Below are 118,379 nucleotides of genomic sequence, written 5' to 3' on the forward strand. Positions count from 1 at the left end.
ATGCAGACCACATCAGGTCAGTCTGGCTCTATGAACAGGTTTGCTGGTGGAAAGCTATATATATATTTATATATATAAAGAAAGAGAGAGAGAGAGAAGCTGTGATGCTTGGTTGAAGATGGAAGTGATTTGTAGGTCAAAACTAAGTAAGTGGTCGGGAACATTGAACCGGAGCTCGATGTCAGTCACAGGTTTTGCTCTCACTCACTTTTACAAAAATTACAGAAGTTGAAAGTGAAGGTGACCTCCATCAAATAATGAACAACCAAACTTCACTCTCTTTTCCTGCAAAATATGTTTAACTTGAAGAGCATTCAGAGACGTCCACCAAGGTCCAAATGGCTGAAATCAGTTCTGTAGTTTTTGCGTAATCCTGCAAAGTAACAAATTTCAAATAATTAAATAAACACATGCTGAGGAAAACATTACTTCCTTGGCGGACGTAAAAAGCATCAATCACTGTGTTTACTGCAGTGACCCTCTTGATAGAAAGTTTATTCTTCTATTTACAAGTGCATTTTCAGTTCTGCAGCCCTGAGATTATGTGCATTAATTACACCTGCCATTGTGTGTGGTTGTAAACAGCCTGTACATCTGTTGTGCTTTTCAATACACCTTTTCTCCCAGAATTCTCATAATTTATTACCACGTTAGTTTGAAACGTGTTCATTGTTATTCCCCGAGCATCTCCCTTTTGTCTGCCGGTGCAGGTCGGGGTGTGACACCACTAAGAGCACTCATTTTTCTTCCTTCCTCTTGACACACTTGAGTGGTGTTAATTAACTGGTGTGGTTGGACGGCCACCGGGAGAGCACCTGCTCCTGGGGGCGAAGGCAGCGAGACGGCACACTTATCAGCCGCTCGTCCAACTGATCCTGTTTGAGCTGATGTTTGAAGCAAACACAAAACTCCACGTGTGTATATACTGGCGTTACTACAGCTATTAGATAAGGGGAGTGTAATCTATAATAGGTTATTGTCATTAAACAGCTCTTATGATAAAGCTTTTAGTAAGAACATACAGAAAAATAAAAAAACAATGTGTATACCTCCACTGAGGCCCAACATTCCCCTTAAATTCCGTCAAGCTGATATCAGTCCCTAAATATGACTTTTCCTTCAAGATCCATGAATTAATTCAGTTGTTTTTGTGTTATCCTCCGAAATAATGAACAAACCAGCGAAGATGAATAAAATAACCTTCTACATGGAGGTAAAAATAAACTATAATCAAAATGTTATGCAGTGAAACTCACAATGAAACCACTGATGCAGCTCTGATGATGAAGTTTGGGTTTCAGAAAGAAAGCAGACAGAAAAATGAAAGACAGAAAGGTCCACAGACAGACAGGATTAAAGACATATGGACTGATGTGGCTAACATCTGTAGAAGTAACTGGTGGACTCTCTCAGTAGGGATCCACTGCAATCAGAGGAACGTGAAAAAACTAAATCTTCTTCACCTCACACCAGAGACCTCTCAGCTGACAGATGAAATGTAGATGAACTGACCTGTGGAGTCCACAGTTGGACAGTTTGTATATGTAATCGTGTGTGTCCATGCACCAAAGTGCATTTGTTCCCACAGTCACTGCACTGTGTGAGAGAGACGCTGTCATGAGTCAAGCTCCTCGCTGATGCATGGGGGTGTGAGGTTGTGTGTGGGGGGGGGACTCAGGAGTCAGAAGGAGTCGTTTCAAACTGCTGTGGTGAGACGAGCATTCGGCAGACTTGTCAGTCCGGGCTCTGGCAGCTCTCTGCCATCACATTCCACCAAAGGTCATATTGAATTCAACTCTTGCCCACACACGTCAGGGGAAACAGCAGGAAGGAAGGTTCCTTTTTCAGAAGTTTGAGCAGAAGCTTCAGCTCCACTTTTAATGAACTGGTGCGACAGAGAAGTGACGGTGCAGGAGAAGGGAGACGTCACTTTGATGAAACATGGTACAAGCAACGTATGAAACCCAAATGTCAAGTAGGTACTTCAAGCTACAAATAAAAGTAGACCACCTAAACAAGTTTTGACTTACACCTAATGTCAATAGTTTCAATATTACTTTGCAAGTTATCACAGACAGGCCAAATTCAAAAAATCAAGGCCTGATCCCTCAGGACTTTCAGGTTGTTTCTCATGTGATATGGCCCCTAATCCAGAGAACGAGATTAAAATCCAGCAGCACACGACTTTCCAAAAACTCACCGTTTCTCATTAATTATCCAACAAGTAACAAGCGTGACTCATCAGTGCTCACAAAACAAAACCAACAAGATGCAGAGATAGTTCAGATAGTTTTGAGGCGACTGAGTAGAACATGTCATCTACGTCCTCGGCTAAACTACATCAGGGACCAGCAATAATAACTGGCCTGTTAGATCATTATGATCTGATCTCTGCAACCAGCATTACCACAGACTAAGCAGCTCCACAGCACTGCACCCGTTAAAATGGATTCCTCATAGTCTTGCTGGTCGTATTTATAACAAGATAAAAGTTGTGTTGACTCTGACTCTGTGCTCAAGTATCTCTTAAAGTCAAACCATGAATAGAGAACAGGTCAAGGGATGTGGAGACAGACCAGTCGTTTAAAAAGCATTTAACAGGGTGTCTCTTCATGCAGCCACGGGAATATCATAGTGATCTGTTATGTAAGACGACTGAAGTCAGCGCTGCATGATAGATTTAAGGAGTTGTGTCTCCACAGTGACTCAGAGCTACTTGATGCTTTATCCGTTACGTCACATCTATGAATACGAAGGTCTCCCCTGAGTCCAAGGCTCCCTTAGTTGTAATAGAGTGTATTGAATTTCCTTCTGCTTCTCACTTTAATTATCTGGCATGACCTACTGGCGGGAATCACAGGCTTCAGCATAGCAATGCGGTGTGCAGACAAAACTATTATGCTGATCAAGTCTTTAAAGTTCATTTCAGCGCTGGGATGAGCTTGAAAAAGCAGTGACCTTCATGGCCGGGTTTGCAGCGATCCATCTACATGAAAACATTGGCCACCGTTCAGCAGTGGAGAGTAAATGTGTTGATCTTAGTCTGAAGAGATGCAGGGAGCGATGCCACAGTACTTGGTGTCAGCTAAGTGACGGGTGATGATGGATGGAGATGTCTGCCTCATTTCAAAATTATTAATAATGTCATATTAATGTCGCTCCAAATGTTCAGAGCGAGGAACAACATGTCAATATGTCTGTAAAGATGTAAGAATATTTATTTTTAAAATGTGACTCGCATATCTCGAGAAACTTTTATTTTTATCGATCTCAAAACTCACCGTGTGTACTGTTGTTTAGGGCCCAAGGAAGTGTCGAGTCAAATTATGTTTGACAAAAATAAACTCAGACTAAACAGACGACCAGCACTCACGAAAAAGGCAGCGACAACATGCTGCATGCTGCGTCAAGCTTTGAATAAACATGTGAACAGCTCTTTGTGCAGCAGCGGGGGCTTCAGGGTTCTGCAGTGTTTACTCGGTGCGTGTGTGTGTGTGTGTGTGTAAACACAAACACTCAATCCACATTTATTTCATTCTAAATGCAGAATGTATCCATACACTGAAAACAACATCATCCCATGAGATTATAAATTATAGCATTATATTCTATTAATATTATTTTCTATCTGTTGGGTGTTTTATCACATGCTTGGCCGTCCTTGAGTCATCATTAGTGGTCGTTAAATGCATCACACGCACACAGATAAAACAGGTCATTATGTCCTTGCATTCATCTGATGAGTTGAGGTACCCGTGTGTGTGTGTGTGTGTGTGTGTGTGTGTGTGTGTGAGAGGGCCGATTTTGGTTCAATGCCATCATTGTGAGGACATTTCAACATTTGAAGACATTTTGTCTGGTCCTCAAAAAAGCACTGGGCTGTTTGAGGGTTAAGACTTGGTTTTAGAGTCAGGGTTGGAATTAGGTTTAGTTTAGGGTTAGGGGGTTTGGATGGTTAAGTTAGGGTAAAGGCCAGGGTATGCATTATGTCAATGAGTGTCCTTACAACTATAGAGAGACGTGGATGTGCGTGTGTACGAGTAGTTAGTGTGAATGTCTCTTAGTGTATGTGAAGGTCTGATTGTGGATAGAAGACATGTGATATACATGTGTTACTTGTTTGCATGTATTTTAGGACGATGCCGGCTATAGGAGTCTGTCCTTTGCACCAACCACCACCAGCAGAGACTTAATGTGGGGCAGGAGGAGCCGATCAATCATTCTGTAGGAGCCACGGAGCCTCTGAAATATTCAAAAGCGGAGCAAACCCCTGCAGAGTGGACACCTGCGACAGTGGCTGGTGGGCTGCTCGCAGCAAAATATGCCAACTGTCGCTGTGTAGTCAAACTTTCCGACACACTAAAACACTCACTGAAAAGCAGCAGAGTGAAAAACTGAATCAGTATTTTTCTGTATACATAAATAAATGCAGCCGTGGCTTGTCAGCGGAACATCATTGTGCAGACCTGTGACTGTAGCTGGATTCTTGGCTCAGGGAAACTACCATGACTAAATTTATGATAGGGGGAAACAGTGCTGTTGGACAGTACTGCATCGGCATTATAAAATAACTGGCTGTCAGCGAACTTCCTATCTGCTAAGGTGCAGTAGCAGGAGCCCATTTGTTATCGGACTGACTGAGAGAAGGCAGAGAATGTGATGTTGAAGAAAAAAGATGTTTAAATAACTTCCCACTCTGTTTCCAGGTATAATTTATTCCATGATACTGTCACTGATTATACAACATTTACTGAGGGAATGTTTTTTTAAGGAAAACTAATATCCAAAGGGTGAGATAACACAAATGGAAAGTTGAGAAAAGGACTTAAGATTTCTGGTTTTCCTTGATGTTTTCATATCAGTGTTTGCAAACTAGACTCCTAGTCCTCTACTTCCCTCCTCTGGTGGTTTAATATACAGAAAGTATACTGAATACAAACCCATTAACTTCTTCACACATCAACAGCTTCATTCTGTTCTGTGTTTGGAGAAATCCGTCAAAAGATCCACATTTGGAAATATTACAGATTTTATTATTTTCATTAATTGATATTGATAGTATACTTGCTTTCTGCCTTGACAAATCCTTTCAAGGAGGTATAGCGGGTCGTCCACTATGCACAAGGCGGCCCGATCCCCGGTTCCTCCAGTACGCATGCTGAAGTTTTCTTCAGGCAAGCTGCTTAGCCTCAAACTGACAGTGGTGGAAGTGTGTGATAGAAAAAGCATAAAACTGTGTGTGAATGTTGCTTTGATAAGATTAGAAAAGCTCCATATGTAGATAATCTATCATTTATCATTTAATCAAACACAGTGGATATAGATGTAGTGGCCATCACAAATGCATCAACTCGTCCAATCACACAAACACAAACATATGTTAGTATTTGATTTTGCCTCCCAATTTTGAAACAATTAATGGTTTGTCCTAATATCCAGGACCAGGTTGAAGGTCGTGATCAGGGAGAAACCGTGCAGATAAGAAACAGTAACTGAAATCACAGATGAACCAGATTCAACTTACATTACTGCTTTAATCACAAATAGGGAGAAGATAAATCTACTGGTCCTGGTGGGGGAAACAAATCCTAAGTAGGCCAACATGTCTCTGGTCAATACAGAGGAGGAAGTGAAAGACAGAAATGAAGTAAAAACAGACCCTCAGACTAGAAATGGTACACAGATAAAAAAATAAATAAAAGTTCATCTTTTTCTTTATCTTTCATTTCAATCAGGAGCGACTTTGAGTGATTGGTTCAAGTCCAGCATGTTAGGGCTGTGATTGGTTTTGAACAGATTATAGGTCTCGACCCTGTACTTCGCTTCCTTCCTCCTCCTCTTTTCTTCTTCCATCTCTCCATCACCACTCAGTGTTTTCTCCTCTGGACGCAGAGAAAAACTCAAAATGGCAGCAATCCAGGTAAATGTCATGCTTAATGTAAAAGTGTTGGCCTCTATGTTGTAATGAAAGCCCTCAAGGTCTCACTGTCTTCTCCCCATTGTCCTTTCTGTCCATTGTATTGATGTTCTTCCATTTGCTCCACTTGTCTCTCTCCAGTTTTGTCTTCCAGTCTTTCTCATCATCTCCACCTCTCTTAGTGTCTGTCCCAGAATCTTACCATTTTATTGATTTTAACTCAACTGTGTCCAAAGATGCAGTGGGCTGACTTACCTCCCACTTTCCCCTGCTCTTCTGTATTTCACCCAGGGGTGACGGTCATAAATATAAAAAGCTTAATGATCCAAAATGACACTTTCATATAAAGCAGATAAATAGTTTGCTCTGTGCACGTCACCTCCAGAGCTCATGATGATGATAATGAGCATTATGAATACCCATCACTCCACCTAGTGGTGAGTTTATCAAGAATGACTGTCAGGTAACCATTTCACCTTCAGTCAGGGGAGTAAGATATTATTTCCTCTCATTTTAACAGACAGCATTAATATAATTATATTCCACACAGGCCTACTTAAAATAAACCCATGATGATAAAGAATATAGAGAAAAAACATTAAGATATGAAAGACACAATGCCTTTTTTGCTTTTATATGTTTTGTGGTATTTTGTTGTTGTGTAAGTTTCAGATTTTTTTTCTCTCTTTCGTGGACCAAAATTTTTTATTTTATTCATTTATTGTGTAAGTTCCTTTAGAATATAGAAGAAGCTTAAAGGAGCTTTTGTTATCTAAGCTCCAAAGTTATGGAACAGACTGACGTTAGATATCAGAGAAGCTAGTTCAGTAAGACTCTTTAAACGACAACTTCAAACATTTCTCTTTACTTCAACCTTTAACTGGAACTTACACTTGTCGACATGCTTTTATAATTATCTAATTTTTTAAAATGTATTTTTCTTTCAAATGTCATTTTAACATGTTTTTATTTGTATTACCATGATTGATTTGTATCTGTATTGCATTAAAGCACTTATCGTTGTTGGGGGTCTTATTTTTTAAATCTTGTATTATTGATTTATTTGCCATAAAAACTTATTTTAACGTTGTAACGTTGTTTGTAAATGTTTATCATCATTACTACTATTGTTATTGTTTTTATTATTATTATTATTATTATGACCCTGCTCAACTGACGCCACGCCTCCAGCTGTAACCGTGCTGCGCATGCGCTGTGAGTCAGCGGCTGGCCACCCGTCTGTGTCTTCGGGGGAATCGATGCTGTGACTCTGAGCTGCGGCCACAGGTCGGATTCACAGCCGCGGTTAGTGGTTGAACGTAGTGAGTTCTCAGTGTAACTGGACTTCCTGCGCTGGTTTCGCGGATCGGACGCGTCGAGCCGCAGGAACGCGCAGCGGGAACGCGCAGCTCCTGGATGTAAACAAACCGCGGCCGTGTTAAGGTGGCGCGTCACAGACAGCTGCAGCGGCGGAGCTCTCGTCAGACTCCATTTTTCTGAAACATCGTCCTGGTTTGTTTTTTTTTAACTTCGTTAACTCCTGCGTCGGCTGCGCTGTCACCGATGGAGACGAGCGCCCGGCCCCGGTAGGACTCCAGCTCCAGCGCGTAATGTGCGGGAACATGAGAGGAGAGGACGGATTGATGCCCACGGCCAGTGAGAGAGGGGCCGAACATCCCTGCTGCTGCCGCCGCCGCTGCCCACACCTCAGCCCGCAGGAAGGAGCTGACCCGAGGCCTCCCGGTTCCTCCTGCTGGTCTTAGAGAGGACGTCAGACTGAGGCTCGACATGGAGACTGTGGGGAAATTCGAGTTCAGTCGGAAGGACTTGATAGGACATGGCGCATTCGCTGTCGTCTTTAAAGGAAGAAACCGAGAGGTCAGTATCCACCGTCAAAATATAACGTTCATCCTTTAACACACCCAGATGTGAACCTGCAGCACGTTAAAGGAGGTTTACGGGATTTCTTTGCATCGTTAATGGTGCATCGCCTTTTATTTCCTCATCTGTTGTGTTTGTTTTCATTGTACGGCCTTAAGAGGCCCTGCAGCCCAGACAGGATGTTCTGAAAAATAAAGAGTTAAAGGCTAAAAACACTTAAACTCCCTTTTAAATGTATATTTAATGCAGGATTGTCACCTTGACCGGGTCTGTACTTCTCATCAGGCTTATAATGCACATGATGCACGTTCAACAAATGTAAATATAGGCCAGCAGACATGTATTGTTTCCAGAAGCATGAGGCAGGCCAGCAAATAACATGTAGAAACATGTCCTGCACTTGTAAATAAAGAATGTAAAGTTCATATTAATATGATTACACACTGATATCATCATGTATCACACCCTCTGAGAGAGGAAATACAGGCCTGCAGCTGCTCTGTTGCTTCATTTGGAAATTTGCATTGAGGATATATTGCATTTACATTAGAGGATGACACATATTGAAATATTTACACAATTTAATACAGTTAAATGTGCGTTAAAGTAATTGTTTGAGAGTCACATGCTGCAAAACGGCCTTTTTATAACTAGACCTCCTGTCTGATTTCAGCCAGAATCACATTTCATAAAGGAGAGAAGCAGATAGAGACCAGTAATCAATATTAGTCAACACACATGTGCTTTAGTTCCATACTTAATATATCATTCTATGTTAAAAGTGATAGAATCCATTGTTTTGATGGATCACCAGGATATGAGGTTTTCATTCACCAAGCACAGACAACGCACACATGCATTGCTTTTGTCAAATCCAAACAAAAATGAAGATTTGCTTGTGTCGTGTGCTTCTAGAAACACGACTGGGAGGTGGCAGTAAAATGTATAAACAAGAAGAACCTGGCCAAATCCCAGACCCTGTTGGGGAAAGAGATCAAAATACTCAAGGTAAGTTCCCTGGTTTCAAGTTGTTATAAAATAAATACTTAAACAATAAAAGGAACGCTTAAGACACTGAGAATGGTACCCAGGGCCAAATAAAACAATAGAGTGTGTCCTCGAGCAGTGTTAAACCTCAGCGTGACTGATGTCTCAGCTCACCGTGATAGTTCCAAGTATTATAAAGTGTTTATTACTTTATTTGGCTGATTGTGTGGTAGCACCATATTTTGTTTGTTTTGAATTTAACGTCCAGCCCTGGAGAGCAGCCAGATGTTAAAGTGAAATATGAGCAGTGATTATCTCAGCGTGGTTTTCTCCCTGAACAAGGAGATTTCATCATGAAAGCAAATGTTCAAGTGTCCCAGGAACAACGTGGGAGAAGAAATGGCTGCTGGACGTCTCTTTTAAAGTCTCACATGTACATGCACTTCAATGGCTTTTCTTGTCCTTCCTGCAGGAACTGAAACATGAAAACATTGTGGCATTACTGGACTTTCAGGTACGTCTGTTTACACATATAATCCTTGCACCTTTTATTGTCCCAGTTTTCTCAACTCGAGCAGATGGTTTGGCAGATGTGACCCACTTCTGTCTCATGCAGCTTAAATAGTTTTGTTTTGACTCATGTAAATGAGGCCTTTCTGCATTTCTCTCTGTTTCATCCTGCTCGAGCACGTTTCCTCTCTGTTTTTGCATTTGCAGCGAATCCTTGTAAAAGTTTCAGAGTACTTCAGACTTTGTGTCAGGTTGAAGTCTGTCATCATCATCACCCCCACCCCCCCGTGTTTACATTCTGTCTGCAGTTACACGGCTGTGACCCTGCCGCTCCTCTCGATGAGGGCTTTCTGGAAAGTGTAGTGTCTTTATGTTTCGCTTGCCTCAGGCATTTCTGCTCAAGTGTTTACTCCTCTTTTCTTGGAACAAGGCATGTGCTTAGGGTTCAGATCACATGATTAGGTGCAAACACAAAAAAGTGAACAAACTGAATCCAGAATCACAGCGATGTTGTTGCCTGTGTCTTAGTAACCAGCTGCCCTGTGGCACCCCTTCCTGATAGCACAGCCTCCACATAAGTACCTGTCTTAACCCACCAGGTGCCTCTTTTGTCTTTGTAATCTCTGCCATCTCGTCAAAAATCACGTAACAAGCAGGTTGTGCTTATCAGGGTTCAGTTGCAGGCGGTGGCGGTTCTGCTTATGGAGAAACTTCCTACGAACAAATGTCTTTGTTTAATGTGTTGAAAGGAATGTAAACACAATCCAACTGCAGATGATGCAGGTTTCCGAGATTTATTATATTGATTCAAGTTGATGTTTCATCACGTATTCTTATCTTCAGAATCAGAGGGCTTAGTCACCGGGCAAAGAAACGAACAGTAAAGTCGTGACTAATTAACTAACATTGTTGAATTGGGGGAAAATAGGGATTTAACTGCTTTGCCCAAGAGCTCCTCTTTACTATCTCTGCAATAATGTATTTGTTCATGCACGACCTCAAAATACTCGTCTCTTATCTTTATGCCCAGTCACAGTGTCGCTTCTCTGGACGATGCTCTGAGCTGCTGTCTAAGATTACAGGTTTGTCGTCGCTCAGCAGTAGAGAGTGTGAAAGTCCTGTCTCACTAGGTCAGGAGGAAACTGAAACCAAAACAAGCAGTGGACACCAGAGACCATTTTTACTTTGCTTAAACTTTTCAAATGTCCCCTGATTGTCTCACACAAAGTGACTCAGACGTACTTTAGAGAGTTGACTGTTTGGGTTGTGCTGAATTTTCTCAGAGTTGTAATCGAGCGCTGGTGTAACCTATCCATGCAACAAGTTCCTGTTTCAAAACAGGTTTTGAAAGACAAGAGCAAATAGCAGATGGATCGACTGAGCGGAGGTTATAACGTTATGTTTATTTAAGAGAGACACTTCACTCATTTATAAACAGAGTCCCTGTGCAACCCTCACTGAGGAAACTGCACCTTTTGAACCAGGAAATGGTTGCAACCTCGAAAGTGACACAGTTTCACTGTTGTGCATTGAACTTTGTATTTTATTGCAAGTCATGGTGCAGAGAGACGGCCCGTGGAGAACCAGACACCTGGTCGCCGTCCATCTGCAATAAAAACAAAAAAGACAACCAACTGGAGAAGGCCTGACTCAGCTGAACAACAGAGACACTCTGGCCTCTGGCTGGTGGATCCAACAAGAGATGAGGTCAGAGCGTCAGTCATCTGTTGCCATGTGATAAGAGGAAGGCCGCACTGTTTGTTTTTCAGATCCTCTGTTAGCGAGGATCGTAAAACAAAGTAAATAACAGATGTTATACGAGTTGCTTCTAACTCAGTGCTGTAAATCCATGCCCTTTCACTTCGTCTTTGTCGTTGTGGGAGTTTACGAGTTAACATTTTGGATAGTTGAGCACCTCTCACTCGCTCTCTCCCTGATTTGCCCATTGTGTTGATAATGCCGTTGTCAGCCGAGCCAACTGCTCCGATTCCCTAATTGTTTTTGGCTCGGCACGAATGTAGAACTCTGTGTTGTTGTTGTCACACTTCTCAGTAGAGTCAGCAAACAACAGGCCTCATCTTGAGTCTGGGATAGAGCTAATTAGTGATTATCAATAATTAGCGCCTCATAGTCGCCATCAATAGTAATATAACAAAAGACAAATATACATATCAATATATGCTTTGGGCCACAACTGTGAGGAGGTATAACACAACACCATTCCATTTCACGAAATTAGAATTTTTGTTATCAGACCAGTAGCCAGCATCTGCCCTTCACTCTCCTTTTTCTAATCCCCCTCTTTAATCCTTCTTTTCTCTGCGACCCCTTAAGGCTATTGTTTATTCCTCCAAACCACCAGCTTCGTTAACCCGGACAGGGTCAGCCTCCTGCTCCTTGCTTTGTCTGTCACTGACATGTGTTTGTTTACACCCCCCTCTTTTCTTTCCTCTCTTTAGGAAACTGCCAGCTCTGTGTACCTGGTAATGGAGGTAAGCTTGCTGTGATGTTGGTCTTTGTTTGCCGAGCAGCTGTATTGTCAGCTTTGACAGGGCCTGGGCTATAATTAGCTGTGTCCTCAGGCATCAAGGGGGGGTAAAGGGTCGTCAGTCAGCAGTCCAACTGCTGCAGGTTTATTTGCTCTCACCATATTCCATTTTAATGGTCAAGAGCCAAAGAGAGAATTATATTGTTTAACATATCTTCTAACTGGAGTTTGAGTTTTTCTAGCCTGCTTAAAGATGGACGACATGATGACTCCTTAAAGTGAAGCCACTATTACTGGCTGCAGTAAAGGTTCCTCAATCCTGCTTCCTCCATGTTAGTGGAAGGGACATGGACCAAACTAAAAACTCACAGTGAATGTCAAAGTATTGTTCTTAAAGATGGTTTCAGTCATTTTAGATCGTTCCTCTCACACTGTTACTTATCAGTTTTTGTATTCTCCTCCCCCAATGGGGTGGTAGTCTTCCAAGGCTCCACATTATAAAGTTATAAAAGCAAAATAAACAGTGAGTGAAACTGACTTTCACTTGGTAAATATTGTGTCTGTTTGAAGAATATTTACATGTTGCCACGTGTACTTTTTTATATCACTCAATGTTTTCAATTGGCTGCAGATGATAAAAAATACAGAAGTATGACACAGATATAAATAAAACCTGAAAGAAACAGCAGATGCATTTAGAGTGTTTAAGGTTGATTTATTACCATCTTCATTGTTTCGTGTTTAACTCTTAGAAAAGGAAAATGGCTTGTGATGCAGCCTTTCAGAGCCACACCTGTCATATCCCAAACCGTCCTCAGATTCGTTCACATTAATGCTGAGAATCAGAGCAAGGTTTTAAATCTGTAACACAGTCGTCAGTTTTCTCCTCCATCCCTCTGCTCCCCTCAGAGACCACATCAAAAACGTATTATCTGTGTTTACACATCAGGCGTCATTATTACTTGTGTTTTCTAATGTGATTCCTTTCTGTCTGCTTCTCTCTCTCTTTCATTTCCCCTCCCTTCTTCTCTCCCTCTCTTTCTAATCCCAGTACTGCAATGGGGGTGACCTTGCGGACTACTTACACTGTAAGTGCAACAATTCATCCACGTTCAGTAGAGAAAGACATTGAACCGATGGTGAAATATCATGTTTGTTACTGGATGACAAGGAGTCTGTGGCTGTGTGAAAACCAAGATCATAAATGTTTTCATGCACACAAGGTGAACATTGGAGGTTTGAGATATTATTCTCTGTGAGTGTTTTTATAGGGAGGGAAGCATAGAAGCTATAAGATCCAAATTGGCATGGCAGCACTGTTTATTATGATTTATAGACCAGAGCGGAGTGAGTCTCAGTGAGGTGCTAGTTTGCCTTTCTGAATTTCCCATGTTCATGTTTGAAGTTACTAACATGATCAAAACCAACACATCTGAAACTTCGCTATCTTGTCAGTGTTGCATCTTGTACAATATGAACCCACACAGAGGTTCATGGCTATATATGCACCAATGCACAACATTATATTGTGTCAGGTGCAGCGTCTGGTTGGATCAGATAAAAATCAATAAAAATGTATACTGCAGAGTAATTTAACCGGGAGTGAATTCTGATTCTACCCATTACCATTGCAGACAAAAGACAGATGACAGAGAGTTGTTTGACCACTGGAGAAGTGGTTTAATACGATTAAAAATGCATGAAACAACTAGCTTTAGCTCTCTTCCACTTCCAAAACAATTTAAAAAGTATATAAAGTAAAGTATACCCTGAGAGGCAGCCACATCACCACTCTGTCTTTTTATGCTTCCAGTCCGACCGCAGGAAGCAGCTTTTTTATCTGCAGTCCTGACGACAGAAACAGATTTGAAGCTTCAGAAACAGCTACAGGAACTTCAAATACCTGAGGCTGTAAATAGACTTTGACAGACTGTGTAATAAAACTCACAGAGAAACGTCCCTCTGGTGTTCGTCTGTCTTTATTCATCATACACACAGTACGTGAGACTTACATCACATGCACAGAGGACAACACCTCAAACCGGGAGTATCATATAATCTACAGTTTAACTCAGAATAGTCTACACTCGACTTGTCTGACCTGCTAACGTTGTCTTGCCAGGTACCCACACTCTAAATAAAGCTCCTATTCCAATAACAGTCATCGCTGCTCTGGTTAAGAAAGAGCATTTGACAAGTGGTTTTGGATTCACTTCCATCTGTGGTCAGTAAACTAAAGTCTAAATCTGGCTTTTAAAAGTCTGTGAGAAGCGAGGTGGAGTCAGAAAGAAATTCAAGAGAAGGGAGGAACTCTCGTGTGGCACCACTGCGAGACGAGGGAGCTGATTGGAGGGGAAACAGACGAGGAGCTGAAGGTCACAGTGGGCCGATGTCATCACATACAAATGTTTTAACAGATAAGTTTAGAAGTGAAATGAGGTGATCTGCAATGTGAGCTGAAGATTTGGTCAGATTAGATTTGCATACATTTGAGAATTGAAAACCGGTTCACTCAGTCCATACCTGCCTGCTGTGCCCCCTCCTCGTGTGCTACATCTGCACTAAATATCACATTGTAATGTATGAGAATCACAGTTTATACCTAGTATAATGTCCCCATATTTGTGTTGTGCGTCTGCAGCTAAAGGCACGCTGAGTGAGGACACCATTCGGGTTTTCCTGCAGCAAATTGCTGGGGCCATGAGGGTCCTGCAGGCCAAGGGAATAATCCACAGGGACCTCAAACCCCAGAACATCCTGCTCTCGTACCCACAGGGACGCAAGTCGCACTCCAACAACACCTGCATCAAGATTGGTAGGTGTGACGTCTGTACTCATGACATGTGGATGTGCATATAAAGATGTATATAACATCTGTTGTTCCCTTTTAACGGATAAAAGGTCAATGATCATCTAGAGTCAGTCAATAATTGACATATACACCAAAGAAACAGGGAAACAAGTGCAGCTGTTCGATGTTATTGTAAATGTGTCACAGCTCGGCCTAACTTTGTGGTATCTGATGATTTAAATAATAAAATAAATAAAATGTGTAAAGGGTAAGAAAAATAAAAATGTTTGTACACTCTACACCCTGATGTGAGAAGACGGTATGTGTGTGTACATTGGGATTTAATGGGAAAGCACCAGGAGCCTCTACAGGAGCAAAAGCTAATTGAATTTCGAGGGGCTCCGTATAGAAATCCCCACAGCACAGTACAGCTCGTAACAGCAGTTTTATTGCAAGAGGACCTAATAATGATTTTTTTCCCAAGGCAATTGATTCCACTAAGATTAGAAGACTTATCTTGTTAGAGGAAATTTATTAGATGATACAGAGAATTTTTACATTTTCCTCCGGCGGTGTTCGTAGTCTTGCTCTGACACAGCACACCAATGGAAAAATACCCACCGAGAGAAAATTCACAGATTCATGAGGTATGTGTGGACTGAACCCAAAAATACGATGTTTGTGTAACAGCAGGTTATCACCATGATGTTAAGTGTCATGTGCAAGTACAGAGAGTGTGTGTGTGTGTGTGTGTGTGTGTGTGTGTGTGTGTGTGTGTGTGTGTGTGTGTGTGTGTGTGTGTGTGTGTGTGTGTGTGTGTGTGTGTGTGTGTGTGTGTGTGTGTGTGTGTGTGTGGGGGAGAACTCAGCTAATCTTATCACATTATACTTACACATATGCAGGTGTAGACATATGAACACATGCACATCAACGGTGAAGCAGGGGATTACTAAAATAGATTTGTTTACTTTTTAAATAGGCAGCATGCTGGTGCTTAAGTACGTTAGATAATATTTGTCTTTGAATATATATTTATATATTTTCGGAGTGTGATTATGATTCCTATAAAAACGGAGCTACACAGCAGTGAAGCTCTACTAAAGAGCTGCGGGTACTTTACTAAGCCATAAGACTCAAGTGGGTCCAGAGTGCTAATGCTTCATCGTCACCAGTAATCACACAATAAAATACGAAGATATGAAGATAATATTCATCTCAGGCTTTTCTGCTGGAATAATAAGTAATTTTATGGTTTTATGAACAAACAGTGCTTTCAGCTGGGATCCTGTAGAAGACAAAAACGACCGAGCACTATCATGAGCTTTTTTCTAATTCGTAGCCATCTGCAGTTTTTCTTTGGAAAGGTCTTTTCTATTTTTACCTCCACAGGAGGGTTTTACCCCTGTTTGTTTGTTCAGTGGGATTATATAAAAGCAACTGAACAGATTAACATGAAACTTGATGGAAGGATTGCACGCGGGTCAAGAAAGTCTCCATTACATTCTGGTGCAGATCCAGACAAAGGGGAGGATCCAGAATGTTTTGTTATATATGTATTTATATATTTTCACAAATAATTCATGGATCTTGACGTTTGATTGGATTTAAGGAGTTTTAAAAACAAATGACTTTAGCAGCCATCTGCAGTTTTTCTTTAGAGCGGTCTTTTCAATTTGTTTCTCTTATTTAATCATTTTGTTGTCGTCCTCGGGATCAGAGCCTTGTCTTTAAGAAGATTCAGCTGCATTTGCTTCTTGCACCAAATGTTAACTCATCCATCTTTGGCCTCTTCTTGTTCTTTATCCTCCACTTCCTCCCACCCCTCCCTCACTGCGTCTCTCTGCAGCGGACTTCGGCTTCGCCCGGTACCTTCAGAATAACATGATGGCGGCAACGCTCTGTGGTTCTCCCATGTACATGGTAAACACATGTTGTTTTTATATATATTCAGGAAAAATAGTCAAAGTCATCATTGTGAAAAGTTTCAGTTGGATGATAAACCAGAGCAAATTCAGATTTAATGACCTCTGTGTGTTTATTGATAGCAAAGGTTAAGAGGGTCCATTATGAGCTGGGAAGGCTTCTTTACTTTTACTTCAAAAATAAAGGATGTCTTGTCATTTCTGGGATTTTTATTTTTAGAGCTTCTGTCAGTATTCTTAGTATTTAACAGCAGAGTTCTATTTCTTTTAATTTCACAGTGGTAATTTCTAAAACAGTCCAGCACAACAGAAAGTAATGCAGCATCCCCTCCAGCAGTAGTTATGAAAATTCCATCATCTCATTAAATGTTCATGTTTTTACCTCACCAGGCTCCTGAGGTCATTATGTCCCAAAACTATGATGCCAAGGCGGACCTGTGGAGCATAGGGACCATAGTGTTTCAGTGCCTGACAGGAAAGGCTCCTTTTCAGGTAAACACATCAGTTGCATTGGTTGTGTGCTGTTTTGTTTCTGGGCATTATCGCAGATTATCTTCAGTTTGTGCTGTTGAAAAATAATGGTGTGTGCAAAACCCCCCTGACTTTTCCTTTAACGCTGTCGAGAGACGTCACCTCAGTCTGTTTGTTGAAAGTAAACACACAGGCTGCCTCCTCTCTTCAGATCATGTGAGAGACGAGCAGGAACCTGAAAACCAGGCAGTTTGTCCCCGGTGACTTGTCCAACGCTGAACAAGATGAAAGATGAAACTTCTTGGAAACTTATCTCATCTGAACTTATGTAAACCAGCTCAGCAGCAATTCAGAAGCTTGCTGACTGTGGAGCTTTGTTTCTCTGCCTCATTAACAGGCATTTTTCAGAATCTGTGCGAGGGCGACGCAGTGATGATAGATCATGTGACTATAGGATGACACACTGCTGCTGCTATGTCTGTACATTCACAGGCTGACAATCAGATCTTTGCTGCTCTCCCCCTCCTCCCAATAAACTTTAATCTGTGTTTGAACTTTTAATTGAATTATTTTCTGAAGCACTCAGAAAGTGTGACGTAACTAAAGCTCATCAGTATTTGCATTTTTATGATAAACATCTCTCTATCCTCCATCATGTGTAGGCCAGCAGTCCTCAGGACCTCCGGCTGTTTTATGAAAAGAACAAGAATCTCAGCCCAAAGTAAGGAGTTACCCTGACATGACAACTTGATTGTATTTTTGAAGACGTCCTGAAAACACTGAACTAAACCTTGTTTTGTGTTTTTGCTCGATTGAGAAATTCGTACATTTCCTATGATGCGTCTTGAGAGTGAATTAAACAATGGAAAGTGGACTTCTAGCCAAAACCAGTATCTTTGAGAATGTGTTTGCGTCACTATAATACTATAAAAATCTGATTTTTAAAGCTAACACCCGACGTGCGGTTGGCAAATCTCACCTTCTAGAGAGATGCTGCCAGTGAAGGACGCACCAGCTGGGCTGTTCCAACAGCTGAACAGCAGTTACTTTACAACGTTGTCGGAGATGATGAGCCGCCAACAAATCACCCACAACCCCCTCTTTCTAAAGCACAGGCTCTGCAAAGGTTTAAGATTCATTTGATCACAGATGCTGAATGAAAGCCTGTCAGAGTCCTGAGCTGAGGAATGTTGACAGCCACACAAATAGGTGGAAAGAGTCATTATTTTACTTTATTTACTGTCGAAAACTGTGTGAATACATATTAGTAAATGATTAAATTCAGTGCGGCTAAACGTGTTTCCTTATCTATAACAATGGGTTTCTGTCGTATTTTGTGACCTTTAGAGATTTTCCCGAGATCCTCTTTTCTTCTGCTCAGCAGCAAACAATAATTCTGGTGTTATTTTTTCACAGCATCCCCAGAGAGACTTCAAGTCATCTGAGGCAGCTGCTGCTGGGTCTGCTGCAGCGCAACCACAAGGACCGCATGGACTTTGGTGAGTGAACATTACAATGAGAGGTGTTACAGTAAAAATGAATAACACCGTGTGCTGCTGATGTAGAATATAGTACGTTCTGCCATAAATGGGTTGGCATATTTATTTGTAGATGGTGTTCCTGTTGTATTACCCGGGCAACAGATGTGAGAAATATTCCTGTGACGTTTCCATTCAGTGCAGAAGTGTTAGATTATCAAATATCCTCCACAGAGAAGAACACTGTGCATGTGTGTGTCTGCGTTCTGTCTGCACAAGAAATCCTTGTACATGTGCATCTTGTGCTCATGGTTGCATAAATTCTGTGTCTCAGAAATGACTCTGCTTCCCACAAGCTTCTGTTTATCACATTTCCTCTTGTGTTGTAGATGAGTTTTTCTCTCATCCTTTCCTGGAGGCGAGCTCGTCAATAAAAAAGAGTGAGTAAGAATAAATATTGTGATTCCCAACACAACCTGGTTTGGAGGATTCACATGAAACACAAAGTTCAGCATTGTTTATATTTTTGCACACTTCATGTATGAACCTGTCTCTCACTCTCATCCAGCGTAATTATATAAAACACCAGTCAACAAACATGACACATTGTCCGAAATAAAAAATCTTGAAATGATGTCAGGATTAAATGTTTCATCCTCTTGATACACTACTGCCATCATATTCCATCATACACCCATGCAGTGATGAACCTGAGTATATTTCTGTGAGCAACACATACACACGTCATGGTTCGTGACCTGGAAGCAAAGTTTCTGCTTAGGTTCAGTTTCTCTCACCTTCGTATCCTTGAGTTTTCTAACAAATATGTTGTGTGCATTCTTTTGTCACAGCAACTCCGACTGTGACCATGACCTGTTTCCCGAGCTCTGCATCAGCCAGCTCTTGTAGCAGCTCCTCCACCTCTCATCTCGCTTCGCCGCCGGTTTGTGTTTATTATTGTTTCCCTGCTTCTCTGTCGTCTCTCTGTCTGTACCTGAGTATTTATAAGCTGTGTTCTTTATGTGCAGTCACTGCCTGTTTGTCCTCCTCTCACTCTGTGCTTCTTTGTTTCTCTGCTTTTTTCAATCTCTCCGTCCCTGCAGCAGTCTCTTGCTGAAGTTCAGCATTTGCGTGCGAAAGCTCTGGCCTCCCCTACCCAGGAGGCCACTGGTTTTCTCCTCAAGGACTCCTCAGGGGGGGGCGGCAGCAGCAAGAACTCCTCCTCCTGTGACACGGATGACTTTGTCATGGTGCCGGCTCACTTCACCAGTAAGAAAACTGCTTTCATGAAATCTCTTCCTAAATGTCAAACACAGCTGTGCACAGTCCCAACGTTTGCTCCAGCTCCATCTAAGTATTTGAAGTTCGAGTCTATATATTCTTATACAGACTGGCTTCATGTGGCATTTACAGCGTTTCATAAGCTCTTTTCTTTTAGTAGTGATGCGTAGATTGCTGTTTTACCCACAGGTGGGCTGGGTCGTCACATTTCTGATGAATAGGGTTCTGGTGGGTGAAATAGAAATTATACAATATTAATGTGTAAAATATTAATTACATTCTCTACAATGTGAACAACAAACAAAGAGAATCTTGTGCATTCATGCAACGAGCACTGATTCCACACAGCTCGGTGCATCACTGAGGCCCGACGGAGTCTCACTGTTTGTCTCTGTTTGCAATTACTAGTCATTGAAAACATAGGGCCTGATTTTTGTACCATGACGCACCGTGCAAAGTTCAGTTAAATGTTCAATGGAATGTATCTTATTCATTTCATTGAGTTTACAATACGAAGAAAATAATACATTTGATTCCTCTTTAAATTTTTGTTGTGGTTTTCCAGCAGGTGAGCTGACATGTGAGAGTAAAGTGCTGCAGGACAGCCTGATGAACAGTGGGTGAGTGCGATCGGACATCACCTGTATTACATCATTCATTAGATTTCTATTAAAAGTGGGAACGATGCACCTTAATGACTGTGTCACGGTGTGTCTCCTGTTTGTCTTCCACTTTGTAATCAGCTCTCTTCTTGCCTCTGCTGGTCTGTGTAGTCAAGTCAAAACACCACCACGCTCGCCCTCCTACAGCGGCTCTCCAAGTCCTGTCAGGTAACACATACCTGAAAGTTTACATTTCTGGTCATGCAGGTTGAGAAACTAGACCACGACAGAACATGACATTCCCTGACACCCTCCGAATTCATTAAGTTTATGCTAATGAGTCGACCAAAGTTGAATAACACTATTATACTGAAGAAAATATAAAATATAAATATTGATCATTATCAAAAAGATGTTAAATGTAAACGAAGTGATATTAATATGCTATGTATTTGTGTATTATTTTATTATTTTGAAAATTTCAGCAGAATTTTTAGGATCAGAAAAGAATACAATAAAGACACACACACACACACACACACACACACTGTGTCCTCTCTTGTCTGACAGTTTCCCTTGGCACACTCTGTCCCTCTCACTTTTGCTGGCAGGCCCAGCGAGTTCTTGGGAAGTAACTATGGAAACCACAGTCAATCACCGCCTATCCCAGTCCCCACTCAGGTCCAGAACTACCAGCGCATGGAGCAGAATCTCCATTCGACTAAACAGGATGGCTCACCACGGTCTGTATCCACACACACACACACACACACACACGTGTTGCTCTATTGCAAAATGCAGATGAACTGAATGAATGTTGATGAACTGGACGTCCTCAGGTTGTCGACACCAGTGCGGCGCTGCAGCAGTGGAAGCTCGTTGGGCTTCGCTCGGACCGGACCTTCGCCACCATACGTGCAGGCGCCGGTTACCGCCAGCCGCAGACTCTCTCTGGGAGGTGGTAGAACTTTCCAGCTCTCGCCTCAAGGTAGCTCAGAGGGTAGTTTTCACTTTTAAAATCACACTCACAGATGCAGGTCACAGTTTCCCTCAAACTTTATCTGGGCCTGCACATTGAATAAAAACTTGCAGAGAGTTGCAGTGAGCGTTTGGTCTGTTGGTTCTATTGTAATGGAGCGGTGCGGAATCAATTAGTCCACCAATTGATTAGTTCAGCAATACCCAATCCCCTGTGTCTACTTGTGACCACTTAATACGGGTTGTGGATTTCTGGTGTGTAATTCAGCAGGGGGATGTTTTCAATCCTGGAGACTTTAATTTGAAGAATTCAGTCTCTCACAAAAAAAGATAAAAGCAGTAAATTCAGAAAAAAAGTATTTTAACAACTTGTATTTCTTCTATGGCTCTTTAATCAGCTTTTGACCCTGCAGATTTATTAGGAGACATCTCTGGGTGTCCTGATGAGCAAGTTGGGAACCCACTGGAGTTCTTGATGAACAATTGCATTGATTAATCCTTTAAGCTCCTCGAGTCTGATTATAAATCAATCTAAATCAGATATATTCAGGTTCAGAAGTGTTTGTTGGATAAAAGGAGGAATTAAAAGATTTTGGTTTGTAGTTTTCAAAGTAATTGGTTGAGAAAATGAACCACCCACACACACAGACACCCTGTCGTCTGCTCTGTGCTCCACACTGGCACAGTTCCTCAGCTGTGGGACATGCATGCCAGCAGGACAGTGGGAGAGTGAGACAGGACTTTTCTGTCTCTGCCATCTCTTTGTAGATTTTGTGTTATCTTGGCTGGTCTGACATAAAAAAGAATTTGCAAAACCACCTGCGAACTAAAAGACAGAATAAATATATATAGGTATATATCCTGACCTCCTTCTGTCCCACTTCCCGTATTAGCTCCTCAGCACGCGGAGCACCGGCCAACTTATCAGCAGCACCCGCAGAGGACCGGACTTGGTACGCGGCTCCACAGTGCCCCCTGTCTTTCCGAGTGCGTCAGTGGTGGCGCCAGGCAGAAGATCAGGAAGCAGCACTCTGACCCAGTGGTCGCCCCCTCGTCGGGCCTGATGACTCTCCGCGCCTTACACTCGTCCCCCAGACTGAGTGAGCTGATGCAGCGCAGCCCTCTTCCCACCATCCTCGGCTCCCCCTCGAGGGTCAGTCAGCTCTGTCGAGATGCACAACACAAGAAAAGCACATGAAGCAGCTGAATCTAACCTCTGGTATATTTCAACTTTCTCTCCTCAGGTCCTCCCTCCATTTGAATTCCCCAAGCCTCCCAGCTCCCCGAACCTTGTGACCTTCCTCACACAGCAGGGTTTGGTCATCGGCTCTCCGTGCAGCAGGACTGCCCCGTCAGAGCCCAGAGACCCAGGACAACAAGCTCCGGTCATCCACAGACTGAACGATGACACCAGGACCTTTGGGAGGTTAGATTGTTGTTGTTGCTTTTGTTCACCTGCAGATACAAGAGACGTAGGAGAGCTTGTAGAATGACAATTTGGAGCTGGAAATATATATCATCTTTCTTCAACCATACACTGCTGGTTTGAATTGTTTTCTTTTTCTAATCTAATTTGTAATATCTGTGAGATTAGAACCTGCAGATCGTCTTTATTTAAAGGCAGGTATTAGAAAACCTTAAACGCTAAATAGTTAAAAATCATATTTAACAAGGATGTTTGTCTAATTTTTTTGTTTATTTCTCCCTATATTCTCCGTTGCCCCCCCATCTGTTCGGTGCAGGTCTCAGAGTGCTGGTCGTCTGTCTGACATGCTGCTGATGGCTGCGTTTGGACCAGGCGGACCTGTGTGTGAACAAGGCAGCGCAGAGAACCTGACCTCTGAAAAAGCCATAGAAATAACAGGTGAGTTGATTTACCAGGTTTTGTGTGGCATGAGATTTTTCTATAAACTATTGCTCTCAGATAATCAATGATATGTTACCTTTACCTTTTAGTCATTCCTCTTAACTGTCCTCTAGTGCCCCCAGGTGGTGGGGTAGGCCTTACACCTGGATCCATTAGCCCTGCACAGGTGGTCTTCACTGTGGGCTCTCCTCCCAGCGGCAGCACCCCACCTCAAACCTCCAGACAGAGGAAACACTCAGGTAGCACATGCACACAAATGATTTGTTTTAATGTTGCCTCTGCAGCAAGTGGGAATCAAACCCCACATCTGCAGCAACGTTAATATTATGCTCCGCATGTCGTACAACACGGAGCAATGGGAAGCTGCTGTTTTCAATTTCAACGATGTGAAAACTTAATTCAAAGTGATTGTGAAAAGCATTCAAGGTTGATTTTCAGCTGACCCAAGATTTAAATGAGGCCAAGCTGTGGAGGGATTTAGTTCCACTCAGGGAGTAATAACCTAAATTACTGCTTTTCCGAACACACAATTTTCCAATTGGTAATTGTCACTTAGAGTATTTATGAAAATAAAAATTAACTTAGTGGCTTAATCATTCATTTTAATGCAGTTACTCATTTGAGAAATAACAGGCAGCCTAGCTGTAGTCTACATGCTGATTTTCCTGTTTATTCAAGAGCAATGAAAATGAATGGCATTTGATGTTAAATGATTTTATGTCTACCTTCTCTTTTTCTGACTCCTGCAGGCTCATTCATATCAGTCAGCCCCGCAGGCTCCTTCACCAGCCGGTATCCTCAGACAGGCACCTATCTGGACGGCTTCGAGGCTCCGCCCAGTCCTCGCTACAGTTTCACTGATCCTATCACAGCCAACATGGGAGGCCCCGTAACCTTTGAGGCGCCGGAGCTGCCTGAGGAGACGCTGATGGAGGTGAGGAGCAGGTTTCCCCTCACAGCTCTGGAGAGTCATCACTTTGGCTCAGTGAATTCTAAATATGTGTGAAGTAATGATTGTTTACACCAATCTGGGGGGTTGTTCAGCTTTCCCCCAATGAGGGCGGAGACAAATAGAAAAATAGACAGCATGGGGTAGTTCAGGTGCCTTTAGCTCAAGTCAAAATGCCTGCATCCTGTTTAAAACTTGCATTCAGACTGAATTACATAATCCCCTTCTGTTCCCCTCTGTTTCTAATTCTACCATGAAATTGTCTCTCTCTCCTTCTCTCTCCGTCTGCCGTTCTTCCTGCCTCTGTCGGAGCGCAGCAGGAGCACACGGACACGGTGCAAAGCCTGCGTTTCACCCTTGACTTTGCCCGTTGCCTGATGGAGGTGGCTGGGGCCCGTGGTGTCGCGGTGGTGGGGGAGCAGCTGGAGGTTGCTCATGCCTGCCTCGTTCAGCAGCAGAGCCTGGTAGCAGATCAGATAAGCTCGCTGAGCCGAGAGTGGAGGTAAGGCCACTTCAAGAATCTTTGTGTAGATGGCAGTGATACTGTTAATTCCCTTTGAAGGGAGAGATACTTGAGTCTACTCGAAATGTTTTATTTTGAATGCAGAGTTGCACCAGAGCAAACAGAAGCACAGTGACTGAATGCAGTCAGCTGAGACTTTCCTGTTCTGCTGAGTAGTGGACTGAAGAGTTTGAGTGTAGAGAAAGAGGAAGATTTAGATCAGTGGTCTCGAATCTGCTGCTAAAGACAGGTGGTGGCAGAGATTGTGTTCCGCATCTTACATTTTAAAATATGTGTTTTGTGTGTGTGTGTGTGTGTGTGTGTGTGTGTGTGTGTGTGTGTGTGTGTGTGTGTGTGTGTGTCTGTGTGTGTGTGTGTCTGTGTGTCTGTGTGTGTGTGTCTGTGTCCGCAGTCATGCAGAACAGCTGGTTCTCTACCTTAAGACTGCAGAGCTCTTGTCCACTGCCTTACACACAGCCATGGAGCGAGTGAAACAGGGCAAACTCTACCCATCCGCTACAGTCAAACAAGGTATGACCCCTCATATAAGAGAGAGATGTTACACAGTGAATATCTCCATAGCCCCCTGGATTCATTTGTTTTCATTTTCTGTCCTCACACAGTCGTGAGGAGGCTGAACGAGCTGTACAAGTCTAGCGTGGCGTGCTGTCGCACGCTCAGCACTCGTCTGGAGCACTTTTTTTCCAGGAAGCACCGTCTAATGGACCAAATCACCTCCATCACAGCAGAGCGGCTGCTGTTCAGCCACACTGTGCAGATGGTAAAGCTCCGAAAAACTTAGTAGGAGTCATTCAGACGCTGTATCTATGAGCATCCAGTTAATACTCAGTGCTAGTTACAACTTGAATGTGCTCTCCAATTATTGCTCAAGGATCATATGATGGCTGTAAAGTAATTAAATGCAAAGTAGACCACTATATAAATTGTTAAAAGTCCTATATATATGTTTGTTTTGTATATTTACTCAAGAAACCGTACCCCACACACACAGCAACAACTGAGGTGATTCACATTATAATGATATTCTGATCAAGGCTAAAGTCAAGCTGCTGTTGTCGTCCCAGGTTCAGGCTGCTGCGCTGGACGAGATGTTCCACCAGGGGGAAGCATCGGTCCTGCGCTACCACAAAGCTCTGCTGCTGATGGAGGGCTTGTCTCTGCTGCTCACTGAACGGGACGACATCCTCAGTGTTAGCAAATGTAAGTGTGTCTGTCGACTCATCTTACACAAAGCAGGGGCATGTCCACTCAGCTCCGGGCACCTTCCATCAAATATTCATCACTGCACCGTTTTCTATGATGATGTATTAAAAACTATTTCATTTCATAAGAGCTGATGTTAAAGTGGATATTTCAGTCAGAGCAGGTGACACAGAGCTAATGCAGCTTTCACAAAACACAACTAACCTGGTTGTCTTTATGGACGTGACTTATGTTGCACCGCTCACTGACATTTTCCCTTTCTCTTTGGATCTGCAGGTAAGGAGTGCATTGAACGCCGCCTCACCGCTTTGCAGTCAGGACTCTGTGTTTGAGAGTCGGACTCTTCTTCTGCACGGTGCGCATCACCAGCGAACTAAATGTCCACCCACATTACATGGATCTCAGTTCCAAACACTTCAGTCTCCACAAAATTTATTTTTTCACCAAAGCCTCCAGCTCTTTACAAGGCTTTTTCTGTTTGGAGAGCAGCAGTGACTTACCCCAACACTAAACCTGGCTCAGTGCTGGACATGAAGCACTTGTGCTGTAAATGAATGTCTGCGTCTATGTGAGAGGACTGTGCTCATGGCACTCAGAATGGTATTTTGTGATTCCTCGCACTCGGCGTAAACACATCTAGGAGCAATTATTGCCAAGTATCCACGTACAGCTCTTAACTAAATATAAACACATAGCGCTGTAAGACGTAAGTATAGGCTACATGCTTCAAATTTGCAATAAGCAAATCTGCGGATGAGATGTTTGACAAAGATCAGTAGCAGGAGGGAGAAGCCAGTTTTCTGCTGTTCACCTACATGTGGACGTTCAGAATCATGCTCATCACACATTTGTTCCTCTGTTTGCTTTGCTCAGTTTATTCTTTCCTGTTTTGATTTAGTTACTAGTTGAAGGGATGTAAAGGAAGCACGTACAGGTACTATTACAAAAGAGTTGCCAAAAATGACTTTTTCATAATGTAGTTTTGTTTTTGCTTTATGTTTTATTTTAGATTTACAAAGCTGGTTTGGAGGAAAAAAATACTTGTGTTGACACTTTATTGATTCTATACTCGCTAAAAACCAGAATGAAACAATTAGGAATATAAAGCTGCAGGTAGAAAATGGGCCCAGAAAATACTGCAGCGCGCACGTTATAGCTTTTATTCAAGAGGGACTGAAACTGGTCTGTTAGCATCACCGATCACAATCATATTAACATAACTGGAGGTTTCTCTTCACGAGATTCTGTATTATTTTTTTTTTTAATGTTTTCGAGTTGTGCAAGTATAATCAACTTTGAATGAAGCGCTGACAGGAGAGTGACAAAGTAAATATTTTCCCGATAACCATCATTTTCAACTGATCCGGGGTCTAAATGTTTTTGCACTGTTAAAGTACTGTATCTTGGAACATGATAAATAGTTTGTGGACGTTTCTGGACAGATTTTGCTCATGTAGAGATTTCTACTCCCATACTTTTAGTGCAGTTTTAGTTGAGCGTTACTGTCCGAAGGGGATGTGTGTTAGATGTGTGAATGTTGACAAAGAGTTGGTATAAGCTATGAAACCTTAGGAAGATCTCTTCAGGACATATGAAAGAAAAAAATTTGCTTTACACTGAAAAAAAAAAAAAAAAAGATTTACATCAATAGTGCTGTGTTTTATTTGAGAGTAGCTAGTGGGTGGTGATTGTGTTTGGTTTTCTAAAAAGTTTATTCGGAGTGCTAGTTTTATTTTTGCACTGCTGATTCTGACCTTCATATATCCCCCTAACTTCCCTTAATTGTGGGCCAATAGGAAAGGTCAACTTCTACTTGAGTTGCTTTCGAGGAGACGTTTCCATGTGCATGTGTGCATGAGTGAAGTGAAGTGAAGGCGTTTGAGGTATTTAAGTGGGATTTCCATGAAGAACCAGTGACATCACTCCAAGAAGATGTGAATGATGTGATTTTGACTACATCTGACTTGGGTGGTGGATTTTGATCCCACTTTTTTTTACATACGAATCAGAATCCAATGACAAATCGAGGGTTCCTCATGTGTTCCAGGACGACATTCTTTTCATTGAGGTGCTTTGTCCTGTTGTCTGTTGTGAGTTAACTAAGAGGGGGAATAAGTTAATATTTGATCATTTGTGCAGTGAGGACTGAAGAAGAGATGGGGAAGCCAGTGTAGCAGCAGAAGAAAACAGAGGAAAGTTTGTTTTCTTAGTGAAGATTTCTTTAGATAGACATGACGTGTATTTGATTTGTGGCCTTTTGTGTTTTGTCAGAGATCTTTTGTCTGATGTTTTCTTTGACGCGACTCTCCCAAGAGCATCCTCTGTGTGTATTTATCGTTTCTGTGAGTGAACATTCATGAGTGTATATCAGCTCATCCACAGACTCCACACGTGCTGTTCTGTTCAGTCAGGATGCTGTGACAGTGTCTTGAGATGGTAGCAGAGAGTGGTGGCCTCTTTTCTAAAACCTGATGCATGTGTCACTTTTAATTGTTCCCTACAATCGTTGCTATCAGCCATCCTAATGATGACGAGGGGTCGAAAGCACCATAAGGATAATATGTGCTGCAGCTGAATTATACAATGGTGGAGAACAGGTTGTAGGACAAGAACTTTTCCTCTCTGCTGAAGAGTCCTTGAGCAAGTACCTGACTCCCGACCAGCTCTTGAGTTGCTGTTCAAAGTGAAATTAAATGTTACCATCATGAAGATTAAGCCTTTGCTCTGTGCACTCCCACGATAATCTGTCATTCTCTCTCTGTGTTTGCGAAGAACATACCTGAATGTTTGCATTTTCATGTTTTGATTTCTCTTTTTCTGTATTACCTGTACATATTGTAAATTAAGTTATTGTTGTTATTGTGTATATATATAAATATATACAGTATAAATGGCGCTGCAGGCATAGAGAGAGCAGAACCATAGCACCTGCACATTTCCAAAGAGAAAACGCCTCCTTCTTCCGAATTGTCACAAGAGCAGTTTAATGGTGTCAGACACAATCTCAGCGTCCTTGTGTGATGTAACCTTCACTGTTTGAGAGCTGCAACATGAATAAAGTGAAAGGACAGGTCTTAAAATGTTGTTTTGTCCTACAGAAATCCTTGTATGACACTTGAATTTACTCAATCATCAACCTCACCATGGCCGCTTTGGTCTTGGAATAAATCAGATTCCTCAGTTGTCCCGTTATCGGTGGGATATTGTTCGAGTGAAAAGCCAAATAAAGCCGCTATCGTGCCGCTGACCTATTAAACCAAGTGTAATGGGATTTAACATAAAGACTACTTAAAGGAACATACCAGTGTTTTAAAATGATTCACATAAACCATCTATATTTACCTCCACCAACGAGGATTTGTGTCATCTGCTTGTGTGTTTGCCTGTTTAATAATGACATGAAATAGGTTTTTTCCTCTATTTTAGATTGTGAAACAATTAATTCACAGGTACTGTAATTACTCCAAAATCCTATTTTGGTTAATATTTTCATTGACATCATAAAGACTTTCCAATCCAAGAAAATGATGCACGGTCCAGGAAGATAAGATAAAACTTTATTGACACTGTGGAAATTCAGTTATAGTGGATAATTTACAATTTTTAGAATAGCCGCAAAAGAGTAGAGATAAATCTGCACGGTGTGAAAACTCATACAGATATTGAAAAGGGAAAAGAACGTGAGAAAGAAAAAGTGTTCAGTGCGTAGAATTAAGTGACATCTAGTGGTGAAGTTGAATGTAGCAAATGAACACCCCCTCACCTCCCCCTCCCCCTCCAAACATGAAGGAGAACCTGTGGTAGCTTCAGTTTTCATAAAAACTCAAAAGGTGTTTAGTTTGTCCAGTCTGGACTACTGTAAAAAACATGGCGGCCTCCGTAGAGAGGACCCGCTCCTGATGTAAATATAAGGTATTTAAATATAAAGGCCCATTTTAGAGTAAAGAAAACACATTTGTATAATTTATATGATTAATACACACTAGTGAAAACACCACAAGGATTATTTTATATTCCATTCCTGCCAACAGATCAACTTGACCTAAATCTTACAGACTGGACCTTTAAGTGTTTCGTTCTTGAGACTGGGTACCGCCCCTAACTACATCCTCCAATCAGATGGTTGCCTTTAAACGCTCCTCCACGTTTGGTTGGTGGACGGATCTGTCAGTCCTGACGGAGGAGGCGGGACTTGGCACGAGCTCGGCTGGGTCTGATAGGACACCTGGTTGTCACGGCAACGTTGTGTGTGAGTGAAGCGCGTGTGAACCGAGTCATTCTGGGTAATTAAGGTGTTTACAAGCAACAGGCTGCAGCTAACTGGCTAACTAACTAGCTAACTAACTAGCTAGTTAGCTGGTTGATACTGGTGACGTTAGCTTGTCCTCACTGGAGCATGGTTGTAATAGAAAACACAGTTAGCTTGTGGTGCTAGCTTGTGGATGCTAGCCTGGTTAAAGTCATGTTCCTTTAGCCGAGGCAGACGCCGCCATGTCAGGTAACAGCCTCCCACCGGTGAGCCACCTGCCGCACTGGACCCGGGTCGGGCGTCCCGGGAAACCGCGACGTTTACCGGCGGCGAACCACCACAACCACCACAACCACCACAACCACCTGCAGCCTCTCCCCGGTGTCCCGTCGGCGCAGAGGGAAGCGGGGAGAGCGGCGGAGCTGCCCGGTCACAGCGACCCGGACCCCCGCGTCGCCTCGCTGCAGAAGAACATCCAGTTCCTGCAGCGGCAACACAAGGAGACTCTGGAGAGGCTGCATGCGGAGATCGAGTATCTGAGACGGGAGAATAAAGGTGAAGGAACCGGTGGTGGGGAAGGAAACAGGGATTACAGCATTTATAATGTAATGGATACTTTATAGGAGGTTACTGGACGATGCAACCTAATAATTTGGGATAATGAACATAAATAATTCATCTGTTTATTATTGCGGTTAACTGCATAATACAAATACTATAAGCAAGTCAGTTGGTAAACTTTAATTGAATAGGAATTTTAAAAAAAACTAGGTACATGAGGGAGAAAGGATGAGAGAAAAGAAATACATGACGGTAAGAATATGATATTAAAGTTATGAAATAAAATAAAACAAAGATTTTTCAAGATGCTTTTGTGCTCAGATCATGATTGAGACTAATAATAATAATATATCTCTATCTTATTTGTTTAGCATTTACTTAAACATGGTTAAAATGTGTTTCACAAAAAACAAGTAAAATCATCAAACAAATAAAAACTCAGTAATAAAACAATAAACACAATAATAAAAACACTGAATACGATAATAAAAACAAGAAAAGGGTCAAATCAGAAAGTGGGGTAGGATAAGAGTCTGTTACAAGCTTTGATTCAAAGGAAGCTACTGACTCAGCCTGCTGTATTTCCTCAGGCAGGGTGTTCCAGATCCTCGGAGCTCAGACATAGGCAGACATACACGTTTATGTTCCCATAGAAAAATTGCAGTGTCATGGACAACTGACACAAGGGCAACAAATCATATTAATCCATATCATTATTTTCCATATATTCAAGGGATGAACCCTGTAACCTGTGTTGTCTATACCTGTTATATAATGAATTCAAGTTAATGACAAAGACCTGTCCGACTGACAAGGTGCTGACATGACAGACATTCAATCCAGGTACGGTGGTCACATAGCAACTCCAGGGTTTGGAGGGTTTCTCTCAGCGGGAGGTGAACACAGATCCAGTTTCACGTCACTGAACAGGCCTCATGCTGTTCCATATAACTTCCTTTCACAACCCACCAGGAGACTTCCCAGTCATCTGGCTTTGCACAGCCAGGGGACAAGCCCCAGCAGATAAATTAGCTGTGTGCTGGGACTGTGTGATAACATTGTTTCTTTCAGTACATCACACATTGAATTTCTCTTGTTATGGATGTTGCAGAGTTGCAGTATAAGATGATAATGGAGCCTCCCAAATCGAGTAGAAAAGGTAAGGAACACATCTTAACGAGCTTGGATAGATTAAAGCAAAGTTTGATTCCTATCTGGCTGTATATGTAATTTTATATTTGGTTTAACATAACACATTTTGGTTTAATTCAATTGAGAATGAGTATATAGATAAGAATAACCCTATTGGGAATTTGTTCTTTTGGCTAATCCTCTAATCCTTTAAATCCAATATTACAACAAAACACTCTTGTTAATCAGTTTGTAAGATGGCCAGAAAGTATTAACATTCTGAACAGGATAGCTACCATGTCAAAAACAATATATTACACAGTATATCATCCTAATTGCAAGTTGTTATGTGAAATTCAGCAAAGTAAATAACATTAAGACCTCAGGACTGAACAATACTTGACCATCTTTCTTCCAGGACCGACACATAGTCGCCGAGGCGTTCGACCGCCCACTCAGGGAAGAGAAGCTCATACAGGACTCTACCTGGAGGAGCAGCTACAGGACACGCGACCATCACAGGACCAGGCACTCAGGTGAATTCCCATCCAGCTAAATATAATATATTCAACTTAGCAGAGTTCGAAACCTCTCCGAGCTTGGTCTACAACAAACATATTATATATCAGGTCTTGTCATACAAATAAGGCCAGTGAATGCATTTGAGTCTCGACCCGCAGCTGTATATATATCAACTTGGCAACCGTAACAGTTTGTATATTACTTAAAGTTGTTATTGATATTACCTTACTCTACTGGGAAGAAGTACTGCAGAGGGCAGTGAAATCCTGGGATCAACCAGGCCAGACTACGGCCCAGAGGTGAAGGGCGGGCTCATCACTTCATTACAGCCTCTTCGAATTCACAGAAGCACCTCCCATCCGCCGCGTGCTCCCACACTACAGGAGTGTGAGGTTATCATCCGGCAGCTCTACAGCGCTAACAGTCTACAGTCTCAGGAAGTAAGTACCCATCAAACCGAATGTTCCAGTGCAAATAAAGAATCCAGTATTTCATGACAACTGTGTTTCACTTAGATTATACGTGTGAAGGCTCTGCTGAGAGATATTGTCTTGAGCAAGAAAATCACGCCAGAAAACTACATTCTGACCAAGGCCTACCTTGTAGACGGCACTCGGTAAAGTGATAAAGAGCATTTTTCACTTTTATCATCACCAACATAGAGTACAGCTTGAAAAAAATACCACAATTGTAACTAATATTTATCTGTTCTTTAACATTTCAGCAAATCATCTGAAGAAAAGAAATTTCCAAAACTGAGTCTTCAGACATATCCAGAAAAAACGTATGTACACCTGTCTTCTCCTACGATGCTTTGTGATTTTACTGTACTAAGAAGGTTTTCTATTTATTTGCCTCTATACAATATATTGCTCAAACCTCCATAACACTGTTCTTAGTGCCACTTCTAACCATTACATGGGGCTTTTCGAGATGCAGCTCATGTCCACCTCTGCCTTCTGAGATAAATTGACAAACAGTATATTTCCTCTCCCAGGTCTGAACCCTCTCACTCTGGTGTAGTCCTCCCAGCCCTCAAGCAGAGCCTCAGCTCCACCATCGCAGAAAGACAGAGGAGAACTCGTGCTGTGCAGAGAGACCGTTTTAAAAGGACTGTGCACTGACGAGATCAAAACCACCACAGCATCACGTCATCCTCGGGACTGGGGTTTTTCAGTCTCTCCAAAACAAACCTTCCTATCCAGTGATCCAGTGATTGCACAATGAGTTTATGTATAAGGAAATGTACTTATAAGGTACAGGTAATGTGAAAAACTAAATGTCTAAAAAGCTTTTAGTTCTGCACACAAGAGGAGAAATAATGTCTCAATTCTAGCTTTGTACTGGAGATAATTTATGTATTTATTTATTCATTTTCACCAAACAATGACAACATCAGCCTTAGAGAGGACTGCTCATTTGAACTAAGTCAGATATTAGTTAAGGTTTATTTGGGTTTTCACCGCACATTTGCTGTAATTCTGCCAAATTTGCAGAATTACTGTATTCCAGTGTAGAACTGATGACTTGTCACTTTTAAAACAAACTTAAAAGTATTAAAAACAGCGCAGACAACCAAAGTATAAAGCCTCCATGTTTAATTAATGAGACATGAAATGAATAGGCTTATTTCTCAGGCATTTTTGTACTGGTCAACACTGTGTGTTTAGCAGTGGCAAGTCCTCACTGGGCAGGTATCACCAGTCATGCACCTGCAGTTCAACTGAGCAAAATGAACACAGAAAACTCTAATAAATTGTCTGAATACAAAATAGCCTTGTGTCTGTGGTTTTCCTCCCAGACTGATGCCACTTTCAGCAAATAAACAAAGCTTGCAATTGGTGATCATTAACTGATTTATTTATACTTGGTGGGTGTGATGGATTCTGTATTTTGTAACACCAGAATATGACTTGAACATTTTTTTGAAAATTAATACTTAAGTGCTGGATTGCATGCCAGAATGATCAGCTCTAATAAACCTTGAATATGTTCATAGGATCTGATGCAACCGGCCCCATTCAAATCTTACCACATTCACTTCTTAAGAAGCAGCCCAGTCCATAACACACAGCAGTGATAGCCAGGGGAAATGTTTAGAAAAGTCATCCTGTTCCTTAAGGGCACTGATTTTTCTGCTTTGTCATTTAATGTAGGGGTGGAGTGAACAGGAAACCCTAGTGGATTGTCCAGGTAGTCTTAAATTTGAACTCAGCCAGATGTACGTACACAAGGCCACAGACCTCTTCTATCTTCTATTCCATATTTTAGTTTGTGTGTCATTTTTTGCACCAGCCCAGACAACACAAATAATGGTTTAAGACATCACTGTTATGTATAAACAAGAAACAGATGAAATCGTCAGCAGGTCACACACAGTTATGCCATAACTTGTCTTCTGGCCTCATTTCCAAAACCTCACAGGATTTTTTTATTTATTTCCTTTCCTGCATGGAGTGTGTCTATGCAAGACAAAAGTGAATGTATCTATTAGTTAAACAATGACCTCTCAAAGATCTATCTTAATGTATTGATTTCATCACTTTGAGGTAACCAACTCAACACAAAACCTGGTAAAAACAAAGGATTAAACCAGTGACTTGGTGAAATAGACTTTTGTAAAAAATGCACAACCAATATGACTCTGTAAATATCTGTATTTTTCTAATACATCTGCACAGGAGAAGGTCCTATTAGGCTTTTTCATCCCAATTTGTTGCATCACTGTGTCTTTGTGAAAATGTGGGAATTGGCAGGCGTTGGCCAGTAAAACCCAGTGGGAGCAAATCTATTAAGATTCAGACAGTGTTGCAGCGATGAGAGCAGCTCTGTGCCAGCTGCAGCCTCATGAGGCAGGGTCATCGGAAACTTTGACAACGAGAGCAGCAGAACCAGCTCTTTATATATTCTACTGTCATCGACGAGCAGGCGTTGTCCCACCTCATTGGACAGCCTGTCTGGGCCGTCAGTGTTTTCTAACGCTTTTGTCTTTTGTTTTTCTGGCATTACTCTTTGTAAAGAGGTCTTTGGAGACACTGCCCCCTGCATTTTAATTCACTCTCTCCCTTTCAGCATATTGTGTTGAGAGTTGGGTAGGTTTGGGAGCGCCAAATTGATGTGTCACGGTTCTGTGCCAGAAAATACTTTTTATGAGATTGAATGAAGGGGGGAAGTTGGAGAGTAACAGGAAATGGAAATAGGGAAATATTTTAAAACTTTTAACTGGTGTAAATAGTTGTTGACTGAGCAAACGCTTTGCAATCACTCATTTATAAAGTCAAATTAACCTCTGAATTATGCTCGAGGACCATTAACACTAACATCTAAAATGGTATTGATAAATGGCACCTGCTCATCTATATTTGAAATGCGAGTATAGTTCCCCAACCAACAATTGCCATTTTTATAATTACAAATACACATATATACACATATATTCATACACACACACACACACATATATATATATATATATATATATATATATACACACACACACACACACACACACATATGTATATATGGAATATGTCTTCCTCAAGCTCTGGGAGCCTCAGAGTTCTGTGCTGTATGTTTTCTGGACAGAGGCTTCAGATGTTGTAGCTGGGTTCCACTTGAGTCACGCTCCTTTATATATATATATATATATATAAACATATGTGTGTGTAGTATCGAGAAATATCAAAAAAATTGTAATATAAATATTAACAATTACTAACTACTATTATTAATATTAAGTAATATTTGTATTTGCCCCAAAAACTCCATATGGTACAGTCTATGGCATGTGTTCTATTAAAGAACACTGTTGTAGTTGTGGTGACAGTCATTCTAAAATAAAGGGAGAGATAATTAAATTAAATTAAAAAAGATAAAATAAAATTTGAAGAAGGTAAAATAAAGTTCATGATTCATGATCGATCTGTTCTGGGTTTTATCTTGACGTCACTGTGGCTGTGTCACGGAAACATGATTGACATCTCAGTGGGACGGGGGGGGGGAAGTGGAGTGTCCCCGCCCAACCCCACCCCCTCTCCTTGTCAGTGACGTCATACAGAAAGCGGGACCCGCCCTCCCGTCGCCATTTTCCGGGTCCCGTAGTCTCGCGCTGCTGCTGGTGTCTGAGGGCACGAGCGGAAAACACGGTCAAAGTGTTCGTACCCAGGAGAAAGTCTCGTGAAGCCCCGGGGATCCCTCGCGCGGGCTGCTGTCGGTGAGCGCACGCGGGAGGGGGGGAGAGATGCACGCGCGGGACACGAGCCGCCGCCGTCAGATCGTTTTTCTGTGTGAGGACGTGTTGGTCGCGAGCCGCCATTTTTCTCCCCGCGCCGCCTCAGAGGAGTCGAGGAGCGGGTTCGATTCCGTGACACCGAGGAAACACCGAGCCGCGTTCCCCACCGGCGACATGCGGATATAAAGAAGAAGAAGAACAAGTGAGGGGCCATCTTTTGATTTCTCTGCCCCCCCCCACACACACCCCTGTTCCCTCGTACTGACAACCGAGCGAGGCGGAGGAGTCACCGGAACCGGAGCTGCTGCTGCTTGTTTCTCGGAACGAAAAGAGGAAGCTCCGCTCATCATTTGTTGCTTCGTCCTGTGTGTCAAGTTCTCTGGTTTCCACTCGGTTCGTCGCTGAACACAGGAGACACATTATGCTCCAAAGTTGGAACCAGCCGGTCCCCGCCTGCATCTGAAAATACCAGGTTGTTGTTTTTTTTTTTTTTTTAATTTCTGCTTATTTAAAAAAGAAAAGAAGAAGAAACCTCCGGAGCCTGCGACGTTCGTGCAGAAATCACTCGGGAAACCCCTCTCAGTTTGTCGGGGCGACACATGCCCTGCCCTGCATCCTCCAAACCCTCCACCCAGCGGTGATCGACCGACACACGTTTTTAACTTATTCTCTAGTTTTCTCACTAACTTATTATTTTTGAACACAATCATGTCCGCTCGGTTCGATTCCTCCGACCGGTCCGCCTGGTATTTCGGCCCCGTGTCGCGACAGGAGGCACAGAACCGGTTACAAGGACAGAGACACGGCATGTTCCTGGTCCGGGACTCGTCGACCTGCCCCGGCGACTACGTGCTGTCGGTGTCGGAGAACTCCAAAGTGTCCCACTACATCATCAACTCGTTGCCCAGCAAGAGGTTCAAGATCGGCGACCAGGAGTTCGAGCATCTCGCCGCCCTCCTGGAGTTCTACAAGATCCACTACCTGGACACGACCACCCTGATAGAGCCAGCACCCAGGTAGGGAAGTCACCCAGGGCCGCCGTCACTAGACACCACAGCTGGAGATGCACACAAATTACCAAAACTCAAAAAAGCCGGATCTATTTCAGCTTTGCCTTGTTTCTATCAGAACTAACCCACTTTCAGTCAGACTGCAGTAACCTGTCTGCAGTGCACCCACTTTGCCAAATGTGACACAAGCTCTGCCAGTTTACTCTTATTAGTTCTTTGTGGTGTCCCAATAAAAAGAAAAGCCCCTGGTTTGTACGTTTGTGTTTGTTAACTTAGCTTAAACCAGATATGACGTGTTTATCTTCAGTGTCAAGAGTGTGCATCCTTCCTGTCTGTGGCCTTTTTCAATATCTTAACGCTGAGATCTAAAGATGAATGATAACGTAGCTCTGATTCAAGCGTTTTGCTCACCCATTTGTATTCACGGCATAAGCAAACGTCCACGTGTCGGTGGAGAAGTGTAGCATGAGCCTTTTCACCACCATTCAATGGCTTTTCTGGATTTGTGTGTTGTCCACTTGATGCAAGCTTCCTTTTTCTGATAACCTCATTATTTCTCCTTCCTTTGTGCCCTTGGTCGTGATCTCCCAAGGTACCCAAGCACAGTGAGTCCCATCCAGCCAATGGGCGGCCCAGATGATAACCTAGAGTATGTGCGGACTCTGTACGACTTCACTGGCAGCGATGCGGAGGACCTCCCCTTCAAGAAGGGGGAGATCCTTATCATCCTGGAGAAGCCAGAGGAGCAGTGGTGGAGCGCCAAGAGTAAAGAGGGGCGTGTCGGGATGATCCCCGTGCCCTACGTGGAGAAAGTGGCACGACCCTCCCCCCACCCCGGCCAGCCTTCCCACGGATCTCGTAACTCCAACAGCTATGGGATCCCCGAGCCATCCCACGCCCTTGTCCACGCTTACGCTCAGCCCCAGACGCCGTCGCCGTTGCCCCCTGGTATCCCTGGAGCAGTTAACACTCCTCTACCGTCCATGCAGAACGGCCCTGTCATGGCAAAGGCTGTCCAGAGACGAGTGCCATGTGCCTACGATAAAACAGCTCTTGCTCTGGAGGTATTTAAACATTTCAATTTTCAATTCATTCATCCGATTTGATCTAAAATGTGCCTTTTTGTCTGTTCTCTTTCTGTCCTCTCTACCTCCATACTTCTTTCTTCATAGAGGCAGCTACAATCTGAATTCTGCAGACACGATTAATGTTGAGCTTTGAACGCATTTACTTTTGGTTAAAATGTGGTGACGTTGCTAAGAGCAAAAATCCGCAATATTTTCAGATCACAGGTCGTGTTATAAATCCAGCTTATTGTTTGTCGCATAAACAGTAGTACTTTTCATTTGTACTGCAACAACATGGATTAAATCTCAATACCACAGAAGTGCCTTAGACTTAACTGGTAGCAGTCTACTCAGTTTAAAGCTACAGTGCCTGGTGTCATCTTTTGATAATGCTCAAGACAAAGATGAGTAGTTGCAGTGTTTATAAAAAGACACATGGGGACCGACTCAGCCGTAACCATGCAAACAAGAATGTACACTTCAACACCTCAGTTTTAGGTTGTAAGTTACAACGCAGAATATTTCTCTAAATTCAGAAGTATTTCCCTTTATGAAGAGAACCGGCTTCAAGTGACCACATGACAGCTCTGTGGTTGGTAGACGCCTTAAGCAATTTTGTTTCATTGGTATCGTAATGGGAAAAGATCATTCTTTTACAATTCTTTATTTTCTCTATGTAGTTAATTAGTTTCTAGAAATGTCTCAGAACACTTCAAAAAAAGTGAAATGAGAAATCGCCTATTTCACACGTTAAACAGATTATTTTTAACACTACACAGTTTCCTAAAATGTTGAACTGTATTCTCCATTAAATTGCAGTAGTCACTATCTTGTTGGGGGAAACACCAGTGCTCCCCACAGACCTGCCACAGCCACATCAGTGTTTCTATATCTGAAACTGTCGTAGCATGACTTGTGGTGTTTCTTGCAAACTATGCTCATGCTACTGCAGCAGCTCTGCTCGCTGGCTGTACCAAATGTACCTCATCTGTTTGTTTATCAGGACATCTTGGGGGTTTTAAGTGAAAACACCACCTTGTCTGCAGGTGATTCATGTCCATTTGCTGCAAGTTGTCCTCCTACGATGTTGTGGGGATGTTGCTAGCATTCATGGACACTTTTAGACACTGATTCTCTGGCTTCTGATTCGACAAGAGTTCATGGTTGGGTGAAGGCGCTGGTGGTGCAGTGTGATTTGTCTACATAATGTCACTTGATTTCCTCTGAGAAGCAATGTGAGACCCAGTTGGACTGTTTGTCTGAAGTGCACAGTGGCTCAGACTTTGTCTTCTTGTTGGCCAGCTAGCTGCTAAACAGGCAGCAGCACTGTTGCATTTCTCAGCAGTGCAGTCTGGCTAGTACAAATGTGCCCTGACTGTACTAACATGTTGAAGCATGTGATCTAATGCTCATTGTGCACTCCACATCTATAGTGGGGCTCCCAAAGGCTCCGCTCCGATAGGAGAGCGAGTTGAAGCTATGCCCTCAGGGGAGGGATGAAAGTGAAAGGTATCTTTGCTACAGATGGCTATCATTTAGATTTTAACAGCTCTGCCAAATACTGGTTATTGATCTAGTATTCTTACGGGTTGTTTCTGTTTTCTAAATAGAAACAGTCTTTTTGCTGTGAGGTCGTTTGTCTGCTCTTAGTGATCTGAAACTATGAAGTTGTGACATTTTGAAGATGCTCTGACCATTAGAGTCTGATCCCAAGCTTGTTGTTCCTTACATGTTACCTACCCTGTGTAACCGACACATTGAATATCACACGCTTGACTTTGTTATGTTTCTTGTTCCTAACACTCAAAGTCATGGTGACAGAATGTAAAGCCTGTTAGATACATTTATTAATGATAGTTCATTTATAGAGACTGCCTCCCTGGACAGTGAGGTGAAGCAAAAGGCTAAGATTCCTCACTCCACTGGATCTTTTGTGTATTATGAAGTGAGTGTCTCTGCAGTTTAACAGAGGTGTAACAGAGTGGCCGTTATTTTTACCCGCAATAGCGACGCTTAGCACGAGCAAAAAAGACAAACTACAGCTAAATGTTTTCCTGCATTGCTAATAATCATGCTAGTTTAGATGCTGGACTTGTTTTCCCCAACGTCCATGGTGATGTTTCATTTTCACAGGCCAATGTGTTATATACTAGGTTTTCAGTATGCTTCCCTAATCTTACCCCACCTCTGCTGCTGTTCATCAGCGAGAGTGTGTTAGTGGTTGTAGGAGGTAGTGCACTTGTCCCTGTGACTCTTGCACAGGAAAGAGAGTGTAAATTTGGACCATGATTAAACCTGGTGAATGGTATTCTTGCTAAAGGTTAGCCTGCTCCCTCTAACAAAATTACCCCTGTCTTCCCTGCTCTATTCCTTATTTCCCCCTTTTTTTAAATCGATACCTGATGACGACAATTAACACAGGAGATGTGTTGTACCTGATTCTGCTGAACACTGAGTTAAACGGGTCAATAAGAAATGTCTGCACCGCCGGCTGGCTGTCACCACCCATCTTCTGTCAACGGCTGCACTGAGCAGAGATGGAACTTTACATTTAATACGAATAATGAATTGTTCATTTAACCAGCTCCACAAAGAGAGACACAGAGAGGGCGAATAGAAACATACGCAAGCAGCTTCCTCACCCTGTACAACTTTTATTCCCAAAAGAATATCCAAAATATTGTATTACATGGATTATAATATGTTCAGTGTTATAAGCTGATCTCAATGTGTGTATTTGGACTGATTCACTATTATTAGTATTGAATCAGTAATGCCTTTATCAAGCCTAGTCGATCTAGTCTTTGTCTGACATTGCCATCTGCCAAACATGCACGTTGTTCTCTATCAACATGCAGAATGGAAATGAAGATGTCCACCCTGATGGTGAGCATCCAGCCGCTGTGAGATAATGAGTCACGCTGCCTCTTATTCAACAGTATTTTCTACACCTACATTATTGCACCTCAGACGTGCTGCAGTTGTGAAAAGTGCATCTGAACCTAACTAGTTCTGTTAATCCTGTGGACAAAGAGAGGCTGTTCAAACCCATGACCCGCAACTGCTTCAGACCGGTGCTGTTCTGTCTCAGACACAAAACAAGTGAGGAACAATCTAAAGGAAAATTTACTCGCACATTGTTTATCACACACAGAGGCAAGACCCCAAAGAGAGCGAGTGCCTCAGTTTTCAGTGTGTATAGATGACGAACATGATGCTCTGGGGTAAAAGTCAGAAAGGCAACCCCCTCCTCTGGCAATTGGAAAGGAGTCGATCATTTTTTAAAAATCAGGTTTGCCTGTGTTCAAAAATCTGCGTATACCAGCTAATCTTGTTGTAAAAGAGGTAAAAGATTGTTATGGAGATTTCTTTTGGATCGGTTTCTCTCGTCTCATGGAAATTAAGCCACGGAACTGTCGGGGCTGATTGTGTCCACTGTGATTTACGCCATACACTTTGCACTCACCGTCTGTTGCCCCTGATTGTGTCCACTGTGATTTACGCCATACACTTTGCACTCACCGTCTGTTGCCCTGGTTGAGTTAAGTTTATACGACAACTTCAGCAAAGGTGTCTCTACATGTTGTCCATGTTATGACTTTGACTGATTGTATAGATGGATGAACACACTGTGATATGGAGGTTGCTATTACAAATGATGAAAAGTCATTGGTATTGGCACTTACTACCAAATTACTGGTGTTGTGACATCCCTGGCTTCAGATTTCTGAGGATAACTTCTTACTTACACACATTTCTTCTTTTGTACTCATTCTACATGTTAATGTTTTTTTTTTACTATTTTTGAACTATTTATGAGTAATCGCACTACGTCTGAATTATTTGGCGTAACTAAAGGACATCAGAAACCATAGAAGTCAACCTTTGGGGGGGGGGAAACAGTATTTCTGGTGATATTTTTGATTTACAGTTCTATAGTTTTGCTCAGTGAACACGTACTTTTCCACGTCTGCCTCAGAGAAAGTCGTCATATGCAGTAAAACCCTTTTCCTTTTGTACTGATGCTATTTTGGGGCCTCTGGGGTTCAAGAAGCAGAAGCACTGAGTCATTATTTATTTACTTCAGAGACAGACAGTCCCCAACAAATGAAATCAGGCTATGTCCTTCTTTGGTATTTGTATTCATTTGTTTTGCATTGTGCTATCCTGCTCTTTCATTACTGCTTTCTTAATAGTTTCGTATGATTCTTTAAAATGGTTTTGCCGTAACTCTTTTACCCTGAGCCTTTGCATTGTAATGATAGTGATTTATTCTGCATTAATAACAGTAATCCAGCACTTCACATTTCAACTATGGAAATTTAAAGGCAATATTTTCTGTCCTCATGTGTTTTATTTAATTTTTGTGGCTTTAATCTAAGTTTTCCTCATCATAGTTGTTTCAAACTGGCTGATTCAGTGGAAGTAATTCTTTGACAGGCAGCTTTCACAGCAGCTTTCATGACTAAGCAGCATTCTTATCATTCCAGAGTGGCGTGAAGGATTATTGTTACAGATGATGGTTAGAACTGGATGTCCTTGAAGCCTCATTTTAAAGTTAAAGCTACAAATGAAGTGCCTTAAACATACATGTTTCAATCACGATGGCGACTTTCCCCCTCTAATCCTGATGAAGAACGTGGCTTTGACAGATTGGGGTCACATGCAATGTCACAAACCCAGCTGAGCGGCCGCTCTGTGGTCCCTTGTCATCTGTTAAAACCACAGTGTAATGCGCATGTGGAGAAAATCTTATTTTGAAAAAGGGTGTTTGATAAATCAGTTGTAGTCATTGATGGGGAATCTCTCAAACAATAGTCTGATGAGGATCCTCGTAAATCAAACACTGAAGGCTGCTTCAGTTTAAATGTTTGCTATGCAACAGTGGTATCTGAAGTAAATTTAACTTTTCAGTTTCAACTTTTTAACTCAACTATTTCTCATCCAGCAGAATGTCTTTAACTATATGATTTAATTTAACATTTTGATTCCAGTAAGTTTTTACATCTGTTAGAGAATATCAAAACAAAATGAGTTCAACCCGGTACATCATAGTTAAAGCTATTATTTTTTTTACTCATATACTGCGACACCTCCTGTAACTCCGCCTCTTGTCCTTTTTCCCCTCAGGTTGGTGACATCGTCAAGGTTACGCGGATGAACATAAGCGGTCAGTGGGAGGGTGAGGTGAACGGACGGCGAGGCCTCTTCCCATTCACCCACGTCAAAATCATAGACCCCCAGAATCCGGATGAGAGTGACTGACCCTCGACTGGAGCCTCTTGCCAGTATCGACGTGTGCCCAAATCGGCTGGCCGTCGCCACCTTTTCCCGCCATTGTCACCGCGGTTACGTGCTTGCCTGCTTGGGGCTGTACCATGATTGCGGCCCCTCTCGTTGCCAACCGTCGCAGGGCTTACTGACTGTTTACAGCTTTGGACAGTGGATCCAAACTAAAATCCTGACCCCACTTCTCCCCCCGTCCCCTTCCCTGTGTCTTGGTTCCAGGCTGGGCAGTGTTTTTTCGCATTAGTGTCCTTTTCATTTCCAGATCACTGGGCATCAGTGTGAGTGTGTGTGTATGTGTGTATGTGCATGTGTGTAGGTGTGTGTACACGATAGATATTTACCACATTACATCAAATGTCTGTTTTTTTTAATTTGATTTCGGAGTACTTGTTATGTTTGAAGTCTTGGGGACTTTAGAAACTGTTGGTGTGCGATTGTTTAGTTGATGCTTGAGACGAAGTCGGGGAAAGCTACATCCCCGTGGACTTAGGAGAGCACTGAGGTGATGAGGAGTTAACCAGCCAGTCAGATCTTAATTCTCCAAACAATCAACAATCAGTCACTTTTGTTACTTACATCACACACTTATTGGCCATGAGGATTTTCAGGTTGACGGTTCTTTGTTGTGTATGTGATGTGCGACTGGAGTCAGGAGGTAGCAGATGTGGAAGATCGCGGTTTTAATTTGACATTATAGATCTGATAATCCCATCCAACCTGGCACAAGTCTGGCTGACACGATTATTTATCCTTCTGTTGATGACAGATGACGCGGCTGTTATGTGATCTCATCTGTTACTTATTTGTGCCACGTGATCAAAAATACTTCTTTGTTTATTTGTTATTTTAATGGAGACATCAATAAGATGTGTTGTGGAGGGGGGTTTTTTTTTGCATGCCCATTTGGTACCGCTTGATTGCCATTCTCATTAAATTTATAGACGAGCAGGGTTGTTTAGTGCCAACAGCAACAAGCACTGGAAGATATATTCCAACTTGTTCCAGTGAAGTGCCCAGCTTTGAACAGCTAGCTTAAAACGCAGCATGAGCACTCGGGACTAAAGGCTTTTACTGAAATGAGAACTCTGCTATATCAGTGGTGTAGGTCAGGAAATGTGGAAATGCCTCAGCAAGCCAATGAGATGCCTTTTTTTCCAGATAGTAAATGCATCTTTTAGTGCATGCGACGCCCTCTCTAACCATATGTTTTAAATGTGATGTTACTCCTGTCAATTTACAACCTGCTCTATTCCTTCAATATTCAGTCCGTGCACAATTTTTTACTCATTTTATGCAAAACAGACTCCATCGGACTAGTTCAAACTGCGCTGCAAACAATTCAGTTTGTTTAGTAGGAGCTGAGGATGTAACGATTATGAAAACATTGATGACCCCTTAATTTCTGCTGTAAAAAAAAATTTAAAAAAAAGTTTTGCTCACGTGTTTTCCCCTCCCCGTGCTCTCTGTTCAAATCATTACTCGGCCGTTCACGCTGAGTAATTGTGCAGCTTTTAGTTGTATCCAAGTTTTTGTTTGTAGTCAGCTATTAAATCAAGCATTTTTTTTTTTGTTCAAATGAGTGATGTTATTAAACAAAAAGTACCTACGGTGACATTTACAAAAGGGAAAAATGCCTGCTGGTTGCCTCTGTGCATGACCTCTTGGCCGGGGGAGATGTTTCTGCTCGGCCAAATGCTGCTTAATGTCATTCGTTTCCTTATTGAATAAAGGTTTCTCTTATTTTGATCCCCTCTGGTCTGTGCAAACAAACCAGTGTGGGGTTTTCCTCATCAGACATAATGAAATCTACTAATTAAGCAATATGCCCTGATTAGTTCCTTTTCTTGAGGTGAACTCGCTTTTCTCATGCTTCTGAGTTGTTTATTTGTAATGGCATTAACAGTATTACTGTGCTCTCTTCTCATATTCTAGGAAAGCCTGTCTTGTACTTAAGAATTGAAAATTGTGCCTTTTATTTTCTTATACCATTTACATGTGTTAATATTTCCCATGGTTAACACCTGTGCTGGTATTGACCCTTTATGTACAGAACAAGTAAATAAAATTTACGTCTACTTCTTTAAGTCGCTGCGGTGTCGTCCATGTGCTTGTTGTTCTTCCAGGAGATGTGTGTGTGTGTTTGGCGTCACAGGTTGTGTATCTGGGGCACAGGACAGTCACTTGTGCTCTAATTTTTGACAGTTCCAGTTTTGATTTCTGGCAGCGCCCAGGAGAAAGGAAGCAATTAATGAATTTTAATGAAGTGCTATTAAAAGACAGTCAGCTGACCTAGAGGAGGGAAGTGGAAAACTTTTCAAGGGCGATGTTTCAGTTGGGCATCGACAGCGGCCGATTGTTGAGCAAAAACAGGTACAAACAACATGAGTATGTGGAAATGCGTTGATAAAATGTTCCGTGTTGATCGTTTACTGAAGACTCCAGATCCATCTGCTAAGAGGAATATGACGCTCATATGCAGGTGCTTGCAAAACAGAGCTTTAGCTAACTATAAGCTTTTTCCACTAGCATGGACCCTCCCCTTGATTTTATTGAAGCAGATATGGATGTGCAAGATGATGTAACAGTTTAATGGATGCACCATGGCTGTAGAATGCTTCTATTGTATACATTCAAATGGTTTATATGGAATAATGCTTGTCTTTGTATATACATAGGTCCTGGTGCCTGTGCCAGGTTAACAAATTAAGGATTTAGCATAACCGGCCACAGCCATCTGTGGAATAGTGTGTCATCCACACACCTCGTTCCATTTATAGATATTCACCCCCTCCGGCAGACGAGTAAACAAATTGAGTACGTGTGTTTATCCGTCCGGTTCGATCATGTAAAAATATTTCTCTCTCCGTGTCATTATCTTTTCACGGCATCGTTGAGGTACAGTATAGATCTCATAAAATCGGTTCGCTCTGGTTGAAGCCCTGACCAAATGTTCACATGCCCTTTGGAGCTGGCGCTGTAGCTCGAGCACACTAATTGACCCCATCTGTGCTCAGTGATTCATTTCACAGCGTGGTGAGAGGAATCCAGGATGAGCTGCTGTATGTGGGTGACCCAGATGACCCGGGCCGCCACTCGAAGACATGGAGGGTAGAACGGCCATCGTGTGCTCAGAGAGTCGCAGTTTGAAAACGTCCTTATAGGCACCATGTCTGAGTGACTATAACAACTTGTTTCTACTTCTCTTTCTTTTTTTTTTTACTATTGATCTTTAAAAAGTATATGTGCTCCAGAAAATGTCTTTTGCAGTGTCTGCTCCCCCTCATGTCCCAGATATGTCTGCTCTCTCCCTCTCTCGTAAAACATTTACAGCACAGACGCTCCGGCCTTCTGCTGGGGAAACTATGCCAGACCATGATGGTAACTCCACACTCGCTGACTGTCATCGCTGTATCAGGTCAGACCCGCTGCTCGAGGACAGTCTCACTCTGCTCCATCATTCTCACCCTTTCCCAACTCATCTCAGAGTTGTTGTGTGATGCTTCAGCCCAGAAGAAACAGAACAAACAGCTGATGGAACAACACTTAAATGGTTACACATGTTTTATTACCTCCACCAAGGCGGTAATGTTTTCCCATGTGTCCATTTGTTTGTTTGATTCTCAGCAGGATTACCCCAAAAACTACTGAATGGATTTATGAAACATGGTGGAAGGACCAAGAGGGATCCCATAAAATGGTTTTAACAAATCTGGAAAAAGGGGAGGACATGTTTTTTGTACATTTTCACTGGGCATAACTAGGACAATAGTTCTAGTCATTCTAGTTATTTATATTTGAATTACCAGAGCTCCTTATTTACATGATCCTCATGGTAACTGGAGCTATTGTTGCAACTTGGCAGGTTAATATTGGTTTTATGGACGGTGATGAAGGTCGACTGGGCCACCACTGTTCTCCAGACTGAAATACCTCATCACATATCAAGTATCTCACCAAACACTTGATGGAATCACATTAAATTCGACACAGGTATTCATGTCCCTGTCTTGATCTGATCCTTTAGCTTTTCATCTAACTTAAACATTTGCAGAATTGATGCACGCTAAACTCAAATGCACTCTATGTATTGCAATAATTGGCACACTCACTAAACTAAGATGACATGAAACCTGCTCACTGAGCTTGTTAGCATTTAGCCCAAAGCAGTTCTGCTGCTGTGCCTAAATAAAGCATTGCTGCAGAGCTGCTGGTGTGGTTGTAAACCATTATTTGTTTATGGGTTTCTGACTCATGTTCAGATGTTGACATTTTTATGTAAATATATTCAGTGGTGAGCTTTGTCAATCTGATCATTGAAAACCAACAGGATGACCTGTTGTTCTCTATTTATGGTTTATTTCCTCAGCATCTAAACCTGAATATAAAATCTTACTTATGCATGATGACCTACCTGAAACTATATTTTTACAGTTAGATGTTGAGACACTTCTGCTTTTTAATGCATTGTCATGTAAGAAATTTTTGACTCTTTATTTCAACATTCTTTTCGTCCTCCAGATTTTATTTCTCACTTATTTCCCTCCTGAAAACAGGTCAATATACACTATATATACATCTTAAAACACACACTGTATATCTATTTAGAGCACACAACTGTGAAAGCTCAAGCATATTTGCAGGAACATAAATCTCAATTTAAGAAATCCCTGATATCTGCCCAGGTCCTGGACATGTGTGAAACTTTGTACACACTTAACACACAAACCATAGGAGTGGTCTATCAGTCTCTGGTCTGCTCATAACAGCATCTCTTCATTCTCTTCTAGGCCTTAGTGACTTTATCCTCCACTGATGATGTCACCATTGCAAAGGGTCAAAGTTCACCAACAGGAGTATGAGAAGAGAGGGTACTGGCTCCAGTCCGCTGCGTTGCCGTGGTGATGGTAGGTGGGTTGTTGCTGGGCGCCGTGCTCCGCTGTGGAGAGTGTGTGAGGAGGGGGGTGGGCGAGGGCGTGCGCTGGATCTACGTCGTTGGACGGGAAGGGGAATCTGGTGTACTCAACCAATCTGGAGGAAAGAAAGTGATGTTTGGGTTAATTTAATTCATCGTGAATATCTGAAACTAGTCTGATCCTGAGGTTAATCCATTTTTGTGTTAGTGCTTCATTTGTCTCATTACCATCTCAGTTTATATTTTATCTCCCTGCACTAAGCCTCATTGGATTTCTATCTCATCCTAGGTTTCTCAGCTCTGACCTGTAGGGCTGGTATGCCATGGACGCAGGCACCATCTGTTCTTCGCAGCTGTAGTCGTACTCGTGGAGCTCCAGGGGCTCAGTGTGGAGTCTCTCAGACGGGTCCTGCTCCACCGCCCAGGCTGAGAGGTGACCCTCCTTCGATGAAGGCTGCACGGAGGCCTGGTTCTTCTCTGCCTGCGCCGACTGAGAGGTGGAGGGCATCCTCTGCAGGTCTGAGAGGGAAATACAACGTTTGATGTAAGATCTCACAGGTATGTCAGAGGCATTGGCACACTGCTAAAAGAAAACACTTAATAATACCCTCAGGGTTTGTATCTGTTGGTGTAGTTTGATTAAAAACTTACCTGGAGGACTGCTACAAAGAGCTTTCCTGTCCAGTGTGGCTCTCTTTGCAGGGGGGCTTCCATTCCGACACCTATGGAAAGATAAAAACATTTTAATTCCGTCTTTACATTGACAGAAGCTTTTGATTGCATGTGAATTATTTCATACCTTTTACCGTGGGAGTGAGTGCCTCCCTCTCTGAATCCCTTAGCGAAAGGGTTGTGGTCAATCTTCAATTTGGTGATCTTAAAAAAATAAAATAAAGGTGGTTTGCTGTTTGACACTGCAGTTCTTTTCTGTGACCTGCCAGTTGCAGATTTGATCAAACTTCTGTGTATTTTTTTGAAGGTAGGTTTGTACCTTTGGGTTTTGGTAAGCTGTCACTGCAGTGAAGGTCGTCTCAGGGAAGGAGAAGGTCTGGAAGGGTCCCCAGCGGACGGTGTAAGGACTGTCTGCTTGTATCACATGAAACCTGGGGAAGTAGCGATGCATGGAGTGCAGGATGATCTGAAGAAGAAGAGAGTGGAGTGAGCAAAATGCAGATGGATAAACAGCTTCAGATGATTATTCAAAGATAGTGAGGTGGCGTCTTACGTGGCCGTGCTGATCCAAGGTGTTGTTGGTGAGCTTCACCTTGAGGAAAGACAGCGACTGCTTCATCCAGTGACTTCCTGTGGCAGGGGAGTCTGGGTGCATGTATGTCCGACACGGGGGCTGGGGCTCTGCCTTCCCTGCGACCTCCCACTGATTCTTTTTCCACTACAGAGAAATTAGGGGAGGAAGGGATGCATGTGTGAGTGTCGAGACCTCAGGACTTTTCTTGATTAATCAATTTCATGAAGCAAGAAATCTTTATTTTTGTTATTGATCGCAGGATATTTTTCTTCTTCTTTGGTCACAGGCGGTTCAGGGACGCTCTTGTTTTCTGGTCCTTGATTTTTTTAAGATAAATCATTAAAAAAATCCCTGTTTCTTCAGGGATTCTATTCGCCTCCATTGTAAACTCATTCACAGCTCTCCTACAGTACTTTAAAACCTTTATAGCGTACTTCATTGTTTTCAAGTGTGTGTTAAAAGCAGTATTTGTGACCAAATGGGCCACATCAGTTGATGACTGTGTGGATGGTCGACTGCCTCTCACTCACCGATCGTGAATAAGGAGGGATGCTAATTGATTGGGCCCCCAGCCGAGAGTGCACAAACAGGAAGCAATGAAAGGCTTTGATATGCAGCGGTGTGGCCCACAGTGGGGAGGACCGTGTCTGCTGCAGAGCAATCTGCGGCTTTTTTCAAACAGACACTATTTAGTCCCTGAATTTAAAGATGTGCAGTGATACATCAGTACTCAGTGCGCATATTTATTTACCTTGTATTTGAAGCTGTCTTCAGGAACCATGTCCATCATGATGATGTAATTGGCAAAAGGCTGGAGCCCGGTAAGACTGACGCTGCAGTGGGGGAACACTCTCCTGAAACAAATACACAAACTCATCAGTCAGTGAATGTTGCAAATGGAATCAAATTGCTGTGATCCGTGCACACAAACTGTACAAACTGTACAAATGATTTGCTTTGCAACACTAACATTGTGTTGCAAAGCAATTTAAAAATTTGTTTATGTGATAAATGACTCAAAACACGACTGGTATTTTCAAGAAGCTAGAAATAGCCTCAATTCCCAGCTCAGAAACTGACTGATCTTACCTCCCATGCTTTGTTATAATCATCTCTGTTCCAATGTTGTGAAAGGACTTCCAGAGATCTGCGTTCTCCAGGGTCATCCTGATGCAGCCCTGCTGGTAGGAGTCAGCTGCTGGAGGGGATCGGGGCACGCTCATGTTCGATTTACAGTCTGAGGACACAATGAAAATAAACATCTCAACAGTTCCAGGTAAAGAATTCAAGGTTCATGTGTTGAAATACAGAATGTGTGTTAAAAAACTCTTACAAAGAAACAAGATTATATCTCTCTGCAATCAGGTTTAATTAAATGCTGGGGATCAGAATAACTGTGTGCAGCCAGAGCTCGATCTCTGTGTTTATTCCTCTTCAAACAGTAAAATTGCTCATTTTTATGCATAAAAAAGCTGAATAACTATTTCAATGCTTCATGCATCCTGCAAGACTGATTTGAATTGATCTACAGCCCAAAAACAAAGCTTTACATGAAGTGTCTCTTTTTAGATACATCACTAAGTCTAGTGTCACAATGCACATGCTCCTTCTACACAGGAAAGAGAAGTAATGAAAACAAAACTTACCAGAGAAGTGTTGCATGTTGCTGTGTCCTGTGATCAGTTTTCACTCAGCAGATCCTTGAGCTTCAGAGAATAAAGTGCTGCTTTGTTTTCAGAAGTTCTAACTCTGAAGTCAGATCCATCAGGGGTCTCTATCCTTGAAATGTCCGAGCCTTGAACTTGATTGGTTATTACAAAGAGGGTGGAGTCTAAACAGCAGAGGGGTGTGTGGTCTGGATGGACTGAGGGGGGGGGGCAGGTGAGAGTGTTACCTGATGTTGAGGCCTTTTGTTATGAAGTTCACACAAGCTGTTTCCAAACTGTGGCATTGTGGGTAAATGTCTTTTTGTTTTTTATTTAGGCTACTGGTGCTCTGGTGGTGACATCACTGAGAGCACGTGACAATAACCAGGACACGTGTCAGATTAAAAGAAAACTCATTTAAATCCATCCTTTTTTTCTACTTCCTCTTTTTGCCTGGTCTCTGTTATATAATCACAAGAGCTGCTGTGGTCTTGCACCTGAAGAGGCACCGGCCTATGACCCAGGCCTGAAATGCATAAAAGATTCACTTCCTGGTCTCCTGTTTTGGTCCAAGTTGAAGGACAGCTGAGCAGAATTTCAAAGTGCCTGTGGGGGGGATGGAGGAGCAGACAAACAGGGTCCTTCCTGGCAGCTTCAGGTTGTGTATTGAGGACAAGCCGGGATATTACAGAGCTGATTGTGGTTGGGGTCTAGCCTTGACAATGGCGAGCAGTGCCACTAATCCTATGGAGCCATTTGGCCCTGCCTCCACCCCCTTCATGCTACCTTAAGTGCCCCGGGAGGGGACGAGCGCTCGATGGAGCCAGCAGTTAGCAGCCCGTTCACATGAAAGGCTGGTGGGAGGAAGGGGAGAGCACGACTGTGGGCTGTGGAGGAGAATATTCAAAGTTTACAGCCCAGCCACTTCAATCCTACATGAAAGAACAGAGAGTTCCAATTTAAATCAGCATTGCCTTTGTTTTTTTAGTTTCAAATTCTAATGAATATTTCAAAGTTTCCAAAGACACCACCCACGCAGGGCACATGTATATAAATGTATATAAATGATGCACGAGGGTGGATAAAAAAACATCATCAGTGTAAACATATAGATTTATTGAAGAGTTGGAACAAGCTGAATAATGATCCAGTAAAACAGTTGAATTTTACTACAACACGTACTAGAGTGCAAACCACCACCACGGTCCGATGATCCCCAAATTACACTTAATCATAGATATCTGTCCCCTAAATATTCCTGATTAGTTTCATCGTGATTATTATCTATGATCATCTATGAAAAAAAAAGTCAACCTTATTTAAACATATCACTCAGCTAGGCTCAAATTCACACCTTACTGTTTTTGTTTTTCAAAATTAGATTCAAGATTCAAAACTTTATTTTCCATTTTTTCCTATTTCTGCTCAGGCAGATCACTGATGCACGGCACCGGTGGCACTGACTCTCTCAGGGGTGTTTGTCGCCCCCGCTTAAATGTTCCCAGGGTCACATTAAGGAAACAAGAAGTTTCTGTGTTTACGTGGTTACAAAGTTTTGAGCTGCATCAACCTGAGGTGTAAAATATTCACCGGGAGCATTCTTCAAAATGTATTTAACACCAGACGTTAACATTTGCCCTTTATGGACTCAGGCAGGTCAGATGCTCTGTCAAGCCGAACACTTTTATTAAATCCTCTCAGCCATCAGGAAAACTGACAGTGATGAATTACTTGGAATTTTGTTCTATTGTTTTCGCTGTTTCTCTGTCGTTTGTCGTGCCTACTTTAAATTTCAGATTAGAGGATGTGAGACTTTCTGTCCTAAAGTTGAAACCGTGACAAGATATTGAACCTGTTTTTCTAAAGCTCTGTAGCAAGGACCCAGTGTTGCAGTTCTGGACGGAACCATATCCCTGAGCAGACTGATACACCTATATCCCGATTTGACTGCACACTTAGAGAGAGCACAAGAGTGTCTGTACGAGGCATTTCCGACTGCAGGCATGTTGAAACATTTCTCTTCTGCTTAAATCAACTCTGGGCTTGAACGTGGAATTCGGTTTGTTCGCACCTGCGGCATGTGTCACCTCTGCAGCTACTCTACCAAGTCGAGCTCATGTAGAAAAGACAAGCAGAAGAGGGGGTGCTGCAGAAATGCACTGTGATTTGTGCAGTTCACTAGTAACACTGCAAACACTCTGCAGCATTTCTCCTGCATTACATTTGTGTCATGTTGCTTTTCTAATCTGTCAGTTCTGTGAAAAAGATCTCATTGCACAGGAAATGCTGTGGTTTCAACAGTTTCAATGAGCTGGTCTCAGCTGCAGATGCATGAACCGGGTGCTGGTGATTGAGAGATGTGTCTCTACACGTGACTTTTGCTTGACTTGCATGCAGTAGGATGGTGAGCGACCAGTAACAGAAAGTAAAGAGTGACTTATTAGTATTCCTTCTCCTTTATAAATAACCTACAGAACGCAAAAACAATCTATAACTGTTCTGACAGAGACCTTTACAAAACACCAACAATCATCGTTTCATTAAAGCTTTCATTTCTCACTCTTCAGAAACTCCAGAAACCTTTGGTTAACAAAATCAAATCAGTTTATCCTCAAGTACAAGTTAATGTTTAGACCAAATTAGAAAGGAATTCCTTATGTCGTTCCAGAGATAACACATTCACAGTGCAAATTTCTTTATGTATTAGACCAAAATATAATCAGTTCCTCCCTGAGTCATAGTGAAACTTTGTACCAAATCTGAAAACATTCCCTCAAGGCGTTCTTGAGATATCGCGTTCACAAGAGTAGGATGGACTGATGAACGGACAGAAAACCCCAAAACATCTGATATGAAACAGCAGCAATTATCAATCTGAAACAAATCATAATGATAATAACATCATGATATAGACAAATTGTCACATTTTTCAGTACACACTGAAACAGGTTCAGAAGAAAATAAAGGTATATATACACATTTAACGCTTTTAGAAGACACAGCACTTTCTCTACATCATAACTTCCTGGTCTGCTGAGCATGCTGACACATAGAGTTTGGACAATGAGCCTTTCTGCCCCTAATATAAAATCCTGTTTCACCAGCATTCAGAGGAGGTTGATGTAATTTCCAAGGATAAAGATGTATTTACATCTTTATTCAGCCTTTTCGCTGACCCGCTTTTATTCTATATATTGTCAGACGCTTCATAAATGAAATTTATTTGTATGTCTGTGACGTATGAATTTTACAGCACATCGACCCTTATCACCGAAAGATCTTGTGACGTCTTCACCTGCGTCTTCTACGTGTACGGCTTTCATCAGGAGTCCACAGTTACTTCACCCACCCTCCATCTGCAAAGTGGTGAGTAGATTTCCATTTTTCTGTGAACTATCCCTTTAACTTACAGACTCGCTCACTGTGAACCCTGCGGAAAATCACCTGCTGCTTTCTCTCATTGGTTCCTCCGGACACTCTGCAGACGTTGTACTAGAGGACTGGCTGGAGAAAGTGTCAGTCGGCTCCTCTGGGGAATGTCTGGAGGATCTGTGGCGGTCAGTGCTTGTCTGAAAGAAGCTTATCACTTTAAAAAAAAGTGCTTTCAGACAAGTATGAAAAAAAAAAAGTATGAGGCTGCAATATCAGGTTTTTAAAAAGGATATCAGCAGACAAGAGAGATGTGAGAGGAGAAAGAAAATTAAGATTCAGAAGGGAAACCTTTCAAGGGGAGGGAAACAAATAGGCTGTTGGTGCTGAAAGTGCAGCCTGATCAAGGACATCGCAACGCTCGGAGATTTTTCATGTAAAGCAAATAATGACTTTTTGACTTCTAGCGTGAACAGCATGACAAATGAAAAGCAACGTGAAAAGGAATTGATGGAAAGAGAGACACTAATGAAATGATTATAATGAAAAATTAGAGGTGGATGAGCCGTAAGCAGATGAGACGAAGAGAAGGACAAAAAGAAGGAGAAGGAAGGGATGAGAGATGAGGAGAAAGCCCCGAGGGATTGAATGAGAGAAGGAGAAAACCGAAACGACGTTTATTCAGGAGGAACGGGGGATAAAAAAAAAAAACAGCTGAGATTAGTTTATTTCAGAAGTTCTATTAATACATTTTGTTATTTTGATGATTGTGGAATCATTTCATGAGTCTGTGGACAACAACAAAGCAGATTAGTGTCTTATGTCTAGTTTTCACTTTTTGATTAATATAATGATAAATAGTAAGATTGATGAGAAAAATGCAGAACACACTGAATTTTACTCTTTTACATGAATTAGCAAATGATTAGCGATAAGACAACTAATGTCAAAATCTTATATCCCAGCACCAGCAGAGGGCAGCAGAGCACCAATGAATAGTTGTGAATGTAACAGCAGTTTTTACTCTTCTGCACATTTACATTTCAATTATTGGCTAAAACTGCTTCGGTTGATTGACAACTTTATTGATCGATTTAGCAAAATCCAAATTTTCCTTATACTTTCTTAAATAAAAAAGTTTTTTTTAGTTGCTGAAAATTCCAAAACCTGCACTTTAACCTGTTTGTCACCTCAACATTTTATATCCTTCCACATTCTCACATTATCGATCTGAAATATGCTGAATTTTGCAGGAAATAAGTGAATATCTCCACCTCAGTTTTAGTAAAATTTTGACTGGTTGAGGAACTAGACCAAATCCTGTAATAATAATTAGATGTACGTTCCAGAGAGCAGCATCCATGTGTTCATGCATGTGCTGATTTTGTTTGTGTTTCCTACAGTCTGGCAGTTTCCCTTACACATGATAAAAAATGTAGATGTTTTCATTGTTCAGAAACAACCACTCCAGCATCTTGTCTGCTGGCAGCCTCTCCTGTGGCTCCAGTGTCGCACCCTGTCAGATATGCAGAGGTCCACGTTGTGTATTCTGCACCTGTGCCAGCTTCGGGGGGGCAGGGGGCGGGGGGGGGGGGGTCCTGTTCCAGGGCTGCAGGGTGGAGGCGTGCGTGAGGACGGGCGAAATGCAAAATGGACAGACACAACAGCTGCTCTTCTCCCCCATGACCTGAGCTCTGTCTGAAAACCTAAAACCAGACACACTGAGGTGGACGCGTCTGTGTGAGGTACAAATAGAGTGCGGTTCTGAATTATTGTTGCAGAGCGCTAACCTCCCTGTCTGAGGCCGACTCACCTGTAACTGATTTCACTGTGTCCTTGTTGGGCGTCGACATGTTGTCATAGGTCTGACAACAAGAGGTCTGATGCTGAACTCTGGCTTTATTCACGGAGCATTTCAAGATAATGGTGCAGTGGTCGTTCTAAACCTGTTTGGAATGGGTTAAAGCTCCGGTGAAGAGTTATCATACACGGTCTATGGTGAAGAAAAGTTTGTATTCATCCCTCCTGGTTTGTCTGCAATCAAGATTTTAGAGGCAACGCTTTTCATGAAACGGTTCTATGATTGGAGATTGATTGATGTACAGTACAATCCTATATAACTGAGATTGTAGAATCAAGTGCCCAATTTTCATATGAAAACTGCTTCCTGTCTCCTGTGGATTATAAACATACGGCTAAATTGCTTTCTTATCTTTGCCGCTGTCTAGAGATGACATTCCTTTTTTTTTCGATCTTCACATCTGTTTATCGTCTTGGTGTTTTTGTTCTTGCGGCTGCCAACTCTTCTATTATCACTTTTCCTCTCTCTCTGTTTCTAACCCTGTCTATTACGATCACTCACTGTCAGTCCACGTGCTTCTCCTCTTACCGAACGCTTTCTTCCCAGAAAACCCTCCCACTGCACCTCCTCAGCTCTCCTCCAGTCTTCAATATTTCAGCTGCAGAGTGATTGATTGGTTCTGCCTGGCCCATCTGGAGGCTCAAGCTGTGACTGTCGGAGAAGCTCCGTGGATGATGCCTCTATTTGAGCGTTTCCAGTGAGCTTTTATGTTTAAACCTCCAATATGACTAAATCAAACACGTCTAATCGATCTGTTCATCACATCTTACAGGATGCGCGGCTAGAAAGTGACCCCACCCCGCTGCACTCGCCTGTGGGTGCAGGTGCCCTCCTGCTGGCTGCTGAGCTGCACCAGTTAATTAACACCACTCGACTGTGTCAAGTGGAAGGAAGGAAAACTGCTGCTGTCGGCAGAAGCAGTGACTGGGTGACTTTTTAAACTTTTAAACTTGATTCTACATCAAAGCAGAATGAGGGTTTTGAGTCTGCATTCGTTTTGGTGGAACAAACATGTAGATATTCCTGTCTGTACGTAGTTGTGCTACTCAAGAGGGTAAAATATTATGTGTGTGTGTGTGTGTGTGAAGGCTCGAGAGGCCTGTCATGCTGTTATCTTTGATCTCTGTAGTAGTCATATCTGAGCAGGTGAATATTTTGGGATTTTGTGACGTTACTTTCCTTAAGAAACATGTCAAACGTGTCTGTGCAGTGTGATTGACACAATGTGGTTTACCACTAGCTCAAGACGCAAGATTGAGTACTCCAAAGCTGTTTTCAGGAATTTCGGAAAATGTCTGGAAAATTAACCATGGATAATTTTCTGAATCTGGTTTTTATAAATGAAGAAGACATTGGGGAAATGTCTGGAGCATTCAGGCACTTGAGTAGAATATAGAGAGCAGGACATGACGTATAAATTCAGTGATACAAATTCACGTGAGCCCACAAAACCGATAAAGTCAGATCCTTTTATTTTTCTACAAAAATATTTTACATTAGAAAACACAGCTTAAAATATACACAGCCCACTTGGATATGCAGCAGCTGCAGAACCTCTCAACTCAAATATATCAGTCTATAGGTAAATATATCTTTACAGCAAGAATAAATCTGGACGCCGTGTTGTGACCCTTGTCTTCAGAAGGACTATAAGAGGTGAGAGGGGAATTGTCCAACAGTCACAAAAAGGCTCTATAAACTCTATAACCTGATCGAAGCAATGTAGAAAGTCAACAGGGAAATACTAGAGAACCAAGAGCAGGGACTACTTCCAACCCAGGGGCGAAAATACTGAAACCATGGAAATGTAGTCATGAGCAGCAGCACATCACTCCAGAGTATAGCTGAGGGATTTAGTAGGAAAAAAAAAACTGGCGTAGTCCATCCAGCTACTCATCCGAGCATCTGTCTCGCTCTCACAGTAAGAAGTTTTCACACTGTCGGCAAGAGTCAGAGCCGTCACAAGCACTTACGTCGAGCTGGTTCCAACCTCACTTTGAACAGTGATGGATATGTGTGGATTATAGGGTTTATTAAAGGGTCAGTTCCCCAAATTACTAAAGATTATTCAAACTCATTTCTCTGTGGTGGTATCCTGCGATGTTCTGGATTCATCTCTACACTTATCGTGACAGATGATATGATCGTCTCACTTGATCTATTGGCAACACTGCCCCCCCACAATTTCCGGTGGTACTGCTCCGTTTCATTCGTATCTGTGAGCTTTCAGATGTTCACAAATCAGGACCAAATCAACACAGACAGAGAGAAGCCTCTGTCCATTGAGCATAAATGAGCCTTAATACTGATCTTTTTTTTCGCTAACTGTTTTTGAAATATCATTTTTCAACTTAGCAAAAATCTAATTCCAACGATTTGGGGTGGAGGCAGAAACTATGACCTAAAAAAGAACCATCTGTATACTCAGACACCACCAGAGGAAAGTGTGATAATATGAAAATCTGCTGTCATTTCAGAAGATAAGCAACAGTGTGTGTCCGCATGTCGTTCACCTCTGCACCTGCCTACAACCCAAGCAGCCTTGTATCCGTCTGTGTGTGAGACATCACTTAGTCCTCATGATGAGAAGTAATCAATAACTCTTTCCTTTGTGTGGGCAGCTGTGGTTAAGGAGTAAAGAGGGTCGTCCACAAACCAGAAGGTGGTTCGATCCCTGGCTCCTACAGTCTGTATTCCAAAGTGACCTTGGGCAAGATATCAAGATTAATTGCCCCTGATGGCTGTGACGACAGTGTATGAATGGTGGGGGTAGAAGAAGTGCTGCGTATAGAATGTTGCTGTTTAAATGCGTATGTGAATGTGAGAGCTATATAAGTACAGTCCATCATCTCTGCCTCCATAATCATTAAAGAGCAATGTGGGTAGGTTGATGTCTTTAAGGACCAAACGCCAAATAAATAATAACAAAACGAGAGCAGAAATGAAGCCAACTGATAAAATAAGAAGAAAGTATTCCAGTTGTTGGATTGTGTCCACTGGCCCTCCACCAGTCAGCTCAGGAACTCAAGGTCCCGTGCTTTGGTATCATAGAAGTTCGGAGCTGAGGGCCAGCGAGAGCGTCCAGAGTGGTGGCAGCAGCCAGAGGGGAGAAGGGGAGGGGCGGGCGCCCAAAGGGGAGGCGGTGTCCGAGGTGCAGGAGCAAACCTCGTACCCGTTCTCCGCGTGGTCCGGGTGATGCTGCACGTTTCCTCTCGTCTCCGTGCTCTTGGGCTCTGCGTCGGGAGAGTCCGACTGCATCTCCGTGCACAGCAGCCAGTCCTTGGCGATGAGGCGAGGGTACCCGGCCTCCACCTCCATGCCACTGCCCGGCACTCGCCAGTAATCCTTCCCCTTGAAGAAATAGGACGAGCCTTCACAGAGAGAGAAGAGAGAGAGGTTCGGTGTTAGTGTCTGTGTGTTCTTTATTGTCAACAGAATTATCTTTGCTCTCATCTCAAACACACAACAAGCACAGAACACGTAGAAACATCAAGGGCCTTAATTTCGTGAACCAGTGATCCAGAGTAGAAAGTGTTTATGTTTAGCACTCTCACAGTGTTATTACCTCCCCCCCCACCTGTTTGAGATGCAAGGAGAATAATTTGATTGCGATTACAGAAGATGCATATCAGCAGGGTGTGTATGTAAAAACAAATCCATAGTGGAATATACCATACACACCTGGCAGGGGTCTTTCTTCTTAATAAAAATAATTGTTTTCTTTACCATACACATACATTTATCATTTCTATAGGCAAGAAAAAAATTATGCAATATAAAGCAAAAATAAGTTCACAAAATTATGTTTTTTTCATTTTGGTAAAAATGAATTATTGAATGCGTCATCGTGACCTTCAACCTTTGACCACTGAAATCGAATCAATTACTAATAGAGTACAAGTGAACATTTGAAGCAAAGCTGAAGACATATTTTTTGTTTTCTCCAAGATGTGTTCACAAGGAAATACATGTTTGGTAAGAACAACCATTTCCTTTGACCACCACAATCTAATCAGTCCATCTTTGAGTCCAACCGAAGATTTTGTGCCAAATTTGAAAAGAATCATTTAAAGTGTTTCTCAGATGTTGCGTTCACAAATCCAAACACTTCAAGTGTGAGGTCACAGAAACCTTGATCTTTGACCACAAAAATGGAATCAATTCATCCTTGAGTCCAACTGGATTTTGATACCAAATTTGAAGATATTCCCTCAAGGTGTTCTTATAATATTTTGTTCACAAAAATGGGTCAGACGGACAACCCGAAGACATATTGTTTTTATTTCTTCAGTGGGTTTGTTTGATGTGCTCTGATAAAAATTGAGCTTGTCTCCTAATAAGATGATTCTTAAAACTAAAACCTCCTGATCAAAGATTCTCTCCAAAAGAAAATAGCAGCTACTTTAATAGATTCAAATCTAGTTTAATTTGCAACTACACAAATGTTCAATATTTAGAATAAATAAGCAAAATACATGAGGATTCCATTTTCATAAAAGGGTTTAAAATACATCTGAATATGTGGTAATTTCTTCCCGGCTCTCTGTTGGACAGCCGAGATCACAGAAACGCCTCGTGGGCGTTCTTGACACCGTAATTGCACCGTGCCACTTGATCGTTACCGACACTCCCCCTACTGTGCCTGTCCTTTCACTTTAGTATATTTAAGTTAATTAGTGTCACCAAAATACTAAAAAGGCTCTGACAGAATCTCGAGAAAAAGACTTTCACACTGTGGAAATACCACGTTTTATGAACAAAGCCTGCAAAGTCATTGTGAAAAATAGCTATCAGAAGTGATAACTGCAGTCGTAACATTCTTTTTGTTCGGGTGAGGGTTAGTTGAGTTAAATCTGTAGACATTAAAGTAATTTCAAGGTGTCTTGTTGTCACGTTGACGGTGTTGAAAGAAGTACGATGATGAAATCAGAGCAAATTCAAAATAGAACAATCAGAGCTTTCAGTTCGGTTCTGAATATCTTCTGTTGGTCAAGGACCTGAACACGGAGTGGTGTAGAACGTTTGCGCATCACCTTGTATGAATTAAATGTAGAAATCTGTCGTCTGAATGGTTTTTAAATTACATCACAGGGTGATTTACGCACTCCAGCTTGTTGCTCTACTTTATTAAGGCTTTGGCCTTGATATAAATGTTTATTCCTTTTTTTTTTTTTACCTCATCTTACCTCATCGAGTCTTCTACTGTTTTTCTCTTGCAAACATTTTGATTCTATCATATTACTTCTTATCCAACTTAATTATTTCCTTTGCATTTTGGCTCAACTGTCGTTGTTAATGTGCTACATAAATAAAAGTGACTAGATATGACAATCTCTTCCTTATCCATCTGTCTTCATTATTGGAAGACAGAGCCCAAAGGCATGAATTCCACAGTCTTCTTCAGCTTCTTTCTTTTCCACAGAGACCAAAAGTCAGACAGGCGTCAAAGTTGGTGAATAAATCTCCCATTTCTGGCGAGTAATCACTGAATCAGTTTGAGAAGATGTTTTCTTTTGATACTCAAGATAAATCGCAGCAATGTCGAACAAATGAAGTTGACAAAAGCTGCTTTGCTTTGCAAAGTTAAATAAAAAGCAGGGCTAAGTAGTGCATTTATTGTACTACTCATTTTTGGATTAATATGCCAGTTAGTATTCTTCTGTACTTTGCATAAGGGACCGACTGCTAATTTACTGCAGTTCCCAGGTTGTAGGGAATGGGAGCATGTGACTGGGACTGTGGCTCACTGATGTGTTTCTATTTGTTTCGGGACAATGGATTTGGAATGAGCTATTTCAGGCCGTGGCTACACACACAGGCAGTTATTAGTGGGATAGATTCATTGTTGCTTATGGTAAATTCAGTGGATATGTTGAGAATAAGACAACAACAGATTGAAGGGAAATCTGTAGCTAGCGAGAAATTTCTAGTTTTACACTTGTTTTCTTTTCATCCAATAACTGTCACCGTAAAAAAAAAAAACCGGGGGACTGTTTCAGTTCAGATGAAGTTCAGTCGAATGTTTTGGACTGAGGCCCCTTCTAAAATTTTAAAGCCTTTTATTTTAAAACGCTTCGTATGAAAAATGCAGGATTCACTTCTAAACTTTGTGGTTACAGATTTCGAAACTTTGGCTCGACAAATGTGCCGCTGTATTCTCACATTTTCCAGAGACTGTAGCAGCAATTAGGATTCCTCTATCTGTCCTCTGAGCCATCCATCCTTCTAACATCCCCTCTTTTCCTTCCTATCTTTTTCCTCAGGTATCCCTCTCATCTCTCTGCTCATCTTTCATCAAGAGGTGTCGCAGTCTCTCCTCCTTGCTGTCGTATCACTCTTTCTCTCCCCCTCTGTCTCTTTTCTCTTCATATTCATCCTGAGCTGCTGAGACAAACAGAGAGCTGGCTTTGATGTGGCTCCAGATCCCAGGCCCCATGGTCTTCCTATGTGCGCTTGTGCATGTAGGTTTCCAAGTTTACCCTCGCAGGCTCTGTGCTGATAATAGCCGGAGGTGAAGCAGGGTTGGGACTGTGCGATTGGCCTCTTCTCTCTCTCTCTCTCTCTCTTTCACTCGCACACGCACGTGCATACCAACATCAAAGAGCTTGGAGCAAGACCTCTGAGTCTACAAGCTGAGAAGACAGAACACAGGCCACTAAACACCTGACAGGGAGAGAGCTTCCTTGTATTCACATGCTGCAGGGGGGATTAGGGACATCCTGGCTCCGACTGAGAGAGGTCTCACATTACAAGAGTCAGTGGCTGCTTTTCTTTTCTGGGTATTTTTAAAATCTAACACCACCCAGAGCTTAATTCACACGCAGAGATTATTGTACCCCTATCTTAGTGAGGACATGCATTAGCATAATGCATTTGCCAGCCCCTAAACTTACCTTAAGCATCAAAACCAAATGCCTAACCCTAACTTAATTCTAACAATATCCCTAAAAGCAAGTCTTAACCCTCAAACAAGCCTTTAAAAAAGCGAGGACCAGCCAAAATGTTCTCACACCGTAGGGTCTATGCTTAAAAAGGTCCTCACAAAGGTACAGGACCACACACACACGACACTCTAACAGAAAACAAATGCAGCACAATTGTCCCCATTAGACCTTTTCATTAACATGCATACATGATCAGATGACTGCAGCGTGGATGCTTTGATTGGAGCAGGCGTTGCGACCTTGACGCTCTCTGTGATTACACTGGGTTAGCTCCAAGGTTTGAACGTGTTGGACTGTTAATGTGGAGCTGAGCGTTGGCAGGAAAGATCATGTTCGCTACGTCAAAAATAACTGATAAAAATGTTTAAAAAAAGTATATTTTCAAATGAGGAAAAAAAAAAAACAATCAAATGCAAATGTGCCTCTAATCTGAAAACTGCAGCTATGCCAACAAAAACATGTGCATGGACGCAGACAGGGATTGCCAAAATGAACTCAAATAAAACAAACTGTATGAATCACAACAAATACTGAAATATGAAATAGATTTATGTGGTGGAATGTGTTATCTTGGAGTGACAGAAGTAGAAGTAGTAGTAGAACTAATAAATACAAACGTTTAACATGTACGACATCAGTTATTGTTACTTGAGTGTCTTAGTATTCCAGGTGTAAAAGTCTGTTTTATTTTGAGTCGTATACTGACAGCAGCATGAATTAGCATGTTTCCTCTCTTTGATCATGGTAGCGTGCTAAAATGTGTTTATTAGAAGTAAAGGTACAACTGAGGCTGATGGGAAATCTGTTTTGACCTGATGATGTTAAAAGATCCACATGGTTGTTACAGTTCATTTTGAGGAGACCACAGAGGAAGTGTCTGTGTCCGTAAAGATTAAACTGTGGTTCACCAAATGACTGGAAAATAGTCCGATTGTTTGTAATTATAAAATGATAAAGTCACATTACAAAAATCGACTACTCACCGTCCGACCAACTCATGGCGTCGTCCAGATGTGGCGGCAGCCCCTTCCACAGCGTGCTGTCTTTGGGGTAGCCCAGGTCCATGCGTCTCAGGTGGTCGTCGTAGCGCCAGTAGTGGTTGTCCTTGAAGAAGTAGGTTTTGCCGTTGTGCAGCCAAACGAAAGCTGCATCTAAGCCTTCCAAGGGCAGACCAAAGTCACTGATTGGACGAGGGTAACCTTCCTCCACGATGTTGTCTTTGAACACCCAGTACTTGAGACCTGAAGAGGCAGAACACAGAGAATCGACTTTACAATGGTAAAGATCACACATGGCAGACGGCGGATCCACTTGAGATGATTCATCTGAAAAGATGAGAGACTTGTAAAATATGTGAAGGACAAAAAGATAATAAATTAAAAATGTTTACACATGTTTTTGATCTGCAGCCAGTGACGAACGTTCTTCGCCCAGAAAACTGCAAAACATTTTATAACAACTTGTGCCCTTGTTTCTGCACCTGTGTTTTTATTCAGTTTATAACTCTTCTGTTTCATCTTCTCTCAGAGTCCCAGTCACGTCGTATGGAAGTGGCGAACCGTCTCTTTTCATTCCTTTATCCCATTTTAAAAAGACGTTGGGTCAGCAGTTTAAAAATATTCTAAAAAACAGTATGTACTAAAGTATGAACATCTGATTTTTTATTTTATCTTTTAAAATATTTACTGACAAAAATAGAGAAACTCCTACGATTCCAGATTCTTATTTTCACTAATGAACAACTTGAAATTTGATGACATATTGGAAATGCAGATGGTTGTGTACCTTTGAAAAAGACTATTTTGTGATCTCCTGGTCGCTCGTACACGGCATCCACGCTGTCCAGGTTCGTCGGCAGGCCCCTCCAGAAGCGATGGATCTGTGCAGGACGCAGAGACACCAGGTGCTTCTCTCGAGTTAGTCGCCAGAAGTACTTTCCTACGTGGAAAAGTACGTGTTTGAGAACATGTCTGTGGCTCACTGGAAATTATTATATCACATATTCTCTCATAAAACCCTCATAACAACTTTCAGAAAAAGAAAAGACAGAAGCTACTGTAGCAATGATCTCTAAACATCGAATGTCCAGTCTTGCTATAAGTTATGTAAAAGATTTCAATGTTTATTTTTTTTTTTTAATAATAAAGGTTTGCAAAATGTCAATTAGAGTTCAGCATTGTTAACACTGCTGCTTCTCGTCTGCGAGTCTGCTTCTCGTCTTGGATCTCAGTGGAAGGCTTCGGGGTGATCCCTCCAGAGGCGCAGGCATGAAAGCCTGATGTAATTTTTGGGCTGCGGTCTGTTAGCGGGGCTCAACCGGCTCAGCTGGGTGTCTATACAGCTGCTTCCCCCCCTCAGCTCCTCTCATCCTCTTTTCTTATCGCTATCTTACTTCCGCTCATTTAGCTAATTTCTTTTTTTAAATATATTTTTCCCACGCAGCTCTGCAGCTTTGCGTCTCTCGCTCTTCTCCCTCTGTGCTGCTGTACCTTTGAAAAAGAAAGCCTCCCCTCGTATCTGGGCCACGGCATCAAAGTGACTTGAGCATCTGTCTGGGGCATCTTGCGCCAGCCTGGGAGACGTGAAGAAAGTAGGAAGAGAGGGGATAAGAAAAGAGGGGAGAAGGAACGTCTTGGTCAAACCAGGACAATTTATAACACTTTAAACTTTTAAATACTACAGTCGATGTTGTTTTCTTCAGCTGATGGAGGAAGAACATTTTTATTCCACATAAAATCCTGTCCAACGTCTTTTTAGGTATCCAAACTTTATTCCCACTTCTTCTGTGACTGGATATGTGCATGGGTTAGTGAGAGAAGGCTGAGACTAAAGAGGGGATTCTATCACGTGCACTTATCACTGATTTAAAGCCTCGATGTGGTCGGCCTGCCAATGATGAGTCCATCAGCACCACGACCCTGTGAGCGGGAGCCTGCCAGGCCTTGTATCACCAACAAAGGTCTCTATTCAGAGCTCTATTAGCACCACACCACTGCTCAGTGGTTAGCATCAGAGGCCTTGTCAGAGCTTTTCATTGTGGCATAAGTATCCAACTTTGTCTTTAATATTCTCATCGTAAAATCTTCTGAGACTTGAAATACTGACAGTGAAGGACACCATGAAAAAGGGTGAGTTGAAATATCTGTTACTTTTTAAATAATATTTTATATGAGCTAGTTTTGAGTGTTATAATAAGTGTAGCTTTGATTTTCAGAAATTTCACTCAATCAATTAACTCTGATGTCATATTTCATGTTTCCATCACACCTGGGAGTGAACTATTTGCATTGCAGGCAGTTGTAAAAAAAATTTTTTTCCAGTGGAAAATAAGTTTTAATTTTAATCAGAATGAAGACAGGTTCATAAAGCTGTTTTGGTTGGACCTCTTGAGGGACTACTTGAAGGTTAGCGCTTGGTGGTTTGGGAGTGAGTGCGCGCGAGTATGTTTATGTACATTCAAAATTAATAGACAAATTTAAGTCTAATTATCCTTGATAATAAAAAATACTTCTGCCTCTTAGCCGACCAACTCGCTGCAGGGAATTACCTAATTAGATGAGCCGGCTCCAAATTACCGAGCCTATTTACTTTGTTGACACCTCATGATTTCATATCAAGATGCAAAAAAAAACTCTTCTTTACAATATATGTAGCGAAATCCTGCACAGATTCATAATAAAAACTTAAAATACAATCACAACTTAATCACCCTGACGTACAGGGAACAATCAGAATAATAGAACGACATGCACTACAGTTTCCCTGCAATAAACACCACCTGGGTGAGGCCTATTAAAAGTTTAGCGTTCTTATTGATGCAGCTGAACTTTTGTTATTGCTTTAACTTCCTATTTTTAATGACTGTGTAAACAGGCACAGTTAAGGAATACGTGTGTATTTATGTGCACCAGCAGCTTCACTAACAGAAGCCATAAGACATATCACAGAGCAGCACTTCAAGATGGATGTGTGTGGGGAGATACAGCTGATTTTTATTGACACAAAAAGAAAATCAGAATGTATCGGTCCATATAAATATCATGTTGGAGGCCACAGTTAAATCAATGTTTGGGAAACACTGAGAAGGGTAAAAATAATTTTGGTTAATTGTGAAACGGGTCAGAGGACGTCAGCTGAGTAAGTGTCTCTTCAATGTGGCTCACGATGCATTTGAGGTCATGCAGTCAAAAGAATGTGTCCCAGCTATCTGTCAACGTGACGCATTCAGGACGCATTTGGGTGCGTTCGTCTCTGTACTTAGCTCTGACCACTTTTGATCAGCTCACACAGGACGGATGTTAAAACTATGTCTGAACAGGGTCCAAAATGTGGCTTTGGGTCCCAGACCACCTCCGAATGTGGTCTGAGTGACCAGATCTAAAAAGCGTCCTCAATGCATCTTGGGGTTTGTGGGTGTGGATGTTCGACCCAAGCCTGTTGGTGCCAGGCTCATTTGGGTTTGGAAGAAAACTTTGAAATGATATTTGGGTTGGGGTTGAGTTCCGTCATGTTGGCTGGGCTGTCTACTTGTTTTTTTATTACACGGCATGTGTCTGTGATCGGGGAAAACATTGGGCTCGGTTTGGGTTTGGTCACAAAATAACAGAGGGCCTGTTGGGTCTGGGTCAGGTTCCATTTACTTTAGAAATTTGCGACCGAACAGCAAACTGTCCACTTCACTCAGGTCTAAACGAGGTCTACCAGCGCTCCTCTGTCCATTAAAGCACAGGCAGTGTCATGTTGAAAGAGATCTGCAGCGAGTGAAGCCTGGAAAACATCTGTTAAACTGCAGCTTCGGTGACGCTGGGTCACTGCGTTTTATTTGGGCTCAAGCATTAAGGTGCTCGAGTTAGAGCCTGAGGGAGTGTCCAAGAGGCTGGAATGGATGTTTTATGTGTACAGCCCAGTAACATTTTGTTGCATGTGAAAAAACCTGGGTTTTTTACTCACAGAACGTTGGATCTGTTCTCAGGAAGGTCGAGCAGGACGGGAGGCTCAGCTGTCTGTGAGGGGCCGCCGGGTCGGATTGTGTGGGACACCGAGTCTCTGACACCTGGGAAGTGAATAAACAAAATATGTAGTAACATTCTGCTGATTCATAGTTACTGTCTTCTTTTTGTTATGTCATTAATTTCCTATCCTTCACCATAGTATTACATAGCGAATACTGTGTGTGGTTCTTCTCCTGCAGTTTTACCTCGACTTCACATCCATTCACTTCACCTCAACTTGATTCAATTCATTTGCCCTCGCCACTTATTCCCGCACTTCATTCTCTCTCTTCATGTTTATCATTCTCTTCTCTCAACCCTGCTGCTTTCCTGTATCAGGGAGCGGCGTTATAAGGTCAAATGCCACAGCAAAGCCCAATTAACTCCATCCCTGTTTTCATTAAATCAATAACCTCGCTCTACAGAACTCATCAACTGCTTCCTGCATGAGGAGGTCTCTGTATCTTCAATATTCTGAGCTGCCACCGGCGAGCAGCTGCCTCCGCCGCTGCACCGGGAACACACGCGTAATTACAGCAGAGACTCTTGAGTAATGGTCAGTGAAGCAGAGGAGGAAGTGTCGGAGAATGCAGATATGTGCGTCTCAACAGGAATTATCAGAGAAGAAGCAGAGATTTATTTTATGAACTATGAAAATTAACCAGTATGAATTGTAAATGTCATGTTCATAATGTGATAATACAGCAGATGATGATGGAAACGAATGTCTCCTGTAATTACTTGTAATTACTAACGCAGGTTGAAACACCAGAAAATGTTCCACACTGACTTCTGATAAATGTCATACTTCCATTTGAAGCCACCCTCCTTCATAGTTATACTTCCACTTTGCTTCTTTTTGACAGCAGCGTCCCCAGAACTTATACAGAAAGAGAGAGCTGAAACTCAGCTCCAGCCAAGGCCGGGTTCGGACAAATCATTTTGAATTGATATACGAATTGGGGTCTGGCCATGTGTCAGGGACAGAGTAGCACAAACTCAGTGAAGCTTATGTTAACTGCATCGGAACGCCTGTTGGGTTCAGGTCGGGCACAGTTCAGAGGAGTTTTTACAGAAAAATGAAGCTGCCCTCTAATCAGGTACTGAAATACTATGTAATAATGTGTGTGGCTTTTCGTAACACTGAAAGCAGATTTATTGGTGGAAATAACAAATGACCCTTCACATACACACACAAACAGTAAGTTCCCTCGTACCGTAGAGCTGCCAGACGCGGACCTTGTCCTCATAGGGTAGGTCGTATTTCAGAGGGTCTCCTACAGGACCCTGGTAGTACGGTCTCATGATGGACTCCATGGCGGAGGTGTGGACCAGGCCGATGGCGTGACCGAACTCATGGACAGCCACCGCAAACAGATCCATCCCATGGGAGTCTGAAGGACACGGAGAGAGAGAGAGAGAGATACAGAACATGGATGAGTGTCAAAAACCTGTATTTTAATTGTGAAGAAACTGAAGAAAATAAGCATAAAGCAAATCCTCGATATACACCAACATTTAATTTGGTTCTTCTATGATCCATACCACATCTGAAAAAACAAACTAACCAACAAACGTAGGCAAACCTTAATTGACGAAGGGAATTTTTGGTTATTACAGTTGTTATAGTAGATAAAAGTGGCACAGGGTAAACCGCTTTATGTCAGTCACTCATAATGTGATTTAAATGGTCAACTGTGTTTAATACATTTTGGCATATGTAGAATATGCAAGATTCTCATGACCCGGTCCAACCCCTGTTCAGGTATTTCATCCTTTCTCAACTCATCTGCTTCTGGTGCAAATTAAGAGGCATGACAGACAGCTCAGGGGGCTTTGAGTGCTGTTAGACGTGTGGTGTGGTGCGATAACTATGGTAATACTGCCTGAGTCGATGCACTGCCAATCAAAACCTGAGTGGGGAAAGACACCTAAAAAGCCTCTGAGCTATTAAAGCACATTTGGAAAACCACTGAAACTCCTTGTCTGGCTTTGCAGAGCAAGACAAAACCCGGGGCAAGGAGATTTAGATTTGCAGAAATAGTCGGCATGTCGAGCCAAGCTAGCTTAGATTTCCTTGGTGGCTTAGCTCAAGTCTGCATTCAGTTAACCTTGCACTCGTGCTTACAGTACCCACCTGGGGTATGCAGGAGGCAAATGCCAACTCTAATCTACAGGAGCACACAGTGCAGAGAGGAAAGGTGAACAAAAGGAAGGATGGAGAGAGAGAAAAGAGGGGCTCACAACAGAATATGTACCGTGTCATCAGTTTTACGGTTCATGTGCGTCAGAAAGAATAGACGTGATGCCTGCGGACAAAGTCGGAGCAGAGAGAATTGGATGGATGAACCGGATTCGTTAGGAAGGCAGAGAGAGTAGAGTCACGTAGCTCGGCGGACTATTGAATCCTTTTGTGTTATGGGGTTCGATATTTGTCCTGCAGGATTCACCGGTGAGGCCCTTAGTAGCTTTTTATCAAACTGCATGCTTTCATCGCATGGTGCTGATAATAAGAACTAAAGGCTTGACTCACTAGAAATTCTAAACTCTGGAGATTTTCAAATCATCTGTCTGGCTACCTCAAAACATTTTGCACAGCTCGTCCTGGTTTTCCTACATGGCAAACTTTTTACACTTATTCTTAAGAAGTCATTTTGAGGATTTTAGGCTGGAGCATAACCCCAAAATATTCGTTCTAGAAAATAAATGATACATTTCATGAGGGAGACACTGATTGTTACGGTTCAGCAAGGGGAATAGTTTGCATATTCTCCTTGCATGGATTTTTTTCAGGGGATAGATTAATTGGAGACTACATTTTTGGCGACCTGTCTGGGTTTAACACGACTCGTAGGTTTGGCTTGAGCCCTGTCGTAACACTTCAAGGATATGAAGAGTGGATATTGGATTTTCAGAAATTTAGTGAGAAAATAGTCCCTGGTCCCTGCACGTTGTCTACTTCATGATTCAGACTGTATACTTGATACATAACACTTGATGATGTAGGATACATGACTGAAGCATTGTCCCTAACATCTGCTAACCGAGTCAAGAAATGGTGTGGCACAGCACAACATGACGAGACATGATAAGAAGCAAAACTGAATCAAACATGACACATGGTAACTCACTGACAAGACACTTGAAAGCAAATCATTCAAGTTGCCTTTTCCTTTGAGATCACAATTTTAATTCAGTCAGTGAAAAGGCTCAGCGGGGGGTAGAGGGCGCACTTAATGTAACAGCTGAGGACAAGCTGCCTGTCAGAAACAGTGGTGGACCACAGCCAACATCCAGTCCACCGGGCCACGACACACTGGGATAAAGACCAAAACAAATATAATCGAGTCACTGGCAACTACGTGCACATTCTCCGAAATGTCTGCTTCTCCCGGCTGCAGCAGTTTGCATCCAACATCGTTAACAACCTCTTCCATCCACATTATCTAAACTCTCCCTTCCAGGAGATAACTGAGGACACTCGAAACAGCAAGGCACAAAAACTGCCTCTTATCTTGACTAGAGCTCCTCATTGATCCATAAACTGGTGAACAGAATAATGAAAACCACAAAATTATACGACAGAACCAATGGTTCCTGTGCTGGTTACCTTCCTTCATTGTCAATTAGTCAGTACTTAAAGTTGTATTTCATATCTTTTTCCATTTATTCTGACACAGAATAAATCCAAAGTAGTTAGTGTGGCTTGTTATTGTGAGTCTCCTCAAAATGTTATTACCTCCGCCAAGGTTTTCATCTGCAGTTGTTTAGCAGGGAATCGAATCGTATGTCTGTCTTTTGATGTCATTACAAATAAAGCATATACGTGTGTAATTTTTTAACTGGTACATTTCTTCATTTCCATTGTGGTAAAAATATCTCGCAGCTAATTCCTGCTTCCACTTATTCAAGCAGTGAATAAAAAGTTTATTTAGAATTCGTACAAGTTGATGAGGAATTGTCAAACAGAATAATGGGCCAAGAATAACTTCACACAACACATAATTAAACAGTGTTGTTTTGCCTCATTCCTCTCCAGCCCCGTCAAAATGAATTTGTCAGTGTTGTTCTGAGGAACTTAATCAGAATATGAGGTTATTTTTTCTGCTCTCTGCCACTGGCTCAGATGGCATCTAACAAGGTAAACAGTGGAACAACATTTGGTAAGAGAGCAAAATGTTCTTCATGTTGTTTCTTAGCTGAAATGTTGAATGCTGTGCGCTCACCACAGTGGTAGATGTGTCTATTGTGTCTTCTCCTGTATGATGAAACAACCTTGGTTATTACAGACAGTTCTCTAGGTAAGCACCATTTGTTGGTGAGTCGTCAAGGGCATCATGTATTATGATGTGACGTAATCACTGAAGTTTACTTTGAGTGCAGATAAAAAGAATCCGTGTTTGCACTTGATGAGAATCTTTGTTGTACATTTTGCAGTTGAAGAATTTCAAGTCGTTTTTTTTTTTGGTCCTTTTGAATTTACATATCATAAATAATATGCCGGGAAACAAGAATTTTACCACATAAGAGAACACAGAGAGACGAGAGTTAAATTTGTTCATTTCAAATACTAACTGTTAACTTAGGCCAAGAATCCAGTAAACTTTGGCCCTGTCTCTGAGACGGACCACTGGATTTCAGCTTGCAGTGTTAAGGGGGTAGAGTAAAGATCAGATTCTCTCCTACTGGCTGTCGGAAGGCTGTTGGGTCTTTCTGTGCCTTTTTTTTCTCACTATGCGTTTGAGAGATGACAAACCACGGTGAAAGTGAAACCTGGAAATGGCGACACAACACAACATGTCATATGGACACTTAACAAGTGGTAAAAACATGTAAAAGGGCATAAATAAAAATTGCATGAATCAAAAATGATTAGAAATGTCAGAACCTCATTTGAATTCAAAGGAAAAGTAAAAATACAATTTTTGTTTTGTTCACGTCTCTAATATCTTATTGTGTATTTATAGACCTGGTCCTGTTTTTTCTGCATCTGAATAGTTTCACAGTTTTTCAAATCTTATTGTCTGCTCTGCTGCCTCAAGCATCGGCCGTTGTGTGAAACCCAGGACACAGACAGGATGTGATGGGATATAAAGGAGTTTGAGGGAAAAGAAAAACAACATTGCACTTTTAAAAATGTCTTATAAAGGAGCATTGAACAGCATGATGTAGCCCATTGTGTCTGAAGTCTACCTTTGTCCTCCCTGTTCTTTTAGAGGCTGTAACAGCACTCTCTTTTTCTCCTACACCCACAAAAAATATAGAGATTGACGCACGAACAAGATTATTTATCCTGTCCACGGCCCTAGAACCTGAATCGTCCTCTAGCAACACATTTTAGGCACTTCAACATTTTTAGATATGAACAAACTGAAGACAAATCTAGAAATTCTGCACATTGTTGGAGGCTTGATCTCACATGAGTTTCATTTTATAGGCCTTCAAGACAAAAGATTTAGAGTGAGCCAGTGAACTTGAGTAAAATGTCAAAGCAATAACGTTTAAGTCGTAATCAAGAATCTGCAATAAAGATCTATGACTACAGTTTAGTACCATTATCTGTTGTCAGATTGGAGATTCATTAATCTTTTTTTTTTTCATTTGAATGTGCGGAGACAACTTTACTGAAGTAGTTGACCTTTTCGAATTCAAAATATACTGTACATTCTTACACCCTCGGGATCCAGCAGAGGGCGCTCATATTTGAATATATGCAAAGTAATTGCATGTCGTTAACTTCTGCCAAGGCACAACAGTCCCCTTAGATAAATCAAGCTGAACAATATTGCACACACTCATAACAGCCATAAATATGTCTGAACCTTTTCATCAAGATCTCTTTTTCTTATTTCTTGAGAAATCCACAAACATTTCAGAAAAACACAATATTGTAGAAAGTGATAAAAACCTCCTAGCTCCACCCCCCACTAAAATCGGTGCAGCAGTTTTCCCATAATCCTGCAAATGTTCAGACAAACAGCAATGAAAGCACAACTTCCTTGACTGATAATAACTGTATTTGTTATAATACAATGACCTGCGTCCTATTGTGTTTTGTTTCTTGTCTTTATGATGAGCACGTCCTCACAGAGATAAACACAAGGCTGCGTGCACACCACAGGAGCACGTGCATGGAAAGAATTGAGCATCATGAAAAATTCACCTGCTTAATGATGCTTTTGTTTTAGTCGGAGTAATCAGTTTACAGAGGCAGATTGCTGTCATCGTGATAATTAATAGAAGCAATCTGGTGCTTGTCAAAGTAAAAAAAAAAAAAAAAACGCACTTACAGACCTTCGCTTATTTGATCTCAGTGAGATTCCACCTCTCATCGCTGCTAATGGACACCAGGACCATCAATCACACAGCATGAGGTGAAGTGGTCCGCTAAATGTGGTGCTTAATATTCCACTATTCAGCATCATCGTGCACATTAGGAGATGGCCTTTCGCGGACCCAGATTCAGGGCCCTGCTGAGAACAGTGCGCTGGGAGATGGGGCAAGGGAATTAGCAAAGGCAATTACTCAGCCACGGATTTGTCTGATAAGGTTCATTTTTCTAAAGACGATTACAGAACTCCACGATCTGCTGAAGCACCAACATTCTCCCTTTACCTTCTGGGCCTGACCTAACAAGTTTACATCTCTTCAGGGGATTACCACACAATTGAAAAAGTTGCAAAGAAAAACAATTGATGGATCCGATAGCTTTGCGGGCGCAGGGCTGAGCATCGCCTGTCCAATAGGCCCAAACGACGCACAGAGGCAGACACTGACATTTGCTAAACAATGCCTGAGAGACGCCGGAGGAAGGAGTTGTGAAATAGCAGCAAGGTGAAGCCGGCAGAGTGTGACATGAAGAAATTAAGAGTTGTTTAATTAACTCCCCCCCTCTCTATGCCTCAGTGGTTCAGCCTCAGATTTACAGAGAAGAGAAACTCATCAGCTAAACAAAAAACGTTGACTAGAAAGAGTGTGCACCTCTGCCAGGGCCCAACACATGACACTAACTTTTAAATTCAGAAGATCCGGATTTTTATTTGGATCTGTCTCACCAGATTTGAAATTCAAAAACCTCTGTATTTCTATCTTCACAAATTCAGGCTGTAAATGATTCAAGCTTTAGAATATTAAAGTCATACGTATATATTCACATTGCTCAAATTCGCCACGCCAAATTCAGATACCAAACAATTCTGGTCAAAAAAAAAAAATTCAGATTCAACATCCGGGACAGTAACGATAAGTGATTCTGTCTTAAATCAGACCAACATCCAGCCAATCAACCACAGAGCTGCACACACTCATAAGTATCAGTCCACTAAACATAACCTTTTCATCAAGATCTATGAACTATTCTGAGAAATCAACGAAAATGAACGTCTTTGTGAATATTCAGGTGGGAAAAACTGAAACAGCTAAAACCTTAAGTACAAATAACGTTTACTGCAGCTCAGTGATAACAGTGTTTAAGTTCTCAGGATGATGGAGGCAGACAATGACACAACAATTACAGTCATACAGCTCTCACCTCTGACCCCTTTTTCCTCCGCTCCCCGCTGCCATTAGCCAAATCTATATCTTTGCAGCTGTTGTCAGCCCCCTCCCCCGCCATCATCCCCCATACATTTATTCAAACACACACACACTCTGGCAAAACTGCAGCATCGTCTGCCGGCGCTGCCGCTGCCCCGTCGGAGGTCTAATTGGAGCAGATTGAGCCACTGTCCTGTGACATATGGTTCACAGCCCTGACAGCGCAAAACAAAGGAGGGAGATCCAGGCAGGTCCTGGCCCCATCACAGACTCACCAGCTGGGACAGACAGCCTCTCCGTCTCACACACACACACACACACACACACACACACACACACACACACACACACACACACACACACACACACACACACACACACACACACACACACACACACACACACACACACACACACACACACACACACACACACACACACACACACACACACACACACACACACACACACACACACACACACACACACACACACACACACCGTCTTCCAGGCTGAAGTTTAATCTAAAACATGAGGTCAGAATGCAACATTGTGGACATCAGTTAAACACAGCGGTGAACTTGGCTTCAGGCGTGCTGGGCCAGCATATCTATAAAGTATTTACCTGCGTGTCAGAGCCTTTACCGTCCCTCTCTGTGTGTTTGTGTCGTTCAGGGTGAGAGGGTGTTGTGTGTTATGGGACTGGGTTCACCGATACAATATGTGATCAACCCTCAACGACCTGACCTGAGCACCAACACTGACCCAGGGACAGCTGGGCAGACTTTTTGGTTTGGAAGTTCACCCTCAACGTTCGTGATATCAGAACGAACCACTGAACTTCAGGGCTTGAAAATGAGTTGGAAAAGCAGCGTGGTTCAGTGACGTAAACATAACAATAAAAAGATACACATATAATATACAAAACTGTACAATGTGACACAGAAACAAAATTAATAATTCATATGATCGTTGGCTGCTTGTACCCAGTACCAATCTTGCCCACTAGAGGCAACCTGTTAGGAATGAGTCAACATTAAATAAAGTATTGGTGCGTAATGAGCTGTAACTGAGCTGCTGCGTACAGTGCATCACACAAGATAATGTGCGGGTTATATGTATAAAGGCCGACTGGCTTTAAAGCAGAATCTCTGATCGTATCTGAGATGCTGCTTCACAAAATGAAATGTTACCTGCTTACAGCTTCTCTCAGTTTTTCTTCCACTTTCGAAGATGAAATAAATCTCTATTTGGAATGTCTGAGGGTGAGATAGAGATGTACTTAGGAATAGGTACATGGCTGCCAAGTCAAGCAATTCTTTTCTCCTGGAAGGGAAAAGGCATCACTTAGAGTCAGATGAGGAATTACGACAACCCCACATATCACTAACTTTTTGGCACCGCTTTATTTCATCTCTTGGTTTTGGGGACTTTTCAGCAGATGGTGGAATCAACAGCCCGACAGTGACAATTAGCTCTGAGCTGCTTAGGTTCTATTTTCAGTCCTACAGGAACAAAGACCTAATACAGACGTCAGTCGCTCATGAGCAGCGTATGAAATTAGCAATAAGCCTTCAATAACATAGCTGTCATTTCCGTGACTGATTCACAGTTTGTCTCACCCTGTCAGAACTGGATTCCATTATCTTTATCTGCTATGACGGAGCATTGATTTCTTTAAAATCATCACAATCACTTTGGGCACTGCTAAACTCCAGTTGCAGGAGTTTTGTTTAGGTTGGGCTCATTTTGATAGAACATCTGCATGTGGGGATAAGATCTATGCCATTGCAATGGATGATGCACGGGGTCCTCCATTATTGTGACTTTGGGGGATTTTCAATAAGTGCTTGAATGGCTGGGCATACGCCAATGGATCTCTCATTATAGGTTTGGACCGAGTTCCATGTGTATTCTGGGGGTTTGTCATCACTAGCTCACTGCAGATGATAAACTATGTTTTGGAAAATTACACTTTATTGATGACCGTTGGACAAACATGCCAGGATGTCGCTTTTAGACAGAAAATGTTGAAAACATAATATCCGAGATCCATTACAACCATTCGCCTAAAGCTCAGAGCAGGCCTGTCTTATTGCATTCTTCAGAACTTGCCCTTTTCAGCTTGGCGGCTCTAACTCGGAGGAGGTGAAGAGGAGAGATATTGTCTTTACACAGGTGCAAACATTTCTGCTGTGAGAGATGCTCTGACAACTTCATATTATCAAGTTTGTTTCAAGCACATTTGAATCCCTCAATATGTTTGCTCCATCCTTGGCAACTCTTTCTGAGCCTCCCCCTGAAGCTAGGTTCATCTTGGCTAGCTCTTCATTCACAGCTCCGAGCCAGAGTCATTTTTGGACTTCCTGATTTACAAATTTTAGATTGGTGCTAAATCAGAAGATTATAGGGATTACATCTTCAGGCCACTCGTCACGCAAACCTTTATCAACAAACCTTAAAACAGCCTGATGGAAATTAGCTCTAAAACGACAGATGCAACTTGTTTTTAATAAGTCAAACGACCGAGTTATGAGACTGTTGGTTGACCTCACAGCTGTAAACAGATCGAACATCTGTTTTGAGATAACACTATCGGCTCAGCGAACTTCCCTTAGATCCCTTGCATCCAAACACCTTGCTGGCAAGTGCACACACATTACAAGGGATTCGGGGGGGCCCCAGGCAAAAGGGACGCCCGCCACCATCCAATACACATAATGCACACACATTTAGACATTCTAGTCTTCAACCAAACCTCCAGAAATATAAATCTTTTGGCACAAAGCTAGCAGCATGGGGCCTCCTTATAGGGGGTTTCCAACAATTGGGTTATTGCAGTCTCCTGTACATAGAATTTTAAGGGGGTTCTCACAAACTCTTTGTTGCTGTGGACTAGTGTAATCACCTGTTCTCAGGGGCCCCCTCTCAGCTTGGGGGCCCCATCATCTGCCTTCCCTACCGTGCTGCCGTGCCTCTGAACTTGAGTTAAGTTTCGTCATACAGCTGTTTCCAAGGTCAGCTATGAACTTTCATGCTCAACTTCACTTTTATTTTTGACTTGTGAGAGATGTTTTACTTTCAAACTTTCTCACATCACCTCTAATGCTCTCATCACCATTTCCTCTCTCCTCTTCTGTCCACCCATCTTTCAAAAAGCAGGGATGAATGGAGGTGCTGAGCAGAGGAGTGAGGTATGTCATTTAAAGTCAAGTCATCCGCATGAAGGGAAGAATAAAGAAAGCAAGTCGGAGAAAGTTAATGATTTATGCTGTCATTCGGTTGACCGCGACTGAGGCAGCCTCTGCCTGACGATCCAATCAGTGTGACGAGATCGCTCCATCCGCTCATTTCGTCTGGATGAGTGGACTTGTACTGCCCTTTTCCGCTCGCCACCTCCCTCCTTCCTTTGTTTTTTTAAATGAGGGCCGGAAGAAACTGAGGTTGATGCTAAGTGACAGGACAGCAGAGGTTTAGAGAACTAAAATGTCCCCATTTGGACATGTTTTTGTAAAAACTGTCCTGTTGTGCCGATAATAATTTCATTTTCACACAGTAAAAGCTCTGGAATTCACAATTATTCATATGATAAGAAGGACACACACAGTTCAGCTAAAGTGAAGAGAGGAGGCGAGAGAATAATGATGTCTGCAGAGAGGATGGTTTTCACTTTGTGAGGGAGTGAATGCATGAACAAGTGGATTAATGAACCAGTGAATGTGAGTCCAAAAGCAGCCAGAGCGTGCTGTGTTTTCTGGAGCCGTCTAAGAATGACAGATATTTCCGATATAAGCTGCTCTGCCTTTGATTGGCAGAGTTGATTGAATTCCACTTAGAGCCGCTGTCGTCCTGTCCTCTTTTCTAACTCGCAGATTTCCCTCAGCGAGTAATCCAGCTCTTTGAAAACTGTTTGATGAAAGAAATTTGGCCAGATCAATCAGGATCAATTAGCCAAAACACACGGGTGAATGGTTTTCACTGGAAGCAGCCAAACACAGCCTGCGTGCCCAAAACTATAATAAAGACAGACTTAATAATAATAGAGTTTATTATGCACATAGATATGGTTTATTAGACAAGGTTATGAGATCTGTACAACTGAGACTTCAGCCTGCTCATTAAAGGTTAATGAAATTTAATTTTGAATGCTTAAAACTATTGGCTTATGAAATAAAGAATATTGATTGATCAATCTTTTCTTCTTTTTTCAATTAACATTTGTGATGAACAGCTTACCTTTAAAATAAAAGTTGTTTTTGTTTTCGGATATCCTCTGTGCACTCAGCCTTGAATCAATAGCACAGGTTTTGTTGTAAAAGAGACAGAGAGTGACAAAGGGCTGTGTCGGAATTGAACGTGCAGCCTTGACAGATGTCTGGCATTTTTTTATTTAATTAAGAACTAGATTTTTGTTCTTTTTTGTGAGCTGACGTGTGTGTGGATTCATGACACTGGGTTGAGGCAAAAATCTTGGAATCATCTTCGGGCATTTCAGGAAGTCAGCATGTACACAATCATCTGAATCACACACACATAGTTTACATTTTAGAGAAAGTAAACACATTGCCAGTTTAATATCAGTCTTTGCTGGTGACACCAAATTGATGCCTTACATTTGTACACACACTTTTTTTTACCTGATAGCAATGTGCCTCACCTGGTGATCTGAAGGTCCACGCCTCGTCATCATCAAAGTGCGTGTCCCCGGCGGTGAACCTCTCTCCTGGGAAAAACGCGTGCGCCACTGTGCCCCCCGGCCCGTCAAACGGATATCCGTCGTCATGGTCGGCTTTAGTGAAGTCGATCTGAATGTCTGCGTCGCTGCCGGCCACCTCGTGGAAGTTCAGCGGCGCGATGTCGCTCCAGACTTTCAAGGCGTAGTACATCAGGGCTCGAACGGTGTCCCTGCCCAGTAAGGCTGAATCCTTAGGGTAGGTCCTCACTCTGAGAGAAGGGAAGGAGAGGAGGGATATATTACATTTGAGAAGGAGAGAGAAGAGGGGATGAGGAGGTGGAGGAGGACACAGAGAGAGAAGACAGTTGACAGGACAGACAAACAAGAGAAGAGAGATGCTGGCAAAATGAGAGGAAAAAGAATTATGATGGACAAAAAAAACAATAGGACAAAAAAAAAATGAAAGGAGGAAAGGTCAAGAGAGTTGAAATCTGTGGGAGTAGATAAGAGAAGAGGACGAGTGTGCCAAGTACAAGGGTGACACATCAGAGATGAACATGAAAACGGAGAAGAGACGAGAAAAGTAGGAGGGTGGAAAAGAAGAATGACAGTGGAGAGCTCAGGAGAGGTTGGCACACAGTCGATATTGGAAGGACGCTGAGCTCTGAATTGCATTGAAGCACAAAAGCATAAAGATCAAATATGTTTGCCTCTGGGACAGACCTGCATGAACAAACCAAAGTTACTGTTTGCATATTTTATGTGATCTGTTTTTGTATTTCATGCTTTGCTGCTCCTGCCGCTCACATATACTGATAAGTCAAGGCTACAGTGTGAATTGGAAGAGATTATTGCATCAGCTCCCTGGAACCACTCATAAGTTTTTCACTGTCTTTTCCTTTTCATACCATCTTATTTAATTTTCTTCCATCCTCACATCATTTTAACATCTCTCAAGCAATTTCTCTCTGAAGGCCATCGACACAGAAGAAGAGAGAACAGGAAATCACGCCGACGTCGCGCTTACTTTGTCTACCCACTCTCCATCTAAATCTCCCCTGCATTTTCTTGTTCTCATTTTTTTTTTTCCACCGTTCTTCCATTTCCTACTTTATGCACTTGACTACTTTCTCCCCCACGAGAGAAATTTGTCAAAAAACAAGAAGCAATTTGGCCATTGCAGGATTGGAAATTCAATCAGTGTTCATCTGTAGGAAAGCAGGGCTCTGGGCCTGGAGAGCGAGGGTGCCTCGTCTCGCCTCCACACTGAGGTAACAAACTGATAGAAATCAGCTGATACTAAAATATCAAGTGAACAAAACATCGGAGCAGATATATCACTGATTGATGCAACACATTTAAAACTGATACGACAGAGAAATGCCTATTTTCTTCCATCAACATCCTGATGTATTGAATATAACTAATAAGGTGTTCAAGGTTGTGCTGGTAGCATCCATCACAGTACTACACAATACAGTTTATTGACATTGCTCTCAAGTGTTGTGACAACCTGTAAACAACCTGTGCTGCTCTTTTGTGCAGCAATTTGCATGAAAAAGGAAACAAACACAAAACTGGGTGAAATAGTAAATGGAGCGTAAGCAACAAGAAGTCTGCAGGGGGAGGTGAGCGTGAGGTGACTTTTCAGTAAATCCTGTATAAATAGGATTATAAATAAATTCTCTCGTACTCAAGCGATGCCATACTGTTGTTCAAACTGTTCAAATTAAAACACCAAAAAATAATCGTAATCACTTCCTGTGCAAGAGATCAAAATAACTTCCAAAATAACAGTGCCAGAGAATTAAAACCCTGATGATCCCAAAGGATATCAATTCAAGCTAGTTACCAAATAAATAAATTATGTGCAAATGTCGCAATGTTTCCTGTGTTGCTGTTAGTTGACTTTATGTAAGTGATGCTAATCTTTCATGACGGGTCATGTGGAGACAAAGGAAATCAGTTTAAGGGAAATTAGTTAAGTATTTTTTTGCATATCTTGAAATGACCCTTCTCTGCATCTCGTGACCCACAGGGTGACCCGACCCTTAGTTTAGAAACCACTGCATTAAGCAACAATATAGGTTTTCAAGTTATTCATGCATCTTAATTATTAAACCACATCAGTATTGACCCCCGAGTTAACCAGGACTGAACATTTCAAAAACCTGAACCTTCATGGTGCATGTGAAAATCTCCCTCCACAACAGTTACATCACAAAAGCCTTATTATTTTTGATTGGTTTAGACAAGCTGCTCCAGCTAAGGGGCCGTCAAACTCGGTCTGCGCAAATCACGTTCAACATTCAGGTCACAAATAAGTTCAGAGACTGAAGCTCTGTCACTGCAAACAATGAGATTCACAAAAGCCCTCTGTTGTTTCACCTCTTCCAGCCAAGTTTCTGTCAAACAAACATATTTGTATATGACATTTCTTTCAAATCATACTTGAATTCTTTACGATTAAGGACTTCCCGCTGAGAACTGGTGACTCATTCCTCTGACTGGAGCTTCACCCTCAGTTTTCTTTGTAATGAACGTACCGAAAGACCACAGAGTCTGAGGTGCCAGCTTGTTGCAATGGCAGTACAGAGGGATTATCTTACTTCAGTCCTGGACTCTCATCACAGAGAGTGAAGTTGTGCCAAACCTGACGGCTCACAGCTCACAGCGGTTTGAAAGTTAATGCTCACCCTCTACAAACAACCCTAGTTGTAATTCAGCCGAGCGAGGCCGCACGGCACGGTGACACCAGCTATTTCATTTTGGAGGAACTCGCTGCACGTGTCCAATTGCCCAAAGCAATAACAGGGTAGAGAATGAATAAAAAGATACAGGCAATGAGTAGATAATGACGCAGGGAAAGGGAGATAAAATATGTTTGAAAACAGAGGAGTAGCATGAGGGAGGGTGAGATGAGAGGGGCTAACAGGCAGAAACACAGACTCTCTGCTATTTCAGAAATATTTCTGACAGCTCCCCATGGCTCCGACTTCCACAGCGCTAACTACAGAATCACACAGTTGCATAAGAATGACAAGTTCCTTAAGTTCCAGCTTTTCTCCAGGCTACTTCACTGGGAGATAAGTGATCACACAGTCACATTTCCATCCCCGGCAGTGTATCTGATGTGTCCTTTTCCTTATCCACGCAAAAAAATGTTCCTCGTTACAAGAGCTTTTTAAAAAGGTTCTTCTGTTGCAGACTTGTGAAGCAGGAAAGAAGTGCGGCTGAGAGAGAGAGAGGCGAGAGCACAGACTTCCGTCTTTATGCTGATGTTACGCGAGTGTATGTAAGAAGTGAAAATTTCACAGTTTGAAGAAATAAAACTTTTGTGAATGCTCCTTCGTCAATAGGAACTTACATCATCTTAGCACATTGCATTGAGTCACCGTGTCTTTAAATTAATTCATTCATTTTACTTTTAAACCCAAAACAAAACTGCCCACTGCCTTCAGCTTTAGTTGTTTTTATATGAATGCAATAAATGCACATTATCACCTGTAAATCAAAATAAACACAAAAAAACACTCTCAAGCATAAAAAAAGAGGGTGTGGTTTCTACCAGTGGTGTGCTCAGAGCCTCATCAGGCTGCATGAAGCCCAGATAAGCTCCATCTAATGATGGTAAGTTCAGAGAGACAAAATCCAGGGTGTCCACCTTCAATTAAAATTTAATTATTTTAAGCACAAGATAATTAATGGAATATATTGTCTGGAGAAATTTTTTTTGCAAAATGTTGAAGCATAGCTGCAAAACTTTAGATGTAGGGAGGAGAAAACTGGGATAAGTGAAGAGGTCATGGGGCATTTACAGTATAGATGTAATGCTGTGTATGGTTAGGAAAGATAATGGTCATGGTAAATGAACTATGACTAAATTATAGGTAGGGTTACGCAGCTAAAGTACTATGGTTATACACGTGTACCATGTATGGAGTATATAATATACTTAATTTAAAAACAAAGGTTTTTTGTTGCAGGTCTAGAACCGATGCAAACTCTGCGTAAAAGATGGATGTGCTTCAACATCCACACCATAACTCTCTATCTCTCTAAGTGCTCACAACTTCCTGGATCAGCAATGGATGTCGGCATTTGTCACAGAATCACTGAAAATAGATATAATTCTCAGAAATAATGAGAAGAACCTGCAATGCTGAAGATGTATTCCAGACTTCTGATGTTGATTCCTCATGTTTATATTTTTGGCATCCTAATCAAACTCTAAACTTTGCCAACTGGAGTTCTTTCCGACTTTTTGTGTGGCCTGATTCATCGACGCCGTGTTTCCACACCACCTTCCACAACACATCTGACACATTTACAGTAAATCAAACATCCTCTCGGGCAATAAAAGGTTTTTCATTTCTGCTCAAGGAGTAATTTCATCTCAAAGTCATATTTCAGGTCACTATTTCACCTGTGATGACAGAACAGAGAGTAGAGGGAACAAGCAAGAAACTGGTCTCCAACGTATTTTTTCTGGTTGCAGGAGGAAACTGCTCTGAAGAACTGGAAAAAGTGATTCAACCGACTTTTAAATTAGTTGTGCAGACCGAAGGATGATTAAGGGGGACTTCATTTTCTCGACCTATTTAATTTCATGACACAATTTCCTCCCTCATTTGATAAATGACTTAGAGCACATTTGGCTTTTGTGTATGTGTGCATGCAATTTGCGTACAAGCTTAATCGGATGTGGAGAGACACAAACACACACACACACATAAAAATTGCAATTACATTTTACCTGTTTGGCTTTTAAGTTCCGTACACTTCTCACAGAGCTTTTCCACATGTGGGATCTGACTGATGAGTCATTATTAGAGAGGTGAGGAGCGAGGGATGGAGAGAGGGAGAGAAAGAGATCAAGAAAACTTGGAGACTCTTGCTGTCCCCCGCCTTCAGCCTCCCAGCAGGCGCTTACCTCCCGTGGCTCTGCTGTTCCACAGAGACATGAGCTGACATCGAAAGCGATGCTAAAAAGCGCGGGTGCAAGAAAACGCACCCTCACACACTCATGCACGTATAATATTCACCTCCTGTGCTCCTCTACCCTCTGTAGACATAAGCTGATTACCCTGCAAAATGAAAGCTCATATGCCGATGGTGATTCATACGCTCGTATGCGAAAACACACTCACACATATGAAAATATTTTGCTGACAAAGACTCATGCTGTGAGTGATCAGAAGCTCCTCAGACTTCCCTGAAACACACACACGCACGTGCACGTCCTCTCAGTGGGGCTGAGGGTGAAAGACACTAAATTAAGAGGCTTGGCATGAGTCTCCCCTCCGTCCACAAATCCTTTTTTCTCCTCTTTCCAGTCTGCATCTTCCTCTTCGCTCATCAGTCAATTTAGACAATTAAGGTCTTCGCACAAGGAAATCTACTCATTTGAAAATAAATACGACCTCACAATGTGTCCATCACGTTTACACACGAAACTTCCATCCTTCGTTTTCAGAACAGGTTTCTATTTACATTTTTTGCTGCGTTGCGTTTTTTGCATCTGTCAAAAGTGTTGCAGAGAGTTGTTTGAGCTGTTGAGGATCAACTGGATCAATGTTGTTGTCTTTTCTTTTCCCATGCGGCCTAAGAGCTAGTAGCGCATCTACCTGGACACCTGACATCGGCTTCTCCAGACTGGTGTTGAGGACAAACTTAGTGTGCAAAGATGAGGTGAGGTGGAATCTTGAAAAAAAAAATAATGATGGGTCCTAATAAGATAGCGCTTAATAAAAACATTACAGTTCTTAAGGTCCCACCGAGCAATTTCACAGGTTGGTGACTTCAAATGGCAAAGAGGAGATGAATTCAGTGGGCGTCAATAAACTGTCTCTGTGCGGCTCAACTGCTTTTGAGATTCAGATGCAATCATGGATTTGTGATTGATATACGATTCCCTGACTAGAAGTAAATAGCCAATTCAAAGAGAGAGAGGAGCTAATGTGATTAACCCAGCTTATCCAAACTGCATGTAAACAAGAATGTATTTTTGGAAAAATGCTATTATTTTTTATACTGAAGGATAAAATAAGAGCAGTTCCTGTTTCCTTAACAATTTTATTCCCACACCATATTTTCCATTGAGGGTGATGTGGCTGTGGAACGCTCTATAATGAACAGTGAAATTTCTGTTTCCCTGCAGATAAAGCAGACCATCCCTGTGTGTAACAGAGTGTGTGCACGTTCTGCAACCACCAATGTAAGTGCATATTACTTGACAGACAAATGCTGAACCACTGACTTCAAACCAGGTCTTTGCTCAGAAGTTAGCAATGTGCCAACAATGAACCAGACCACACCTCTGTTGAAGACCAACATGTCCATGGGCGCCAGCAAAATGTTTGTTTAACGTCAGTCTATAGTATATATAAAGATTTCCAGGAATTAAGCCAAAATATCCTGGAACTTGCTTTTCTCAGTTTATAAATAGCAACTGTTTGTCCAGTGAATCACCTGATAAATACTCAGCTATATAGATGTCCCATTATTCCACATGTGCCAAAGGAATAAGAGAATAAAAACAAATTGCCACGACTGGTCATTACCGTGAGCAGCTTTATGTGATTACCTCTTACTGCCCCGGAGCTACTTCTACGACTAAACTACACAATACCTCTGATACAGCTGTGGAATTTCTTAACGCTCGCTAACAGCTATGAACTACGGCTATAATTAGTACTATGATGGACCCCTGCTGCTGTGTTATGACTGTGGTTTCCCTCAAAACTCTTAATACCAGCCACCTTCCACTTTAAATGTAGCTCTGCTGTTTTCAAAAGGCCCTCGATGGGTTTGCAGAGCTTGGCGACAGCTCCACCGTGAAGGTCTCATAAAACGATGGAGCTTAAATGTTAATACAATGAAAACACAATTTAGATTATGATGCCAATGCAGACCTTTATCCATGGATCATTAGAATTTCTGCATTTCTCATTCTCGGTTCATTTATTTCATAAGAGGAAACTGTGCGAGCCTAAAGAGATGGATGAGAGTTTGTGATTTTGCGATCCAGCATTACTGCGTCAACCTCACCTGCTTTATTAGATTAAACAGACGCACAAAGAATAAGATGCAATCTTCTTCCTCGCGTTAACTTTCTTTCTTCGTCATTATCGTGATTCATCCTCCGCCCGATCTTTTCACTCCTCCACTCAGCGCGCTACACCTATCAGTTTGAGTTGTCAGTCGGGCTGCTAATGACTCCAGGCTGTCTGCTGTGATAATGGGCTAACAATATGAGATAATGAGCTAACAGTGGGGTGTTACACCACTCGGCTGTTAGTGTCTGTATCACACTTGGGTGAGTGCGGTGTGTGTGTGTGTAAAAGAACAAGAGACAGGTAAGGCAGGGTTAAACTAGGATTAAGGACTCAGCCTTTGCCACAAACTCTCCCACACATCATGAAATCATTTAATACGTCGACTGTGGAAAAAAAAAACCATTAAGCTACTTGGGAGTCCAGCCTGACTCCTTATCTTTTCTTTCTTCTATGAAAGAAGTAACACTCTCCACTCGCTCTGCATGTAATGATATGATTGACGTGTTTGTGAACAGGAAGCAACCAACAGAGTTTTTACACATCTCTGTTTCCCATACATTGAATTATTTGCAGCCACACCCACAATATTTCCATGGAACCCCCCCCACAGGTTGATTTACTTTTTGCCAATCTTACTTAATTATTATAATAAACTTGTGCGATTGATCGCTCCTGGCTCCACTTGATCCCTCTCTCCTTCTCAGACACAAACACATTGACAGTCGATACATCCGTACAGTCAGAGCTTCCTTTGGGTTTTGATGCAATCGACCAAGGCTGCTGGGCAAACTCCCATGATGCACTGAGCACTCTTCATCTCTGTGGCATGTGCAAAGACTAATAAACCTGACTATGATCTGAACATGACAGTTGCCTGATAACTGTTTTGTTTTGGCTGTACAACAGAATAATTAAAATTGATATATTTCTGCAGCATGTGTGTTTGGGTGATATAAATATTTGGATTTTTCTGTCAGATTAGCATACTTACATTTAGTATGCCTGTCATATTGCATCTGATTCATTAGCTGCTTCACGCATTATCTCTATTCTGTCAGCCTTGTTGCTGGCCCATATAATCTAATGAGATACCATGAAATATTAGATGATAAAAATATTTTTTTCTAACCCCGGCAGGAGGGAATCACTGTGCGAGTGCTAGAACATCAACTGAAGACTGATGCTGAGAGCACACAGGAGAATTACAGTGGAGGCCAACCTATGCAGAATATGAATGTTTTTGTTATGGCGCTTTTACCCTGAAAATCTGTTCTGTATGGAAATCTCACCGGATCTGAAGTTAGAACATAATCCACAACTGTTCCCGTGCACTGTTCTACAAATCTGAGTGCTGCGAATACAAAAGTGCTTCACTGGACTGAAGACAAGCCCGTCTTATTTCAGAGTGGAGGGAGCCGACAGGAGCGCATGACTGGCAGCAGCACAAAGAGGAGAAAGAAAGGTAAAGCCCACCAGGAGGGAAGCAGTGCACGTGCACGCACACACACACACACACCTGTGTAGATGCTGCTCTATATAGGCGTGTGTTTGGTTTTCCTCATTTCTCAATTCATGTATGCATTCGTATTCAGCGCACACGCAAACACTGGCCCACACGCGGCTTGTGGCAGCTCATTGTTGAATCAGGACTGGTGCTGTATGAATCAGACAAGACCACCCGAAGTTTCACTGCCTCCTCCTCCTCCTCCTCTGCTATCTGACACTGTTCTGTGGTTTCTCACATGATATATGAGTTTCTAGACAATTTAACTTTCGGTCCACAACAAATGTAACTTCTATCAATTATGCACAATGTTCTACTCCTGAGGAAAGTTCAGCACGCAGCCACGTTTTTATTATTAAACAACATCTTATGTTGGATGTTTTATGCACTAGTACAGTGTCTGTTCTAAATCCTCTCAAACTTCTACAAAGTTATGATAAACATGAGGTTGGAAAACTTTGTGTTCATCCTACCTGGTTTATCCGCAATGATTTTACAGTCTGTGTTTTTCATAAAATGAAAACGAATTTGCTTTCTTTGTTATTACTTTATATAAGTTTGAATGATTTTCTAAGCTGCTGTTATTTTTTTCAAACGTTGCATGTCGGCTTTCTCAGTGATCTGTTAAGTAATTCACACATCAGCCATCACATCTTCAGACCTTAGTTCACACACGATGTTTCATAAGATGTGTGTTCTACATACAGACAGATGTATGTGGAGGTGGTAGATGTTTCCAGAGAACTGGAACGGGAGTTTTAAACGGTCTCTCTCCAAGATCTCACAACTTTTACTTTTTTTAGCCAGAATTGATCTGTTTTCCAGCTGAAGGAAGAATCCTCTATAATCTAATCTATCAAAGGATGAACAGATGAAACAAAATTGGGATTACCTGGGATTTGAGCAAACTGCTCTGCATTAATGAGACATATTGGACTGAATCTGAATGTGCAGACCTGCTCGGATCAATTTATCTAATCTCAAACAAACTGAGCTGAAGCACAAATTGTATGAAACAAAATATCAAGTCAACCGAATGATTCCTCTTCTTATGTTTAATTGGTTCCTACCTCCAGGAGAGATGCCTTTTATTCCATTTGTTCTGTGGAATGAGGCTTCGTTTCCTGCGGCCCACTGTCCCCTCAGACACATCTGGCAGAGAACATCTGGGTGTTTTCATTAAACCCAATGTGGCTTGGTCTAAAAAAAGGAGAGGAGAAAAGTGGCTGATTCACTGAGAGAGTTTATAGTTGATCATTCCATATTAAATTGCCTACATCCAGAAAACCAGCCCCTAACATAACAAACACAGCCCACATACCAAAGACTCCGGTCTCCTTCAGGCCTCCGAACCTCTGCATGGCTTTGATGGCCTTGGTCAGGGCCTCCTTGGTCTGGAGCTGACCAGTCACCGGGTCGGGGGGCGGGAGGTAGCCAAACTTGCTCAGCCAGTCCTGCAGAGGGAAACAGTAGACGCAGAGTTCAAGAGTCGTCGCAGGCATTTCAATGACTCCACGTATCCCACAGCTGCTGAGACGGTCCGACACCTGTTGGTGTTTACGCTCTGTGGATTCAGTGTCTGTACATGAGTGCATTCAAGTTGTGTGTGTGTGAGTTTGTGTGTATGTCTGAGCAAACAAGCTAGAGACAGACGTTTAAAAAGACAGTGATGAATTGATAGAAGATTGTCTCTGGTTAAAAATAACTGCACATTAAAAAAGATTCTTTCCACCCTGTACCTCACACTCTTAATTTTTCCATCTTTTTCATGTGTATGTTGATATCTGTGAGGTAGAGGTGGTTGCTGATGGAGTTTCCTCAGAAACACAGATAACAAATGATAGATATACGTATTTAAAATTCATCCATCCATATCACCTATACCACTCATCCTTTGAGGGTCTCCGGCGGCTTGAGCCAATCCATGTTTTTTCTTAATAAATTCAAATTTAGTGTCCAACTAGAATGTCACTCAGTGTAATGTACACCCCCACCAAGGCCCAACAATCCTCTTTGAAACCAAATTTAAATTCACCAGAGGCAGATGCATGATTTGTTTCATCAAGATCCATGAACCCTTGTAATACAGATACAAGATTATTTCAAAGAGTGATATGGATGCATGAGGAGACACACACCAGCAGATATAGACGCCACGTGTATATAAAAAGGTAGAACTGCAACTCCGTCTCCATCTGGGGCCTGTGAGGCTGCTGTCAATCAAAGCTGCCCAGCTGAGAGCATTGATTGGTTTTGGATCTTATAAGATCTGACGGATGGAAGCATCTGAGCTGCAACCTGAGCGCTGAGCTTTTCTTCTCTTTTTTTTCTAACCCTTTCTCCCCCGAGGCCTCTCTTTTTGTCTGGTGTCTCTCTCTCCCCTCTTCCCTTCATCTGTCTCAGCTCCGCTAAAGCCCCCTGCTCCCTCACGATCTGACGGCCAATGGGAGATGGCAGATTGTAAATAGGTTTTTGACCCGTGCTCATCAGAGGTGAACGACACTGATCGATGGCCAGGCATCACTCCTTCATTGACAGAGCAAGGGAAATCCCATTAACTGAATGACTTAGCTTTAGTGAAGCTCTCTGCTGGCTGATATTTGCCTCCTCGTGCTTTGGCTTTGCTATCCCTGCACAGAGCTCGGGAAGAGTGCAAGTGTTCAGGGGAATTGAATTGACCCATAGCAACAACAATTTCCTGAAGGAGTTTCAAACCGTTACAACAGGGCTAAGTGGGAGCCATTTAAAAGGATTACAGCAACATTTAAGTGACTCTCTGAATCAACAAAGAACTCAAAATGATGACACAGTTTTCCGGAGTTACAGGAAAACACTTAAAATAATCAAATGAAACTGGAATTAAGCAAATGGTCATTTCAACCAAAGGTCTTATTTTTGTCTCATCAGCAGTAACACTGTTCTCACCAACATTGCTACAGACGCCCGACAGGATAAGAAACATTAAACAGGTTTTAACAAACAGCTCAGCCAAACTTGTTTGAAAGAAAGAAGGAAAGTGAATGGTGAAGGATCTGTTTGTGTGCTCAAAACTTTTACTGCGCACCAATTCAACCAATAACTGAAATATGTTATTCTACAAGCCAGACAATATGCATAACAAATATGTCCCCACAATCCAATGGGCAAAGGAAATGGAGGAGCTGCTTGGAGTTGGGGAAAAAAATGTGATTGAATGTGATGACTGTGGGTGAGACAGCTCCAGAAAAATAAAGGCATTGTGCACAGCATGTACTTCAAAGCTACTGTTTTATTTTCATTCTAATTTTCATTTTGGGTTTTAATGCAATGTCCACCGATGCTGATACTCTCAATAATGATGAGAAGAGAATATTTATTACTGCACAAACAGGTTAGGAGTTCAATCTCTATATAAAAAGCGCTTTTTATAAAGAGGAAAAAGTTATTAAACATGAAGTAAAAGTCTGAAATGTGTACATCAGTGTGCAGTTTGTAAATGTCCATGCGTCCATAAGGACAAGAGGAAGTTTCAGTTGTTCCCTCTGAGGAAGGTGTGCCAGTGATGGATTACATCTGTGCTGTCAACACGACCGCAACCCTGTTTTCACACTGCCCATAAAGTCACCACATAAAACTTTTTTCTGTGGAGCCAGCAGCTAATTTAAACCTGACATCGTAGCTCAGAGGAACCGAGTTCAGTAACCTGCTGGACACTTTTAAATCATATACAGGGAGGCCCCTGTGTATAGGTGAGATTGGGTTTAAGTTAAAAAGTTTGCTCAAGTTGTACAAGTTCAAATAAAGAAAAAACTAATTAATTCTGAATGAAGAGAATAATAAATTCAAGCACACTTTAAGTAAAACAGCAACATTTTGTTCTATCACAAATTAGACCCCAGATTTAAAACACCAAGAATTAAAAACCATCACCATCTACAGGCCAGAGTGTGTTGAACAAATTCATCTTCATTCATCATCCTCTCCAATTCTGACAAACCACATATACATACATGTACAGTGGGTTCAAAAGTGTTAACCATGAATGGGAGAGACTTTTGGACCCCTCTGTATATATACATACTGTATATACGCAGTGTGAATGCATTAAAACTGATATCTAACACCTGTGTATAACCAAACTGAATCCCAATGAGAAGCCTTCTTTAAAGCCTTTGATGCCACTGCGCTAACTTATTCTCTCTGCAGTGTTTTTATTGCCGTGTTCTGCATAACCGAGCGGACGTCCGCTTCTCTTGTGAAGACTTGTAAAGCAGAACTAAAGACGATGTCGACAGGCGCAGAGTAAAGTTCGGCCGCTGCTTCGAGCGTTTTTCATTTTGATGTTCTCATAATAATTTATTCAGGAAGAAGTGAGCATGTGAAAGAAAGTTACAGAGACAAAGCTGTCAAAATAAACAAGACGTTAAGGTTATGTAAACAACAACTACAAAAGTCATACAATTCTCATTAAAGACACAATTATTTTAAGTTTAGCTCTAAAAACAAGAAAAGTTGAGAAGTCACTTTACTTTTGACAGTTTTTTCTGCACATGCAAGTTTATAGAGCAAAAGTACGACGTGCATTGAATCCCAGTTTAAATCTGTCTGATTACCTGAGTTAAATTCTGATATTTTGGTTTCCATGTCTGTGGTCACCTGTGCATGCTTGTCAAGTCACAACATAACTTCACATGTTTGGCATGTATGGATTAATATGTTGTTTTGAATAACACTTACTTGTAAGTATAAACATTATATTCCAAGAACCTGGACTGTATTTGTACGTACAAATGTAATTTCTTTTGTCAGCATGAACTAATTAAATAAATCATATGATTAAATTATTTAGTTTTCAGTGAATGTCACAAAACAGATCAGATGGAATGAGCTCACAGTCAAAACTTCACACCCTGTTCCTGTTTAAATTCACAAAATCCATCTGACGTTCATTTATTAACAAAAATAAAGGAAAGAGGATTCTCCAAACAAGCTGCTGACTAATGTGACGGCAAGATGAGTAACACAAAGAACAGTATCGCTGCAAGTTCCACAACACCAACGAAACTGTCCTTTTTTCTGTTTTCCTCTCATATTGAGTGAGAGCAGCGGCTCAGCTGCAGCTCAGAAGCCCTGAATCCAAAGCATTCAGTGAGTCCTGCAGGTCAAATGCTTGCTGACGTGGGGGCTTGACCTCATGTCCTAACTCAGGCCCAGGGGGGTCTCCACCACTTAGCTCCACGCTGCTCAAATGACCAGACCTGGTATATTATCACTTCACGGTCAGGGCTCCTCGCGAGGAAGAAAAAATGTCCAGCAAGAATTTAGTGAAAGTACCTTGAAGAAGTCATAGGCCGTTTTTTCTGGAGCAGGAATCCAGAAACTGAAGCTGCTGCACGGAGCAGACACTTCAAGTTTATAGCTGCTGTGGAGGACTAAGTATTGACTCAGTATTTTAGAGGTTCTTATTCGATGACTGTCCTATGGCTCCAATGCTGGAACACAAAATTCAACAAATTTGTTTTCTAGAGCCAACCTCTAAGATGGACTGTTTCCCAAGATCCCTTTCAAAACGGAACCCCCTCAGGCTGTATGCCCTTTACGTCATGGTCAGGGTGAAAGAAGCACATAAGTATCTGTTTCGTGTCAGTGCTGCAAAGGATCAAAGCGACTGTCAAGAAGAGTGGCTGCAGAATGTCACACTTTCATGTTGAAGTAAAAGACAAACCACTGCTCCTAGTTTGTAGGGATGTCCCTGCAGTGATGATAAATGTCAATCACTGGATGAGCTACAAGGACAAACAAGGTTAAGGCACTTCAGCAGAGTTTGGATTCCCACCACCACGTTCAAAGATGTGTTTGGTAGTGAGCGCTCTAATAGTTGAATAAGTTAAAACTGCTGTTGTGGAGCTGCTTGAACCGGACAACGTAAAATTGTCCAAAGTGTCAGTTTGTCTCCGAGCAGATTACTGAGATTCAGTTTGAGCGGGTTGTTTGGGATAAAAGCAGCTGCGACGCCAGACAGAAACAGTTCCAGCGATCGCACTAGTGATGCATGTGCTCCATAATTAAATATGGTCCGCGAAGGATGTTATAAAAAAAAGAAATGGCCCTTGATAGGAAAAAGGTTCCCCACCCCTGTACTACAAGATACAGCTCATTAAGTTTAGCATTCAAACACACACACACACACTCGTTCAACAGCTCATGCACATGCTACAAACACAGTAAAACCATTTATCTATGTCCACGTTTGGACGATTAATTCACCAAGGACGAAACATGCACTGCACATATACACTCTGCGTTTCACCCTCTCACACATACACTCATCACTGAGGCGTGGGCTGACTATTAAAGCGTCTGAGTTACTTCCAGTCTCTGCTACAGTATCTGGATGTGAAGGATCATTTATCTCTTCATCCAGGTTCCTGGAATCTGTTCAAACACGGAGGTCTGGAGTAAGAAGAGTAGATCGTCCTTCCAGAGATCAAGTAGACCAACATCTTTCCTCGCCTCATTAGAGCTGATGTTATTTAAAGTAAGGTATGGAACTCACAGTATATAATGGTATTCTGTATTAATAGAATCTTAGTTTAGAGTTTGTTGGAGATGGGAGGCGTCAGTGCCTGGAATAGAAAATGACCTAATTAAAAAATCGTTCAAACGACCGAATGGCAACGTTTAGTAAAGAGGAGGACTCGGTGCCTCTCTGCGACGGTGCTGCTCGTTCGAGCCAAAGAAAACATTGTTGTGTTGTTAGAAAGCCACACATCGTCCATACAGGACATTGATTAATGTTGTTGAGCTGCTTCAGTCATCAGCGTTTACAGGAGGGTTGACATGGAAAAGGCAGGAGTGTGGCTGAGTGAGTTTGATGAAGGATAAGTCAGTGAGTAGTGATGTGATTCGATCAATTTTGCTTGTATGTGATTAGTGGGATGTGGGTGAAGAGACACTGACATCGGTCTGGAACGATTTTACTGATTTAACGTAGCTCCTCCCCAGATGTTGGCTGGGACGATTCTTCTATTGTTCAAGCATTTCACATTCCGGACAGATCTTTATAAAAATGAAGTAAGCCAATGACATTAAGTTTTTTTCTTTGAAAATGGATGAAGCTAGCAAGCAAAGCCCTCGACAATCACAACATCAAAACATGGGTGGAGCGTGGAAGCGTTTTGTGTTACACATCATAGTCGACAAAGAAATAAACACACGTGAGGCCCTAGAATGTGACACGTCATCTTTCTACCAACTTCACTGTAACTTCTCCTGAGACTCACAGGTCAAAGTTCACCGTTGTTTAACTTTGACCTCCAAATAGAAAGACAGCTGCCGCACACACACACACACACACACACACACACACACACACACACAGACACACACACACACACACACACACACACACACACACACACACACACACACACACACACACACACAGTGATGAGTTCTGTCACCATGGTGTCACCACAGCAACAATTCTCAAAAGCGGTGTGTGAAAAACACGCATGTGACCTCCTCTGTCCCACAATACCTCCCTGTTTAGTCCTGATGAGCAGCTGCTGAGTCCCTTCATGTTCGACAGGAAATGAGTCACACGGAGACATTTCACCCTGCGACCTCAGTGACTCTCGCTGGGTCATGAAGTAGCGCAGTCCATTATAGTGTTTACATTGTTCCTCGCTACCTCCATGATGAGGTCGGCTCTGTTGGCGTCTTTTAGAAGAATGTGAAGCAGCGCCGGAATAGAAAGAGAGTCTGAGAAGTGGACCTTGTAAAAGTGATGTATTAACAGACTCCATCATCTAAGTCCACTATTTAATGCCAGTTAAGAATGAAACTTCCCCTTTTCCTCCCGGGAGCTGACGAAAAAACATGGAGTCTCTTGTTTTCACCCAGGGACTAAAGAGGAAGAGTCTTTCAGAGCATCTGCACACGATGCTGAGGAAAAATAAACCAAAAAAAGGACAGAACCACTGATGTTGCAAGCTTCACTGTCTTTCTCTTATCCACGTTTTTAATCTTATCACTGGACTAATTATATCTCTCGGAAACTGTCCCAGTTTCTTAAATACCATTAGAATTTTCCTAAAATCTTATAATCAGGGTTCTCTTTTATTCAGGCGAGTAATACGGTGGCGATGAAACATCAATTCAACGCAACTAGATAGAGAAATGAAACCAGGGAAACTCATCATTTTGACAACAAATGGGCAGCATTTAAAAAAAAAAGCTTGAAAGTGCAAAACATTAATCAAATACACAAAGACAGCAGGAAATGCCAAAATCAGAAAGAGCACAAAATCTAAAATTAGATTCACAGCAAATATCTACAGTAAGATCTGGATCACACAAGAATGGTAAAACCAAAAAATCACTTTTTCATTTAACACCACTGATCAATACTTGACTTTAAAAACCATAAAGATTTATAACGAGTGGAATCCAAATGCAGTTGATGCAGTTCATTAACTCAAAAAACTAAAGGAAGTAAAACAAGTGATAGACACAAAAGGTAAAACTTCAAAGTAAATCAGTAACTAATAAATCCCAAATGCAAACAACCGAGATAAGAATCCAAACAACATGTCCAACAAACGGAAATGCAAATTCAAAGAGCAGATCCAAAAAAGGCCAAAAGGAAAATTTGAAAGAAGTCAAAAAATTATATCTTTAAAAAAAAATATATATTTCTTCACTGTAAAACCACAAAACAGGTTTTAAAAGGTTGAAAAATATTCTAACATTACATTTCCAACCTCACAGCTGATGAGTAATCGTTGGGCAGAGCAATCTGTAAATGCAGATAAAGATCGGACAAAAATCAAGCTGCAAGGTCCCACAATGATTTTTGCCTCATTGAAAAACAGCTGTGCCGACAAAGAGCAGAGATTTTTTTTTTCCTGGATCAGTTGAAAAATTGTCTTTGTCATCTAAATGGCATAAAACTTGATAAACACAAATCACACAGATGTAAATGTCTCACATCAAGCAATCCTCCACTTCTCATGTTGCTCGGCACCGAGGAGATTTCTCTCACAACATTTTATCAGAACATCTATGGTCGTTTGCAGTCGGCACAGAGATGTTATCATTATTCAAAGCAGTTGTAGCAGTTTCCCATTTTATATCAGCAGCTTACTGCCAGAGAGATGGTTTACTTAAAGCATTACACTGGGATGATGTAGGATCCAAGGAGTGAAAGCTCACTGAAGTGTGTTTGACTGAGAAGCTCCTGAAATGGTTCCAATGGCACATCCTGAGCGTAAACACAATTTACTGAAGAAATGAAGGATTTAGTCTCATTTGTGCAAACAGATAAGATCAAAGGGGGAGTATGGGGGGAGGGGGGGGGTGGAAGGAGAGGGAAATTGGCTGTGACAGGCAGCCTGAATGACACCGGCTGGATTGCCATGCAGGCGGTAAAAGAGGGAGAATTAATCCATGCCTTGAAATCACCCATACACTCCCTCACCTTTGCTGTCGCTGCTTTAAAACAGGGCCTGTCTCTCTCACTCCTGCTCATTGACTCAGTCTCCTGAGTTGTTTTGGCTTTTGTGACCAACACTTCACCTCAGAAAGGTCAAACCGTCAACAGTAAACAGTAAAACTCCAACATTTTTTGATGCTAAAACAAATTTCCCTTGCAAATTTTGTGTTCAAATACTCGCACGGTTAAAAAAAAGAAGCTACAGCTGAAAGATTTCTACAATGCATCAGTCAAACCAGAACTTAATAACTAAATACTCCTGATATATTTAGCTCTATTTCTGCAAATATTATATAACTTTTCCAGGCAGTTCAGAGTGGACTCAGCTTCACAGATGTGACAAAGCCGTTGCGAGGAGGCTTCAGAAAGAATTCAATATGTGATTACTTACATCGCTCTGAGTTGACACCAAAGAACAAATAATCAACAGAGTAGAAGGAAGAAATTGTTTTCATGCTTTCTGTTGACAAAAATGTTCTGTGTTCTTTTCGTTTATTGCACTGGCTTCATCTCAAAGCAGCTATCAGGATCTTTGCAGCGAGGCAAAAAAGAGATGAGACGAGAAAACTGGTGTCAGCTCGTTGCAGCCGTTTTCTTAGCAGGAGCTCTGATGCGAAATATATAAATGAGAGATGTTGTCTCAAAAAAAAACGTGCCCAATCCAAACTGAAAAGGAACTGCTGCTCTGGCTGCAGAGGATGGCACTGACATTTTTGTTTCATTATTGTATTATGTAAGCAGACTTTGTCTTCAATTAAATTGAGTTATAATTGAACTACTTTCCAGTGATTTCTTGCAGCCAAAAGGAAAGAGGATGGAGAGAAGCACGGCGTACGATGAGAAGTCATCAGTCAGATTCCAGCTCCCTGTTTTACAGGCAGATGGCACACGCGCCACCTGCTGAAACACTCAATCACAGGCAGTGTTTTGCTCCGCTGCAGATACAATGTGCATGTAATGGGACACAAGTCTGACTTGATGAAACGATACAGTGCATCGTGACGGATGAGCTTTTATTCCCGACATCCTGCTGATCGTGTTGAATGGTCCACAAAAAAAGTACATCCACCCATTCCACCTTTCCTGTTCTTTCCTTTGCTTTTGATGGAGCATGTCAGGGGCTCAAGAAAAGGAGAATTCTTAAGGATTCAGGTGACAGGAACCTGCAGCGCTAAGACAATCCACCAGCACTTAAATCAGCGTGCGTGATTGTGCAACAGCAGATGTTATTGACATGGGTCAATAAGCTGCAAGGAATCGAGGGACAGTTTTCTCATTTCCTTTCCTAAGGGAAGGTCCAGCATATATTTGTTTAAGGAGATATGAAAGGAAGCATTGACACACTTTTCCTTAGCTATTAATGAGTTTGAGCAGCCTTTTAATGGCTGCCACTTCTAATGAGAGTCATTTCACTCAGTTTGAAACCTTCCTAAGCAGGAACTTGACTGCAGTCCCAGTTCCCATTCAGGTCGAGGTGCGAATGTCATTTCCGAGACACTTGGGAGGAAAAATCTGTCCTAATTTGCATGTTTGTGTGTGCGAGAGCGTGACGACCAGGATTAAAATATGACTGTAAGTGAATCATTTAATCCCTGGCTTATAGGAACAGCTGGTTGTACAGAGGGAGCTGAGACACAACTCCTGCCTGTTCCTGCAGGCGGCACGGAAGGAAGGTAGAGAGACGGAGAAAAATTAGCAGAGGAACAGAAATAAAAGAGGAAATAACAGAGAGAAACAGATGCAGATGAAAGAAGAGAGAGAGAAGAAAAACAGTTAATGGTTTGAAGAAAACAGACAAGTCAGAGAAAGAGGAGAAGAAAGTGAAGGAGAGGGGGAAATCAGATTGAAGCTGGACGTTGCAGAAGATATTTTTCATCCACTGCAATAAGAAAGCAGGAGCGGTGGGGAACTTTGTGCCTATAAGACCATTTCAATTTTTAAAAACATCCTTCGAGGGCCATACTAATATTATTGAATACATATATCACACTAACCTCTAATGCAATGGCTGGAACTGCTTCTCATAGGAGCGGCAGCCGATGTCAGATGGAAGTGATGATGCAATTCAGATCTCTAATGCAAATCCTCACATTTATCGTGCATGGCTGGTAAAGATAGTTTTTCCTTCTTTAAACTTAGCAACGATCCAACACACAAAAACTGTGAGGTGGGCATGTATCTGTTGTTTAGAGAGGAATATCTAGCACCACATCAGTAACAGATCCTCATGACAGACTGACGTATGGGAACCGTTTCACTTTATTCACTTCTAGCAGCTCTGTAGCAGAAATACGACTCCTTTACACATTCTCCAAGGTTTCTGAATCATAAGCTTTGAGCCCAAAACCACAAAACATGCCTGTGTAACCTTGTGCTGTTCAGAATATGTTGCTCTAAACCCAAACTCCGACAAACTGTTTCATCACTATCCAAATGCATTTGTCTTTGGGACTCATCCAGTTTGACTTAATGTTTCCTGCTGTAATGACATTTGAGATTTGGCCTTTATTTTATCACTGCGATCGTCCCCACAATCCAGAGATGCTGGCTCGTCTTTTACTTCAATAATAAAGTAATGACTTGTAAAACCTCTTTTGGAAAGCAGGATATTCTCCACCTCCTTTTCTTCTCTTGACAGAACACTGTGGGTTTTCTTCACCCTGACCGTGACCTGACAGGCGCACAGCCAGAGGGGACCACCCTGAAACACGAGAGTCTACTATTTCATGTTGTTTGCTTTTATCGCAGAAAAATATAATTGCTGTCATGAGGATTTTTTTGGTATTGCTGAGGTGTGTGTTTTTTTTTTTAGTAGTAATGAATTGTCTCGTGGGCCAGATCAAACTCTTCTGGGCCGCAAACAGCCTGGAGGCCGGACGTTCCCCGCCCCTGAGTCTAGTTAATCAAGTATGTTAACTGCTGGTTTGTGTATAAAGTGTTCAGGGTCAAATTTACACATCAAAGATGATTTATGTGTTTCGACTTGTGTGTTAGAGTGTGTGTTTATAAGTGCTCCCTTCTACAGACGATTAGACAGACAAAACACATTTTAAACATGAATCAGCAAATATGCAGCTTTTATAATTGCTAATCATGGTTCAGGGTTTCCCTCGTGAAATAGTAAACAGGCACATCCATGTAATGTTCGGAATGACGAAAGCTGACTTTTCCTTTTTTGGTCTGATTTTTTATTTGCACAATTTTCTCCATCTCTGCCATCAACAACTCACTTCCCTTTCACAAAGGCCCGCAAGATGCACTAAAGACTTATTTTGGCACAAAGGCGCCCGTGCTGTGCACAAGTTAACCTGTGCATTATTGCAGGAGACAAGCGACATGTCCTGGCTGATGACGCAAAGCCACTGAAGCAAAACGAGAACTGAGCCCAAGTGCACAGAAGGCATTTTCTTCCGCTTCCCAAAATCCATCCTTTAAAGACAAGAAGTGCAATCGAACCCTTTATAGGTGATGTCAGGACACAAATCCACCATTAATGGGTGGGTGTACAGTTTGATCATGTTGTGTGACTGAGTGCACAAGAGTGAGCTACTTAAGGAAATGTCGGCAAGCGATTAAAGATAAACAAACTGATGAGGCCAATTAGAACAGCCCCCTGTAACTGGGGCTTAACTTAACAGGCATAACTTCCAGTGGCTCCGCTGAGGGAAGGAACCTTCTTTGAAGTTCCTGTCTCTGTGGGCGCTCATGTGGTGTGGCATCGAGCCAAAGCCCTCAGACACAAGGATTGAATAAAGCTCGCCCAGTGCCTCTTGATAGTGAGGATAAAGGAGAAGGCAGATGCACACCAACACATCGACAAACATCAAGACACACACATGGAAGCCTTTAACATCACGGTCGATATCTATTTGTTACAATCTTACAATCTGTTTGGAATCATCCTCCTGGTGAATTCAAGGACAATGTTCTGAAAATGTTCTACTGTTTTTATGTGAGCAAATGTTTCTCGTGATCATCTGAGACAGGTTTTATTTCCCCCACTCACACTTGAGGAAGTCTTTCTGCAGTTTTTCAACGCATCAGCTTTAAGAAATCAAAGTAAAAGGTCAGACATATTAAAAAACAGTTAATCCATACCACATGCAGATTGGTTTTAACCTCAGCGACCTTAAATAATATGGAAAATCTCAATCAAATGCATGCTACAGAAACTAAGGGCAATTTACCAGGGCTGTCAACATCCATTCGAATATGGGGGCGAACTGTAATGGCCAGTTTATAATAACACATAATAATAATGTATTTCTGCATTATTAATATTGATGATTATAATAACAGCCCAATGTTGTGTAGCTGTATAGAGATCAGAGATGCTTTCTATTCCTGTGACTTCCAGAGTTCAAAACTTTAGGCTGGAATACATTCTGCTCATGTATTTATGTCCTGTCCTTGTGTGAAGTTAATGAAAGCCCACACGAACGCCATGAAAGCGCTGCCATGTGCTGCTATAGTGATCCATACAAACAAGACAATGTCCCTGTGGTGTTAGCTGAGGAATGCTGCCAACTGGCATGTCTACACTGCACACACACACACACACACGCATGTGCTCGCTCACATGTGTCTCTGTATGTTTGACTCTATTTTTAAGCATGGTCCTATATCCCTTACTTTGACCCGACTTCAGGATTAAACCCAGTCTAGATAGCGCGTTCTACTTAAAATTCTGCAGCCGGTTAGCAGCTCATTATATTCACTTGATAAGAAGTTGAGTATCAACACAGAACTAAAGGAAAGTGGACATAATTGCCACTGATACGGAGTCGCTTATCTCTGCCACCCACTCAATCTCTCTTGGTCTAATTCTCTTCATTTCACTCGGACCTGCAGAGAAACGGGATCACAAACACAACGGTCTTTAAGTTGACTCCAAAGATGATAAGCGATCATCCGCTTCCCTTTTTCTTCCTGCCATCATCCGCTCCGCTGTGACTTGTTGAGAAATGACAAATACTAACGAGACAAACTATGAGATCACCATGCGGCAAGTGATGCACACACACACACACACACACACACACACACACACACACACACACACACACACACACACACACACATACACATACATGTACACTATACACTATATAATGACACACTCACAAGAAGATACTGACTTGAACGTGCACACACACAAAAACCACATTTATTATAGTGCTGCCAATTTCTGCAAGCAATTTCAGAGTAGCTTTGTTGCTGCTTTGGGGTTTTCTTGATCGTACTATTAAAGCCGTCTATTGGCAGTTCAGTTGGCAGCACTATAGATTATTTTAGGCTTCAGCGTGCAAGCCAGCGCAACACCAGAAACCACCGTAATTACAAGATTTAGTCGGGCCTTTGAGCGGCAGTGGCAACCGAAACCATGATCTGGTTGAAGACAGCGACGAGGGGCCGGGCTCCCGGGGTTAAAATAGAACTGTCCACATGGAGCTGATTTGAGGTTTTCTATATGGGGAGCCCTGGAGTGGGCCTGCACAAGTAATGAAGTCAGTTAAGCCAATGGAAAATGCACCATCGCGTGCAGCTCTGTTGTGGGGAAACATCACTGACTAGTGTTAAATCAAACACAAGCAGACGGGGGTTTGACTACTGTGTTGTGACAAACGGTCGTTTTACATATCCAGACTTAAAAAGCAAGAGAACTCATAACTACGCAGACCTCTTGAGACACAGCAGCATTGTTCCACTAATTATTCACTCATTTTACTACTTCATAAAGTCAAACAGAGAGAGAGAGAGAGAGAATGAATTACTTTATTTGCATATTGCTCTGAAATGCACACAACACATTTCCCCCCAGGGCACCAGTAGAAGAATAGAGTTCACCACTACGATCAAAGACCAGAAACACACACAGTTCTAAAGTCATGACATCCATCCATTATCTATGCTGCTTATCTTTTGAGGGTCACGGGGAGAGCTTAGATGACGGTGGGCGAGAGGCGGGCTTACAACATACAGAGGCAAACAATCATTCGGACAGTTTGAAGTCCATCTGCATGTCTTTGCATGTACTCTGGTTTCCTCCCACTGTCCAGACTCTACACAGAAAAGGCCTAATGGGATTAGAACCAAGAACCATCTTAGGCCGAGCTGCACTGAAGAGGCACAGCTTCTTACGTAGAGTCCATGTTTTTAGTTGAGTATATATGTCAACTTTTATTTGAGGGAATACAGTTGTCATATCAAAAACCTCACCTGGGCTGTAGAGACATTAAGGTAAAGAGAGCAGCAGCAGCCAGATCGTTACTGTGACGCCCTAAATCCATCACATGCTACTTAAACTGGTTATTGACCACAAATCCTTGTTCTGTCTATCAACCATCCAAATGTAGCTGCTGGTGTCACCGACTAAAACTGTCGAGCGTTGCTGCTGCACATCTGTCCCTCGCAGCCAATAAAGACCCATTAACATCCTTATTGAGTCTTTTAGTGCAGACGATATAAAGTCTGACAATCTCCTCAGAAACCTGCAAAGCTGCGATGACAGATTCAATAAGAGCGGACTGAACGACTGCTCGGTTTCCACAACATCTCCTTCTGCCTGAGAAGCTGTACATTATGCACCACACTGTCATGTGCTCTCTGTCAATCATTACAAAGTGATGCGTTCGATGCTGCTGCTCTGTCATCTCCTGGATTTAAGCTCTGGGAAATGATGCCACAGGCAGAAAGGTCATGCTGCGGTTCTAAATGTATGACAGTGAAAAGAGAACCTTTACTTTCATGCTTCTGCAGCTGCTTAGAACAATTAAGTGAAAATATCTCACGGGTTCGACATCCCAAAGTGAGATCTCCACCTGAATCATTACGTTGTTTTGGGACGAGCTGCTCTGAGGTACCGTCTTCCCTTTTCATTCCATATGCACTTCTTTTCTTGACTGTGTCTGGCTCATTACTTATTTCAGTGCAACAATCCCTGCATCTTTTCCTTTTACCCTGCATCCAGTTTTCTGTTTGAGCTCCTTCTAAGCCTGAGCCTCTGGGTGCAATCAGAAGAACCGTGATGCACTGGTAGAAGAAAGCCTCCTATCTTGACTGTTTTTGAAGGGGGAGACTGAAAGATAGAATAGGATACTGGCAAAATACGCATTTCTGAGAGGCAAGAGAGAGCTAATGAGGGGTGGTGGTATTGGAACCAGGCTATAGCTGCATGAGAAGACAGTATTATGAGGTCTGGAGAGTGGTTGGAGGTGGGTGGCAACTACCAGGCTTTTTTTTTTTTCCAATCCATTGGACACAAGACCAGATGGTATCCTCATTGAGGAAATTTTAAAGCAAAATGAGGAGAGGATTAGAAACAGACGGTTGCAGACGTCCAATCGTGCGTGAACCTCTCTCCTCGTCTGGTTTTCTTTCCTTCGACACCAAAAACACGAGCAAAATTAAATTCTCCTCACTGTGAAAGATTAAATGCAACTGAGACATTCGTCAAGGTCACTTTCTGCAAGATTAAATAGTATTTATGGTGCTTTTATCAGCAGCCGATCTCATCACCTCACTGTAAAGCACAGTACTTCTTCGGAAGGCAAATAATCCTTTGAGTATCTACTGTAAGTCATTCCATACTAATGCAGAAAACAGCCATTGGGAGTAAAATGACTCAATGAGCAGAAAACAGCGTGGATTACATTGCAGCTGTGACGTCGCAGCTCCCTCCAATGCTTAAATTGCAAGTTGCTGCGCTAGATAACAGCAAAAATGAAAACTGGATGCCTCAGAGCTATGCTAAAGTTTGTGGTTCGGTTAATTACAGTTTTGCCTACAGTTGTTTAAAAAGATATGGATGCATGCAGAGCTCAAGTGAGAGGAGAAGCCAAGAGATGCAGCACAGCGGCTCTGAAGTGTGATGGGACTCTGGAGCAGCGGGGCTGGAGATCAGGACACGGTTCGACGGGTAGATGGTTGTTTTTGTGGTTTAGGTCCCAGACGTATCGGTGTTATGAACACGAGGCTGAGATGGGGGAGAATCCACACAAAAGCCTCAACAACAAATTATCCACCTGCTCTCTGCAGCTGAGAGCGATTTCATCAATGCAGGAGAAGTCTTATTTAAAAGTCAATCAGCAGGACACAGGGGACGCCGGTGCTCATCTGTCTGCCCATCCAGTTTCATCAGTACCCTAAAAAAAAAACCTGCGTCCGCCTTTGTTGTGACCTTTTATAAGACTGTGGTTTACGATGCCATTCGATCTGAGGAAGAATAATGAGGTGAAGGTTTTTGATCAAAAACACACACACGCTTTTATTGAGTCGTCTTATCGGAGCTGAAAATAGACTTCACCTTGGGTGTGACCATTTTTCATTATAAAATTATTATTCAAGGAAATCATTGGCAGATTAGCCACTAATGAAAATACTCATTAGTTGCGGGCAACTATCAAATTCCGTTCTTCTCAATTGCAAAAATGCTGAGACAGATTTGCAATTTGAAAGATGTGCCTTCAGGGCTAAATTTAGCTGAAAAGCGAAAATGAATGTGAAAAGGTAACATTTGCTAATCTGTCATTTTTAAAAATGGAGCCGTGAAAACACATCTGTTATATTTAAACCTGCATTAAGCAATGAATTGGAACACAGGATCAAATGATTTCCAGCTCTCTGCAGCTTTAAGCCTTTTGCAGCCTATTGTTTTGGTTTCTGTCACATGGAGTAGAATATTTGTTTCTGGGCCTTTTCCGAAGTTTGTCTTTCACATATGAAGAAGCAACAGGAGATTGTCCGAGTCGGACACGTTCTGGAGACATTTGTATTCTTTCAGGTTCATATTTCATAGTTCATATTAGTTTTTCTTGCCGTCTTCTCACTCGGATTTTTCTAAAGAACTGGTTACAAAAAAACTGACATTTGTGTTCTCACATACAGCCGCTTCACAACGCTTCAGGAAAAGTGCGGACTTCAGAGCATGTCTGAAAACAGCTTCTGTTTCTGCTGCACAGGAAAGATGCCAAGTGTTTACTCACACTCTCTAGCACAGCTCGATAAGGGATGACATAGTATCAAGGCAGCTTTAAGGATTGCCTGACCAAGCACCGGCTCATACGCAGCCGTCCGCCCAACATGTTGGATCTTCAGTGCAAAAACAACAGACTTAAATGATGAGGAAATGTATCAAATATATTTGGCAGCAGATTTGAGGCTGTGGATCTAACTTGTATTTGACTAATGCTACAATAATCCTTTTATTCAAATGAGCTAATCTGCTGCACACTCCACCAGCTCGCCCCGCAGACGTTGCCCTTTCACCTCGTCATCTTCCACACTCATACGTCTTTGCACATCGTAACCGCTTCCTGATGACATTTGTAGATGCATCAGTGCTCGTCTCCGTGCACTCAGAGGCTCCGACACAAAACCATGTGACTGTCCCCAATAAGCAGGAGGGGAGGACGGTGTCGGCAGCTGAGTGTATTCAAGTACGACATAGGAGATGAGTAGATGTCTGCAGGCAGCAACACAACCACTGGGGAGACAATGGAAGTGGTAGAGAAATAAAAAGATGGATGGATGGATGGATGGATGGATGGATAGATAGATAGATAGATAGATGTGGATGTGACCAGTTTACCTCAGCAAAAAATGTGGAGAAAATCTGCAAGCAAATGAGGAACTTGTGTTGACAGCCAAACAGTAAATTAAGACGTTGTGCCTAATTAATACATATTTTATCTGCAGGTGCTTTGCTCATTAAAACTACAGATGACACATTTTGTTTTGGAACAGCTTCATTTCTTGCTCGGATGCAGTTAATTGGAAGGGTTAGAAAGATTCCAGTTGTTTTAAACTACTGTAAAGCTTCACAAATTACATCAATATCCTACAAATGTATTTCTATGTGCCAAGTTTTCATAATTATTGTTTACTGCTAGAATGAATTGGTTAAAAACGACTATTTTCACAGCTCACACCCTTTTGGTGTTGACATCAGGTAAAACATTATCAGCAGTTATCGCAAAATATGATCAATTGCCATACAACATGTTTATTGGGATCAATAAAGTACATATCTCTTGACCTATCTATCCATCTGTCAATCTATCTATCCATCTGTCAATCTATCTATCCATCTGTCAATCTATCTATCTATCTATCTATCTATCTGTCTGTCTATCTATCTATCTTCTTGGATCATCTGCTCATTTTCAGCCAACATCCTATTTTAAACCAAGTGACTGTTTAAACTTGACAATAGATATATTGGAGCAATGTCGTCCTCGTCGTGTGTGTGTGTGTGTGTGTGTGTGTGTGTGTGTGTCACTGTGCTGGCAGTGACTGAGCCTGGTTTGCCATTCATCAGCGCAGCGCACATACAATGTCAGCAGCTGAGTAGTGGAGCAGGTCGATATTCCGCCGAGGCAAAATACATTTATTCATTTATTGCATTGCAGCCACCACAGGGATTCCTGTTTTAATTTGCCCATCACATGCCGCCTGCAACGCCGGGCTCAGCCGTGCACTGGAGGTGTTAACATTCAAGTCAAGTCCGCCTCCGAGCACGAAAAGTAAGGGAAACTGCGCTTTCTGATGGAGAGGTAGGCTAGAGACTCACATCCCATGCGCCCAATTGGACACCAAGTGGATCAACTTCCCTCCAATCGTGTCCAAAACTGATAGTAGAAGAAAAACTTGTGAAGGAAAGGTGTGAAACTTACCACCCCTGTGTCCAGCTGCTCTGAGCTCAGAGAAGGAGCCGCTCCGGTCTCAGGTAAAAGCCACAGAATCTGCACCAGCAGCAGCAGCAGCATCTCCGCAGAAATATTCCTCATCCACTTGGGAACAGCTGGAGGAACCATGGTCGCCCCCCTATGACAGGTTGATCCTGCGGGGCTCACGCACCGACCCCCGGCACCTGCATCCACGGGCTCGACCCCACGCCGGTAAAACGAAAACCGTGCCAGGACAAGTCTACCTCACTGTCGAGCGCAGACACATAAAACACATTAAAACCGGTGGTGCACCAAGACGCGTTTGCAAGTTTGCTCCCCACGAAACTGGCACTCGCATGCGTAACTGTCGCCAATAGCAGAAACAATTAGATACGAGTGTTATCTGCTCCTATATGACGTCCATCAGAGGTGGTATCCCTGCTGCAAACAGCCCGAGCTCTCCTCCTTCCTTCCTCCCTCCTTCCCTCCCGACCGATCGAGCGAGCACTGGAAAATGAAAGCTGCTGCGTGCTCTTTAGTCCCGAGCGGCAGAGACCGCTCTTTGACGCACACACGGAAAGTGAGAGTGGATGAGTTTGTCTTTCTGGACAGAGTGATTCAAGGAAAAGGGAGGGAGGAGGAAGAGGAGGCAAAGTGGGGAGGTGGGGGTGCTCAGCGCCCACTCAGCCCACTCGGACACTTGTCAATCCAGGACGCGCGTCGTGCGTAATTTACGCGTCTCAAAGGATTAAGAGCAAAGACGTTAAACGCGATTAGTCAGCGCTGCTCTGTTGTCGTTGTGTGACAATGGGAGACGTGTCAGTGTTAAGTGGGGGTGACTTGCCTCTCACGGTGTAAACCCAAATTCTTTTTTAGTATCCGGACTAAAAAAGAGGAGCAATAGGAAGTGAAGCTGAATGAATTAATCTTTTATTTTCCCCTAAAACAAAAGGGAATGTTTTATGACTTGCTGCAGGCTACAGTTTGTTATTCATTGTAGCTCTGAATCTAAGTGTTAACCTGATCCTGATGCTCATCTTCATCATCACAACTTCTGATGTGTTGGTGGCTCCTGTGTCCAAACATGCGACTCAGTTAGTCCAGTGCCACGCTACAGACTTTATGGGCCTCGGGGGCAGAAATCAGAAGTGGTCTTGATGTTCCCCCCAAGCCATGGCAGTGCACTGTGCATGTATTATGTACATGCAAACAAAGTGTAAAACAAAATACAAATAAACTAGAATGGCTCAGAGAAGCACATACTTCCACCAAGGCCCAACAGCCCCCTTAGATTCCATCAAGCCACACGAAAGTACACACTCAAGATATCAGTCCTCTAAATATGTCAGATTTTTGGACAATCTGTGAAATTGTAAATATATATATATATATATATATATTTTGCAATGTTAAAGAAAATCCCAGAACTGCCCCTTTGCATTGATCCACACCAAAGTTGAATGGGTTCTTTCTTGGTCCATGTCCAATTTTTCCAAGTTTCACAGAAATCTGTTCAGTGGTTTTTGTGTTATCCTGTTGGTGGAGGTAATTAAGGAACATGCATCATGTCAGCACAACATATAAAAATAGTTAAATGGATGTATTAGTCAGATGCATGATCATCTCAACCTTGTTCCACCTTGAGGTTTTAAGTGAAATGTCTCCGCTGATGGAATCGTGATAACTTTGGTGATCCTCTGAGTTTTCATGCAGCATCACCATCAGGTCAGCACCATACTTTGTCTTAAAGGACCATGGTAACAAACTCTGATCGGGACAGCATGCTGCCATTTTTGTGTATTTGTGTGTTTATTTGTTAGCATGCGCATTAGCCTACAAGTAATTTTTGTGTCCTTCCATGAGATAGGGCCTCAGGATTAGTGAACAGTACAAATCCAGGTTAAAGAGCTTCATCATCACACATTTGAAATTAATCAAATCTTCACAAAACACATGCACGGTCGACATGATACCACATATGAGCCTGTCATTGTTCAGTCTCTGAATGCATCCTCCAGTGAACTGTCTCTGTTGCTCTTTTACTGCATCACTGGTAAGAAATCTCAAACCAAAAAAACAAAAGGTCATTTAGCTATTTCCCCTCAAAAAACCTCAGTTATTAAATATCATACATCCACATACACTTAATCCTCTTTGTGCCCTTTAAGGAAACATGAAGACATCAGAAGCGTTTTCAGAAAAGCTGGAACAAAATATTCCTCTTGCTGCTAAAGATACTGAACCAATAATAAACTTTCAATTAAAAATGGGCAATGAGCATTTAAAGAGTTGTACTATAATTAAATATACAAACCACCAGAAGCTGGGTCACTGAAGAAGAGAAACTACAAATGGCCCTGAAAACCAGAGATGCTTTTTTTTTTGTACCCGCTCACTACACTTCTCTTTTCTCCACGTTTGAGGAAACATCTGACGAAAACACAAAAAACAATTTGTTGAGGCGCGGAGAAAATTACAACAAGAAACAGCAGCATCCTATTATCCCTTTGCTTGTGAGAGATGACTCATGTACATATTTATTTCTTATGTGTTGCATAATATTTAAATCCACCAGGTAATGAAGGAACATACTGTAATGACAAACAATCACAAGAGCCTCTGTAGCATATTTACCATTTAATAGACGATAATCTCGATAAAAGGAAAGTTGAATTGTTTGGTTCACTAAAACACAAGGTTCCCTATTTAATTACATTCTATGGCTTCAGATTGTGTAATGCTTTCCCTCAAACCCCTGCGCTCACACTTATGCTTAGATTTGCTCTGCTTGTGCTCAAACTGTGCGACAGATTTCCAGCTCTTCTCAAGCTTTTTCTGAAAAATCTGTTCTCAGATCTTTCCTCTGCTCTTGGATTTTTTCTTCTGTGCTTAGATTCTTTTGTGCAACAAGTCTTTCAAATTTTCCAGATGACAGGTGTAGTTTGTTTGGTTGCTTGATTGCGTCAGTGGCTTCTCATCGAAAGGAAAGCGAACACGCTGACAATGAGACGAGAGGAGACGAGCTGACGCTGGAGCGCTGGCAACCAGTCCAAACAACAAAATATCTAAAAGCACGTGCACAGTTTGAGCACAAGGGAATATGACTGCAAGCAGAAAAAATAAGGGACAAGAACATACGTTACACAGTTCACGACTGGTCCAGACGAGAGCGACAACAAACAAAATGTGTGTCGTTCATATGTTTTACATTAACTTTTGTTGTCTTAGCGCTGAAGGGTTAAAGCTTCTCACTCACCCAGAGTCATGTGTCGTGTACATTGTGATAATTGGAATATCGTGTCTCCCAGCACAGCCTCTGGTGAAAGGAGAGGTTCAGTCGTAGCTGTTTTATATTAACAGAAGGTTAAAACATCCATTTACGCAGCTCACTCTTCTGTCGGCTGTGCAAATTTCACCTGAAGTGTTTCATCATCCTCACACAATTTCACACAGAAACTAACCTCATATTCTTTGTTCAGATTGTATAATTATAGGAAAACTCATCGCAGAGTGCAGACGTGGACTGAATTTTATTTTGTCGGCTGTTATTATAACACACTCGTTTTAATATGTGTTGCTGGTGTTTGGCTGCAGATTTCTTCTATTCAACTAAATATTCTATACCATTAAATCACATCATTAAGTATCACAGATGTGTGTGTGTGTGTGTGTGTGTGTGTGTGTGTGTGTGTGTGTGTGTGTGTGTGTGTGTGTGTGTGTGTGTGTGTGTTGAATAAGAATGATGAATAGGGATGATTGAACACCTCGTCATACTCCCTTTAAACAGGCAGATATAAAGCTCCATATCATTTGTGCTCTGCAATCTGAGAATATGAGCGTGATTAAAGTTACAACGATCAAAGGGCGGGCCCATCAACTCGAGTGTCGACAATGTGTTGCAGCCTTTTCACAACCTGCAGCAGAACATACGTGCAAGAAATATCCATATATATATATAAACCAACTCACAGTATCCTGCAATACATTATCATAATTAAGAATCTGCACGGCAACACATCTATAAAACTTAATCTACCTAATTATGTTGGAAATCATGTGTGAAGAATCTGATCATTTGTGACTCAAGTGTGTTTGACATCTGTCTTTTCTCTCCCATATGTTCGTCATTTCCTTGACTCCATCTAAATTTGTCACGTTGTGTGTTGTTTTATTCGCGTCCATTTGACGAAGCAAGGATGAGCAAAACACACAGTTGCCTTTATTGCTCCTAAAAATACTCTTGTGGGATTTAACGTGCAGGTTAGAGAGGATTCACTGCCATGCATGTTTTTTGAAGTTTAAATATGGTGAAACATATTTAGCATGCAAGTGTCTCACTGTAAATAATGTTTCCAAAGATGTTTATTCCGTTTGGAGGACATGTCAATCTCATTCTGTTGGGTGACATCAATCATGCTAATGTGCGAGTTGTAATAATCAATTTTACATGGTGTGTGTGTGTGTGTGTGTGGAGTGTGTGTGTGTGTTTGTGTGCACGTGTCCATCACTGAAATGCATCCTTCCTTCCACATCCCTCTCTCTCTTTCTGTTCCTTCAAAGTGTCTCTTGCCCAGTGTCACAGACTCACACACTTTGATGCAGGGTTCTCGTAAGTCCACGACAGCTCGGGGCGGGCCCACCATTAAATCTGTAGCGGAAACGGATGAGGGCTCTCCCGCAGACTTTCTCAAGACTTTATACTCGCTCTCTCTTGGAAGACTAAGCTCAAGGACGTGATCCATAATTCATATGATTGTTTCTTATAAAAACGGAGACGGCAGAGGAAGACGGAAAACTGAGCAGACATAAAGACAACTTACGGAGAAGTTAAAGAAGACGTTTAGAAGATACTTATTGAATAAATGAATATGAATCAATCTTGAAAAGAAAATTTCTATACCATGTATCATATTATGATGTATCACAGAGGAGTGATGTGAACATTTATTTGTTTGAACATGGAGACAGTAATGCGTAATTGCTGATAACCTCCTTCCCCTATTGAACCACATTTAAATTCACTAGATCTGGATTTTTTTTTTGGATCTACACCAACTGTCCCGTACAAATGCCACATTTTTTCGTCAAGTTCAAAAAATCAGTCTGCGAAATCAAGAGAAGTGTTGAAAAACGCAGGGTAAAAGAAAGTAAATTAAAATAAGGGGATTTTCTCAGACTCATTCCACATCCTTTCACCAAGTTTCACAGGAATCGGTCGAGGATTTCTTGTGTAATCTCACTTACAAACAGACAGACAGGTGTAAACATGACCTTCTTGGTGGAGCTAATGAGTCTCTTCACCTTTTATTTCTTGTGCTTTACGTTATTGTGTGTAAGTGTGTGTGTTTGTGTGTGTGTGTGTGTGCACAGGCACTTGTGTTTATGCTGACTTATAAAGAATAATATGGAATTCATAATACAAATTACACAGGAAACCCTGCAACAGTTTACGATCTTACATCGATTAAATGCAAATACTCAACCATGGGGGGGTTTTAATATGGTAAACCGTTTTTAACATGCCAGCGTGCATGATCTTCAGCACTGATTCAGTTTGCAGGACTATCATTCTGGACGGTGAAATCAATCATGGTAATGGATGAGTTGCAATTAGTAAATCTGACACGCTGTCACAGACTCACACACTTTGATGCACAGTTCTCATAAGTCCACGACAGCTCGGGGGGGGGGCTCCAACATTTAATCTATAGTGGAAACGCACCAGACTTTCTCAGGACTCAGGGTTTCTGTGGGAAGACTGTGTTTAAGGACGTGATCCGTAATTCACAAACAATTGTTTAACAAAACTGAGCTTACGAGATGATTTTCAGGTCTGTGAGTAAGTATTTTGTTGAGGTACGTTATCTGCCAGCAGTTTGTCTAATATGATGTCGTTATAAACAACGTTATTGGTGTTTCAGACTGAAATATCAACGCAAATCTTAATATGTTCAATACTTTGGTACAAAACATCTGCATAAACTAAAACCCCTAAAGCCTCATGAAATATAAGTTCATCTCTGGTGAATAAGTGTTTCAGTTTGGGACAATAATTTGATTTTCTTGCTTTTAAGGAAACTTGTGTACTGGTTAAAACTGATCCTTACTCTTCACTGCAGTTACACCCACAGCTGTAGGAGCCACTCTTCATTCAGGGGTTAGGGTAAAAATAGTCAGACATACTCATCATTCCCCACTATAACAGGGAACCAGTCATCTGTGGCATATACAAGCCAAGTGAAGATAGTTCAACTTTAATATTTAAAGCTTATGTTTCAATTTCACTGCCACAATGAAAAGACAGAATCTAAGTTCCATGACCAAACTATTTGACCATGTGATGTGGTTGGATGGAGACGCCTATATTCAGTCACTAAACGTTCAACAAGGCCAATGAGGCTGTTTAATACTTTTGAGTGTCTGTATTTATCTGTGTACAGCAACTTAACACAAATACTTAACTTACGAAGTTATTGTTTTATTTAAATAATCAGCTGAAACAGTTTTTTCTGGGTCATCTGAAGGAGATACAGTATACTGTACCTGCATGAGTACATGGGTTTGTCTTCATGGGCACTGGTGGATGTAATTAATCAGATTGCACAAACTAATCAGCTGCCTAAATATGTCTGATTTGTTTTCTTCATATCCATGAATTATTTCCTGGGAAATCAGTGAAAATGTCAGAAAAGTCTCTCACAAAGAAAGTGAAAACATTCCTGGACTCACCTTTTGGCCCAAAACTCATTGTTTGACCAAGTTTTGTGGATATTCTTTCTTTAGTTTGTGGATAATCCTGCCGACACTCAGACAAACAACTGGACAAGCGTGAAAACGTAACCTCTGTGGCAAGGTAATAAATCAAACAAAAAAAACATTTTGTTTTTAGTTGAATTTGTATCATTGTTGATGAAACTCACTTTGAAAAACTATCCATAAGCAAAGCTCTCCAGCTCTAGGGTTGAAAGTGAAGTTATGTATAAGAGCTGACCTGTCAGGCTGCTCTGCTCTGCTCTGGGATCTGCTGGATGATTAATGAGGAGCGGTGCTGTAAGGGCAGGGGAAATCTGGGCCTTGACAGCTTCTGTCACTTGGTGACCTTGCTCTAGTTATGAGGAGATCTTCAACAAGTGTCTGGATGAAAACTATATCCCCTTTGTTAAATCCCTGTTATATAACTCACTGCCATAAAAGTTTCCTGTTCAGACATTAAAAGGCCAACAAGACAAAAAACTGATGGCATAGAGATAAAGATCCATCCATTTATCTATACACCACCCGTCCATCGGTCAACTATCCATCCATCCTTCTTGCCCCATCACCTCCTTCTTTTCCCCTTGTGTTCATTCCAAGCTAAACTCATCAATCATGTGTTAGCCCTACATCACGTGTGTTGGTCCATGCAGAGCCCTGCGGTATCTCTACCTTGCGTCCAAACGTGATGTAACAGAATCACGAGTGACCTAAAATCAGGCGGTAGCTGCAGAAAGCAGCTCGCATCCGCGGGCCTGGGTGTTCCCTCAATCATCCTCCCTTTAATTAATGAACAAATGAATCCAATCAAGGGCTCCAAAGTGGATTTATAGCGTAACAATAAATTATTCATCACAGGTTACATTTGATGTTGAAGAACAGGGGAGGTTTCAGTTGCACCACTGCTGAAGTCATGTTTAATTCATGGATCCCTACTTGATTTCATACAAGATGCAACACACTTGGCTCTGTGTTTTCTCCTGTGAGGGACGGCATGTGTGAAATGCATATTGATCTCGTGATGTATTTGTGATTAGCGGCAATCTTACGATTAGACCCTTGATTAAATCTGTATCAGCCGGGCAGCAGCACTGCATAATGAAATCTGTTATCTTGGCTGAGAGGAGGCTGTATGCAGGCAACATTACTGCTGTAAAGAAAGATGAATGTCCGGAGGTCCAACCTCTCCTTCTTCTTCGTTCCCTTAAGTGTAAAAAAGGCCAACAGATATTAGATAGTGAAATAAGAGAGGCCAGGGGGTTGTCCAGGCAATATGCACCTTTCCTCCGTCCATGTTAATCAGATGGATACTGAAGGTTTCTCCTGCCCAGAGACTTGCGAGAGTTGTGTCCAAGATTAGAAATGTTTCTTGGAAACTGTGCCTGAGGCTGGCCTACACCTGCCCAGAGGTAATCTTATTCTTCTCAGCCTCCGTGTCCCTCCACACAGAATGAAAACAACAACTGGTAAAACAAGTGAATAATTGTTTGTCCCTGGGCCCGGACACGGTTCTCATTTGCAGGGGTGTAGCACAAAATCCTGGTCAGCGAAGGAAAAGCAGCATCAGTGGCACCTGTCTGTCCGATCCGTGTCTGTCATATGTCTTTTGAAATCCAACTTAAATTGTTTTGAAAAAGAAAAAAAGAATCTGACACTGTTTTCCCTGACTTCACTCTTTTTTCGATTTCCTCTTTATCTGTCATTTTAGAACCTCGCTCTTGTTTTCTTGAGTCACTGCAGGTAGTCTGGCTTCCATTACCAGCACCAGCAGCCACTCGGCTCGATTAGCTGCATTTAGAGGAGTCCAGGGGGGGTCGGGAGGATAAACCATTTT

At 42.0% G+C, this 118,379-nt stretch overlaps 5 protein-coding genes and 1 long non-coding RNA gene across 10 annotated transcripts; 4 read left to right on the forward strand and 2 right to left on the reverse strand.

The window, feature by feature from the left end:
- Nucleotides 1–7,117: 7,117 nt before the first annotated feature.
- ulk1b (unc-51 like autophagy activating kinase 1) lies at nucleotides 7,118–28,949 on the forward strand. Of its 3 annotated transcripts, none has more exons than XM_020082347.2 (27): nucleotides 7,118–7,795; nucleotides 8,714–8,806; nucleotides 9,258–9,299; nucleotides 11,755–11,787; nucleotides 12,835–12,871; nucleotides 14,425–14,598; nucleotides 16,421–16,494; nucleotides 16,887–16,988; nucleotides 17,630–17,688; nucleotides 18,384–18,466; nucleotides 18,835–18,885; nucleotides 19,297–19,388; nucleotides 19,549–19,714; nucleotides 20,292–20,346; nucleotides 20,470–20,556; nucleotides 20,940–21,071; nucleotides 21,168–21,316; nucleotides 22,200–22,459; nucleotides 22,551–22,732; nucleotides 23,049–23,170; nucleotides 23,287–23,412; nucleotides 23,923–24,107; nucleotides 24,440–24,624; nucleotides 25,037–25,155; nucleotides 25,248–25,405; nucleotides 25,710–25,845; nucleotides 26,125–28,949. In XM_020082347.2, the coding sequence occupies exons 1-27, from the start codon at nucleotides 7,706–7,708 to the stop codon at nucleotides 26,178–26,180; spliced, it is 3,048 nt and encodes a 1,015-aa protein (XP_019937906.2). In that variant the 5' UTR covers nucleotides 7,118–7,705; the 3' UTR covers nucleotides 26,181–28,949. The 3 variants fall into 3 exon arrangements, with proteins under 3 accessions (XP_019937906.2, XP_019937908.2, XP_019937907.2); XM_020082349.2 differs by having other exon boundaries at nucleotides 7,124–7,795; nucleotides 20,295–20,346; XM_020082348.2 differs by having other exon boundaries at nucleotides 7,124–7,795; nucleotides 19,552–19,714.
- Nucleotides 28,950–30,133: 1,184 nt separating this feature from the next.
- On the forward strand, nucleotides 30,134–34,083 carry ccdc74b (coiled-coil domain containing 74B). Of its 2 annotated transcripts, none has more exons than XM_020081794.2 (7): nucleotides 30,134–30,652; nucleotides 31,770–31,817; nucleotides 32,208–32,325; nucleotides 32,553–32,751; nucleotides 32,827–32,927; nucleotides 33,036–33,095; nucleotides 33,309–34,083. In XM_020081794.2, the coding sequence occupies exons 1-7, from the start codon at nucleotides 30,340–30,342 to the stop codon at nucleotides 33,433–33,435; spliced, it is 966 nt and encodes a 321-aa protein (XP_019937353.2). In that variant the 5' UTR covers nucleotides 30,134–30,339; the 3' UTR covers nucleotides 33,436–34,083. The 2 variants fall into 2 exon arrangements, with proteins under 2 accessions (XP_019937353.2, XP_019937355.2); XM_020081796.2 differs by having other exon boundaries at nucleotides 32,556–32,751.
- A 2,279-nt stretch (nucleotides 34,084–36,362) lies between these two features.
- On the forward strand, nucleotides 36,363–45,992 carry crkl (v-crk avian sarcoma virus CT10 oncogene homolog-like). Its single transcript, XM_020082267.2, has 3 exons — nucleotides 36,363–37,558; nucleotides 38,145–38,616; nucleotides 43,750–45,992. The coding sequence occupies exons 1-3, from the start codon at nucleotides 37,251–37,253 to the stop codon at nucleotides 43,882–43,884; spliced, it is 915 nt and encodes a 304-aa protein (XP_019937826.1). The 5' UTR covers nucleotides 36,363–37,250; the 3' UTR covers nucleotides 43,885–45,992.
- Nucleotides 45,993–48,385: 2,393 nt separating this feature from the next.
- LOC109626175 (T-box-containing protein TBX6L-like) lies at nucleotides 48,386–52,086 on the reverse strand. 2 transcript variants are annotated; one of them, XM_020081883.2, is made up of 9 exons: nucleotides 51,713–52,086; nucleotides 51,156–51,303; nucleotides 50,818–50,920; nucleotides 50,046–50,210; nucleotides 49,812–49,958; nucleotides 49,620–49,696; nucleotides 49,472–49,542; nucleotides 49,126–49,339; nucleotides 48,386–48,936 (listed from the first exon to the last, which is right to left on the reverse strand). In XM_020081883.2, exons 1-9 carry the CDS (start codon nucleotides 51,726–51,728, stop codon nucleotides 48,750–48,752), a joined length of 1,128 nt encoding a protein of 375 aa, XP_019937442.2. In that variant the 5' UTR covers nucleotides 51,729–52,086; the 3' UTR covers nucleotides 48,386–48,749. The 2 variants fall into 2 exon arrangements, with proteins under 2 accessions (XP_019937442.2, XP_069369520.1); XM_069513419.1 differs by lacking the exon at nucleotides 51,713–52,086 and having other exon boundaries at nucleotides 51,156–51,328.
- LOC138405369 (uncharacterized) lies at nucleotides 48,694–55,090 on the forward strand. The gene is made up of 4 exons (XR_011239102.1): nucleotides 48,694–48,812; nucleotides 49,110–49,378; nucleotides 51,201–51,342; nucleotides 54,966–55,090. It is a non-coding gene; the product is annotated as an uncharacterized lncRNA (long non-coding RNA).
- Nucleotides 55,091–58,397: 3,307 nt separating this feature from the next.
- Nucleotides 58,398–110,449, reverse strand: LOC109626003 (matrix metalloproteinase-17-like). Its single transcript, XM_020081653.2, has 10 exons — nucleotides 109,799–110,449; nucleotides 90,972–91,104; nucleotides 90,721–90,850; nucleotides 81,071–81,357; nucleotides 70,095–70,271; nucleotides 68,837–68,939; nucleotides 66,376–66,458; nucleotides 65,672–65,824; nucleotides 64,870–65,127; nucleotides 58,398–60,313 (listed from the first exon to the last, which is right to left on the reverse strand). Exons 1-10 carry the CDS (start codon nucleotides 109,937–109,939, stop codon nucleotides 59,988–59,990), a joined length of 1,791 nt encoding a protein of 596 aa, XP_019937212.2. The 5' UTR covers nucleotides 109,940–110,449; the 3' UTR covers nucleotides 58,398–59,987.
- Nucleotides 110,450–118,379: the final 7,930 nt, after the last annotated feature.

This window comes from Paralichthys olivaceus, chromosome 18 (assembly GCF_024713975.1).
Source record: "Paralichthys olivaceus isolate ysfri-2021 chromosome 18, ASM2471397v2, whole genome shotgun sequence".
NCBI classification, from domain to species: domain Eukaryota; kingdom Metazoa; phylum Chordata; class Actinopteri; order Pleuronectiformes; family Paralichthyidae; genus Paralichthys; species Paralichthys olivaceus.

What these genes read in the sequence shown, in the direction of transcription:
- LOC109626175 (XM_069513419.1), bottom strand. Translation starts at nt 51,328, where the DNA reads ATGTTTATTTTCATTGTGTCCTCAGACTGTAAATCGAACATGAGCGTG. An exon ending in CCTTGGATCAGCACGGCCAC is followed by an intron (nt 49,959 to 50,045) that starts GTAAGACGCCAC and finishes CTTCTTCTTCAG; the next exon opens with ATCATCCTGCACTCCATGCA. An exon ending in ACTCACTCCCACGGTAAAAG is followed by an intron (nt 49,543 to 49,619) that starts GTATGAAATAAT and finishes ATCTTTCCATAG; the next exon opens with GTGTCGGAATGGAAGCCCCC.
- ulk1b (XM_020082347.2), top strand. Translation starts at nt 7,706, where the DNA reads ATGGAGACTGTGGGGAAATTCGAGTTCAGTCGGAAGGACTTGATAGGA. An exon ending in GGCTCTCCAAGTCCTGTCAG is followed by an intron (nt 20,557 to 20,939) that starts GTAACACATACC and finishes TTTTGCTGGCAG; the next exon opens with GCCCAGCGAGTTCTTGGGAA. An exon ending in CAGACAGAGGAAACACTCAG is followed by an intron (nt 23,413 to 23,922) that starts GTAGCACATGCA and finishes TGACTCCTGCAG; the next exon opens with GCTCATTCATATCAGTCAGC.
- crkl (XM_020082267.2), top strand. Translation starts at nt 37,251, where the DNA reads ATGTCCGCTCGGTTCGATTCCTCCGACCGGTCCGCCTGGTATTTCGGC. An exon ending in CTGATAGAGCCAGCACCCAG is followed by an intron (nt 37,559 to 38,144) that starts GTAGGGAAGTCA and finishes TGATCTCCCAAG; the next exon opens with GTACCCAAGCACAGTGAGTC. An exon ending in AAACAGCTCTTGCTCTGGAG is followed by an intron (nt 38,617 to 43,749) that starts GTATTTAAACAT and finishes TTTTCCCCTCAG; the next exon opens with GTTGGTGACATCGTCAAGGT.
- ccdc74b (XM_020081794.2), top strand. Translation starts at nt 30,340, where the DNA reads ATGTCAGGTAACAGCCTCCCACCGGTGAGCCACCTGCCGCACTGGACC. An exon ending in TCACAGGACCAGGCACTCAG is followed by an intron (nt 32,326 to 32,552) that starts GTGAATTCCCAT and finishes TCTACTGGGAAG; the next exon opens with AAGTACTGCAGAGGGCAGTG. An exon ending in ACAGTCTACAGTCTCAGGAA is followed by an intron (nt 32,752 to 32,826) that starts GTAAGTACCCAT and finishes TGTTTCACTTAG; the next exon opens with ATTATACGTGTGAAGGCTCT.
- LOC109626003 (XM_020081653.2), bottom strand. Translation starts at nt 109,939, where the DNA reads ATGGTTCCTCCAGCTGTTCCCAAGTGGATGAGGAATATTTCTGCGGAG. An exon ending in GAGAACAGATCCAACGTTCT is followed by an intron (nt 66,459 to 68,836) that starts GTGAGTAAAAAA and finishes CACGTCTCCCAG; the next exon opens with GCTGGCGCAAGATGCCCCAG. An exon ending in CGCCATGAGTTGGTCGGACG is followed by an intron (nt 60,314 to 64,869) that starts GTGAGTAGTCGA and finishes CTCTCTGTGAAG; the next exon opens with GCTCGTCCTATTTCTTCAAG.